The sequence below is a fragment of the Peromyscus californicus genome, unplaced genomic scaffold, assembly GCF_007827085.1.
Source record: "Peromyscus californicus insignis strain IS unplaced genomic scaffold, ASM782708v3 Scaffold_6__1_contigs__length_162567912, whole genome shotgun sequence".
In the NCBI taxonomy this organism is placed as follows: domain Eukaryota; kingdom Metazoa; phylum Chordata; class Mammalia; order Rodentia; family Cricetidae; genus Peromyscus; species Peromyscus californicus.
The window spans coordinates 74,374,893-74,519,071 of record NW_026294584.1 but is presented as its reverse complement, the minus strand read 5'-3'; the positions used below and the strand labels follow the sequence as shown (position 1 = coordinate 74,519,071).

Sequence of the window (144,179 nt, the reverse complement as noted above, 5' to 3'; positions counted from 1 at the left end):
GGCGTGCCCGGAGGCCCACCTCTCAGATAATTAGCAGTTTTTGTACAATAGCATTATTACTGTGGAATACCTCACTGTGTAATAGACTGTAAGACTTATTTTCCTGTCCAGAATTTTGTAATGTAACAACTGCGAGGGCTGGAGACATGGCTCAGTGGTTAAGAGTGCTGGCTGCTCTTCCAGAGGTCCTGGGTTCAATTCCCAGCAACCACATGGTGACTCACAACCATTTGTAGTGAGATCTGACGCCCTCTTCTGGCATAAAGTTGTACATGCAACTACAAGCCTTGTTCACACTCTTTCTCCATCATTTATCTTTTGAAGACAGGGTCTCCCTCTTAGCTCAAGCTGGCATGGAAGTCTCTGTGAAGCCCAAGTGGCCTCAGATGTGTAATCCTCCTCTTGCAGCAGCCGTCCAAGTTCAGGGATTTCAGGGAGTCACCAAGCCTGTACTTCCCTGCCTTTTTACACTTCATTTTTCATCCACAACTCAGTTCATTGTTGATAGGTCTCATTTTCACGTTGAATTAGCTGTTATTGTTACCACTTTGAGTGTTTCAGTAATACTTTGTTTATGTAGATTAGCAGATAACTTTTCTCCGGCGTGGTTTGAAGCTTGCAGCCTGAAGACTTACATTGCATACTTGGAGGATGGAGGCTTCTGCGAGTTAGATAGGCACTCCACCACTGCACTGTCTCCAGACACTTGGACAGTTCAGACAGCAAACCTAAGTCCTCTGGTACTAACCAGAGACTATGGATGGCATGTAGAGTGACTTGACAGTCGCTTACCATGGCTTCATCTAATGAGTGCTTGCATTTGATAAATCTCTCTCTCTCTCACACACACACACACACACACACACACACACACACACACACACACACACACACATATCCTCCTGCCTCAGCCTTGAGTGCTGGGGTTACGGGAATGTGCTGGCTCTTTGTATAAATAGACCTTTGTGAAACTTGTCTTTTGCACATCTGTATTTTTCAAGTGTATGTAATTATTTCTGTAGTTAATAAAACAGGAAGCAATTTTAAGTAGTTTTGGACCAGGTCATTATAAGTAATAGTTGTGTTCTTTTCCTTTGTTTTGTTTTTAGACAGGGCCTCACTATGTAGACCGGGCTGGCCTCAAACTCACAGATTGCCTCTGGGTGCTGAAATTAAAAATGAGCACTGCTGCACCTGGCCTTTGTGTTTCTGATTTTGAGACAGAATCTCTTCCTGTGTAGCCCAGGCTAGCCTTAAACTTAGAATCTTCCTGCCTTGGCCTCCCAAGAGCTGATTTTCAGGTGATCACCACCATATTCAGACAGTAGGGTTTTTTTTTTTTTTTTTTTTTTTTGGTTGATTGGGTTTTTGTTGTGTTTTTGGACATGGGGTCTTGAGCTCTTAGGCTCAGGCATTCTTCCTGCCTTGGCTGTTGGCTGGGATAACAGGTGCTTATGTGTGCCTAGCTAAGTATTTTTGAATCTGTAACAGCCTTTCTCAACATGTATAAATCTAGATGTCTTCCTTTCACTTTTGGGCTTAATTTTGGACCCTTAATGAAGGGTACTCGTCTAAGAGAAAAACTATTGCCAAAGTCCACTGAACCAGAAATAGCAGTGTTGGAATAGGTAAGAGGTGTTAGATGAAATCCAGGTATGGTGGCTCATGTCTGATATCCCAGCATTCGCTGAGGCTGGAGGGTTTACTGTGAGTTTGAGGCTATTCTGGACTCAGTTCCAGACAGTTTGAACTACAGAAACCCTGTCTTAAAAAACAACCACCAATACCAAAAAAAAAAAATTTCAGTTTTGAAGAGAAGTATAATACAGGTAAGGTAAGATGCAGTTAACTAAAGATTATATTTTAGTTCAATTTTCAATAATTTAAGGCTGTGCTTACTTGTCTTTATGATCTAAAGAGAAGATACTGTAATAAAAACTGCAGGTATATATTTTTCAGTCGGTAGCTCTTCATCCTGCAACACTGCAAAGATGCAGTAGCACTTGTATTCACAGCACTCAGGCAGCTGAGGCAAGGGTACCCTTGGGCCAGCCTGAGCCACATAGTGAGATCCAGCTCCCCACCCCACCCCACAGCTGGAGTGTTAGAGTGCTTGCCTAGGATACAGGACGCCCTGGATTTACATAAACCAGTTGTGGCACACTCATGTAATCCCAGCACTGTAGAGGTAGAGACAGGAAAGAGGTCCAGCCTGAGAATATGTCATGAGACCCTTTCTCAAAAACAAAGCACACACAAACAACAAAAACACACACTAACAAAAACCACTGCTAACAACAAAAGGAGATTAAAACAATGGTATGGTCAGTTTTTTTGTGAGTAAGAGTTGTATTAAAAAACCAAGTCCATTCAATTGCATGCTGCCTTTGAGATGAAGGAAGAATAATAATGTTTTGAAAGTCTATTTTTTAAAATTAGGTAATGTATTTCATTTGTTAACAAAACCCAGAATATTTAAGTAGATAATAAATTTTCCTTTCTCACTGTGAGCTGCTTTTAGTGGTGGACAAGTACTTGCTGGGTCTGCACATTTTACTTGTTCTGCAGTATTTCTTAAGGCAAAGAGTAAATAAAGTACCCTATGTCTCTATCAATAATTTGTAGTTTGATCAGGGGATAGTGGCACAGACCTGTAGTCCCACTAGTGGAGGTTGAGGCAAGAAAATTTCAACTTAGTGGCCAGCCTTGGCAATACATAGAGATCTCTCCAAAACAGAAACAAACAAACGCAATCAAAGAAAAACCCCAGCAAACCAATGCCCAAATTTGGAGCTTAAGCTGACCCTGTCTCTCCATAAAACAACCTTGGGCTGGAGTGCCAGCAGCTGAACTTAGTTTAGCAGTGGCGAGGCCTTAGGTTTGTCCCCATCTCCCTTTAGAAAAGCTTGACAGTTATAGGAAAGCTGTAGTTGAGGGAGAATGTTCCCAGTACCAGCGTGTTCCTATAGTTATCTGTTTCATTCTTTTGCCTGCCCCTGATGGATTTCCCTGGTTTCTAAGAGACTTAAAAAGTCAGCTGTAGTTTTGGCTGTGATTTGTAGTTAGCAGTAAATGTACTTGGTGTTTGAGAACTGCTGTGGGATGTTCTGTATGGCAAATGTGTTGCTAATTAGTCAATAAATAAAGCACTGATTGGCCATTGGCTAGGCAGGAAGTGTAGGTGGGACAAGGAGGAGAATAAAGCTGGGAAGTGGAAGGCTGAGTCAGAGAGACACTGCCAGCCGCCAAGATGAGAAACAGCATGTAAAGATGCCGGTAAGCCACGAGCCATGTGGCAAGGTATAGATTAATGGAAATGGATTAATTTAAGCTGTAAGAACAGTTAGCAAGAAGCCTGCCACGGCCATACAGTTTGTAACCAATATAAGTCTCTGTGTTTACTTGGTCGGGTCTGAGGGGCTGTGGGACTGGCAGGTGAGAGAGTTTGTCCTGACTGTGGGCAGTAAATGTACTTGGTGTTTGAGAACTCTAGTGGTTGGCAACTCTCAGTACCTCAAGTATAATTATTGGCACATGGTAAATACTCAAAAAAAAATAGTTGAATTCGTTTTATCTAATATTAATTTATCTTCAAAGAAGCTAAACAGTTTCTTCAACATTATTCAGTAAAGGATGTCAGCTTCTATTAATAAGAAGGGATATGTGATATATTGTTATTGCTGTGCCGAGAATTGAGACCAGGGGCTGGAGTATGCCAGGTATGCACTCTATGATGGTGCTGTATCACCAATCCTTTAATTTTAGATATAAGAGAGTGATATGCAAAACAGGTGTTGAAAAGAAAAAAACGTAAGGTGTATTGTTACATGGTAGATAATGTAGGATAGTGTTTGAGACTTGCTGCTGTGATCAAATACTTGAGAAAACAGCTTAAAGGAAAAGACTTTGGTCCATCAGGGCTGGAGGATGTGGTGGCAGAGTAGTTCACATCACAGCAGTAACAGGAAGGGGCCAGGGCAAAATAAAGACCCCCAGGAATACCTCACTTCCCACAGTTCAACTGACTTTTGAATTTTGGATTTATTCATCAGTGGATTAAACCAGCCTCTAGTTCAGAGATGACCTTTTCTCTAGGAACTACCCTCACAGGCATCTCTCTTCAGTTACTTAATATAAGTGGTTCTCACTCCAATCAAGGTGAAAGTCAAAATGGGCCATTATGTACAGGCTCAGAGTGTTCAGAGTGTCTTTCAGGTTTTTCTTATAAGAGCAAGGAATTGTGTTACAGAAAGTATTGGTGTTGGTGGGCATCTCAGTTTGTTAATCATCCTGACCTTGTATATACAGAGCTATACAGCTCAGGTGTGGAAGTCACAGGACAACTATTCATGTTGCCATTAGTAAAGATAATCTGTTCAATTATGAGATGCTGCCCTAGATTTCTTGAGAGTTTTAATATAGTATATAGTAATATGTATCACATTACCTCTATAAAATATATAACTTCAAATTCTAGAACATATCTCATCCTAGGAATTTTGAATAAGGGGTTGTGGATGTGTGTTAAGATTGCAATTTTTTTCCAGACCATCTCTAACATGGAGCCTTGCATTATATTTGGTAGCAGCCAGTCATCTTAGGTATTAATAACCTCAGAGACTGTAGGGTAGAACTTAGATTTATGATGTAACTTTCACATCTAGAAGGAAGACAGAACCTTAAGTGACCCAGTCACTTTGCCTTTACACCTGTTTTAGTTACTTCCGTAGTTAACTTGCTGGACACCTGACTGTGTCCTTGGCAGTTCCAGGAGTTGTGTAGTTTGGCCAGAAGATACATTGTGAGCTCTTTGGCACTCTGAATGATTGACACTTTGAGGAAAAAGCAGTGGTTCCAATGATGATTATGCATATAGATTTTATGTTAAAATTACTTCTCTTTCTGATTTTGGAGTTTGTGGTTATCTAATTTAAAATCGAGGTAGTTTGGGGGTTAGTTTATGGGTAGCCACCTAATTGGATTTCCTTCTCCATTTTCTGGTTTATAATTCCTTTGACACCTCATGTTAGAAATACTGAGTTCCGAATATTTTGAAACTTTAACTCATTTGAATTTTTGCATGTTTTTAAATTTTATTATTGCCTGTTTTACATGTATGAGTGTTTTGGTTACATGTATGTTACGCCATGTATATGCAGTGCTGAAGGAGGCCAGAAGAGGGCCCCAGTCCCCTGGAACTAGAGTTACAGAAGGTTGTGACCTGCCATGTGGGCTCTAAGAACTGAACCCTGGTCCTGAAAGAGCAGCCAGTGCTCTTAACCACTAAGCCATCACTCTAGCTCCAGTTTTTGGTCTTTTATTAAGTGAATGTTATGTAGTAGAATATAGATAGGGTTTTCCCCCATTGAGTGGCGTTACTGTTTCTTGATGTAACAGAATGCATGGATAAAAGCAGTTTAAGGAAGGGTTTATTTTGGCTACAGTTTGTCAGGAGTTGACAGTTGTTGTGGTTTTCCTTCTTCCTTGGGGACCATTGGCCATCGGTCCAGGAGGGAGCAGAAGTGGGAAACAGGGATTGGAAGGCTGTGGATACGATGGAGATAGCCTTCCTGGAGATGACTTCAGTGAGACAACTCAACTTTATTTCAGACTCTAGGTAAAATATAGGATTGGGAAGATTGGGGACAAACCCTAATTTGCAGTTAGTGGCACGCTCCTATCATAGCTAATCATAGAATTAGTGGGAGCACGGCCCTATCAAAATGGCTAGAGCATTAACCTAATTTTCATGTGGGCATCAGGGGAAGAGCGTTTGCAGGGAACTATGTCCAGGGTCATTCTTGAGATGTCAGGTATCCAGGCCTAGAGACATCCTACAAAGGTGCCCTAGAGAGCAGGAAGTCTTGCTGGGGAGAGAGTCCTTCATGTTGCCAAGCTTGGAGAAAGCTGCCAGGCCATGGTAGACTGTAACCTCTGACCAGCAGGGCCTCCCAACAGTTGTCATATCACCCCACAGTCAGGGAGCAGCAAGTAGTGAGTGCTGCTGCCCAGCGACTTTTCTCCTTTCTATTCAGTGTGGAACCCCAGAGCATTGGGTGTGCTATCTAGCCTCCTTTCAACAACTGTCTTTTCACATTAACTAACCTAGAAACTCCTTCAGAAACACGCCCAGAGATTTGTTTTCATGGTGATTCTAAGTCTTGTAAGATGACAGTCAAGATTGGCCATCATTAGTGATTGCCTAGCTATTCCAATATTATTTGTTGAAATAATGGAGTCCTCTTCTTTTCTTATTTGGTTGATTGGTTTTGTTTTTCAAGACAGGGTTTCTCTGTGTAGCCCTGACTGTTCTGGAATTTTCTTTGTAGACCAGGCTGGCCTCGAACTCAGAGAACTGCCTGCCTCTGCCTCCCAAGTGCTTGAGAGATTAAAGGCATAGGCCACCACCACTTGGCTAGCCAGTCGTCTTAATTTCAAATCCCATGTTGATCGTGTTTAATTTCTTATGTGTATTTGGGTTTATTGGTGGTTTATAATGCATCTTAATGTGATAAAGTCTTTAGGAGAAACTTGTTTTTCTTCATTCAAATATTCTGACAACTTAAGTCCACACATTAATTTGGAAAACATTGTAATTTGTATAGTATTGGTGTTTTTCTGTGCAGCAATATGTTATTCTCACACAAACATTTCTGAGAAAGAACACACTGCAAAGAGATAAATTACACATACTTCTCGCGTATAGTTCAGAAAAGGAGATGTGGCCGAGTGGAGGAGTGCTTACCTGGTATGTTGTAAGGCCCTGGGCTCTGGCCCTAGCTCCTCAAAACAACCAACGAGTATTTGATACCTACATGTACAGACACATATATGTTAGAATTTCTTAGAATTTAGAAATTAGTCATTTTGAATCTAGTTGCTGTGTAGTCTTTGTGAATGTATAAATATGTCCGAAGAGTGACAGTCACCAGAAAAGAGGGCGTCTGTTTGAGTTTTGTTTCTCCCTTAAATTACGGTTACGTGTTGCTGGTAAATAACTAGATCTGGCTTTGCAATTTAAATTCTTTAAAGAACCTGAAAATCAGCTGTTTATTTATGTGCTTATTGTCTCAGATGTTTATTTCTTGTATGGAAGGCAAAAAATTTAAAGTACAACTGTTAGTTTTCTGCAGCCTAGTAATTTTAAGTGTTATAGACTTGAACAATTCATTTTCCTTCTAAAGTTGATTGAAACTTCATATAAATGTAGTATGTATTGAAGGCTGTTGATTTAAACACTGTATTCTAAAAGCTTGATCTACATATTCTAACTGAACTTTTTTCTTTTTAGTTCTGCAGAAAACCTACTGAACATAAGATGTTGCAACAAAATCTACCTCCTGAATTTTTCCCTTTTATTCATGAGCTGCATAGTTGCAGATTTGAGCAGGATGTCTGGAGAATCTGTTGAAAAACTCTAGCACAGGATGACCTAGCAAAGACTGTACGCCTGTAACAAGATACTCCACGATTGTGTCAGTTCTGGTTCTGAATGCTACAGATAACAGCAAGTGGACTCCTTTATTTCTGAAGTATTCATTTGACCTTCCATCAAGACGGACTTTTCTAATCTGTTCTGGGAGATATTAATGGAATACAGTCATGTCCACTCAAGAGGAAAGGCAGATCAATACCGAATATGCTGTGTCCTTATTGGAACAGTTGAAATTGTTTTACGAACAGCAGTTGTTTACTGACATAGTGTTAATTGTTGAGGGCACTGAATTCCCTTGTCATAAGATGGTTCTTGCAACATGTAGCTCCTATTTCAGGTAAGTACTTGATCTTGTTTAGTTTGTAATAACAGTGTTATTTACATTTCTTTATTGCACTGTGTCGGTGCGGGTGTGGGTGGGTATGCCAGAGCTTGTGGTGGAGATCAGAGGGAAGCTTCCTTGCCAGATTTGGTTCTCTTCTTCTACCTTTATGTGGGTTTCTGAGAACGGAACTCAGGTCACCAGGCTTGCCCAGCAAGCACGCTAGCCCACTGAGTCACCTCACTGGCATGATGGTCTATCAATGGTAAAGTTTTTGGGTTTTTGTGTGTGTGTGTGTGTTTTTTTTTTTTTTTTTTTTTTTTTTTTCCTTAAGACAAAGTCTTAGTGTGTAGTTTTGGCTATCCTTGAACTCACTATGTGGACCAGGTTGGCCTCACAGAGCTCTGCCTGACTCTGCCTCCTGAGTGTTTTTATTCAGTACTTGTCAGAGCATTTCCTTATGTGTAAGGGACAGATGAAGTTTTCACAAAAGTATCAAATACATTGAAACTGACTAAAGTTTTACTTTGGGGGTGACATAAACTTTAAAATACTGTTGTTGCTTTTTTCCTTCCCCACTGCAAAGAAAAGTGAATGAGATATTTACTCTTATTTTTTTTTTTTTTGGTTTTTCGAGACAGGGTTTCTCTGTGTAGCTTTGCGCCTGTCCTGGAATTCACTTGGTAGCCCAGGCTGGCCTCGAACTCACAGAGATCCGCCTGGCTCTGCCTCCCGAGTGCTGGGATTAAAGGCGTGCGCCACCACCGCCCGGCTATTTTTTTTAATAGTGCATTTAGAAAATCATGGTTTATAAACTGAAGAGTTATGCAACAGACTTAAATAATTTTTAGGGCATAATTGATGCTGTTTAGACACTAGCTTAAACAATACCAACAGCAGAAATAGGTTCCACCTTAAGGGAAAGAACTTGGTTACTATTATGCTCTTCCTCAGTCTTCCAGACTCCATGCAGTGTTGGTGACAGTGTTGGTGCTCTGTGTCTCAGAACTTGGAAGTTTATTTAGTTATGCTCATTAGAAATAATAAAACTTTTATTTTCCTTTTTAGAGGAGAAAGGCTTATTATAGCTCACAATTCTGAGTTACAGTCCATCATAGACAAATAATAAGATGTTAAACTTTCAGGATGTTTCTTATCTTTAAGGTTCTTAAGAATAGGAGCTAAAAGGTAAAGAAATTGCTTTTTGCTCTCATCTTTAAGGTGAGTTTTACTCAGTATATGAAAAGAGACGGGATGAGAAAGATAAATTAAATGTGGACAAAGTGTATTCCTGCTACAAAAAATTGGTTCTGCTGCCTGTTTGTGGCAGCTGTAGGCAAGGCAGACTAAATGGACTTTGAAGATTGGTTTACATAAAAGTGAAGAGATGGCACATTCCTCACCGCAGCATCATCAAGCCAGGGCCCAAATGCCAGGTGGCTGTGCAGTGCCAGCCACTTGGTTTCAGTTTACGTTGTGGGTTTTCATGCTGTTTCATACACTGATTTTCCTCTCTGTTACAAAGCCTGTTTGCAATAATCAGGTGCTTTTTACAAATGGAGGTTACTGAATTTTTGGTGGATTTCAAGTGCAGACTTAGAAGCTATATACTAAAGAGCTTTGCACATAGCTGTGAGTGAGTGTGGTTCTGAGAATGGAACTCAGGTCATCAGGCTTGCCCAGCAAGCACCATAACCCACTGAGCCATCTTGCTGGAATGATGTTCTATCAGTAGGAATTGTTTTCAATGGTAAAGGTTTGGTTCTGTTTTCTTAAGACAGTCTTACTATGTAGCTTTGGCTGTTCTTGAACTCACTATGTGGACCAGCAAGATGACTCGGCAGGTAAGACCCTTGCTTACCAAGCCTGATGACCTGAGTTCAATCCCTGGGACCCACAAAGTGAAAGGACAGAACCAGCCCCTCCAGGTTGTATGCTGAATCCCACACATGAACTGTTGTGTACACACACACTCACACACAGTACATGTGATTAAAATTTACGGGTTATTTTTACAACCACAAAATTAATGAAGAAAAATGAAACCATAACACAGAAAATATTAATAGAATTTCTCTTGCATAGTTTTCATTTATTTTTTTTAATAATGCATTTAGAAAATCCTGGTTGTTTATAAACTGAAGAGTTATGCAGCAGACTCATAATAATAATTAAGAATAAGAACAATAGTCTTCATTTTTGTTTTTCAGACCCACTGTCTTAGCTGGCAGTAGAAATTCAGGGTTTTAGGTTCGGTGAATGGATACCTGAGTTCATAAGCTCTCTCTTCTTATGACTTAATTGCAAATTGATTGGCCATTATTGGAAAGAGTTTATTTTACAGGTTGACATCTGCAGAGTCATAGAGCTGCTGTTTCTGTTGCCCAAGCTGGTCTCTATTTTGTGAACTTGTATGATTCTCCTGCTTCAGCATTATTAATAATAGGGTAGGTTATGTAGTGTTAGTTACTGTAGCAGTCATCTGGTATAGTATTAAAACTATGGAATGCCTTTAATCCCAGCATTTGGGAGGCAGAGGCAGGCAGATCTATGTGAGTTTGAGGCCAGCCTGGTCTAAAGAGTGAGCTCCAAGACTTCCAAGAATAAACAGAGAAACACATTCCCCCCCATAAGAAAAAAAACTGTGCAAGAGAAATTCTATTAATATTTTCTGTGTTAACGGCTTCATTTTTTTCTTCGTTAAGTTTGTGGTTGTAGCAATAACGTTATGTTATGTAATTTTTTTTTTTTTAATATGTGTGTTAGTGTTTTTGCCTGCATGTATGTCTATGAGGGTGTCAGATCCCCTGGAATTAGAGTTACAGACAGTTGTGAGCTGTCATGTGGGTGCTGGGAATTGAACCCGGGTCCTCTGGGAAAGCTGTCAGTGCTCTTAACCACTGAGCCATCTCTTCAGCCCCCAATGTTATGTAAATTTTAATAACATGTGTTTATTGTGTGTGCATGTGCAACAGTTCAGAATACAGCCTGGAGAGGTTGGTTCGGTCCTTTCTCTTGGGGGTTCCAATTATTGAACTTCAGACTTGGCAAGCAAGATTCTTTACCTGCCGAGTTATCTTGCTGGTATTTTTAATGCTGTATTTATCAAGTTATTTACCTGAGTTGAGATTTTTGAAGACAGGGCAACTTTAATCTTTCATTAATACTGTAATATTACAGTTTTAAAGGCAACAGTATTTTCAAGGCTTCCATTGTTTATTAGTAGCTAGTTCCTTTCGTTTATTGGTTTATTTTGTATGTGTGTGGATGTTTTGCCTGCATGTAAGTCCAAACCACATGTGTGCTTGGTTCTCATTGAGGCTAGAAAAGGGTTTTAAATTCCCTGGAACTGGAGTTGTAGGTGGTTGTGAACCACCATGTCAGGTCCTGGAAGAGCAATCAGTCCTGAACAGCCATCAGTCAAGCCACCTTTCATTCATTCATTCATTCATTCATTCATTCATTCATTCAGTGTGTTGGTGTTTTCCCTGCTTATGTCTGTGTACTACATTCATGAGTTACAGGCAGTTAGGAGTTACCATATGGGTGCTGGGAATGCTGGGAATTGAATCTGGGTCCTCTGGAAGAACATTCAGTGCTCTCAACCATCAAGCCATCTCCAGCCCTCAGGCCACCTTTTAAAAGTATAAATTTTGTGTGTATGTTTGGCTGCATTCCTTGCCTGTGGAGGCCAGAAAGAGGGTGACGGATTCCCCGGAACTTGAGTTACACATGGTTGTGAGCCACCATATGGATGCTGGGAATAGAATCCAGGTCCTCTGGAAGAGCAGCCAACCCAAGTGTTTTTAACTAATGAGCCATCTCTTCACCATGCAGTTCCCTTCTTTAGCTTCCATGATTTTATGGGAAAATGTGATTTTCCTAAAGCAGCTACTTATATTTGTTTATTGAGTACACAGAATAGTCCAGTATGTGTGTATAATTAAAGCTTTATGTCAGTAAGATCTTGTGTTTGGACTAGATTTATAGCCACAAGAAGAAAACATGGGCTGGAGAGATGGCTCAGAGGTTAAGAGCACTGACTGGTCTTCCAGAGGTCCTGAGTTCAATTCCCAGCACCCACATGGTGGCTCACAACCATCTGTAATGAGATCTGGCGCCCTCTTCTGTATCCATAATAAATAAATAAATCTTTAAAAAAAAAAAAAGAAAACATACTAATTTTTTCCCTTATGTGTCTTTTCTTTGTACTGAGTAGATTATGGTCTAGCCCTTAATAATATATCTTTCTCAAGTATTCTTAGTTGGATCCTGCCTTCAGAATTCATGGTTGTTACATACACAACTAATTCTGCTTTTTTGTTTTTATGTTTTTATGTGTGGTATGTGTTTATTGTGTGTAGAGGAGTACACATGGTTATAGGTCAGGGCACAAACCTCCAGTGTCAGACTTAGCCTCCCATTTTGTTTGAGACAGTGTCTCCTTGTTTGGCACCACATAAGCCAGCCTTGCTGGGGAGTCTCCCTCTCATTGTAGAGAACTGAGCTTACAGATGCAACCGGGCCTGACTTTAAGTGGATTCTGGGAATCTGAACTAAGATCCTCAGTATTTGGGCAGCAAGCATTTTACCTGTTAGCCATCTCTCCAGTCCCCAAATTCTGCCTTTAAAGTAGTTGTCTTTTTCCTCTGTAGTTTGTTACCCAAATATTAATTGTATCTTGGTAGCACTGACTGGTTATTTTATACTCAAAATGATGGAGTTTCTACTTGAGAATTACTCGGCATTTCTGTGGTACTTCAGCTTGCTACATCATTATGTAATTCATTGTTTTTTCTTAAAAAAAAAAAAAGCCAGTTTAAAACTTAGACAAGGGGCTAGTAATATGACTCAGTAGGTGAGGGTATGTACCACCAGGCTAACACCTGAGTTAGATTCTCCAGAACCAACATGGTGGAAGGAGAAAACTGGCTCCCACACGTTGTCTTTTGACCTACACATACTGGCCATGGCACATACCTCCACACACAGTCAGTCAATGAATGTAAATGTTTAGAATTGTCCATGGTCACGTTGACTAGGCTTCTGCTATTTTTGATGTTGAGGAAGCAGTTACTTTACAGAAGTTGAGTGTCTGGTGACAGTATCACATAATTGTCCTCACTATCATCTCTATAGTTCCTCGTTCCTTGCTTCATGCCTCTTTCCAAATTACTGTCTTCTACTGGCGTGAATGTAAAAACCACTTAGGTTCCACTTCTATTCAAGAGTTCTTGCAGTTCTTTTTCAGGTTTGAGGGTTTTGAGTGAGTGTGATTTCTCTCCCCTGCCTACAGACAGATGGACAGACAGACAGGTGAAGCTGGTAGCAATAGATGTTCTGGGTGTCTTTTCTAAGAACACTCTGCTGACTCAGTCATGTTTATTTGTGTTCATCCTTTAGCCTTAGATGGGACTTAGGAGCTACCCTGGTTGACATTTTGGGTGCCTGTGTTCCCTCCCTGCCTGGCTGGACTTTTACATCTGCCCTTATTGCTCATTTTGTGCTGTATTAGGAAGCACTAGTAACTTCAGTTCCTTTTGCAGTATCTCTTTTTGGGGATGGAGCAGGGAAGTGCTATTTCAGCTTAGAGGCCACAGTCATCATGAAAGTAGGGCCAAGATAAGGGACCTGAGACAGAAACTGAAGCAGAGGCCAAAGGCAGGCTTTCTCTTGACTTCATAGCTGTTGCTTGGTTCTTAGAACTTAGCTAGCCCAGCTATGAACCCACAAGTCCTGGGAGTGCAGGTGCCAGCTACTGTGCCTGGCCACAGGTGTAGTTATTATTGTTTATTATTATTATTATTATTATTTTGTTTTATAGTTACTGGAGATTAAGCCCAGGGTATCACATAGGCAAGACAAGGGTTTTCCCACTGAGGTATACTGACCCTTTTAAAAATTTTGAGTTTAGGCTGGCTTTGAACTTGTAGTTCTCTGGCTTTAGTCTTAGCCTCCTGGGTAGCTACCTCCATAGTTTGATAGCCACACTTCTGTGCTGAGTGGTGTTGCGTGCATCTTGTGGTTCTTGTTTTTCTCAGGAATCTTTCAAGCACTCCCATCCCCTCCACACTGAGTTCTACTTCGATGTTGTGTGTGTTTTCTAAACTGGGATTCTTAGGTACGGTTTTCTTATGGGGGGTTGGGGAGGGGTGGTCTTCCTTCCTTATGTAACGGGCCATTTTATAGCTGAGTCATGGTTCCTGCATCAATGCCTAATCTCCAGCTTTCCTGGAGATTATATTATTTCCTTTTGACTCAGCTGGTCTTCACATATGCACAGTTTAACTCACCTTTTTGCAATGGTAAACTTCCCTTCTTGGCTTTACAATTTGTTAATGATTAATCTTTTTTCCAGGTATTTTATTGAAAGTAAACAGGTAGCGTTGACTCTTACCTGCTTTCTGCAGTATCCTGTTCTGTGTTCAGAAAATAACTAGGCTTTATCAGCCTTTTGTGATGGTTTTGGTATTCATTCCTGGCATACTCTAGCTCTAGCTAGATGCTTGTTCTGGTTCATAGCCTCTTACCTAGTTTTCAACCATTAGCTCTTGAGCCCTGTCCATTTTAGGGAAGAATTCACCATGGTTAATCTAAGCCCAAACATTCAGTCTCCTTCACTGTCTACAAGATTACTCAGATGACTGAGACAGCAGGGGAGACTGGAATAGAGCCTAAGGCCTCATGTATGGTACATGTAGTGCTCTACTACTGAGCTCCCTCCAGCCCTGCCCATTTAAAGGACTATGACCTGCTACTCATCTTTTCAGTTTGTGTTCTCTTAGACTGCGTGACCTTTATTCAGTTATTGCCCCTGAGCAGCTGTGTCCTGTCCAAGTTATCCAAATTGAATGCCTTCCTCATCTCTGTGGGACTCAAGCTAGTGACTGTTTGGGGACTCACTCTTTTATGTCACTGCATACAGAGGCTTTTTTTTTTCTTGTGTATGCAGTAATATTCTTCCAGTTACGGATTCTAATAGGTGAGCCAACAAGATGGCTCAGCATTTGCCAGAAAGCCTGACAACTTGAGTTAGTCTCTCGGTTCTACGGGGTGGAGAGGCAGAACTGACTCCCAGAAGCTGTTCTCTCACCTCCACACGTGGACTGTGGCCTGAGCCCTATCCTACACACTGTGGACATGCACAGTAAAGAGAAGTAACAAAATTCTTCTTAAGTAGGCTTTTCAAAGTTGCAGTCTGAGGGCTGGAGAGATGGCTCAGAGGTTAAGAGCAGTGGCTGCTCTTCCAGAGATCCTGAGTTCAATTCCTAGCAACCACATGGTGGCTCACAACCATCTGTAGTTAGATCTGGTGCCCTCTTCTGACCTACCTGCATACATGGAGGTATAACACTTGTATACATAATAAATAAATCTTTAAAAAAAAAATTGCGGTCTGAGCCTGATGTTTATCCCAGCACTCAAGAGGCAGAGGCAGGCAGATCTCTCCGAGTTCAGCAGTCTAGTCTACATAGTAAGTTCCAGGACAGCCAGAGGTACAGTGAGACTCTGTCTCAGAAGAGTTGGGGGTCTGTATTCCCACAATGTCAGTAGTCTTTCCAGCATAGTTTCCTGCATAATTTTTGTAAGAGCTGCATGTTTTTTAGGAAATTCTTTAGTGGTTTGTAAGCTGTTTAAATGTGGAATTTATATAGCATAAAATCCACCCATTTTTAAGTCAGCAGTCAGCTCTCTGCAAGTTTTACCACATATTCAGCTGCAAATAGAAAATATTATAAGAAAGAAAGCCTTACAGTCTAGCAGCTACTTTTATGTATTTACATTGTTTGAGGTATGACAAGTAGCCTATGAAGGGCTAGATGAGGGTGTAGTTCAGTGCGGATAGTGTGTGCCTTCCATGCATGAAGTGTCCTGAATTTAATCCCCAGTGCTACATGAACCAGGTGTGGTAGTGCATGTCTATACTCTAAGCACTGGAGGGAGAGGCAGGAGAATCAGAAGTTCAAGACCAGCCTAGATAGGCAGATTTTTTATTATTTATATGTTTATGTGTTTTAGACAAATATGCCTTGTTTTAAAAAGGGACTTGTGTCTTTGTTTTTTGTGCTGAGGGTATTCAGGAGCCATTTTACTTGGATTCATTTTCATAGTCTAAAACATTTCCGTTACCTTGGGTTCATTTTGACAGTCACTTCACAGTCCCTCATACAGCTCTAGTGAACCACCAGTCAGCTTTCTATCTTTGTATGTTTGGCAGTTTGGGGACATTTCATGTAAATGAACTCATGTCTTTTGTATCTGGCTTCTTCACCGAGCATGTTTTTGAGGTTCGTTTATTTATCAGTACTTCTGTTTTATTGCTGAATAGTACCCCATTGTGTGACTGTGAGGGATAAATTAATTTTGATGTCCCCCCTCAGAATGGCATAGTGGTTATTGTCTGCCTCGTCTTCAGCCCTGGGTTATACATGATTTCCTTATTGTCTTTGAAAGTCTTCTCTATAAGTAACTTCATGGAATAAACATCCTATGTTACCTAGCTTGTTTTGTTTTATTAAGCTTGTTTTCTGTGTCTCCTGTAGGGCCATGTTCATGAGTGGACTAAGTGAAAGCAAGCAGACACATGTACACCTGAGGAACGTGGATGCTGCCGCCTTGCAGATGATAATAACTTATGCATACACGGGGAATTTGGCTGTCAATGACAGCACTGTAGAGCAGCTCTATGAAACAGCTTGCTTCCTACAGGTAAAGCAGGCCTTTAACCTGCTATTGAAGTGGAGCTTATTTTGTCAGCAAACAGTATTTCCTTAGTGATTTTTTTAAGTTTATTTTTATGTGCATTGGTGTTTTGCTTGCATGTATATATGTATGTGTGAGGTGACAGATCCCCTGGAACTGGAGTTACAGACTATGAACTGCCACATGGATGCTGGGAATTGAACCTGGGTCCTCTGAAAGAGCAGCCAGTACTCATAACCAGTCATCTTTCCAGCCCCTCATTCATGATATCTTTTTTTTTTTTTTTTTTTTTTTTTTTTTTTTTTGGTTTTTCGAGACAGGGTTTCTCTGTGTAGCTTTGCGCCTTTTCCTGGAACTCGCTTTGGAGACCAGGCTGGCCTCGAACTCACAGAGATCCGCCTGGCTCTGCCTCCCAAGTGCTGGGATTAAAGGCGTGCGCCACCACCGCCCGGCCATGATATCTTTATCTGTACAATTTTAATGCTGATTTTATATGGGCCAAATTTTCTGGTTATAAAATGTAAAATGAAAAAAATAGAATTTTCTCAGTTGGTAAGCAGTTTTATGACAGGAATGTAATTAAAAAAGGAAGAATGAGTGACAGTAACAGCCATATTGAAACACTAAATTTTTTCCCCCATTTGTTCAGGGGTAACACTGTATTAAACACAAGATCTTCTATGTGTGGTTTCAAAAAGAGAACCTAATAAATTAAAAATAAGTAAGCTGGGTGTGGTGGTACACACCTGTAATCAGTACTGAGAAGGCTGAGGCAGGAAAATTGAAAATTCCAGGGTACCCAAGCTCTGCATATACAGTGAGACCTGTCTTGAAAGAGAGACAGAGACTAATTTTCATACTGGTTTCATAGCTTGCCTAATGCACTGCAAAATTTAGATTTCAAGTTAAGTATTGGTTGAAGTTAAAAGAGTGTTTACAGTGTTTAAAACTTAATTTCACTAATGTTTGATGGAACTCTCACAGACAAATTTAGATTGTTATGGAAGATTTGATGTTACTAATGGTTGTGGACTATATTGAACTATTAAGTAGTTAAGTAAAATTGATGATTGATGCATTTTAGTATGATTAACTGTTCTATATTTCTCAGACTCCCTCTTCAGATTTTAATAAGAATATGGGTATTCCCATCACCTCTTTCCCTGCCATGGAATAACACCTTGTACTTGGGAAACTGGTGTTTTCGGCCAGGCGTGGTGGTCCCATGCTGCAATCTCAGCAGCTGGGAGGTGGAGAGAAGGGCTGCTTGTTTGAGGGCAAGGCCAGCTCCGTGTAGCAAGCCCTTATCTCCAAAAACAAACAAAAGAAACAAAGTTTCTACCAAGGGAGAACTTTGAGATCTCGGGGACCAGCATTAAACAGGCATTTAGATCATTCAAATAGCTTTTTTTTTTTTTTTTGATTTATTTATTATGTATACAGCGTATATGACTGTAGGTCAGAAGAGGGCACCAGATCTTATTACAGATGGTTGTGAGCCACCATGTGGTTGCTGGGAATTGAACTCAGGACCTCTGGAAGAGCAGTCAGTACTCTTAACCTCTGAGCCATCTCTCCAGCCCCTCAAATAGCTTCTTAAATCTGAGATTACGGCATGTGTCACTCACAGCAGCCTGAATAAGAGAGGTAAATAGGCCATTGGGCAAGAGGAAATGGAAACTGTAGTCTAGAAGTCTAATATTATTGTTGCAGGAAACTGTCTCTTACCCAAACACATAGATCTGGAGGTAAAACTTGACAGTATGGGGGAGTCTGCTATGGGAAACTTATATCTTCCATAAAAGTAAACTGGAAGGATGTGAGTGTAACTCTCAGGTAGGGGGTACTGGATTCAAAGTCTCAGCATTTTTTAAAACTATTTCCTATTTATCATCCCTTCCCCACCTCCCTTATTTTAGGTAGAAGATGTGTTACAGCGTTGTCGAGAATATTTAATTAAAAAAATTAATGCAGAGAACTGTGTTCGGTTGCTGAGTTTTGCTGATCTCTTCAGTTGTGAAGAATTAAAGCAAAGTGCTAAAAGAATGGTGGAGCACAAGTTCACCGCTGTGTACCACCAGGAAGCATTCATGCAACTGTCCCACGATCTACTGGTTGACATTCTCAGTAGTGACAATTTAAATGTAGAAAAGGAGGAAACAGTTCGAGAAGCTGCAATGCTGTGGCTCGAGTATAACACCGAGTCGCGATCCCAGTATTTGTCTTCGGTTCTTAGCCAGATCAGAATTGACGCTCTTTCCGAAGTCACACAGAGAGCTTGGTTCCAAGGCCTCCCACCCAACGATAAGTCTGTTGTGGTTCAAGGTCTTTATAAGTCCATGCCCAAGTTTTTCAAACCAAGGCTTGGCATGACAAAGGAGGAGATGATGATTTTCATTGAAGCATCATCAGAAAACCCTTGTAGTCTTTACTCTTCTGTCTGTTATAGCCCCCAGGCAGAAAAAGTTTACAAGTTATGTAGCCCGCCAGCCGATTTGCATAAGGTTGGGACAGTTGTAACCCCTGATAATGATATTTACATAGCAGGGGGCCAAGTGCCCCTGAAAAACACAAAATCAAATCACAGTAAGACAAGCAAACTGCAGACCGCCTTCAGAACTGTGAATTGCTTTTACTGGTTTGATGCACAACAAAATACCTGGTTTCCAAAGACGCCAATGCTCTTCGTCCGTGTGAAGCCATCTTTGGTTTGCTGTGAAGGCTACATCTATGCAATTGGAGGAGACAGTGTTGGTGGAGAACTCAATCGGAGGACTGTAGAGAGATACGACACTGAGAAGGATGAATGGACAATGGTGAGCCCTCTACCTTGTGCTTGGCAGTGGAGTGCAGCCGTTGTGGTTCATGACTGCATTTATGTGATGACATTAAACCTCATGTACTGTTACTTTCCGAGATCTGACTCGTGGGTAGAAATGGCCATGAGGCAGACTAGCAGATCTTTTGCTTCAGCTGCAGCTTTTGGCGATAAAATTTTCTATATTGGAGGGTTGCATATTGCTACCAATTCTGGCATAAGACTTCCCTCTGGCACTGTAGATGGGTCTTCAGTAACTGTGGAAATTTATGATGTGAATAAAAATGAATGGAAAATGGCAGCCAACATCCCCGCTAAAAGGTACTCTGATCCCTGTGTTAGAGCTGTTGTGATCTCAAATTCTCTTTGTGTGTTTATGCGAGAAACCCACTTAAATGAACGAGCTAAATACGTCACCTACCAGTATGATTTGGAACTTGACCGGTGGTCTCTGCGGCAGCACATATCTGAACGTGTGCTGTGGGACCTGGGGAGAGACTTTCGATGCACTGTGGGGAAACTTTATCCATCTTGTCTTGAAGAATCTCCATGGAAGCCGCCAACTTACCTTTTTTCACCAGATGGAACAGAGGAGTTTGAACTGGATGGAGAAATGGTTGCACTTCCCCCTGTATAGGGGAGGTGAGGGAGTGCACGTGCAGGACTTGTGATATCCTTTGTTAAACCAGAGGATATAAAAGGACTAAGTATGAGTACATAAAAAATCTATCTTTGATACATTTTATTTTTATGGCCTACTTAATATTTGCATCAGTATAATATATATCAGTGTGTCAGACAGAAAGATATGCTTCTGTAATATGAAATAGGTTATTTGATAATTGAGAAACACTTTTATGTGTATCATGTGAGCATAAGAGTCTGGATTATCTAACATTGTTAGCCCTGTGTATGTACAGTCCAGAACTTCACTTTTAAAAGTTATTTCCTGTTCCTAGTGTGGTATACCAAAATTGTGCTGAGATTATTTTAGTATATGTATTGAATTCCCGTACTTCTAAAGTCCTGGAATATAGTTTTTCTAGCATAATTCAGCTGCACTTAACACTAATGTTCATGTCAGTATAGAAATGTCTTTGAAATCCTAAACTATTGTTGAGGAAGATCTCCTATGTGTCTCTGGTGTTACACAGGGAAAGCTGTGACTGCAGGATCAGTCTCACTATCTACTAGGTGCATGTATTCCCTTCCCACTGACTTACACTTGTCTATCTAGAATACAGGTTGTCCAGTCAGCTGGTCACTTACCAGGTGTGGACTTAAGTTGCTGGGCTTGCAAATGAATTGCTAGTCCCTCATTGTGCGGGTCTATGTGGAGCTTTAATCCGTAAATGTCTCCACTTTCTATATTACATTAACGTTGGCTCATGCATATAACCACCTGCTGCTGATGTAGTTCTCCATCTTAAAAAGATTTAGAGTGGATTAACCAGGTCATTACATCTTAATTTAATAACGAGCATTACTGTAGAGTGATTGTGTGTAGGTATCTATTAGGTGTGTTTTTTAACCTGATGTGTGTATGTTTGGGGGTATAGGGGTAGGAAGGTGGGCCGTGCAGGAATCGTCTGCACTGACTGTGCAGGAGAGCAGACACTAGCCCTGCTCTGGCATTAATCCCAGGAACCACTAGCAGCTGTGGGCACCACCAATGCAACATGAGCACAGGTGCCTCGTGACAAACATTGCTGGCATGTTCAACTGCATAATGCTCTGGCACTGTATTTTGAATGACATTAATTTATTAAATAAATTGTATATAATCAGTATCTGGCTTGGGTTTTTTCCTTCTTGATGGGAATGCTCTAGCTGTGCTTTCAGTTGAGGTTTGCCGGGCCCCTGGTAGACGGTGTCTTGAAAGTCTGTGTGAGATACACACAGAGAGACTGATCCCCTTCACTGCTCTTTCACTTTCTCAGTCCCCTTCTCCAGCCTCAGTTTTGGTTTGAAAATACTAAATAGAGAATTGTAGAAATGGACAGTCCGTAAGTTTAAAATTGATGCAGATTAAGCTGCATGTTTGTATTGAATAAGATACATATCTGGTAGCCAGTTAATAACCAACTTAGTTCAGCGTCACTGTGGCATGAAGGTGCCACATTTAAGTAATTTACACCATCATAATTGCTGATCTTCTGGGTTCTAGTTTATGAAATAAGTTTTTACAATTAAGTGTATAATAAAGCCATGTAAAGATGGTATATGTAGGATTTTGTTCTGTGCCCAGCTTAGGTATAGGGCATCTTAGGATATGTCTGGAGATAAGAGATCTATTAGAATCGTCTGGGGGTGTTCTTCTAGAAGTTTGAGATGAGCAGGGCAGTGTTGCGTCACACCTCTCGGGAAAGTGAAGTGCTCTACTTGAGTGCTGCTGGTTCAGGCCTTAAATAAGGATTTAATAGATGACCAGTCTGTGGTCATGTTTGCAGACCTTAACTCAGTTGCTCATGGAAGGAAGCAGACTCCATAGTATACTTAAAGTGCTAGAGATTGAACCCAGGGGTCTGCATATGCTAGGCAAGCATCCGACCACTGAGATGCCACACCCCATTTTAGTTAGGGTTTCTATTGCTGTGTAAAACACCATGACTGCTAGCGACTAGCGCTTACAGTTTATAAGTCTATCATGTAGGTAATTGAGGGCAGGAACTGAAGCAGAAGCCATGAAAGGGTGATGGTTTACTGGCTGGCTCATGGCTTATTCGGCCTACTTCCTTATACAACCCAAGATAACCTGCCCAGGGGTGGCACCACCCACAGTGAGCTGGTCCTCCCACATCAACGATCCAGTCAAGAAAATGCCCTGCAGACCTATCTAGTGGAGTTACTTTTCTCAGTTGTACTTCCTTTCTCCCAGATGACCCAGTTTGTGTCAATTTGACAAAAAACTAACCAGCACACCATCATCTCTTGGAGAATTTAACAGTTTTCTAACTGGGCATAGTGGTACATGCCTTTAATCCCAGCAGTGGCGCCTGAACCTCAGAGGTAGAGGCTAAGCTGGTCTATGTAGTGTGTTCCAGGACAACCAGAGCAGCATAGAGAGAGCCTGTCTTAAAACAATTTTCTAAATTTTTGTTCAGTGAGAAAAATTTTTTTGGCTGCAATCTATATGCCATATAATTCATCTATTTAAAAACACAGTTGAGTAACTTGAATAATATATACAGAGTTGTACAAGTATTACCATGGTCAATTGTAAAATGTTTTCATGCTCCTCATCCCATTTTCCCTTCCGAAGGGCCCCTCACTGGCCCTTCACCACACTGAGCCAGATTGTCTTAAACAAACAAACAAGCATTCGTTTACTCTGGATCTTTTACCCGTAGAATAAAGTCAAGATTTTTTTCCAGTTTCCAAGGCTTGAAGCATTGCCTCCTCTTGATTTTCCTGGCTTAGCTGCTTCTCTAAAGTAGGTTGGCTCACCACATCAAATGTTTTGCTTATTGAGCCTTATCTTTCATATAATTATTCATGTTTTGTTTCTGTCTTAAAATCTAGTTAAATCTTAGATAATCAGATAACCAAATTAGTTTATGATTACAATTACTTTCACTCCTCAGAATGCCCTGGTTTGGTTGGTAGATTGTGTGATGGCACTGACTGAATTTAGTTTACATTTGGGGTAACTTCCTCAAGGCTTAAAAAAAAAATCTGGTTTACCTACCATTATAGCTCAGTGGTGAAGTGCTCATCCCCTAAGCATGTATGAATCTTCAGCACTGGGGGGTGGGGATGGGGGGAGTCTTACCTTTATTTAAATGTCAGATGCACCACAAATTAACATTTATCAAGCTGTTATAATTGTTTGAGTTGTCTTCACTACAATCAAAATGAATGTGTCTAACCTAGCTATTTTGTGTTTTGAAATTGCAAATTAGTACTGAGATGTGTCTCAATACTGACAGTATGAAAAGAGGGTTCAGATTACCGTTAGAAGAGCTGGCATTGAGCAGAAAAAATACAGGGCTGGAGAGAGAAGGCAGCAGTTAGCAGCACTGGCTGCTCTTCCACAGGATGTGAGTTTGAGTCCCAGCACCCACATGTTGATTCACAACCTCTATAACTCCAGTTCCAGGGGATCCAGGGACACATGGTATACAAACATACACACACAGAAAAAAACATCCCACACATTAAAAAAAAAAGTTAAAAACCCCTAAGTTTCTCAACCTATAGAAGGGATATACCACATAAGGTTTATTCCAAGGTTGGTATATCTGAAAATCACTTAGAAACCATATTAACAGTAAAAGAAAAACCATACTAATAATCGGAAAAATAAATTTAAGAATCCAAGTCCATTTATGATAAAACTCAGCTTAATATGGACATGGTGGCATATGGCTGTAATCCCCAACAGGCAGAAGGCTCATGAGTATCAGGCAAGCCCTGGGTACAAGGTGAAACTTTGAAAAACCCAAAACAAAATTTCAGCAAAGTTACAAATAGGACATCTCTATACAGCAGGAATGGTGGAAGATTGAAAGCTTTGTTGCACTACCCCGCCTTAAGGAGAAAAAAAAAAGTTAAAAACTATGCAACTTGTCTACTCTGGCCTAGCTGGGGTAATAGGGCAAGAAAGAGAGAAGACCTAGAGTTTATATCAGTTACTCAACATGTGGGTCACAACCCCTTTGGGTGTCCAATGGTCCTTCCACAGGGGTCGCCTAAGACCATCAGGAAACAAAGATATTTACAATTTGTAACAATAGCAAAGTTACAGTTACCAAATAGCAACGAAAATCATTTTATGTTTGGGGGTGATTACAGCATGAGGAACGGTATGAAAGGGTTGCAGCCTAAGGAAGGCTGAGTTTAGAAGGTACTGTTGAAGAGAAGAAAAAATGTTTATAAAGTATGTGTGTTTGTATCTATGTGAGCATTTGTGCACATATGCAGATGCTTGAGACCAGATGTCAGATCCTCTAGAGGTGGATTTACAGGAGTTGAGTGCTCCGTGCTGGACTTGGGTCCTCTGCAAGACCAGCAAGTGCTCTCAACTGCTGAGCCATCTCTCTGACCCTACAGATTCATTTCGAGGTGATCATGGAAGAACAGGAAATAGCAGAAAAAAAAAATGTAAGCCTTCTAGATTAGAACTGAGCTAACATGATTTTGTTTTTTTTATCTTCATTAAAAATAAGTCTCCTGACTTGTCAGCAAGAAGATGGAGGGGACTCCCTCTTTAGGGTGAGGGTGAGAGTTCCTTTGAGCTCTGACAGTCATGATATTGGTAGTTCTAGAAAGTGTTCACAAGGCATCCAACCCACCAAAGTAGATCAGCAGGTTTGAGGTCAGCCCTGTTTCAGGAAAGGATTTTTATCATCAGGGAGTATACTGTAGTCCGGAGCCATCTTGAGAAGGACCCCGTTGTCCAAATTGGGACTGCTTTGATGATTAGAGCCTCCACAGACATTCCCTTATGCTGACTTTGTAGGCAGCTGCCTCTTGAGCCAAACGTGACCCAGTAAAGTAACTGATTCAAACTTGCTGTATGTCCTATACTGTTGGAGACAAGTGTTATCATATCAAGGAGAATAGAGAGTATGTCCTAAACTATAAGGCTGTTAGGCTTGCCCTGAATCCAAGGGCATGACCAGTTGTGTGCAAAAGCCTTCACCCACACTTTGCTGCTCTCTCCCAAATGTTACCTGCAAGTAATTACTGGGTATATGAGGCAATCAAACAAAGCTGAAATGTGGCTGTCACCCCAGCCTGCAAGTCCACCACCTCAAAATGCCTGGAAAGAAGCTGCCTGGAGAGCTATTGTGCTGTCACAGGACACTTCAGCTGAAGAAGTTCAACGTTAGAAACACCCTGGGGAGTTGCGGGGGGGGGGGGGGGGGTGAGGGGGACGCGGGGGGGGGGGGGGGGCGGCGGGGGCTTAAAGCCTGGATGTGGTGGCATGAGCCTTTAATCCCAGCATTTGGGAGGCAGACAGGTGGATCTCTTGAGTTTGAGGCCAGCCTGGTCTACAAAATGGGTTCCAGGGCCATAGAGAGAAACCCTGTCTTGAAAAATGAAAGGGATTGGGGGGTGGGCTAGGGTGGGGGGTAGGAAGCAGCCCTGGGCATGCACAGCTGAAGAAGTCCCTGAGAGAAGTTCTAACTGACTCTAGACATCACTCACTTCAGCTCCTTTAGTAAGCATGACAGGTAAAAGAGGGTGGAGGGAATCACCAGGCTTTTTCCTGTGCCTGTATGCATGTGGCTGGGGAGACTGAGTTCTGGCTCCTTAAGAGCATACCCAGAGTAACAGCAAAGAGAGAAACAACACAGTTTCTGCCACCTCCTGCATCTTGTGTGACTGTGCATGACTCACAGGCCTGCCTGTGGGCACAGTGGGAAATGAAGTGGCTTCTGTCACCACCTCTTCTCGGGAAGCAGCCTGACCTCCACCATGGTCTGGTGCTTCAGGCCCTTCACCACTGCTGATGCCACCAGTGCCACAGACATACAAGTAGTGGCCAACAGCACCAGTGCCTGAGGAAGCCCCCATGCCGGCAGGGCCCACCACTACCACTGCAGGGAACAGCACACCATGTCTACACATACTCTACTGTGTGCACTACAGCTGCATGGACTGCTGGTGTCCCTGCTCCAGTGTAACCTGGGAAGAATCTTTCCCTCTTTGACTTAAAATCCACTATGTCCAAACCCACTAGTCACAGACACCTCTGCCTCTCCCCGCAAACTACAAGATCTTTATTTCCAGGCATTGCGTAATAAACTGATACATACCTCAAGACGCATCTAAGAAAACCACTTACCTAAAAGGCCTTCCCAGGGCCAGCCTGATGGCCCAGCAGGTCAAAGTGTTTGCGTACCCGATGACCTTCGATCAGCCTTAGGAAGCCATGGTGGAAGGAGAGAACTGACTCTTGAAAAGGTGTCCTCTGACATCCACATGTATGGTGCGGCAGAGAGAATAAATGGAAGGAGAAGAAGAGCAGAAGAAGGGGCAAGAACAGAGCAGAGGAGGAGGCTAGGGGCCAGCCACCCAGCCACACAGCCACCCATGGAGAGGGAAAGTATGATATACCAGAGTAAGAAAAGGAAAAAGCCCAGAGGCAAAAGGTAGACGGGATAATTTAAGGAAAGCTGACTAGAACTAAGCCAAGCTAAGGCCAGGCATTTATAAGTAATAATAAGACCCCATGTGTATTTATTTGGGAGCTGTGTGGTGGGCCCCCAAAAAAGCAAAGAATAAAAAAACAACCAACACCCCCCAAATAGAAAACAACACTGAAATTCTGTTTCTTACATCGATGGACCATGCATGAGGATCATGTTTCCAACAGGACTATAATGGGTTAAAATAGTGACTTCTGTGTAAGGAACACTGGCGCCATAGTGATGCTATAGTATAACATGGCATGTTTATGATGATGCTGTGTGGGGTGTTTACCCACCAACCCCACAGTTCTCCAGAGTTTTCTTGAGTGCGAGCAGCAGGAAATATTAGAAGGATTTAGATTGTGGAGATAAACAGATAGAAAATAAAGGATAACCCTGAGAGGGCCTGGAGCCTATTCCAATGAGCCCCAACTGTCTCTGCCCCAGGGTTATTATAGAGACACCAAGGGGTGGGGTGGAGCAAAAGAACTCCCCCCAGCACAGCCAAGTGCAGACCATCTGACACCTGCCCACAGGCCTGTGTTCCTAATCATCCTCTGTAGGCGGACCTGCTGGGTAAAGCCACGAGGAACCTGAAAATGGGCTCCCACAATGCTGATGCAAACCTACCTCGATGTCAATCATGAAAACAGCACAGAACCAGCTAAGTCCAGCACTCTGGAGGCTGAAGAAGATGGAGTGTAAGTTTAAGGTCACTCTGGGCTACAAAGTACCTCAAACAAACAACCAAACCACCAAAACAAATAGCATGACAATGTAGTTACACACTGAGAGTGTAGTAGGCTGTACCATGCAGACTTATGTAAATATTCCCTGGTGTTGACACAGTAACAGAGTCATTTTTCAGAGTATATCGCCATCCCTAAGTAATCACAGATGCTTTTAACTGGCAAAACCTGAAAGTCTGCCATAGCGTTGTGTGTACAGCCGTATAAGACAAACCTTTAAAGAGTAGCTAAAAAGCTAGAAAGGGAACTATCAGGAAATGTGTGTATGTGTTGGTTTTTTTATCCACTCACTGTGGCCACAGGACCCGACTGACAAGAGGAAAAGCTTGTTTTGGCTCAGGTTCACAAGAGTCTCTGTCCCTCACAGCAGGGAAGGACAGCCACTGGAGCCAGTTGTGGACACTCCCTGTGCCCAGAGTGTGTCACAGGAACTGGGGCCAGGCCATGACCTTCAGAGGTCCACCCCCTAGGAACCTTCGTCATCTAGGACCCACACCACCTGAAGTAGTATTTCTGTTGTCTCCCAAAACAGCAATATCAGCTTGGAACAATTGTTAGGGGGCATCTCGGTCGGATTCAAACCACAACAGAATAACTCCACTGAAAGGAAATGTCCAGACTGGGAAGTCCACAGACCAGACATCACTGGTAGCTTGAAGGGGCTGCTGGGAGGGGTTGGGGGTGAATGCTAGTGGGCACAGTTTCCTTTTGCAGTGGCAGAATAGTGATCGTTGTACATTTTTGTGGGTATCCTAGAAACTATCTTAATTTTTTTTTATTGTGTTTACTTACTTCTGGGGTGGGTGTGAAGGGTCTCTCCTTTGTGGTGTAGGTTCTCTCCTTTCATGTGGGTCCCAGAGACCAAACCTAGATGGCTAAGCTTGAGCACCTTCTTGCCTAGTCATCTTACTGGCTCCTGCAAACTATTTTAAAAGAGTAAAAATTATATGACATAAATTTAATAGCATGTAAATTATATTGCAATTAAAATATGACATTATAAGACTAGCAGAATTTTGCTGTTTTGTTGCTTGATAATCAGAAATTTTCATTTTGAAATGTAAAAACATTTTTAAAACACTTTCATTGTGAGGCTGGAGAGATAGCTCAGTGGTTAAGAGCACTGGCTGCTTTTCCAGAGGTCTTGAGTTCAATTCTCAGAAACCACAAGATGGCTCACAACCATTTATAATGGGATCTGATGCCCTCTTCTGGCAGGCAGGTGTACATGCAGATAGAGCACTTGTACTTAAAAAAATAAAATAAAATAAAAAAATCTTTTAAAACTGTAACAGGAGATCCTGCAGAGCATTGCAGCTGTACCTGGGCCTTTGATATGCCTTTTGTGAAGTGCTACCTTTTGTTTGAAGTATGTAAATCTTATCTGAGTTCTTCCTGAAGGGTTCAAAGCCTCTTGCAAAACTTAGTTGAGAGGGGACTTAGAACACCAAGATGCAGCCGGGTGGTGATGGTGCACACTTTTAATCCCAGCACTCAGGAGGCAGATCCAGGCGGGTCTCTGTGAGTTCAGGCTAGCCTGGTCTACAGAGTGAGATCCAGGACAGGTGTACAGAGAAACCCTGTCTCGAAAAACAAAAAACAAAACAAACAAACAAAGAACACCAAGATGCCATGTGACTGAGAATTGCAATTTATCTCTTTGGGGAGCTTCAGATAAGAGGTTTTGGTATGCATAAATTGACTTGCTAAGGTGTAAATTGTATAAAAATTTTAAAAAAGCCTTTTGTGAAGCTTCAGTCACTCAGTTCACCAGAAGCTGACTCTCCTGTGGCTGCAAAAGCTAAAATTCATCCTAGAGTGACCCTGTTCCTTCCATGGACCCCTCCACACCTAACACAACACAACAAAACCTTCATTATATTAGTTAGGGTTTCTATTTCTGTGAAGAGACGCCCTGACCACAGCAAGTCTTATAAAGGAAAACATTTAATTGGGGGCTGGCTTACAGTTTCAGACGTTTAATCCATTATCTTCATGGAAGTATACAGGCTGACATGGTGCTGGAGAAGGAGCTGAGAGATCTACATGTTAATCCAGACAACAGGAAGTGAACTATGTACCACATTGGGTGTAGCTTGAGCATATAAGACCTCAAAGCCCACCACACAGTGACATACTTCCTCCAACAAGACCACACCTACTCCAACAAGGCCACACCTCCTAATAGTACCACTCCCTATGGGTCAAGCATTCAAACACCTGAGTCTATGCCGGCCATACCTATTCAAACCATCACATTCATCTTTGGTGCTGGAGAGATAGCTGTACCAGAGGACCCTAGTTCAAGTCTCATCTTGGAGCATCACTGTACCTTGGTATAGTGGCATACACCTGTAATCCTAGCACTTGAGATGTGGAAAGCAGGAGTAAATTGGAGGCCACCATGGACTACATGGAACCCTGTCTCAAAAAACAAACCAGGCTGCCAGTGGCCATGTCAGAGGAACAACAGGTAACAATTGACTTCAGGGGATCAGCCCAGTGGCACACAAGGCACTGATGGGTGAATCTTGGATAGGCAAGGACCCAAAGGGTTTGGTTCCAGAATGTTTCTTGCTACTGCTGTGTCTTTACATGTTTTTCTCTGGTATCTGGCATGGTGTGAATGGGTGTGGGCATATCCTCACTGCCTTTTATGTGATGTAATTATCTCATGGAAATATCCCATTCTACTGGACATTTTTACCTTGGATTATTATGAAGATGATTTCCTCCTAAGCTATACTGTTTAACTGAAGCAGTGATTTTTAAACAATAATAGTGTTAGTTTAAATAGAATTTTGATGGTTGAGGGTTTTTAATAAATGTAGTAAGGGATTTTGATAGAGGTTAGTTTAGTGGGAAAACTTATTTAGGCAAAAGCAAGATATAGTATTATCCCCCACCCCTGATGAAACAGGGGCAGCAGAGGATTAAAAAAAACAGAACAAGGAAATGTCACACAGCTAGTTTCTCTTGAGGAGTCATATAGATGCTGACTTAGTTAATGATTAAGAAAAACAACTGAGTCCCAGAAGCTGAGTTAGCTCAATTTCTTTTAATCTTAATATTGAGAGATGCATTCACAGGTTTTGGTGTGCATCATAACTGAAACAAAGCTTTAAACTATGACTTAAGGTTAGATTAAGATGTCTTTGTTAATAGCTTTGAGGTGAAAAAACCTTGGGAAACAATCTAAAGTTCAGAAAGGCACATAGTTGAGTGTGGGACTCATTAAGGTCGGGGAACAAGAACATAACAGTCCAATTATTACTAGCTGATGTGTCTTTCTTGTTAGGATTGGTTGGTGATCAAAGATGATGATTAATTCCTTGTACCTGTTTCTTGCCCTCAGCTTCCTGATATAAAAAAGTGTTGATGAGCCAGGTGGTGGTGGTGGCGGCGGTGGCGGCGGCGGCGGCACACGCCTTTAATCTCAGCACTTGGGAGGCAGAGGCAGGTGGAGCTCTGTGAGTTTGAGGTCTACGGAGTGAATTCTAGTACAGGCTCCAAAGTTACACAGAGAAACCCTGAATCAAAAAACCCAAAACCAAAACAAAACAAAAAACTGTTGATGAGTAGGTATGCACCCTGAGGATTTAAAATAGAGATGACTTTTTCATGTATAAAAGTTTAGGTGATATAAGATTTCTTATAAGATTACCTTTTGAGGGCTGGGGAGATGGCTCAGAGGTTAAGAACACTGGCTGCTCTTCCAAAGGTCCTGAGTTCAATTCCCAGCAACCACATGGTGGCTCACAACCATCTATCATGAGATCTGGTGCCCCCTTCTGGCCTGCAGGGATACACGCAGACAGAGCACTGTATACATAATTAATAAATAAAACTTTAAAAAAAAAAAAAAAATTACCTTTTGAGATAAATAATAAAATAATTGATCCTTTCTTTTCTTTTTTTTTTGATTTTACCTTTTTTTTAGTGTTTTTTTTTTTTTGCAATACAGTTCAGTTCTACATATCAGCCACGGATTCCCTTGTTCTCCCCCCTCCCGCCCCCCTCACCTTCCCCCCAGCCCACCCCCTATTCCCACCTCCTCCGGGGCAAAGCCTCCCCCTCGGACTGAGATCAACCTGGTAGACTCAGTCCAGTCCCCTCCTCCCAGACCGAGCCGATCCTTTCTTTTTAACTGCAAAATGCAGCCTACCAGTAAAAGAACTGGCTAAGGAAAATAACTTGCTTGCATACACTTGTTAATCTCTAACAAGTTGCTTGGGTATGAATGGATGTGGGTTCTTGGGATAATTTGTTTTTCACCTGTAATATGTAAAATGTTTAATCGTGTGAAGGGATATGGAAAACACACTGTTTTTTTACTTGCATTCATTGTAATCATTCACTTGAAAAATATAGACTGTAACCACATAATTTTTATACTGCTTGAGAGAAGTTGCTAGGGTATATAAGCTGTAAGGGAAAAAATAAAGGCAGTTAGAAAACATCAGGGTAGAAAAACAGAACAAAAAAGGAATAAAGTTGAAGAAGCAACAGTAAGAATAATAAAATGAAGAGCTAGGCTTTGGCCCTCAGAAAAGTCCTTGTGTGTGTGTCTGTCTGTCCAGGAGTTCACCTACTCTGTGTCACCTCTTCAGTTTCTCTGACCTGATGAAGGCTTGCCATTCATCAGCACCCAAGGTGAGATCCTGACATGTTGGAGATTGTGTGTGTGTATGTGTGTGTGTGTGTGTGTGTGTGTGTGTGTGTGTGTGTCCCTTTTTCACTGGCCCCAGAGAGTTATGTTTAGCCCCCCTCACTGGCCCCAGAGTAAGTTTTACTTCCTCAGATAGAAGAGTCAAGTTGAGTGATATTCTACTGACTCCAATGTCTCTCACTCATACCCTGAGCTGCTAGAGGTTGGTCCTCATGGCAGCAATACTAGGCCTACCCAAATGTCATGGCTGTGAAACTGAACTCAGAGTCCCAGCAACCAGCTATTTGGAGATTGCAGAAGCAAAGCAGCTGCCTCCCCCTCATCCCAGACACCCAATGACTACAGAAAGGGATAAGAGACCCTGAAGTCCACCACTTCTACCCCTAATGAACCCTCTTTCTCCATCCTTAGCCACAAAAATCCCAGCTGAGGCATGTAATCTGTGCTCTCCCAAACTCTGGTCATTGAGTGGGTCCTGTGCCCTGATCATGGTGTGGCCAGAACTAGCCACTCCACTTCTCTGGCATTAAATAAAGCCTGCTACAGCTGTTTGAAGTCATCTAAATCTCATCTTTCATTATTCCTAAAAACTTAATTCTTTCTTATCCTTACATTGCCTAAAACACCTTGGTTCATTTTGGGACTACTGTGTGTTATAAATTGCAGTGATTGACTGTACATACAAAGATTTTTCTGCTCATATAAAAACATGGTAGTTTCATTATAAAAGACAAACACTCTATTTTCTACCTTCATGCCTGTCTTAGGGTTTTTATTGTTGTGAAGAGACACCATGACCATGGCAACTCTTATAAAGGAAAATATTTAATTGGAGTGGCTCTCTTACAGTTTAGGAGGTTTGGTCCATTATCATCATGGTGGGGAGCATGGTGTCATGCAGGCAGATGTGGTGCTAGAGAAGTAGCTGAGAGTCCTAAATCTTGCAGGCAATAGGAAAATGGTCTCTGACATTGGGAGTAGCCTGAGTATAGGAGACCAATGTAACATGAATCTTAAAAGGTCTTATTGATAAAAAAACTCAGTGTCAACTATTGGGGTGAACACTGAAAGATCAGAGAAGCAGAACATGCCACAGCTAACCTCACCTTGCCAATTCCTCAGCTGATCCTGTTTCCTCAGACTGGAAGCCTCTGAGTCCTCATCTGAATGGATCTCAGCTGAACTGCTGCTAAAAGCCTATAAGCTTAAAAAGACTAAAGTTCCTGGTCTTTATGCCTTATATACCTTTCTGCTTCATGTCATCACTTCCTGGGATTAAAGGTATGTGTCACCATGCCTGGCTGTTTCCAGTGTGGCTTTGAACTCACAGAGATCCAGATGGATCTCTGCCTCTGGAATGCTAGGATTAAAGGCATGTGCTACCACTGCCTAACCTCTATGTTTAATACATTGGCTGTTCTGTTCTATGTATCCCAGATAAGTTTATTGGGGTGCACAGTATATCAACCACAGACCTCAAAGTCCACTTTCGCAGTGACTCACCTCCTCCAAGCGCACACCTACTCCATACTTCCCAACAGTGCCAATCCCTTTGGAGGCCATTTTTTTTCAAACCACCACAAATGCCTCAGCATGTAAGTATTGGACTGTGTTGTTAGAATGTGGGTTATTTTATTTTCAATTTTTTTAAATTCCATTTGTGTGTGTGTGTGTGTGTGTGTGTGTGTGTGTGTGTGTGTGTATACACTCACATTCTTATGCTATGACATGTGGGAGTTCTCTCCTTCCACCATGTGGGTTCTGAAGACTGAACTCAGGGCATCAGGATTGGCTTTTAATTTTTTTTTGAAATGGGGTCTCATGAGACTTACACCTGCTCCCATGTCCCAACTTCTGGGATTAGAGGTGTATGCCACTACACTTCTAAGTTTTATTTGGTGCTGGGGATCAACCCCAGGATTTCACTAGGCAAGAACTCTAGCAACTGAGGTATATCCTTAGCCCAGAATGTTGGATTCTTAAAAATTGTTGTAGGGCCATCACAGTGGCTCATCAGGTAAAAGCACTTGCGGCCAAGCCTGATGACCCCTGGGTGTGATCCTGAGAACTCACATGGTAAAAGGAGAAAACTGATCCCTGCAGTTTGTCCTCTGACCTCCACACACATGCTCTGGGACACACACACACACTTTTGTTTTTTTTTCTTTTAAAACCAAAGCAGAGAGAGCTGATGTAGCACAAATTCTAATTGGTCTTATTAATAAAAACCTGGAGTCAGATATCAGGGTAAAAGCTGAAAGATCAGAGAAGCAGAGCAGCCAGCCACTAGTTCTCAGAAAAAAAGGGGACTGAGCTCCTGTCTCCTCCCGCCTTGTATTCTTCTTTCTGCCCAGCCTTATCACTTCCTATCTTTACCTCCCTAGTGCTGAGATTAAAGGAGTGAGATCCCAAGTGCTGGGATCAAAGGTGTGTGCCACCACTGCCTGGCTCTGTTTCTCTTTTAGACTGGATCAGTCTTGTGTAGCCTAAGGTGGCCTTGAACTCACAGAGATCTGTCTGCCTCTGCTTCCCGAGTGCTGGGATTAAAGGTGTGCTCCACCACTGCCTTGTGGGGCATTTACCCACCAACCCCACAGTTCCCCAGAGTTTTCTTGAGTGTGAGCAGCAAGAAATATTAGATAGAAGGATTTATATTGCGGAGATAAACAGATAGAAAATAAAGGATAGCCCGGAGAGAGCCTGGAACCTTTTCCAATGGGCCCTGACTGTCTCTGCCCCAGGGTATTTATAGAGACGCCAAGGGGTGGAGCAAAAGACCCCCCCCCCCAGCACAGCCAAGTGCAGACCATCTCAGACACCTGCACTCAGGCCTGTGGTCCTAATCATCCTCTCTATGAGGACCTGCTGGGTAAAGTCACGAGGAACCTGAAAATGGGCTCCCATACTGCCTGACTTCTATGGCTAACTAGTAGCTTAGCTCTGCACTCTGATCTTCAGGCAAGCTTTATTGTTAGGTCACAAACAAAATATCACCACAAGCTGACTCCCTAAAAGTTGAGTTCCACCTCCACATGTACCACACACAGAAACGCAAATAGTTTCAAGAGTGAGAGTGCATCTTTTTTTTTTTTTTTTAATTCTATTGGAGTCTCTGACTTCCAATTGCAAACAAACAAAAACAAAACAAAACGAATCATTAAATAAGGGGCTGAAGAGATGGGTCAGCAGTTAGGAGCATTTGCTATTCTTCCAGAGAACCTGAGTCTGGGTCCAACACCTACATCAGGTTGTGGTAAAGCACCTGTAACTCTAGCTAAAGATCAGACACCCTCTCCTAGACTCTGAGGGCATCTGCACTCACATGTGTGTAGTGGGTAGCCATTCCAGCCCCATTGAGGCTTTGGTAATGGTCACGCCTACAAGGCGGGGCTGAGAGAGGATGCTGAAGACCCGGGTTCCAGTTGCACAGGCTCTCTTAGTTCCTGGACCCTGGACGCTGGAGCTAGACCGAGCAGAGTTCTCCAGAGAACACTGCCGGACTGTGTTACATCTTTCCCAGACCCTGTAACCTATCCCTTCATTTGTGAGTTACCCCACAAAATAAACCTCCCTTTTAACTATATGGAGTGGCCTTAATAATTTCACCACTATCTGGCACTCACGTGGGGCAAATTCCAAAGGCCTGGGTGACTCCCACCCTCAGCTTCCTCCCCAGCTGGCGGGTACCTGAAGCTGCAGGGTACCACAGCTTCTTAAAACCAGGAAAAACCGACACGGTTCCATTCCTGAAAAGGATCTAATCCGGTCTCAGTTCCGCAGCAAGTTTAGCCCCCAGACCAGCAAAAACCCAGAGTGAGGTGTTCCCCCTCCTCCCTGAGTGCTGGTTCCCCGCCCTAGCCTTCCACAGTTTCACCTAGTTAAAATAGACAAGGCACTGTCCCAGGCAGCAACACCCTACTTAGGCACAGAGAGGGCTTGGAGTCGAGCCTGTTGGCAGACCTCTTGTCTGCAGAGGCAGAGAGGGCCTTAGAGCGGCCTGGAACTCTCCACACCCCAAAGCTCCAGGGAGTCACCAAAACAACTGCCTCCTGCCGCCTCCTGCCTGTGCTCACTCCTGCCTGTGCTCACTCTTGCCTGTGCTCACTCCTGCCTGTGCTTACTCCTGCCTGTGCAGCCAGCCGAGGCATTCAACAGGACCTGCTTTGGAGCTATACCAACGCCTCCTGCTGGCTGAAAAGCGCTACTACACCCCCCAAACCACGGAAAGGTAAGATAGGCAAACCAGCGTCTTATCAAGTAAAAGTACTTGATAATTTTACACCTTAAAATTGACTAACAAATTTTGAGTAATTCTTGTAATATGGCTGACAACATTACTTCACAAGAATTAAAAAACCTTTTTGCCTGTATGATGAATGACATTTTCCTGGAAATATACGACCTTCCTAAGGCATATCTGGCCTGTACCATTTTGGCATTCATTGTACCAATTCACACAGTGTTCAAACACTGGTTTAATAATAAGAACAAAGATGAGTCATTATTGGGACTGATACAGGCTTTCAAAGATAGCAATGAAAGCTTACAGAAAAAGATTCTCTCTCTGGAATCTGCTAACCAGGATTTACAGGCTTTAAAAGATAGCAATGAAAACTGACAGAAAAAGATTCTTTCTCTGGAATCTGCTAACCAGGATTTACATAAAAATATTCTTTCTCTGGAATCTGCTAACCAGAATTTACAAAACAGGCTTGTACCCAAAATTGATTTTATTGATAATAAATATGAATATTTAATGGACAGAACACTAACTCTCCAGAGTGAAGTTGTGGCTACTCAGACACTATATAAGGAAGAAAGATTATCATTAACTGATAAGATAAGGTCTATGGAATCATGTGTTTCAAAAGAACATAAAAAGTTCCATGAGGAATCTGGACTCCTTGCAAGAGAGGAGGTTCACTCCCTAGAACAGACCCTAGGTGCTCATTTGCAAGCCCTGGAAGAAACTCTCAGTAAACATGACAAGGGACCTAATAAACAGAAGGGCAAGACCATACAGATTGTAACATCTCCAGATGGCTCTCATACAATGCCTTATCCTGTCATCATCCATGAGAAGCCAACAGATGATGCACACCCTAAGCCATATACATTACAACCAATTTCAACCAGAGTCTTCAAAAATATAAAGGAAGCAGTAGTTACATATGGGATACACTCCACATACGTAAGACACATGTTAAATGCGTGATCTACCTCACATAAAATCATTCCAGATGACTGGCATCAGTTAATTTCATCTGTTCTAGAATATAGCCAACAGTTACAGTAGAAAAGCTGGTTGAGAAAAGAGGCAAGAAATTTAGAACAACAGGGTAAACTCAGAGGTTTTGTGATCTCCCAAGATCAAATATTTGGTGAGGGATGTTTCGCTGACAGGAATGTACAAGCCAATTATGATGAGCATACAATATCCCTATGCTGTATAGCAGCTCTAAATGCTTGGGAAAAAATTCCAGAACCAGGAAAGCCAACTGAGGTATACACAAAGATATTTCAGGGACCACTTGAGCCCTTCACTGATTTTTTATAGCTATAACAAAAGCTGTGTCAGATAAAGAATTAAAAAAAGTATTAACTGAGTCCTTGGCGTTCGACAATGCTAATGTAGAATGCAAAAGAATACTTACACTGTTAAAGGTCAGATCAGTTCCTTTGGAAGAATGGATTCAGTATACTAATGGTGTTGAGTCTCTTAACTACAGTAATGAGGCTTGGCTAGGAGAGACAAATCCCAGAGGTAAAAGAAGCTCATTCACCAATGTGACATCTCTACAAGTTGTAAGAAAAATTTAACAATCAAAGGTTGGGGTAGGGTTCTGTTTTTGTCTTTCCAGGATAATGGAAATACCCATCTTCCAGAAATCATAAGGCCTTGGATATTCGGATGTCTACAGCAGAAAGAATCTATTGGTACCAGTCTACACAGGGTAAAATCTCACTGCCTAACATCTATATCTCTTTCAATCTAGAAAAGTTGTGGTTCCAATTCAATTATAAACCAAGCTGGCTTTGGAGATGGAATTGGCTCAGTCCTTCTCTAAACCCAAACATATTACTAAAAGAAAAGGTTGAGAGATTCTTCAGTCCCATATTAGAAGAGACCTCTGGTGTGGGACAGAAGGAAACCAATAAAAGGGACCATTGTCTTCAAGATTCTAATTCTCTCCATGCTTACTCTTGATTTCTCGTAATCCTTTCTTACATGTTATGTCATCTTTAAATCCAAACTTTCCATTTTGATAAAAAATAAGTTTTTCCAATAGCAATCTCTGAAGTCTCCAGAAGGAAGATGGGGCCCCAAGAACAACAACTCTACCCAATCCAGAATGATGCCATGGTAATCATCATACTACACCTCTTGTCAGAATTTCAGACAATCTTACCCATTACTCTGAGACTTGCTGTGGAATCTACAGTTAGTCTAACTGAGATTTAACTATCTGAGCATTCTTACAGTACCCAACAAAGATACCATCACCCCTAAACAGCAGGAAGTAATTCTAAGAAAATGATGCCCTTTCTCCCTAAGGTTTCATATTTCTCAGGGTTATGGATGATGGTTATAGGGTTGGGGGTGGAAGAAAATATTAGATTCAGTATTCTCCTTAAGAAAAGAAAACGTGTCTCAAAAAACAAAACAAAACAAAAAAGGGGGGGAAAGAAGTGGTGGAATGGATAGGTATAAGATATTATGGTAGATTATTGTATATACTAGTAAACAAATGTAGTAAAATAGCAGCCTTAGATAATTTGCACTGTTATGGATTCTTATATGTTGATACAAATATAAACTATTTTTATATTCCTGTTTAAGATAATTTGTATATTGATACAAATACAGAATTATATTTGTTATAATGTACATATATTTCTACTCTTATTTGAAATATTTGTATATTGATACAAATGTAAATTTATATCTGTCCTATTGTATGTATGTTCTACTTCTGTTTAGGATATTCTGTATATTGATATATATTTAAGATTATTGTTGGGCTGGAGAGATGGCTCAGAGGTTAGGAGCACCGACTGCTCCTCCAGAGGTCCTGAGTCAATTTCCAGCAACCACATGGTGGCTCAAAACCCTCTGTAATGAGATCTGGCGCCCTCTTCTGTGTACATAATAAATAAATAAATCTTTAAAAAAAATTTAAAAAAAAGATTATTGTCATATTGCATTATACATTCCTACCTCTGTTATAAATATCTTGTGTATTATCACAATTTTGAAGTCATCATCCTTTACCATACATTCACTTATAGACTGTTTACCTTGTTTACATGAAGCCTTAGTCCTTAGGTTATTTAGGTAGATAAGACTTATAGATTTATAGTCACCTATGCTTGTCATCTCTATAGTTATGCTAGTTAGGTTATTCAGATTTATAGATACATAGGTCAGATGGACAGGTAATCTTCAAACACTTCATAGACCTAGAGAATATGGCATTTAAATAACTTAGAATTCTGTTGACGTGAGACACAATTGCTCCTGGCAGCACCAATTTGATCCCGAGAGAATGTTGGGCTTCTAAAACATTTTCATTTGGAAGTTTGTCTTCTTGGCACAAAATGGCCTATTGGGCAAAGAACTGCCCTTGCCTCAACTGCTGACAATACAAGGGCTGTCCTTCTGGACAAGCCGGACTTGAAGAAAAGTGACTTCTGAAATCTGCCAAGACAGGGTAAGATGATCTTTCAGAATTCCTGCTTCTGAAAATGGTCTGTCAGATACTCTAGGCCTGTAGCCAATTTGAATGCACCAACAATGCTGAGAAACATTAGGTGACTGTCCAGGCTGCCAGCTGTCTCTGTCTACTCTTGCAAGATTCCCAAAAATTGCTTGCATCCATCTTCCATTTCTCAGGTACCATTATATTCCTTCTCAGGTCTTTGATGAGACTGAAGACTAGCAGTTATAGTTACAACTTAGTATATATATAAAATATCTTAGATAGAACATATTAAGTATTAGATTCAGGTTCTTTAGGATAGGACACCTTTAGGAATGATCTTTGTAACATGCCATTTACCCATGCTCTAGACTTCCCTGGATTTTAGTATGTGTTTCTTGCTTGATATTGTTTGCATTGATTGTAGTTCCATCTTATCTAGGTCATTATCCCTCATTACTACTCCTGGACAATGTTTGATAACCATTCCTTTGTATATAGTCTTCTATTAGGTTAGAACCTTCTTATTTAGACAAAAGGGGGAGATGTAGTAGGTAGCCATTCCAGCTTTGACCTGGAAGCTCTAACCCCCAGAGGCTTCGGTAATAGTCACACCTACAAGGCGGGCTGAGAGAGGACGCTGAAGACCTGGGTTCTAGATGCGCGGGCTCTCTTGGTTCCTGGACCCTGGAGGCTGGAGGTAGACTGAGCAGAGTTCTCCAGAGAACACTGCTGGACTGCACTACACCTTTCCTGGACCCTGTAATCTATCCCTTCACTTGTAAGTTACCCCACAAAATAAACCTCCCTTTTAGCTACATGGAGTTGCCTTAATTTCACCAATACATGTGCACATACATGGTATACATAATTAAAAGTAAAATATATATGTATTTTTAAAAAATAATAGTTTGAGGTTAGGACAGAATTCCCAACATTTCCCAAAATGGCCCTAAACAGACTTTTGACATTTTGTACTCTGCATCTGTGCTAGGTAGTGTTCTCATCAATCAACTCTGAAAAACATTGAAGATGCTCTATGTCTATAGTGTCAAATACTCAGCCAAGATTTAATTCATTTAAAAGTAAGCATACCCTTCTCATGAGATGCAAGTCTGTTTCATGTTTAGTAAATGGTACAATTAAATCATTAATTATATACTGAGGTACAATTATCTGCTTCATTGATTAGTTTTTTTGTTTTTGTTTTCAATTTGAAACAAACTAGGGTCATCGGGGAAGAGAACACTTAAATAGAGAAAATGCCCCCACAGACTGGCCTACAGGCATTTTCTTGATTAATAGTTGATGAAGACTCAGTTCAATGTGGGTGGTACCACTTCTGGGCAGATGGTCTTGGGTAGTATAAACTGACCAAGTCATAGAGAGCAAGCCAGTAAGCAGCATTTCTCCACGGATTCCAGGTTCCTGCTTGAATTCCTGTCCTGATTGCCCTCTATACTGGGCCATATACTTAGCTGAAATGAACTCTTTTCTCCCCAAGTTTTATTATGATACTAGAAAGCAAACTAAGACATATACCAGATAATTGTAAAATATGTTTATAATTTATTATCAGTGTTTATTTATATACCTATTTTATGTGCCTTTGTGTACTGATAAACAGGCCTTTTAATGGGATATAACAAAGTCCTTTATATGATCAAAATTAATATGTACTTACATAATACACACAGTAAAAGTAGAAGACACAGAATTAGGAACATTTTTTTGCCATTGAACAAAAGTTCTGTGGAATTAAACCTTGACTACTTCTTCTTTAATTTGTTAACTACTTTCTGATGCTGGGTTAGCAGCATTGGCAAATTTGTACTGTTTTGTAGCCGTCACTATCCATCTCTAGAACTCTGGTCTTCCTCAACTGAAGCTCTGTGCTGTTGTGCACTAACTCTTCCCATCCTCAAGGCCCTGGTAACCGTCATCCTACTGCACCATGAATTTGCCAGCTCCAGGAGCCTTGTAGATAGTAGTTACTATGACGTGCTTATTTTTGTCTTTTTCTTTTTGAGACAGGGTATATGTTACCCCTGCATGTCCTGGATTAAGCCTAGATGCACAAGAGGATGGAATCAATTGAAGTAAAAAAGTGTTTTCAATGTTAAATAAAAAAGTGAGGGATTTATTACCAGTTTTAGAAAGACAAACATGGCACTGACATCAGCTTCACTTTGCTGAGGTCTCTACTATGGATGTTATCACAGTGGCAGGACACAGGTGGGGTCACACGGCAGAGGGGGAAGAGTGGGAGAGACAGTGTTCTCAGTGATCTAGCATCCCCACCAGGCCCACCTCTGAAATGTTTCACTTCTCACACTTGCTATGCTGGGGACAAGGTTCATGTTCCCTAGGCCACACTCCAGTGATGCCTGCACCACAGCACCCTCACTGCTAAACACTAAGGAATGCTTATGCTCTTGTACATTGACATATTGTTCACAATGTCCCCATTTGAAAAAAAATGCACTTTAAAGGTTAGGTTGAAAACACACACACACACACACACACACACACACACACACACACACACACACACACACACACCTTAAAAATCCAGGCTGTTAATCCTGTAGTTTTTGTGAGACATTATGTAACCCAAGCTGGCCTTGAACTATTCTCTTGACTCTGCTGTGCTGGGGTTATAGGTGTGTACCACTAACGACATCTGGCTTTAGCCTTGTGCTTTTAATAACAGAAAGTACCGATTGGCCTGTCAGAAGTCTACCTGGGAATTTCCATCTCATGGGTCCATGGTGAAAGAGGATGATTTATCTAGGACAGAGGCTTCAGTTTCTAAATGAAAGGAGGCTATTGCATAAAGAACCAATTCAGGCCATAGCAGCTGAGAGCAGTGTAACAGAACAGTGTAACTTGCCTCAGGGCTCTACAAAGCACTCAGTGTCGGCTTTCTGGGGCAGGGCTGGCCCAGGCAGGTGACAAGGCTACTGTCCCTCTTTGTCCACTCCTCACTTTATTCCCCAGAGCAAGTACAAGTTCCTGCTTAAAACAGACTCATGGATTAGGTTGGATAGTATTATGAATTATGCACAAGTGGGGAACCCCCAGCTGACCAGGTCAGGGTATCCCACTCATGAGGGAAAACTTGCTGGCATGCTGGGCAGATGCAGTGGTGGGCTGGGCAAATGCACACTATATGGGCATGGAGGCAGTGGCAGCCAGTAATTCACAACCTAGATGCTGCATCCACATGGAGAGTTTATTATAATAGAGAGATGAAGAGAAAGATAGATAAGAGGGAAAGGAGAGAGAGAGAGAGAGAGAGGGAGAGAGAGAGAGAGAGAGGTCAAGGGGTGCACACCTCATGGAGGAAAAGGTGGAAGAGAGAGAGGAAGGGGAGGAGTTTTTTCTTTACATCAGGACGCAGGGCAGCACAAAGGGTGGGATTTCAAGGGGCAGATCAGAATATTAACAGATAGAAGAATCCCGATGTTAGCTACAGATGAGCTTTTCATTCACGCAAACTACTCTGAGTATAAAGCACACAGAATAGGTTTCTCCATTTGAGCATATCAGTATGTGGTAGAGCCATGTCTCTAGTAGCTGGGCCAGATATGCAGGTCCTCAATATGGCGTCCTCCATATACCTACAATGGCTTACAGTGCCTTTTCATCAGTTATCTTACTATTTAGGCCAGTGGTCCTCAAACTATGGGTCGTGACCCCCTTTGGGGGTTGATTGACCCTTTCACAGGGGTCACACACCAGATAGATATCCTGCATATCAGATATATTACAATTCATAACAGTAGCAAAGTTAAAGTTATGAAGTGGCAACAAAAATAATTTTATGGCTAGGGGTCACCACAACAGTGTCAGAGGAAATGTATTAAAGGGTCAAGGCATTAGGAAGGTTGAGAACCACTGACCTAACCTTTGGTGAACTCTGAAGAGCAATGTTCTCACAGAGACTGGATTTTGACTGTCATGGAAGTTTTATTGGGCTTTTATGTGTTTGGGACACATGCAATTTGACATGGTGGGTGGAGAGCTGAGGTTGTGCCAGTGAGAAAGGCCAGGGGTAGTGGATGAGTTTAGAGAAGGCAGCCGAGAAACACTGAAGAAACACCGTAGCTCAGTGGAAGCAGAGGCTGTGGTGACCAGCTCCTGAAGCAGCTCCTGGAACAACCTGCCCTAGGAAGCCATACCTGTTCTCTTTCTAGTCGCTTACATTCAATAGGCTCATGGGGCTCTCTTTGTCCTGACCTAGCCTTATTTTCTGGTTTCATCTCCTTGCTGACACCCTGAACATTTGATTTCTCCAAGCCATGCTTCTTCTTAGTCTTCATTTATGCTGTTCTCATAGCTCTGGGGTCCTTAGTGTCTTACAAGTTCGTCTTCAACTCCCTCCATGCTAAAATGCTCAGCCTTTAGGTCTTAGGCTCACAAGGGAAGACACCTAATTGTTCCTGACAAATAGTTGCCACCCTCAGAAAGTGTTGGCTCAGTACCCTGGCTCACAACTCAGTATGCTCGACCCTCTGGTGACTGCACACCTCTGGCAGCAAGCTATATTCAGGTAGGGACTGTGGAACCCAAGCAGTAGCTTGGCTACACTGCTGTCATGACAGTCTTAATAGAAACCAGCTGAAAAGTAGGCCTGAGTTTTGGTTTACTGGCAGGCAGCACCCAGATCCAGGAAAAGCCATAAACTGACACCACCCAGGGAGGGCCAGCATCTAAGGGAAAGTACCTGACATTCCAACCATTAGATAAGATAGACAGGTGGCTGAGCCCAGCACACACCTATTCCCTTTTCGCCAAGACACCCCTAGACAAATGTCAGCCAATCAGGTTCAGGATCCTGAACCCTGGAAATTACCTCACCTCCAACCTCTACGATGATTAAAAACCCTACCTGCCCAGGCTCGGTGCTTTCAGCTCTCACTGCTGTGTTGGACAGATGGAGAGTCCAAGCTTGAGCTTGAAATAAAGGATCTTTGCTTTTACATACAGATTCAGACTCCTTAGTGGTCTTTGGGGGATTCTGTGACTTGGGCATAACAGGAATAGTGTATGTTATCATGCAATGTGCATGACACACAGCAAATACTCAAATACTTCAGAACAAGTAGAACTTAATATGCAGCATGAGGAACTCAGGTTATGTTAACAGTGATTTTCAAGTGACCACAGACTGTAAACATCAGATTCCTGGGAGAAAATTGAGTCTCTGGTACAGTTAAAAGGTCCTCAAAGTTTGTGGCTGCTCAGGACAGTTTGGTAACACTGGACATTTGTGTGACTATTTGACTTTGAGGACATCAGCCAATCAGAGTACCAAAACAAGGTCCCTTCATCCATCTTTATGAAGTGGTGCTGAGTAATACTTTTCCAAGACCTGAAACAAAATGATAAGAATATGGATAAGTTAAAAGAGAACTCTCAGCTAATACTTAATTACTACTGTAAATTCATTATTTTACTAAGGGTTCACTTTTACTCTGATCCTATGTTCCTCTCATGGTTTTGCATGAATGTACAGTGATGAGAAGTTAGCTTCACAAGAGATCTTACTTGGAGAAAGAAGAAACAGAAAGATACACTATCCTTGTAGGACATCTTGAATTCACACATCTCTAAAGAAATGCCAGGTAATCCTGAATGTGAAAGGCAAGACTAAATAATTCTACAACATTGTATTTTCATGATTTGGGGGGTAAAGGATTTCTTAAATAGAATACAAAAACCTCTAAATTAAGAATGTGAATTTGACTAGATTAAGAACTCTATTCATGAGCTGGAGAGAAGGCTCAGTGGTTTTGAGTACATACTACTTGCTTGATCAGAGTTCAATTCTCAGCATCCACTTCAGGTGGTTCACAACCACCTGTAACTCCAGTTCTGGTGGATTAGATTCCCTCTTCTGGCTTCCACTGGCATGGCACTCTGAACACTCACCCCTCAATATACATATACTTAAAAAGAAAAGAAGCTGGGTGGTGGTGGCACACACATGCCTTTAATCCCAGCACTTAGGAGGCAGAGCCAGGTGGACGTCTGCGAGTTCAAGGCCAGCCTGGTTTATAGAGTGAGATCCAGGACAGGGCCAAAACTACACAGAGAAATCCTGTCTCAGAAAAAAACCCCAAAAAACAAAACCAACAACAACTCCAGTCACTAAGGCATCATGAAGAATGAATCACAGGAAAACAGAAAATGACAAAGAAATCATATGCAGAACACATATACTGACGTGTGTCACAGTTTGAAATACTTTGTCCCTTTCAATATTCATGTTGAAAGCTAATCCCTAATGAAATAGGATTAACTGGTCATTAGGCACAGTTCTCATGAATAGGGCTAGGTGCTCTGACAAAAAGCATGGCAGAGAGAGCTTAAGTCTTTAAATTTTTAAAGAAATAATATTTTAAAATCCCTTCTGTGTTCTTCATTATTGTGAGGATACCACTCCTTTAGAGCAAGGATTCATAACCCTTTGGAAGTCAAATGACCCTTTCACAGGGGTCACATATCAGATATCCTGCATATCAGATTCATAACATTATGAATCATAACAGTAGCAAAATTACAGTTATGAAGTAGCAACAAAAATAATTTTATGGTTGGGGGTCACCACAACATAAGGAACTGTATTAAAGGGTGGCAGCATTAGTAAGGTTGAGAATCACTGCTCTAGAGGATGGTGCAGTAAGATGCTGTGATAGTTTGAAAATGGCCCTCATAGACTCATAGGGAGTGGCATTATTAGAGGTGTGGCTTTGTTGGAGGAAATGTGTCACTGAGGGTGGGCTTTGAGGTTTCAGATGCCCAAGCCAGGCTCAGTGTCTTTCTTTCTTCCTGTTGCCTGCCAATCCAGATATAGAACTCTGTTACCTCTTCAGCACCTTGTCTGCCTGCATGCCATAATGCTTCCTACCATGATGACAATGGACTAGATCTCTGAACTGTAAGCCAGCTCCAGTTAAATGTTTTCCTTTATAAGAGCTGTTGTGTTGTAGTGTCTCTCACAGCAATAGAAACCCTAAGAAAGAAGTTGGTACTAGGGACTGAGGTATTGCTGCGATACGTTAGACCATGATTTTGTTTGGGAGAATATGGAACACATTAGGATTTTGGATTAGAAAAGCAGTTGAATGCTTTAAGTCTTGGTCTTAATGGGCCATAGTAGTAGGGGATGGGAGACAGTGGTATGGGGGGTGATTTGAACTGTGGGGGCCCAGCTCAAGAGGTTTGAGAGAAGAATATTAATGTGACCTGGAGATAATTCTTGCGATATTTTGGTGAACAATGTGGCTGCTTTCTACCCTTGTCTTAAAATATCTAACAGGATAAACTGAAGAGTCACAGATTAACAGCTTTGGCAGAAGACAGTTCCAAATAACCTAGGATTGACTGTGCTGTGTGGCTATTAGTGGCCAGTCTTATACAGATCTATAATGAAAAAGAGCAAGCTGAGCAAGGAAAAATACAAAATGTACAATTGGAAGAGAGAAAGAGCACCAGGGAGTGTAAACAGACTGAAGAAAAGCCTGATGCTAAGTGGAATAAAGGGAGTGGTGACCTCAGAGCAAGACCCCACCCAGCTAAACCTCTAACTTTTGAAAAGGACTTAAAGGAAAGTGAAAAGGAATTAAAAAGCATAGGGCCAGGTGTGGTGGTGCACATCTTCAATCCCAGCACTCAGAAGGCATGGCTGCCAGAGTTCAAGTCCAGCAACAGAAACCCTAACTAAAACAGACGGCATCTTGGAAGAAGAGGCTATCAAGACAATGAACCTAGTGGCAACTTAATCTTGGAATATTGTCATCTAGGGTGATGAGAAATAACTTCCTATCCTTTATATTTACCATTTCGGGTATTTTGTTATAGCAACACAGCCTAAGATAGAGTGTATGCTCTCATGCATGCATGTACCTGTGTGTGTGTGTGTGTGTGTGTGTGTGTGTGTGTGTGTGTGTGTGTGTGAGAGAGAGAGAGAGAGAGAGAGAGAGAGAGAGAGAGAGAGAGAGAGAGAGAGAGAGAGCATAAGACAATGGGCATTTTTCTTTTATGGTTTTTTGAGACAGGGTTTCTCTGTGTAGCCCTGGCTTTCCTGGAACTCACTCTGTAGGCCAGGCTTGAACTCAAGATCTGCCTAGCTCTGCCTCCTGAGTGCTGGGATTAGAGGTGTGTATCAACAGGCATTTTTCAGAAGGAGAAATGAATGATATGACTCCAAACTTTATCCACATTCAGAAAAATGCATAAGACTAGAGATACCCATCAGACTGTCCAAAGTTTAAGTCTGGTAGTACTGATAATGGTAACAACAGGAAATAATGGGAATACAAACACTCTGGGGATGGGAGAATGAGATAGCACCAACTCAAGATGAAGACATGAGTCTTTTCAGGACCCCGGAATTCTTGCATTCATGCCCTAGAGAAGTGTACAGGCAGAGAGAACACGCAGAACAGCCCTGCTGTGCACTGTAGGCCCCACATGGAAACAACTCCAAGTCTACAGCTGGATGGATAAACAGTGGCAAAGCCATACCAGCAGGACGGTATCTGTAAGAGATGACACTTTGATCCTTTGAAAACCAAGATAAAAAGGGCTGGAGAGATGGCTAGTGGTTAACAGTACTTGCTGCTCTTCCAGAAGACCTGAGTTTGGTGATTTACAACCATCTATAACTCCAGTTCCAGGGGATCCAATGCTTTCTTCTGGCTTCTGCATGCACCAGGTACTCATGTGGTACCCAGACATACATACAGACATAACACCCATACATATACAACAAAACAAAAACCCCTTGAGCCCTATAGCCCAGTGTGGTGATGCATACCTATTATCCCAGTACCCAAGAGGGTGAGGCAGAATTGCTCAATGTGTGGCATTGAGAGCAACATGCCAGTGAGAGCTTCCATAGCAAGACCCTGTTCTAAAATCAATCATTTGACTCCTACTTTATGGTATGTTGGGATGTCAGTGGTTCCAACGGCAGCAGTTCACAGGATCACGAGCCAAGAGTAGTCTTCTGATTTCTTGCCCAGGCTATTCTGTGTCTCCTGACTCCATGATCATAAAAGCACGAATATGTGCTGGATGACGGTTTGGTGATGGAGAAACTAGGCAGGTCAGTTTTGTCAGTGTGCTTCCACAACCTTATGTGGACTGCCTTAGATTATCCTTCATAAAGACCTGACTCCTAGGTCATGTCTGTTCCAGATGCTACCAGATTCAATAACTGTAACTCCTACTGTACTGTCAGAGTGAAGACTAGGCAGCACTTACCTGGGTGGGGACAAGGACTAAGACTGAGCAGGTCACCAGGAAAAAGGAGATGGCAGTGGTCATCTCAACATCTCAAAAACCCTCACAAGTCATATGAAAGAACACTTAGCCTTGCACCATCACTCATATGTACCCAGGAAAGGGTCATTATCTGCTTATTCCATGCAATGTACCACAAAGGTCTTGCTTTGTACAACAGTTGTAATGGGACCAGGGTGCACAGAAGATGTGCTTAGAACCCTCAGTGTAATAGTTTGAACTTTAGGAGTCCAAGTGGAGAAATGAGCTGCCTTAGTGCAGTGTCCTACTTCCCTGGCCTTGTCCATGAAGAGATTACATGACCAACCTCCTTAGTACTTGTGCAACATCATGCCTTCAGAGTTCCATAGATGCTATAGGGCTCTTCCTGCAGAGGTCACAGCTAGAAAGCTGAGGTTCCACCACAAACAATGTCAGGAGGAGGCTAAATGGGCGGCGAGTCCTTCAGTTCACCTATGTGCTGCTTTCTTGACAAATGAAGAATGCACTGTTGCCCAGCTGTGAAGGCCAGAAATCACACAGACAACAGGCAGATAAGTCTAGGAGATCAATAGCAACCGTGCAAGAGAAACAGGAAAATTTTATTATCAGGTTTTGCTTAAAATAAAGGTACAATTCACTACAGTTCAGCATGATTAGACATGATTTATACCTTGAATATTCTTTAAGAAACAAATGACAACAGAAATGAACCAGCACAAACTATAAAACTACTAGAGGAAAGGGAAGGCATTTCTCATAAAATATGTGCTATAGCTAAACTTCCTTAGAAACTACTTTCCAACCACTAAGTGCCTTCACCAAGTCACTGATCAATGCTTCCTAAATTTAGAAACTGATGATCAAGTGGACCGAAACACATAATGCTAAATCTTGTTTTCCCAGCTATAAAAGAACAGTATTTCAAGAAAATAAAATATTTTCTAAGCACAGTTTTCTGAAAACTTCAATGACTTCTCTGGCTCAGTACCTGACTTGAAATGTTCGAATGTTTATATTGCACACAAAACAAACTTGAGCAGCAAACTATGTGCGTGAGAAGTTGATGAGAAATAAGATTGGAAATCCCCTTAAACTGCGTTCCATTTACATGATTTAAATATATAGTTTTCTATATCTTTAGTATAAGTAAAAAGGTTAATTTCTGAACAGCACAGAAATACAAATGTATTTAGAGTTTTACAAAATATACCCAACCCCTTAGACATGCACAACCTCTTAATTTTGGAGTGTTATACCATACAAGGAAGCCAGTTTCTTCTTCATAATGTAAGCAGGAAGTCATTTTTATGAAGTTATTTTATATGAAAAAATAAAGATGCACATTCCTTTTCTTTGTCTCTCTCTGAAAAAAGTTTGCGAAATATTGGAAATTATGGAAAAGCAATTCCAAAGCAATGAAGTCAGAAGACTTGGAATGAGAAAGTCCTAGCAACACATTATGTTGTAAGGAATGACGGTCATCTTCAAGTGATTTGGGGAGTATTCTGTCATAGTTAAAGGCTACCAAGACATGGCGTGGAAAGCCATGAATGCTGGGCCATTTTTCATGACAGAACCAAAGTGTGCAAATGTTGCCACTTCAGGAATCCCAAGTGATTCCCCAATACACTAACAGGCTGGTGTAGAGCCAGCAGCTTCTGCCCTAGCAGGCTGCCCTCTGTGGAAGCTGCAGCAGACATTTGCTTGTGGGTATAGATCTGGATGCTGGCCTGCAGACTTCCAAACTTATCAACATGGGAGGGAAAGGGGCCACTGGCTGTTTACACCTACAAAATTTTCTCCATGGAATATAGCACTTCAATAAAACCTGCCTACCAGGAAAAGAATGTTACAGCTTCACTTAGAAATGTAAATAGCTGATTACAATTCTAACTTCTCTCTAAAGAATTCATACCTGAAGTAGTTTAAATACTGATGTCAAAATACTCTCATTCAGACTTTAAGTGCCCTGTTCTCCAGCCATCTAACACCTCATTTTTGTTTTCTTAATTTGTTTTCTCCTTGTATTTCTAAGGAAAGCTATTCTAAAAAACAGTAACTGCTTAGTACAGAACCCGGAAAGCAACAGGGTTGAGGAAGTCTGTCCTGTGCTCAAGAAAGTCCCTGCTATTTCTTAATTCAAAAGAAGAGAATTGCTTTCAGGCTTGGGAGCTAGTGAATCACGAATGGATTTGGGGATGGACAATTCATATTGGTTATGAATCAAATATACATATAAAATTGCTCTGCACCTCTGTTACATGCAGCTTCAGAATTTCTACTCATCTAGTCCACAGACTCACAGCTTTACTTCTCTCCCTTATCAACGTCACCGTCATCAAGCTAGGAATGTAATAGGCTTCCTCAAAACCACCTAGACAGCAGTGCAGCTACCGCCAATGTATGTATCCTATAAACCTGAAAAATGTTGGTTGACTTTCGCTCCCTCAGGACTAGTTATAAACACTCAGTTCTTAGACACTAAAACATTGTTGATCACTGGAGAAAGTGTGGGCTCCAACAGCCACACCTCTACTGACAGGAGTCAAAAGGCCTGGTGTGGGTTCCAGGGCTACCGTGCCAGTGTTCGGAGACTACTCATCAGTTAGACTCTCTCACTAGTGCCTAAAACACAGTGTGCAGGCTCCCTGGGTTAGGCTGTATCTCTGTTCTCCACGACACTGGCTGCAGCAGTGCCCCTGCCAACAACAAAATGGCCCCTGGCCCTTGAAAAGTCAATGTTTCCCTGAACCTGAAGAAGTAGGCATATGGTCTTTTGACAATTCTAAGATGTTTTATATTTCAAGAAAAGTTATTTTATGCTGAAAGCCAGTTAAGTGGCCATTTTAAGATTTAAGTTTTAATTTACATTAAGAGAAGATTCAATTAAAATATACACTTAAGCCTGGCAGAGTGGTAAGTTCCTCTAACTGCAGTTATTTGGGAGACAGAGGCAGGAAGATGGAATTTAGAGACCTGTATAGGAAGACTGAGATCCTATGCAGGGGGACCCACACACGTACTCAAATGGGGAATATGATACAAAATCAGCATTAAATTTCATTTAACTTTTTTCCTCAAGTATATTCCAAGGTGAGTGTTGTGTTGCTTTTGTTTACATGACAGCAGGTATTTACCCAGTCATACAAACCTGGTGCAAACTAAAGAATGAATCATTATCTTAGTGGCTAAACAGGTTAAGGGCTCCTGGCAATGTCAACTACCACAGGTACACTGTCATGCTGCAGCCACATGAATGGCATCGAAGAATTCCAACCGTCTCAGCACAACACTGATTAAAGTGCCTTTCAGTTTTGTGTGGCTTTACTTCTCTTTTCAAATATTCCCTTGCCGAAGCAAATTCATAGTGTTCTCCCATTAATCAATTTATTTACCTCCCATTAATCAATTTGTTGTTACTGGATTCTCTCAAGTTATTGCGCTCAATTGGGAGCAGTTTGTACTTTGTGGTTTTGTATTTGGGTGAAATCCAAATTGCAGGTTTTAGAGACACCAGACTATGCCCTATGTTGTTTTCATAGTCTTTAGGGCATCTCATAAGGGATAAACAAAGTAAAATCAGCGTCCTAAATTAGGCCCTTATTTTCCCAATGCTTGTTAAATCGTATGTAGATGTAATGGTTATTCCACAAGTCTTTTGTTACTAAACAGGCAGACTCTTCTCCATAAGTAGTCCCTGAGAACACCCATTAAGGATCCCCTGAAAAGCAAATGACAGTTATAAATGACAAATACATGAACTCCAGCTGTGTACAAATCATGAGGTTGGCCAATTCATGCCAGTGGTAACAAGAAACCAGCTGGAATTCACCAAACAAGTGACTCATGGCATGGGTGTGGGCTCCTTCTCTTCCTTCTTACATTCTACATTTACATTTACATTTGAGGTGTGTGTGTGTATAAGCATGGACATGACACACTGCCCACGCGGAGGTCAGAGGACAATTTTCAAGAGTTGGTTCTTGCCTTCCACCTTGTTTTGAGGCAGGGTCTCTCTTGTTTCTGCCAATTCACTACACACTTCAGGCTAGCTGGCTTGTGAGCTTCCAGAAGATTCTCCTGACTCTGCCTCCCATCTTACTGTAGGAACATTGGGATTATAGATGAGGCTTTTTATGTGGGTTCCAGGGATTTGAACTCAGGTCGTCAGGCTTGCACATTACTCACTAAATTCTTTCCTTGGCCCACTTACTTGGTTTTCTAAATATGAGCTAAGCTGTGGTTTATAAACCTTTATCGGTCACTTTGTTTTTCTTTTGAAGGTGGTAGAACTGACTAAAGGAGGACTTTCAGTCAGAGAAGTAGGAAGGCCCAGTTTTGAAAGGCTCAATGCAGAGTAAGACTAAGAGAAGGCCTGCAGATCTGTCCAGAGCCAATGGACAACCATTCACAAGAAGAAACAAGGCACACATTTTCAGGTAACAAAGTGCTGATCATGACTGAAACATAGCCGGGCGGTGGTGGCACATGCCTTTAATCCTAGCACTTGGGAGGCAGAGGCAAGTGGATCTTGGTGAGTTCAAGGTCAGCTTGGTCTACAGAGTGAGATCCAGGACAGCCAGGACTGTTATACAGAGAAGCCCTGTCTCAAAAAAAAAAACAAAAAAAAAACAACCCAACCAACCAAACAAAACCAAGAACAAAACCCCTGCAACATAACTGGAGCTGATCATGCCAGCAAGTGGGTCACTAAAACACTGTCCTACAGACATGTGCCAACCCTTCAGTGCTGCTGAACCACCTCTGGTTTCCCTGCACGGTCACTGCCAGCAGGAGGGAAGCAGAGTGACATCTTTGCTGCCTCACATCAAATTTGTCAGAAAGAAATTCATCTGAAATGATGTCTTATTCTCAGAGTTTTCCCCTCGTGACTTTCACGGCTCTGGGAAGAAATGAGCTGGTAAATGTGTTGAGTGGGTAGAGGCCCCTCCATGTCTCGCCCCCACAAAGTTCACCCTAGAACTCAGCAAAGTAATAATAGGCTGGAATGCATAGTCCTTACACTTTACAAGTACATTTCAGGGCTAACTTCAGAGAAAGTAAAATAGTGATATAACTTAATTTGAGTCAATATAAATTACAATGACCGTCTAAATATTTAAACAGCAAATAGAACAAAATATACATATGTAAAAATTCTAAGTAAACACATGTACAATCTCAGAACAAATTCACTAGAAGGTTCATTGTGTACATTAATTAGGCTCAGAATGAAGTCAAAGTAGTCAATTTAACCCCCAACCTGGAAAGCTATTCCTTCTATGGTTGTGATTTCATCTGTTCAGCATCCTGCAACATTCATTTAGACAGAGTGCAACCGTCCATGTAAACAGTTCGTCATCTTGGTCCCTGGGTCTGAACCTGTAGATAGAGGAGACCCTGGGAGATGGGGAGGGAGCATTACACCTTGGAGAACAAAGCGGCTTCTCTGCTGGACTCAGGGCTTCCCGCTGGGTGGCTCAGGCAGACTCTGAGGGCTGGAGGTGGTGAAGGTAGAGAGCCATGAGGACATAGCTGTCTTTGCACTGGAGAAAGCTCCTCCCACTGACTGGCCTGTGTGGAAAGAAGACCAAAGGAAAAATAGATGAACTTCATAAAAAGATTGAATTTTTTTGCATGATGGGAATAGAACTTAGGGGATCCTCTAATACTGAACCACACCTCCAGCCTATACTTAATATTTTGTTAAGAGACAATGAAAGTCCAATAAACATGAATAAGGTTAACTCAGTGAAACACAGTAAAATGATGTAGTTACTGAAATACCACGTAAATTTTTAGTTCAAAATAATCTCTTTCCATGGGAATGTCTTAAAGAAAACCAAGTAATTTCTTAATAGGAGCTACACTAGGCACTTTGTAGGGGTTAATAACACAATTTTATAGCCACAGCACTAGTAACTCTGTGAATCAGAATTATCTGGAGAGCTGAAAAAGTCAAACACGGGGCTGGAGAGATGCCTCAGGAGTTAAGATCATTTACTGTTCTTCCAGAGGACCCACGTTCAGTTCATAGCACCCATATCAGGAAACTTACAACTGCCTTTAATTCCAGCTCCCAGGGCTCCAATGCTTCTGTCCTCTATGGGCACAGACACAAGATGTGTACACACCATATACATGCAGAAAGACAGACAGACAGATACACACACACAGAGTCATATATTCTCTGTACCTTAAATGCGGAGTAACCACTTACTTATACTGGAAGAATAGTAATATACTGGAAGAGAATCTAAAACTGCTACATTAAACAAAGAAATACAGAGCCTTGTAGGCTTCACATCTTTGTTGTCATAAGGAATATTCTCTTCAAAGCTGTTGTGAATGTGAAATTATTGGAGGTACTGCTATTAGAGAAGGGGGTGTAGAAGAAACTTTCGTTGTAATTTAATTAGCAGCAGCAGCAACACTGAAAACTAAATGCAGCTGCCCTCCCTATCTGTGGCTTCAGTTTCTGCATTTGAGTTCCCTGGCATCTGAATCTTCGGACAGTAATATTTATGTGGATAAATGTCTAATGGAGATTTTAGAGATAAATCATTTGGAAATTTGAAATTTCAGGCTGCTCTAAGTGGTGATGGTCCATCATACACTCCAGCTCTGTCCCTGTTCATATCTCCTTTTGTCTTATGTACACATGTGCAGCCTCCTGCCTACTAGTCACCTGGTAATCACCTTGGTGCACTGGTTGGTTTTTATCTACTTGACACAAACCTAGACATGTCTGGAAAGGGGAATTAATTATTTTTGATTTTTCAAGACAAGGTTTTCTGTGTAGCCCTGGCTGTCTTGGAACCATCTCTGTAGACCAGGCTGGCCTCAAACTCACAGCAATCCACCTTTCTCTGTCTCTCAAGTGCTGGGATTAAAGACGTGTGTCACCACTATCTGAAAGAGGGATTCTTAAATGAGAAAATGTTCCTAACAGATTGGCCTATAGGCAAATTTGTAGGGTATTTTCTTGATTAATGATTGATGTAGGAGGGCCCAGCCATGTGGGTAGTACCACTCCTGGGAAGTGGTCCTGATGGTATAAGAAAGCAGGCTGAGCAAGGCATGGGGCAAGCCAGTAAGCAATGTTCTTTTATGGCCCTTGCTTCAGTTTCTATCTTGGCTTCTCTCAATGAACTGTGTCCCAGGACATGTAAGTTAAACAAACCCCTTCCTCCCCAAGTTGCTTTTGGTCATGATTATTATATCAATAGAACCCTAACTAAGATACCTGGTATCACAGTGTATATGTTCCAGTAACCCTAAGAGCAAGAGCAGTGGAGCTGGCAACTTGAACGTCAAAGAGCTTTAAGGTGATTTCTTTATATGAAAAGAGAATGTACTTGAGTGACAGAATATATTCATATAACTTTTACTAAAATACACAGTTATAACTATCTCATCCTATTATTGCTGCTAATTTTTGACTTGGATAATTTACATGCTAATGTTTTATCACAGGTTGTATGTGTAAGGAAAAAAATGGCATGTCCATAGTTTTGAGTATTCTCTGGAATTCTTGGAATAGATCTCCTTTGGATAAGCAGAACACTACTATAATGATTCATATGTTTAAAATGAAGCTACATTTTTCTATTAAAAATAAGTGTTGTGGAATATTATTTTAACTAGGCAAAGATGTGTCATTTGTTTATGCTGTAGAATATTACTTTAGTTATGTGGCAGTGTGTTACATTTGTTTCTGCTGTCAACAAGATAAAGATGTGTGACATTTGTTTAATTATGTTAAGATATGTTGCTGTTTTACCTTGCCTGCCCTAAGGCACCTGACTGGTCTAATAAAAAGCTGACTGGCCAATAGCTAGGCAGGAGAGGGACAGGCAGGGTTGGTGGGCAGAGAGAATAAGTAGGAGGAGAAAGCTAGGCTCAAGGAAGAAAGAGAGGGGCACACCCGGGGCCAGAAGCTAGGCAGCCAGCCACAATAAGCAGTCAAAGTAGGACAGACAGACAGAAAGAAAGAAAGAAAGAAAGAAAGGGGCAGAGAGAGAGAGAGAGAAAGAGAGAGAGAGAGAGGGAGGGAGGGAGGGAGGGAGGAAGGAAGGAAGGAAAAGAGGAAAGAAGGTAAAAAGCCCCGAGGCAAAACATAGACGAAGAGAAACAGGTTAAGTTATAAGAGCTAGCAAGAAACAAACCTAAGATAAGGCCAAGCATTTAGACTAATAACAAGTCTCCATGTCGGTTTGGGAGCTGGTTGGTGGCCTAAAAAAAGCCACTAAGAGGCATTCTCATACTGGGGCTTTTAAGCTGTATTCAATAAGGGTTAGCTAACAGTTATTTCTATTGTGCTAAACAAAAAGTATCCCTACAGGCTCATATGTTTGAATGCTCTGTCCCTGCACAGTGGAGCTGTTTTGGGAAGTTATAGGACTTTGGACCTGTGGTTTAGCAGAAGTGAGTTGTTGAGTGGGCCTGTGAAATTGTATCTGTTTCCAGTTCCAGCTCCAGCTCTGTTTCCTGATCCACTAGGATGTAAGGAACAGCCATATGCTCACACTGTTATGAATTCCATCATGACTTTGCCGACTTGATGAATGTATGTACCCTTTAAAACCATAAGCCAAAGCAAACTTCTCCCTTGAGTTGCTTCTGTTGGGTATGGTCAAAGTGGTAAAAAAAAGTAACTACTTATGGTTTCTAGGTTTGAAACTGGATCAAAATAAAAAGTTACAAATAAAAAAAAAATAGGGGCTGGGTGTGGTGGTGCACACCTTTAATCCCAATATTTGGGAGGCAGAGGCAGGCAGATCTCTTTGAGTACAAGGGCAGCCTGGTCTACCTACATAATAAGCTCCAAGTTAGCCAGGGCTACAAAGTGAGAACCTGTCTCAAAACAAACAAGAAAGAAACAGAATTTACATTATTTCTTCCGTAAATGTCTAATAGAATTTCAAAGAGAAGCTTGTTCTCTTAGCACCTGGGGTGCTGAGTCAGGAGAATCCAGAGTTTTAGGCTACAAAGTAAGACCCTGTCTTGACAAGCAAAAGGAAGGAAGGGGTCGAGTAAGAGAAGAGAGAAGGGCTGGAGAGATGGCTCAGTGGTTAAGAGCACTGGCTGCTCTTCCAGAGGTCCTGAGTTCAATCCCCAGCAACCATATGGTGGCTCACAACCATCTGTAATGAGATCTGGTGCCCTCTTCTGGCCTGCAAGTATATATGCAGGCAGAACACTATATACACAATAGATAAATAAGTAAATCTTTAAAAAAAAAAGAGAGAAAGAGAGAGAGGGGGGAGGAGGGAGAGAGAAAGGAGGAGGAAGAGAGAATTAGATGTGGATTAAATTAGAAACCTTGCACCACGTTTTAATTTTTCAACAGATCCAGAGCTATTTTGATTTTTAAATTTATTAGTTTATGTCTTTTGAAGACTCTGTCCATCTATGTTGTCAGGTCTGTTGACATAAAATTATTCCCAAGCTTCCTCTGTCCTCTCAGTTCCTGGGAGTCTACAGTCATGTCCCCGCTCTAGTGTCCCTTTTACCTGTCCACCTGGAAAACATACATTCCTTCCTTATTTCTAAAACTAGAAATCTAAAAAGCCCTTTGTATTAGATGATCCACAAATTTCTATAGCTCTATTTTAATGAACAACACACTGAAGACAGAAAGGAGATACATACGACAGCAGCACCTGCTGAGGGTGTGCCTTACCAACAGCTTTTCCTGTTTGGACCACATTCCGGCTGGTTGTGACCATGACATTGCCAATTTTTTTGCCACGTTCACTGTTCTGAACAGAACTGAGAAAAGTAATACAATTTTTAAAAATCTCAAACATTTGAGAACAACCAAACCACTCTATTATCATCCCAAATCAGTATTGGAAAAATAAAAAGCAAAATTAATGTTAGTAAATTTCAGAATGTTCTAAAAGAGCACAGAAAAGAGCTAAGAGGTGAGGACATGAAGATGTATGATTAAATCTAGACAGACATGGTTTGCTGAGAGTATATCATCAAAATAAGAATGGTAAGTTTGTTATTTTTTCATACTATTGTGTATGGACAGTGTTTTCATTTTGAAATCCATGCTGTTGAACAACAGAATGGGTTACTATTTTAAACAGTTCATCAAGCAGATAAACAAAATCCCCAACTGGCAATGAAGCACATGGCATATACTCAAAATAATTTCCTCTTACTTTCTGTAAGTACTCACTGTGAGAATCTGAGTTTCATGTCTGACACGGAGTACTGGCCTTGAAAAGGATGGCTATAAAACAAAGCTTAAGTTTAGATATTGAGTACATCATCAATGAAGCTGCAAAGAGCAGTCACAAGAACTGCAGTCAACATTTTGGAGACACAAGTGGACACAGTGCTCTGAGACTGACAGTGGGCCCCTCACCATTCCTAATACGAGTTCTACAAGAAGGCACTCAATAGTTCTGAGCTCTATCTTTTTTTCTTGTGCAACAGATGAACGTAGTTAGAGGTGGACACGTGTGCTAGGGAATGGAGGTGCAAACACTACCCCAACATAGTGCTAACAACACCCCTCACTTCATCCGGGGTGGGGCTCAAGTATCAACCCAACTTAAAAACACACCAGGAATCAGGTAACTGACTTATGTCGGGGAATATTATTTTAAGGTGTGTTACTTTTGCTAATGTTGCATTTGTTTAACTCTGTGTTACTGTGCCTGTCTAAAACATCTGATGGTCTAATAAAGAACTGAATGGCCAATAGCTAGGCAGGAGAAAGGATAGGCAGGGCTGGCAGGCAGAGAGAATATACAGAAGGGGAGATCTAGGAATGAGAGATAAGAGATATAGGAGCCAGAGAAGGAGGAGAACTCCAGGGGCCAGTCACTCAGCTACACAGCAAGCCACAGAGTAAAAGTAAGATTTATAGAAGTAAGAGAACAGGAAAAGCCCAGAAGCAAAAGGTAGATGGGGTAATTTAAGTTAAGGAAAGCTGGCTAGAAACTAAGCTAAGCTAAGGCTGAGCATTCATAATTAAGAATAACCCTCTGTGTGTGATTTATTTGGGAGCTGGATGGCAGCCCCACCCCCTAAAAAAAAAAGACTAAGACCAACCAACAACAGACTTAGGCCACAGTCATGACTGTACCTTGATCCTGGTCACCCTGTAAATATATGTCATTGGCCATGAAAAGATTTGCTGCTCAATCAGCAAAATCTGTAGTTTATTATAAAAGCAACTCAAAAGGCAGAACTTAAAATGGCACTGTAGTTTTGTATGAAAATACATTATTCTTACTTATTTCTGCCACATCTAAGGAAAAACAGTTTATTAAAACTAAAACCAAACGAAATACTTAAGCAGTTAAGACTGGAAGAGAGAGGTCAATAAACAACTCTTGTCTTATACCCAGGTCCCTCTGTCCAGTGCAATGAAGTAAAATTCACAGCTACTTACAAAATGCTATATAGTTTTTTCAAATGACAGCAAAGTGTTGTGGGTCAAAGTAAGCTTCAGAACAGGTCTTCCTTTTTTTTTATAGATCACAGGACTAATCTAACAAATCACATAAACATGCTGTGGTTGTTGCTGGTATATCACTTGCCTAACATGTTCAAAGCCCTGAGTTCAATACCAAACACAGCAAAATGACAAAAGCATCCCCAATCAGTCTTTTTTCCTGTTCTCAGAAAGGATTGATTTCAGGAGTGGGATATGTCTGATGCTCGGTAATTTAGAGGATTTCTCTTTAGGAGCTGAAAAAAGTGTCACAGATCTTAAAAAATGGTAATTAGTCTGGAATGTTTCAAGTTATACTTCCTGATAATTAATGAAGACCATCATTTCTTAATTTTAATCTGGTGAAAATGTTTAACATCTACTGACTATCATGATTACCTAACTACTACCCTAACAGGCCTCTTTGTACTCCATCTTCTCCCCTTTTTCTTTTAAAAATGTAAAAACAAAATACCTTTTTTTGTTGTTTTCTATATGTAGTTTTATAAAAATATTTTTTATTTTTTGAAATTAAAATACAATTACATTGCTTACCTTCTTTCTTTTCCTCCCTTCAATCCTTCCAATGTAACCCGCCTTACTTACTCTCTCAAATTCATGGCCTCTATTTCTTTGTTACAGATACATACATTCATACATATATGTATGCACACGTGCAGACACACACAAACTTGGTCTGCATAACGTTAACTGTATATGATTTCAGGGCTGACAACAATCTGGAGGCTCTTCCCTGGGGAGACTTGTGCTTTCTCTGGTCTCAGCATTCCTTAGCCATCTGTAGTTCTTGGTCTGGGTTTGAAGACTCACGAGATTTCTCCCTTTTGTGTTAGCATGTCTACCGGTGTCATCCTCGTTTTCTTTTCTGTTTATGAACACAAGTCTTGCTGTAGGCCAACTCACAACTCTCCTACGTTAGCCTCCTCAGTGTGGGATTACAAGCACGTGCTATCAGGCACAGCTGTACTCCAGTCTGCTTTTCATCTCCCATAAGCTTAGTTTCTTTATACAGTTTGTCTAGGTACCATTTTATAATCCTTTAAAGCCCATTCTAGTTAAGCCTATGTACTAGCGTTAAGATCTGCAGAGTTGGTTCAGGTTAAGTGCATCAGATGCAATGATGGGGATGGTTCACACACTGGGCAGCTACAATTAGGGTGGCTCACCTTGCAAGTTTAGCCACCTCAACTGTCCCTGCCAAACCAGCTCATGTTTCCGTCTACACACCTCAGAACACAGACCTTGTAGCTAGCAAGGCAGATTACTTTGAACTCTCAGTTCTTTCATTTAATGGCACTAAAATATTGTCTGCTTTTAAACTTTTTAATATATTCAGATGACAATATAGGTTTTGCTACAGCCAAAAACCTCACCAAAGTTAGAGTTAAACCCATTCATTTTGAGAGATAATGTAAAGATGATAGACGTGTCCATCAAAATGTTCTGAAACTACCTCCCTACAAAGATGCATCTAGAAGTTGATACTGTTTAATCTGTACATTGGAAAGTGTGTGTGTGTGTGTGTGTGTGTGTGTGTGTGTGTGTGTGTGTGTGTGTATGCTTATCCTTACTAGCATCCATTAAGTCACATTTCCACTTTAGCTAACAACAATAAACTGTAGCCCCCAAAGAATACAAAGTTGATTGTGTCCATTTCTCACCAGGAAATAAAGTTCAAAATACAATGAAAATAGGCAATGAAATGCTTGTGTCATTAAAAATAGTATTTCAGGTAGGAGTGGTGAATCCAAGCACTGGGAAGGCAGAGGCAAGTAGCTCTAAGTTTGAGGCCAGCCTGGTCTACACAGTGAGTTCCAGGTTAGGCAGGGGCTACATACTGAGACTGTCTCAATAACAGAAAGACTTTCTTTATAAAGCAACCATTTTTCATCCCATCAGTCTAGAGGATGTGCTTACTTTGGGTTTATCTCTGAAAGTGCTGGGTGCTTATTGCTGTTCCATACCCTGTAGTTGTGAGTATTCTTCCAGGCAGCAACAAAAGTTGTTCCATAGTCTGATAACATCTTTTCATTATCTGCCAAGAAAATGGTTGAAAGAAGTTGAGCTGGACCACAGCCATCTGGGCATGAAGATTAATAACCATAACGGTTGAAAGTATAGTTTCAGGTTTCATAGTTCAATGTTCACACTGTGGGGATACAGCCTACAGGTGTCAGCAAACTTGGGTCTAGTTCCAGAAATCCTGTTAAGAAGCTATGTAGCCTTTGGTAAGTCACTTAAATCACTCAGAACTTCATTTTCTGAACAGGAAAATAAGAGGACTGTGTGGTGGTATTGTGTTCCCCAAAATATTGTACACGCTAATAAACTTATCTGGGATCAGAGAACAGGACAGCCACAATATTAAATATAGAGGATAGGCAGTGGTAGCACACGCCTTTAATCCTAGCATTTCAGAGGCAGAAATCCCTCTGGATCTCTGAGTTCAAGGCCACACTGGAAACAGCCAGGCATGGTGACTCACACCTTTAATCTCAAGAAGTGAGCCTTTAATCCCAGGGAGTGATAGCAAAGAGAAAGATATATAAGGCGTGAAGACCAGAAACTAGAAGCATTTGGCTGGTTAAGCTTTTAGGCTTCTAGCAGCAGTTCAGCTGAGATCCATTCGGATATGAGGACTCAGAGGTTTCCAGTCTGAGGAAACAGGATCAGCTGAGGAACTGGCAAGGTGAGGAAGCTGTGGCCTGTTCCGTCTCTCTGATTGTCCAGCATTCACCCCAATAACTGGCCTCAGGTTTGATTTTTATTAGTAAGACCTTTTAAGATTCTTGCTACAGAACTGAGTCAAACATTTCCCACGGCTCTCTACAACACCAAAATGTTTTCATGTTTTTCTTACCATTACAAGGATCATACTACTTATTAAGCAAAAACTATAGACTTGACATTGAGCAGACATACTGGCATAACCACATGGTGGGTCAGTTAGAATCTCTCCACAAATGTCTAAAGAGTTAAGAACAAGCAAGCAAACTTTCTTTACCCATGTTTTCTTTGTTTGGACTTTGTCTGACTATTTGGTGCTTCATTCTGGAGTATCCAAGCATTGTACTGTTAAAAATACTTAACATAGGATTTTCACATTAATGCTAAATAGCTCTTGTCTTTTTTGATACCATGGGGTAGTGTCAATGCAGAGTATTTCTGCTGTTTGGAGGGACAGAAAGGTCTGGAGAACTGATCCAAGTAGCTAGCTATTGCCTCACATTTATCACACAGGCAAGCTGGTTTGCTATACTGTTTTTGAGACAAGGTCTTGCTATGTACTCAGGCTGGCTTCAAACTCTTGTGACCCTTCTGGTCTCGGCTTCCTTCTGTCCAGGCAGGTGGTATCTGAGGCATGTGCCACCATGTTTGGCTATGCTGTTTGTTTTGAAGGTGAAATCCAAATAGCTTTTGTTGCTAGGAAAGGACTAGGAGACACAAGGTTCTATCTATAGCATAAAGTTTTGTTTCTACAAGATATTCCTACAGTTCATTCTCCTTTCCTGACCATGCTTGAGAATGGACTTGAAACAGACAGCTGAAGCCTCTCAACAGGTTGTATGGGCCAGTTATGCCTCCCCCACCCCCCCATTCTATTTTCTGTAAAATTAGAATGTCTGGGATTATTGTTAAGGTAAAAATTACTAGATATAAAATGAGCTGGGTGGTAGTGGTGCATGCCTTTAATCACAGCACTTGGGAGGCAGAAGCAGATGGATCTCTGAGTTTCGAGGTTAGCCTGGTCTACAGAGCAAGTTCCAGGACAGTCAGGGCTCCATAGATAAACCTTAAAAAAAAAAAAAAAAAATTCTAGCTATAAAGTGTTCAGAACAGACCGTGCATTTTTTTTTTTTTTAAGTTGATTACTTATGAGGCCAAAAACCTGGTGGCTATCTGGGCTTCTTTTTTTGATTAGTAAGTAAATTTGGGTTATAAGATTTAATTTTGATGCCTCTGCTGCTATAGTTGTACAGGTGACAGACATTTAAAAATATCCATCTGATAGATGAGGACTTGATCATTAGTTTTTCTTTATAATGAAGAACAATTTCTGAAACCTGGATTTGAAATTACCCTGGCAGGTGGGAGTGACAGTAATGATTTAAAAACCCTGATGACACAACAATGCAAATAATCTTCACGACACCGCGGACATGCACGTTCACAGAATATTACAAGAAAGTAAACTGTATGTTGCATATATCTCATTGCTATTTAAAAAAAGTAATGTAATTTTTCAGTAATGACAACTGCAAAATATTCTGAAATCTACTTTTGCTACAAGTCTACAAGTATTTGCCAGAGTTGCAAAATAGAAAAGCTCATTGCAAAGCTCCACTTCTGGTTCATATTATTTTCTAAGTAGAATGAAGTAGTTTTTACCAGAAATGTATGTTTACCTAACCAATTTTAAGTGTTTCACAGGAAAAATAATATTTTTTTTTTAGAATGAGATAAAACTTTGAAGGCTTAATCACTCAGAATATGATTTGCAGTAATTCCTTTAAAAATATTTCTTCAGATAATTTGAAAATCTGTAAGCACATTATAAACAGTTGCCAAATACTGACATTTTCTGATACAAAATAATCAGCAGCCAAGTTGAAGTGAAAACAATCAGTATGTCTTAACACATGTTGATGTTTCTATCATAAAGGAGAGTCATGGTCAGAAAATATGCTTTAATAGACTCACTTTGGTAAAGACTACCATAAACCATAAAACCAAAGTCCAAAACATATGTAAAGAAACAGGTTTGGTAGGATAAAGTACTCAAAATGTCAGAGTTGTTATGTCTGTATGAGTAACAGGTGATTTTCTACAACTCCTTTCTCGTGTAACTCAAAGCATCCATAAATATCAGAACATGGAAATTTATAGGAAGAAACGTGGCTGTGTGCTTCTTACCTAACTGCAGTGTAGCAGCCAGCAGAGCATGGATGTAGACTGCAAATTGGGCCCGGATCCATTCGTCACCTCCCTCCCAGCCTGTGCCATCCAGGAAGACATCATCCCTGTTCTCAGTCACATGCCTTACTAGGTAATCTGCGAACCTTAGGTCTGCAGTGGTTGGGTTAAGCAGCTTCCTAAGTTCTGGATCATGGATCTGGATCAGTGCTTCTTCCACCTACAAGAGTACCCAGGTACAAGTCAGAGCTGGGACACTCACACAGATAATCACCCCACATCTTAAAAAGTAAACACTGGGGAACTGGAGTTCGAAATAAAACATATGAGTAACAGTATTCTCAAAGATGTGTTTAAGAAAGAGGCAGGTTTTTACACTAAAGTTTCAATATACTTTCTCTATTTTTATAAAAAAAAAGCCATTTTTATTTTTAGGAAATATAGGTAGAAGAGGAAAGCTGACTCAGTGGTTAAGAGCACTTGCTGCTCTTGGAGAGGATCTGGGTTTGTTTCACAGCCCCTACATGGTTGCTTATATCCATGAGTAATTCCAGTTCTGGGGGATCTGGCACCCTTTCCTGACCTCCACAGGCATCAGGTATGTACATGGCACACACGTATACATATACGCAGGCAAAAATAAGCACACATAATAAATAAGTCTTTAAAAAAAGAGTGACTTACAGAAAAGAAAATACATGTGCAAATATGACTTTGAACCATAAAAGTAATTCATGCTTTTTAAAATCTTTGGTAGTGTAAATACTTGGGGAAATATAGATACATATACAATGAAATTTGCCCTTATATTAACACAGAAAACAAGCTTAGTTATAAGTCCTTTAAATTTTTCCATTTTGAGGGCATGAATACTTCAGAATATTTTAAAAACATTTTTTTTGTATCTAAAATGTATTTGTACATTTTATGTACAAAAAAAACCCTAACTTGCAAGGCTTTGTTTTATTTGTTAGCTGCTGGTGATTAAAGATCTTAGGCATACTTAGCAACCTCCAAAGATTAGTTTTAGAGTGAAATAATAAAACATCTATCAAACAACTTCTGAACATTAAAGCACTCTGTGGTGTTCTCACCTGTACTCTCCTATATAATGTACACTCCTCCCCGCTTCAAATTTGGGATAATAATGTAATTTTGAATCTTGGACATTTCATTTGTTATATTTTAACCATTTTCCCATAAAGTATGAACTTTCTCTCAGTAATTATAAAAACCTTAGTGAGTTAAAAATCCCAACATTTTAAAATTGTGAAATTAAATGAATAATTAAAAAAATTTAAATATAGCTGGGCAGTGGTGGTGGCACACACTTTTACTCCCAGCATTTGAGGCAGAGCCTGGCAGATCTCTGTAAGTTTGAGGCCAGCCTTGTATACAGAGCAAGTTTTAGGACAGGCTCAAAAACTATACAGAGAAACCCTGTCTTGAAAAACAAAAATAAACAAAAACAAAACTTTAAATATATTGATAAGGTATCAAATATCTACTCTGAAATTCCTTAACATCAGGAATCTATTAAGCAGGATATGTGTTTAAATTATTTTGAAAAAAAATCCACATTTTAATAAGGCTTTGAGACCATGATAGGTCTGGTTTACTCAAGCTGGAATCCTTGCTCAAGCATTTACCAGTTGTTTGATAATGGAAGGAAAAAAAACCCCAAAACAAACAAAAAGTATATAATTACAATCACCGGAACACAGCCACACTATTTCTTTATTAGTGTGTTACCATAGCTTCACAGTCATATTTGGAAAGGAGTAAGTGAGGCAGCAGGCCAAGTCCACAGACTCAGACATAAACGTACTTCCACAATGGCATCACTGAGGTGCTTCTGTTGTCGAAAAAGGATGTTAGTAGCTCCAGCCACAAATCCCCGAACAGTGACGTCAGAGAGAAGGTGATGCTGCTGCAGTGCCATGTAAGGCACACACAGATATCCCTGTGGGTTACAAGAGCCGCAGAAACAGGACAGTAAACAAAACAGCCCCTTCTCTTTCCAAGCCAAAAGCAGAAGAGCAAAGAGTAAAAGAAATGACCAATCTTCCTGCCTGTCTAGCTCACCTAAAATAATATTCACAGAGGAATGTCTTGCCTTGACTGCAGTAAGTCCAGTTACTGATTTATTTGCTTCACAAATGGTCAAACCTCTCTGTAAGGCTGTCTTATCTGATCACTTTGTTTTTAATTTAAATAAAGTCTGACTTTTTTTTTTAATTTAGGAAATTAAAAGCACGACATCCATTGAAAAGTACGTTGTCTAACAGGAAGCAGTTAAGAATTTTATTTAAAACCTGCATCTGTACACAACCACCAAGGCGCAATGAGAGTAGCAAAGCACCCCATTTCTTGTCCAATATGTCAAAATATCTGCTACAAACTAGTTAAAGCACAGTTATACTGGCAGTGTTTGTGTTTAATTTCCATTTGAGATAGCACTGCCTTAACATGAGAGTGAAATCACTAATCCTCAGCAGTCATTTAAGTCTGCAAACCAACCAAGCAAAGGCAAGCCTGACTCCACACAATCCCCAGAGTTAAAGATGTGGTCAGTGATAATGATCCGTGCATAAGGGCAGGGTAGAGCTGTTGAATTTTATGTGTAGCCCCGTGTTGTACATAAATCATCACACTTACTGAAAACTTATTCTGATTCAGAATCTTTTTTCCTTTCTGTGAATATTTTGACTGTGTTATTTACAAAGAACCTTGTCTTGAAAACACACACACACACACACACACACACACACACACACACACACACACACACACACACACATCCTTCCTCCCAGTAGTTTACCTACATTTATCCTGAAGACATCCCTGCTCATCTGTTGCTGTATTTTTCAGTTACTTAATACAGTACTATTTATCGTAAATAGGATTCATAACTTCATGAAGTGATGTAAATTTCTAGCCATATAATGGAACGTTCTAAAACCATAAAAAGTGATGGAGTTTAACTTTCAGGAATGTAATGTAGAAGTGATCAAGAGTAGAAAAAATGGGCACAGGCAGCTATTATTTGTTTAAAAGGAGTGGGGAAAATCCGTGGGAAGGCCTTGCTGGTCAGAGGTTACAGCTTCTCATGGCCTGGCAGCTTTTTTCCAAAAGCTCAGTGACATGGGGACTCCCCTCCCCGCAAAGAGACTTTCTGTTCTCTACCTGCCCTTATCTGAAAGCTGTCTCTAAGCCTGCATGCCTGATGTCTCTCTAGGGTGACCCTTGGCACAGAACTGCACATATGGTAGCTAAGGCTTATACTAGGAGCTTGCTATAGAACCCTGTTGCCACACACGAGACCTTATGATAGGTCCATACCACTTAATCCAAATTAGGGTTTGTCCCCAGGCTCTCCAATCCTATATATTTCTTATATTCAGGAATAAAGCTGAACAGATTCACTGAAGTCATCTCCCGGAGGGCTGTCTCCATCATACCCACAGCTGTCCAAACCCTGTTCTCTGCTTCTGCTCCCTCCACCCTCGTGAACCAATGCACCAACAATCTGGAGGAAGAAGCAGAACCACAAAAATCTATGCATTTCCTTATGCCATAAAATTCCACTAGAAGGAAACAAGACATTGGTAATGTTTGAAGCCATTACAGAAGGCAGATGGGTAGAAGGGATGGATTAGGAAACATTTCTTTTTGGTTCTAGAGGTTGAATTCTGGACTGTGTGTATGTGTGTATGTCAGGCATGCATTCCACATCCTCTGTCCATAGCAAGTTTTATTACTGGTGCTTTGGACCTTTTTACTATTGAACTATGTGGAAATGTTACAAGTTGGTACAACATTCCAAAGAATTATTATAGTGTCATTATTTTTCTTTTCATGATGTTCAATTTAGCTAAAATCTTTGGGAGGTACTGAAATATGTTTGCAGAAGAATATAAATCTTTTTCCAAAAAGCAAATTAAACTCACTCCTGGCTTCCCACTTATCTAGGACAACTTAACTTCTGTATTTGAAACAACAACATATAGCGCTAAAACAAGACAAAAAAAAAAAACCACACACACACACACACAGAACAATTATCACATATGATTAATATACACGACTATACATATTACAACAAATAAAAATCCCAAGCAAACATCATGAGATATATGCATATCCATATTCTCAGAAATAATCATAATAGTCAAGAGGTAGAGGCAATGAATGTATCTGCCAATGCATGAGTGGAAAAAAAAAGCAGGGTAGAATAATATAATGAAATAGTATTCATCTCCCTGTCAACTATCCAAACACTAAAAAATACACTCTATATATTCAGTTACAAGTTGGGAAGTTAAGTGACTTTGTTTTTATACAGAGTCCTACTATATATCTTGGGCTGGTCTCAAATGCAGGATTCTCCTGCCTCAGCTACCAAAGTGCTGGGTCGCAGTCACATGCCACCATACATAGCTGAGATAATTAAATTTCATTATTTATTTATTTATTTATTTATTTATTTATTTATTTATTTATTTATTTATTTATTTTTTGGTTTTTCGAGACAGGGTTTCTCTGTGTAGCTTTGCGCCTTTCCTGGTACTCGCTTTGGAGACCAGGCTGGCCTCGAACTCACAGAGATCCGCCTGGCTCTGCCTCCCGAGTGCTGGGATTAAAGGCGTGCGCCACCACCGCCCGGCCAGGAAGTAACTTCTAATCATAGTTTTTATGGTACCTCAACTGATTTTACTAAATGACTTGTAACTGGAGAGAAAAGCTGACACATGAAATTAAACAGAAAAGGATCCCAGTCCTTTGTAGAAAGCCAGCCTGACACTAACTATGCCAGAATATGCCCAATTCCAGTGCAAAATCAGGGGGAAATAGAAGGCCCTCAATATGGAATTTTCACACCCTAAAATACTTCTGTCTCTTTTTCAGCTCCTCTCACCCCCCCTCAGAGTTCTTTGCTCATTGAGCTGCACAGCAGCAGAGCACAAGTTCAAGGCATGATTTAAAATTTTTTCTACCACTTTTAGTATCCACAATTCACTTCCTATGACTCCATGGGTATCTTGCTTGATAGCTGCTTCTAGACTCATCATTTCCTCAGCCCTTCCGTTACTTCTGTATATTTCTTATATCAGCTCTCAGGAAAAGGTCAAACATTTGGCAATCTATTACCTCTAGGGTTTACATAATAAACTTGGACTGTAAGGCTGACATGGCATCCTTCTTATCCAAGTTCAAATACTAAGAGCTGGGGAACTGGCCTAGCAGTGAAGAGCACAGGCTGCAGCCCAGTGGTTCCCAGCACTTGGGAGGCAGAGGAGGCGAATCTCTGAGTTCAAGGACAGCCTGGTCTACAGATGGAGTTACAGGACTACACAGGAAAACCCTGTCTCAAAAAACCACCACCACCACCACCACTACCACCAGCACAGGCTATTAGCAGGACCTACATGGTGGCTCACAACCCTGTCACCCAAGCTCTAGGGTATCTGACACCCTCTTCTGACCTGAGCAGGCACTGCATGTACCAATATACAAGCAGGCAAAAATCTTAAACATATAAGAGAAAAATAAATTTAAAAGTAAAAGAATTCCAGAAGGAAAACAGCTTAAAGACAATCTGGTTTTAAGAACATTTCATCTGGGGCTGGAGAGATTGCTCAGTGGTTAAGAGCACTGCCTGCTCTTCCAGAGGACCTGGGTTCAATTCCCAGCACCCACATGGCCGCTCACAACTAACTGTCTATAACTCCTGTTCCAGGGGAGTCAACACCCTTATACAAACATACATGCAGGCAAGACACCATTGTATATAAAATACAAGTAAGTAAATTAAAAAAAAAAAAAGAACATTTCATCCTCCAAAGTTAATGACAAAGGATCAGTATTTGTAGTTAGAAGTGTGGGTTTTACTCAACACACAATAAAAGATAAAACCAAGAAGAAAAAAATGATTTACTTAGTAAAGTGGTGAGCCTATCACATATTCAGTACTGGCATAAAGCACATAAATCTATCAGCTAAACATGGTTTACTGACAAGATTCATATTACTTTAATCCAGAAACTTGACCCTCACAACCAAAATTTTCCTTTGCTTCATTTACCTCCCGATAAAAAGTGCTCTGATAGATGCAGGAAATAAGGACAGTTAAAAAAAAAAAAAATTCACAACCTGGGATTGAGAGCTGACTCACCGATGAACACCTGATGCTTTGCAGAGCACATGGGTTTGGTTCCCAGAACACTGACGGTAGGCCACAACTATCTATCACTCCACTTTCCAGGGATCTGCCACTCCTGGGACATCAGGACCACATGGCACACATACATTTATTTTCTTAGCTAGGGTTTCTATTGCTGTGATAATATACCCTGACTAAAAGCAAGTTGGGAAAGAAAAGGTTTATTTCATCTTCCAGCTCTCAGGTCACACTCCATCACTGAGTGAAGTCAGGGCGGGAACCTGGAGGAACAAACTGAAGCAGAAACCTGGAGGAATATTACTATTGACTTGTTCCCCAGGGCTAGCCCAGCCTGCTCTCTTATACAACCTAGAACCATATGCCCCAGGGTGGAGACACCCATAATGGGCAGAACTCTCTCCCATTAATATTTAATCAAGAAAATGCCCTACAGACTCGTCCACAAGCCAACCTTATGGAGTTATTTTCTCAATTAAGATTTCCTCTTCCCACATATGTCTAGGTTTGTGTCAAGTTGACAAAAACTAACCAGAACATTTGACCTCTTGTCAGTTTGACACAAATACATCACCTACTAATCATAACCTTTTCTTTCTTGTTCATCCCCAAGATCTATTAATATCCCAATATAAACAGAATATTTTAAAAAGTTCTTCAGTCTTTAAAATATTTCAGTACTTTAAAAGTCCAGGTTTTCTTGAAAAGTTCAACATGTTTTAAAAGTTCAGTCTCTAAAATATCTAAAGGCTCATAACTATGGGTTCCTGTGGGGAGGAGGCAAGATAAGTGCTTTCTTATTCCAAGAGAAGAACGAAGGGACAGTCACAATCTAAACAAAGGAAAAACCAAAGTCCCACGATGTAAAGCTCAGTGTCAGACACTGGAACTCAATCTTCTGGGCTCCAAAGGGCTTGTGCTGTACCACTTCTCTGGCTCTGGCATCCAAAGCACATACAGTATGTTTCATAGGCTCCTGATTGCTCCACTCCACAGCTGTCTTTGATGCTCATCACATTACTGGAATCTCCAAAATGCTGGTATTTCTTCCGCAAATGGCTTGCACCTTCATCAACTGCCTCTCTCCCACTCTCTTCGGGGACTCTGACTCTGTCATAAGATGCCATGTCTCAACTTCTCCCCACAACCTTGGGGCTTCAGTCTTGGGGCTTCTTCACCTGAGGCTGCACATTCACTAGTGGTCTCTCCTAGTTTCTTACTGTGCTCATCCCCAGCTACACTCCATGTCTCCTTCATGGTTTGAAAACCAGTACCATCTGGGAGACTCTTACACATTACCAAGTTTAGGAGCCAGCACAACAGCCTTGTTCCCCTCTGGACCAAGCTTGTGTGCTGACCCAGAGGAAACATTTCCCAGATTTTTGCCTTGATGATGTCAGTCTCTTTTGGGTTTTTTGTTTGTTTGTTTGCTTGAAAGAGATTTTCTCTGTGTAACAGCCCTGGCTGTCCTGGAACTTGCTCTGTAGACCAGGCTGGCCTTGAATTCAGAAATCCTACCTGCCTCTGCCTACTGAGAGCTGGGATTAAAGGCATGTGTCACTATGCCCAGCTCGATGTTGGTCTTTTTCTAATCACAGCTGATTCTTTAGCTCCAGCTGACCACTATAAACTGTCCCAGCAAAGCAAAGATTTCACTTTAGTGGTTCTGACCTCTTGTTAATTGTAGTGGATTCTCCACCCCAGATGACCAGATCTACATTTCTTAACTCAAAATAACAAATGGCCCTGATAGTCTTTAAGGGACTCTTCAAACTTTCCTCTGAAACTTCACAAGCCAGGCAGGCCTCCATTGTTCATATTGCTCTTAATATTAATTTCTAAGGTTCCCACAATAGCTTATTAACATCTGAACACCCAATAGCTTTTCTAGCACAAAGCTCCAAAGTCCTTCTATTATCCTCCCCAAAATATGCTCAAGTTTGTCACAGCAAAATCCCATGAACCTTTATCAATTTCTGTATTAATTAGGGTTTCTACAGCAACTTGGAAAGGAAAGGGCTCATTTCACCTTACAACTCTTAGATCACAAACCTTCACTGAGGGAAATCAGGGCAAGAACCTGGAAGCAGGAACTGAAGCAGAAACCATGGTAGAATGCTGCTTACTGGACTGTTACTCATGGCTTGTCCAGCCTACTTTCTTATACAACCCCAACCACTTGCCCAGGGATGGCATGCAAAGTGGATTGGTCACATTAATCAATTATCAAGAAAATGCTCTTCAGACTTTCCCTACAGGAAAACCTTACTTTTCAGTTAAGATTCCCTCATCCCAGATACATCTAGGTTTTTCTCAAGTTGACATAAACAAACAAACAAAAAACAACTACAACAAAAAACCCCAACCAGTACATGCAGGCAAAACATACAAAATTAAAGTTATAATTTGTGGGCCATTTGTTATTTTGAGTTAAGAAACATAGATCTGGTCATCTGGGGTGAAGAATCCACTACAATTAACAAGAGGCCATTTAACAGAAATGGCTCATCTGTTAAAAGTATCTGCTGCTTAGCTTGATGAGCTCAGTCTGATTCCTGGGAACCACATAGTAAGAGATAAACATTTCTACTGTCTTCCTCTGATCTCTCTCTCTCTCTCTCTCTCTCTCTCTCTCTCTCTCTCTCTCTCTCATAAGATTTTTAAAAAAAACAAAACACAATTTGTGACTACTTATTGAACTTAGTAATTTGTGAGGTATGAGTTTTCTCCCAAGATTCTGAGATTTCAGCTTTAAGATAACTGTCTTAGTTTAATCAAGAAACCAATTAGGATAATTTCAGAATCCCAGAGAGGCCACAGAATAAGTAAAGATGGCATTCTCTGTTAACTCTTCAATACTGAGTCAAAGCAACCACTTTAAGGGACCTGAGTAACTCAGAATTTTCCAGGAAGTATATAGCATAGAAAGACACACAACGTCAAGTCAACAGTGCCCACTGTAGTAGTTGCTTTTCTGTGGCTGTGATAAAACACCATGACTAAGGCATTATGTAAGGAAGAGGGTTTGTGGTTTAGGGTTCCAGATGGATGAATGTTCATTATGGTGGGAAGGAGTGACATTACATGACAGGCCTGTGGTAGGAGCAGGAAGCTGAGAGCTTACATCTTTACTGGCAAGCAGGAAGCAGAGAGAATACACTGGAAATGGTGAGGCTTCTACTCTAAAAACCTACCCCAAGTAGCACCACCAACTGGGGACTAAGTGTTCAAATACCTGAGACTATGGGGAGCATTTCTTGCTCAAACCACCACACTACAACTCCCTGTCCCCTATGGGCTCACAGTCATATCATAATGCAAAAATGCATTTAGTCCAATTTTAAGTCAGCACAGATTTCCAGTGTCTCAACATTATTTAAAAGTCTAAGGTCTCAAGCCGGGCGGTGGTGGCGCACGCCTTTAATCCCAGCACTCGGGAGGCAGAGCCAGGCGGATCTCTGTGAGTTCGAGGCCAGCCTGGGCTACCAAGTGAGTTCCAGGAAAGGCGCAAAGCTACACAGAGAAACCCTGTCTCGAAAAACCAAAAAAAAAAAAAAAAAAGTCTAAGGTCTCTTATAAAATCTCAAGGGAATCTCTTAATTGTAACCCCTTGGAAAATCAAAACACAAATTATATACTTTTGACATACATTGGCACAGAATATGCATTACCATTCTAAAAAGGAGAAAAGGGGGCATAGTTAAGAAATACTGGACCAAAGCAAGACTGAAACCTAGCAGGGAAAACTTCAAATCCTGTAGCTCTATGTCTGATGTGTGGACTTTCATTTCAAAAGACTTAGGTGTCTCTGCCCCTCCAGCTTTGCAGCCTGTAACATACATCTCTGTTTAGGCTGGTTTCACTCCCTATATGCAGCTCTCCCTGGCAAATATCCTATGGCTCTAGCTCTCTAACAGCTTGGGGTCTCCACCCCAAATCAGACTTTCACAGCTTCATGCAGGCCACATGATACATGCTGTCTAGCCTCAGAAGCTCTCTAAAGCCAGGGAGGAAGAATCCACGACCCTTCAGTTTTATATTCTTCATGCCTCTAAAGTCAGCACCCATGGACATCATTGCCAAGTTTGGCTACCAGCTTGGAATGGACCCTGGCCCCTTAATTACATTAAGCAGCAGAGCTTTTTAAAAGCAGAAAAGGCCGGGCGGTGGTGGCGCACGCCTTTAATCCCAGCACTCGGGAGACAGAGCCAGGCGGATCTCTGTGAGTTCGAGGCCAGCCTGGGCTACCAAGTGAGTCCCAGGAAAGGCGCAAAGCTACACAGAGAAACCCTGTCTCGAAAAACCAAAAAATAAATAAATAAATAAATAAATAAAAAATAAAAAATAAAAGCAGAAAAGACCTTAGGTGCAGAAGGACCCAACTGCTAATATTACAAGTATACACCATGATACCTGAATTGAATCATGTCATAAATGATGAAATAGCTTTGGATATAATTACATACTAAATCATAGCAAAATGAAATATATAAAATATATTCTTAGTAAGTATAAATATGTATACTTAATAATATAAGTAAGACATTTAAACAAATTTTTTTGTCCTAAAATGGAAGCTTTTAGAATTATATTATTTCTTTTTCTAAGATAGTCTCTCTATATTGTCAAAGTTGGCCTTAAACGTTTAGGTTCAAGTGGTTTCCTGCCTAGTCTCCATCATAGCTGGGGCTACATGCTATAAGCACAATATTTTAATACAAACTTTAAGTTCAGCCAGGATTGTGTAGACTTCTTATTTATGGACTTCAGTTCATTCTTTGTTTTCAAAGAGAAGTCTGAGTAATCAAAAACAGACCTAATGCAGTGAATGCTGGCCTCATTACCCACTGGCTTCAGAACTCTTTCCCTCTGAGTTATTTCCCCATAGTTTTAAATATGATCACAGATCTAGCAGCACTACACATTCAGTATGTATTTTTCAGTTTTCAAGGATAATTTTTAGACCTAAAAATGTGTTCAAACAGTTAAAGTTACAATTAACATCCTCAATAAAGGATACTGCATTTTACCTTTGTAAAGATGGCCAGAGGCATGCCATATTGGTCCTCTTCCAAACCAGAAATGAGTCCTGGTATCAGGACCACCTGCCTGGTGTTAGCTTGAGGTTGTACAGTAATTGGAGGACTGTCTGAGGGCACAGAGTCTTTCTGAAATAAGTTTGTTTGGTCTGACCCTATCTGTTCCCTTTCTTTCAAGGAGGAGTCCTCTAAAACACTAGGATCCAAAGTTTCCCAGTCACTTTCGGAAGACTCTGGAGACGGACGAGGTGGAGGTTTCAAATAGCGGACAGTGTCACTGGGTTCTTGTTCTCTGTTGTTGTTATCTTCTACTTGGAAGCAAGGCTGCTCCGTCTGGAGGACAGTGTCTCCTCCATGGTTTCCTGAAATGATTTTCGTGACAGTTCCCAAGCTGGTATTTGAAATGTCAGAAGTGGACTCAGAAATAAAATCATTTGCAGGGGGATTACTTTCCTGAAGCCCAACGTCTTCAGACATACTCTTTCGGGGTCTATACTGAGAACAGTCACTGAGGCCATGTTCAATCATGCCTAAAATATAAAATATTGAAGAACAGCTTAGATTATAATAATATAGAAGAAAATAAGAGGTATATATTCTGTTTTATAGAGTAGAAATCTATAGATTTTTTTTCATAAGCTATATTTGTACCTGTTTTAATAAAAATTTCTATTAAAAAAGGAAAGCTGGGTGTAGTAGCACATGAATTAATCCCAGCACTTGTTAGGCATAGGAAGGCAGATCTCTGAGTCTGAGGCCAGCCTAGTCTACAAAGTGGGTTCCAACACAATAAGGACTACATAGAGAAATTCTATTTTGTAGGGGGGAAAAGTTAAGATGGGAGCTGGCAAGATTAAGGATGTTTGCCGCCAAGTCTGAACACCTGGGTTCAATACCACAACACACACACCCACAGTGGAAGAAGGGAACACTCTCATAAGCTGTCCTCAGATCACCAGCAAGCCATGGCTTATCAACAACCTCCTCCATGCAATAAAGGCTAAAAAATAAAATAAAGAAACACAGGCTTATTGCAGGATATTTGATCACATTGGGTGAAGATGTGTTACTGTTTTACCTCACCTGCCTAAGGCACCTTCTGATTGGTTTAATAAAGAGCTGAATGGCCAACAGCTAGGCAAAGATAGGAACTCTGGGAAGAATCTGAGAATCAGGGGATTTGTCAGTGAGATGCAAAGAAAATTGGACATACAGTACTGAGGAGAAGTAGTTGAACGATGTGGCAGATGTAGATGAATATAAACAAGTTAATTTAAGTTTTAAGAGCTAGTTGGGAACAAGTCTAAGCTAAGGTCAAGCTTTCATAATTAATAATAAGTCTCTGTGTCATTACTCAGTAGCTGGCAGTCCAAAGAAAGACCTGCTACATTGGCTAAAGGAAAAAAACCTATTACCAAAAGAAAAATTAAACAGAAATGTTAACCCTACTAGTTTATTTTTGCATACTTTTATTACTAAAAGTCTAAACTCCAATAACATTAAACAAAAGTAGTTATGGCTATCCTCTTACCTGGAAACAGGGATAACACGGTCATTAGTGCACCCACCAATCTATTCACTGGAGAAATGTAAAAAAGAACCTGAAATGGATTCAAATAAAATTAAATTAGAAAATTCATGAGACTGTAATAATATATAAAGGAAGGATTCTTTGCATATGAGTAATACTTAAAAAAACACCCCCCCCCCCAATGAGTCATGATTTAAAACAACAATAACAAATCAGCTTTCCCACCTACCAAAATTCAGGTAAAATTGAGGTCTGGTGATGATTCAAAGGATAAAGGTGCCTACCAAGCTTGATGAGTTTAGTTCAATCTGTGTGTCCTACACTGTAGAAATTGTCCACTGACCTTTACACATAAGTTGTGATGACTGTGCACACACACACACACACACAATGAGTTAACTAGACTTTGGGTTTGGTTAATTTCATAATTAAAAAAAATTTAAGTTCTTTATAATAAGGTTTTTTTTTTTTTTTTTTAAAGATTTATTTATTTATTATGGATACAGTGTTCTGCCTGCACATATCCCTGCAGGCCAGAAGAGGGCACCAGATCTCATTACAGATGGTTGTAAGCCACCATGTGGTTGCTGGGAATTGAACTCAGGACCTTTGGAAGAGCAAGCAGTGCTCTTAACCTCTGAGCCATCTCTCCAACCCCCTATAATAAGGTTTTAATAAATAAAAAAATATAATTATAAAAATACTGCCAACACACACTGAAATGATCACGGTAGATTGTTGGGCAACAGAATATTTACAATATGTTAGATTTACTGTCCCACAAATTATTGGCTAAGGTAGTTTGTCACCTTAACCAAATGATCAAATTTCACATTATCAAGAACAGTACAGTTGTGTCATATTCTGAGGTAATGTCATCACTGATTTATCATCTTGCTAAAAATGCTTAAAATGTTTAATCTGAAACTGCTTAAAATGTTTAATCTGAAACTAACCACAAGAAAACAATCACACATTTAATTCTATAATACTTGACTAGATTCTTTTAAAAAGTGCCAAACTCACTTCAGCAGCACAGATACTAAATTTGCAAGTATACAAAGAAGATAAGCATGTCCCCTGTGCAAAGATGACATGCAAATTCATGAAGTACTCCATATTTTAAAAAGGGGTCAATCATGAGGACTAGAATTCAGGTTCCAATGTCCATGGGCAGCACCCTTTGCATGCTATAATACCAGCTCTGAGGCAGGCTGAGCCTAGGGGATTACTGAGGCTTGCTGACTTCCTGTATAGCTGAAGAAATACAAGTCCCAGGTTAACAGAAACCATAACCCAAAATGAATAGGTTGATTGATTGATGAAGATACCCCCAATACCCTCTGTTAGCCTCAGCATGCAGGAAAAGGTGCTCCTAATTGTACATACACCCACACAGACATATATAATATATACACAATCAGTTAAAAAGAGCTAGTCATGAAATTCAAGAGGAAATGGGGGAAAGAGGCAGGACTGAGGAGATGGCCCAGTGTTTAAGAAAATACATTATTTTAGCAGAGGACCTGAGTTAGGTTCCCAGCACCCACATCACCCAGTTCACAAATGCCTGTAATTCCAGTTCCAAGGGATCCAAAGTTCTTTTCTGGATTCTTGAGTGTACCTGTACTCATACATATAGACACATGCCCACATATATACAGTTAAAAATGAAATAGATTTAAAAAAAATAATAAACGAATAAACAAAAGAGTATGAGGTGATGGAACAATTTGATTTGGAGTTAGATATGCTACCATTGAGCCATGAGGTCTCCTAATAGAATAATTTGAGACTAGAGGGAGCTAGAAAGGTAATAAAGGATTCCTGACTGGTTCCTAGATTTAAAAAAAAAAAAACCAATTGATTATACATTTTATCTGTAACAGTTAATATGGATCCCCTCAGTCATTTATTATCTTTCTATAAACATATTGAAAACTCTGTTCCTTACTATTCTTTACAATTGGAATTTTTATAGAAGATAAATTACTAAGAGACTGATGTGATAGGCCAGAGATACCAGAGAAATAAGTACAAAGGCTAAAGTGCAACAGAAACAACATTTAGAGTGAATTGTCAGGTAGTTACTATGTAGTCCAGGCTGGTCTGGAACCTGCCACCATTCTGAGATTACAAGCGTGTGATACTGTCTTCTGACTTTTTTTTTTTCAATAGATCACTAGAATTTTTAAAAATTAAATTTTATTTTATGTGTGTTTTGCCTGCCTGTATTTCTGTGAACAATGCATGTGCCTGTGCTTGGTGAAAGGCCAGAAGAGGATCAGACTCCCTGGTACTGGAGTTATAGATGGTTATGAGCCACCATGTAGAGGTACTGGGAATCAAACCCAGTGACTGTGGAAGAACAGCCAGTGCTCTTAACTGCTGAGTCATCTAACTCCAGCCTAGACCTGGGTTTATAAACTTTATTTTGTGTTCATGTTTGTAGGTATTCTTGCACATGTCTAAATGTATGTGGAGGATGGAATGCAACAATGAGTATCTTTTGCAATTCTTCTCTACGTTATTATGTTTTGAGACAAAGTCTCTCACTAAATCTGGAATTCATGGCTGGCCAGATGAGCTAGCCAGTAAACCAGCAAGCCTTCAATCTCCACTTCTCCAGTGCAGGGATTACGGGAGCATGCTACTGTGCCAGCTTTCACATGGTGCTGAACTCAGGTGCTTACGCTTACATGGCAAGCACTTTACTGACTGAGCCATTTCCCCAACCACTAATGTCCTATTTAGAATAAAAATCCACTCTCTAAAGTCCCCACAATGACATTTAATAGTTCCAGTAACAAAAAAATTCTCTATTTCACATAGTATATTATAATTACATTACTTATGGACAAATCTAATTAAAAATTTAAGGAATTAAAAGAAGAAATCAGCTATCAAGGACATTATTATAGCTAGAAGTGGTGCTGTATTCTTATAATCCCAGGATTCAGAGTTTAGAGGTAGGAGGATTAGAAATTTTCAAGCAGCCTGGGCCACATTCAAATCTTGTTCAAAAAAAAAAAAAAAAAGGAAAAAGAAAAGGACATAACATGTAGGGAAACTTAAAACAGTCTGTGTATTATATTCTCCAGCCATGTTTCAGTGAATCTGTATTTGCTTATAAAACTAGGATCACAGGGGCCTAGAGAAATAGCTCAGTGATTAAGAACACTCCCTGCTTTTGCTGAAAAACCAGGTTCAGTCTGCAGCACCCACATGGCAGCTCACAACCATCTGTAACTCCAGAGGATCTATGCCTTCTTCTGGCCTCTGTAGGCACCAGGCACATGTCTATTGCACATACACACATACAGGCAAAACACTCATAAAATAAAAAATAAATAAAATGTAAAAACTGGATTATAGTCTTATGGTTGGATAACTTTTAACCTAATATGCCATGAAACATCTTGACAATAAAAAGTATTGGGGGATTTTTATTGTTTGGAGTTACATGCAACACACAATAGTTAGCTACTCATTTTAAGTGATTCTGTGATGGACTCTTTCAGGTAGTTTTGCATCCAACTCAGATTTATTCTGAAAAAGAAATCCCTAACAGGAGAATTATTGGGGCAAACGAATAATTGGCTTAAGGTCATGAGCCTTAGGAAGCATAGTGCCTAACTAATCCCTTAATATCCTTTCTTCCTTATTTGCATTGAATGCAGTCAATATGGGATATAAAATTGATTTATTACGGGGTTAGCTTCTGATTAGTCTAAACCAGAATTTCAGAAAACTTTTCCTATAAAGGGTCAGGCACATTTGCTTTGTGGGCCATATGGTCTCTCACAACTACTCAACTCTGCTCCTACAGGATAGAAACAGCTACAAACAATAAGCAAATATTAGGGATGCCTGTTTTCCTACTTAAGAACAACTGCTGCTCTTGCAAAAGACCTGAGTTCAATTCCTAGCACTCCCATTAATACCCTGTAACTACAGCTACAGAGTATCTGATACCCTGTATGTGGCTTCCACAGGTACCTGTATACACATGCACATACCCACATACAGACACACACATAAACATAAATACACACATATAAATACAAATAAAATAAGTCTTAAAAACAACAAACTTCTATAAAAGTGGTAAGCTAGAATTGGCTATGAGGCCTAATTCATAGACCTGAGGTTTACAACGGTTATAGCAATTCCAAATTCAATCTCTTTATAGTACAGAGCGGTTTGGAACCCAAGTTTAAGCCAATTAGCATAGGCAGGCTTTTGGTAACAATTCTGAATCTAGTGGTGGGCATGCTGCCCGATGGGCCCAAACAAACTGAAGGAAAAAATTCATATTTGGTGGTTTGAGAAGTGGGTATTATGTCTGAGGAAGCAAATAGTCAGATTACTATTGGCAGTTTCTTGTATACAAGAGAGATCAGCTCTGGGTAAAATTAAATGGACTGTAGGACAAAGAGAACACCCAAGGTCATGATACCCTGGAAGCACCAAGTCTGACTGAGCCAACACATTTCCCTTTCTATTTAAGTTTAAAATCAAACTGCCTCCAAAAAGAGAACACAAACTTGTATGCTTATGACAGTAAAGAAAAGAATCTTGTGTTTCATTTGATAGACAAAATGTCTTAATACTTAATCATTAATTCCCATGTCACATAACATGTAAGCAATGTCAATAAAAGATAAAGCATCTGTTCTTCCTTTTATCCTTCTATATCTCACCTTTTTTTCAAGAAGAATTAGCTTAAACAGGATCAAGACCTGAAGAAGGAAAAAGAAATGCTGTGTTAAAATAAGAACTCAATTGCTATTTTCTTTTCCCAAATACAATCATGTTATATAATATTAAATAATTATAGTACTTAAGATACATGAGAAATTAAGAACTTGAATTGAGAAATTAAGTATTACCTATGTCCTCTAGAAATTATGAGAATCATTTAACCTTTAATTGAAATAGTTTTTTTTTGGAAGGAGTAGTGTTATCTTTGCTTGAAAATTTTTCAAGCTTCTGAAAAGGCAGAGATTTGAGGCTGGGGAGTGACTCAGGTCATAACGTGCATGCCTACCGTGTATGACAGCCCTGCATTCAGACTCCCAGAACCATTTAAGCTATGCATGGTGGTGCACACTTGTGATCTCAGCACTCAGAGGCGGAAGCGGAAGTATCAGAAATTCATGGTCATTCTTAGCTACACAGTGAGTTCAGGCTAGTCTGGGATAGATAGCATTTACATGGATAGTCAATAAAGGTTTGGTAAATAAATGACTAATCCTAGACAACATATACTTTAACAATAAAGATTATAATGTCTGGCACCAAAAACCACAACAAAAGAAAAAATAATTTATATAGAACAACATTTTTTTTCTACCCACACTAAGTGAAATTGCAAAGACTGCAGAACAAAGGAATCAAAAGCAAACCCTATCCAGCAAGAGGTACTCCCAGACTTTTACCACACAAATACTCTTGATGCCTCCAGCTCTGTGTGGTTATGAAGCTGTCTTAGAAGAGCAAAACCACAATTATGCCATCAGCTGATTGTGATGCTGCCTTGCGTTCACAGGAAAAGGAACCCAAGAATAGCCTTTCCCATTTCAGTACATCGCAAGTTGAAGGATATCTATCACACCTTGTGTCGAAAATGAAGGACAAGATCTCGAGGAGACAGACCTACAATGTAAACAGGAGAGCTAAATGTGAAAGGAAGAGAATATCTAAAAAAGCAAATGAGAATATGTAAATATTCAAACATTTATGTAATAGTTGGTGAAATACATATATACTCAGAAAGAGTACTGTTTAACAGAATCTTCCCCAAGGATGAAAATGTTTAAAATATGCCCTGTCAGACACATTAGCCACTGAGCACTTCAAATGTGGCTTTTAAATTTTATTAACTGCAATATAAATACACTTATATCTATACACTATTAGTGAATACTGTTTTAAACACTGGGTTTAACACTTCTTCTGTTCTACAAACAAGCCACAGAAGTTTAAAAATCATTCAGCTTACACCATAGTGGCAGCCAGTCATTTAAACATGACTTCTGGTCACTGTATTACATATACTATTATTTCTGAATCATACTGTTTTCCAATCATCCATCTCAAACAACACAGTAAAAGAGAAAACAATTTATAAATACATTCTCAGAACAGGACTATCTAGCTGACTTTCTGTTTAAGACTGCACTAATATTGGCTACTTCACATTGAAATGGAAACCGAGGAAACACACATCACCATAGCATTACAACTCTTTTTACCACAAAAGAATATTTATTGAGTACCTCAGGTAACAATGGATGTTTTGAGCTGTAAAATAGTGTACATTTAACAAATCCCCAAGTTGAAGTATCTCAGTCAAGAACTAAGCAGCACCCCACCCCCCATCCTACTGGTAATTACACTGATCAGCATTAACAGAAAGAAGTTCAGCACTATTCAAAAACTGAAACTCACCTGTGCAATACCTGTAACTGTCACTACCAGCATAAGCTAATGATCAATCTTGTATGAATGCTAGCTAAGAGGGTATTTAAGGAAGAAGTAAATTTAAGAACTTAGATACCATACAAAGATTGTGTAAATAATTATTTGTATAATATTCAATGAAATGCACATATGCTTGACAGTTCTGATCATGACCAGTTACATGCAACCCAGTTTGGCCACAGCCAACTTTGAGGACATAGCTTCTGACTTGCAAGTTACTTACCAAGATACACCTGTGATCCTTCCAATGAGGCCCCTCCTAAGGAACTGTTCATATGCTCATAGAGCTCCTGCGGAATGCAGACCGAGTTTAGAACCTTTCACTGTCACTTTAGACACTAAGCTCCTAGAAATACGACGATCAGAAAAGGATTGTGTAGGTTATTCTGCCACCTACTAAATTAAGCAACCATTGTCTCTGAAACCTGCTAGTTTGGGGCACTCAACTCATTCCTTCTCTTGTAGACATGAACAGTATCAGGAGAATTACCGGAGCAAAAAGAACAAAAAGCTACTCAGGATACTCCTTTTTTGATCCATTGCAGAGCTTTAACAGTGGTATAAATTACCTTCCCCCTGCCTCCTCACTAAAATCCTAACTGTCCCAACTCTACCCAGGCCCAGGACAGATCCAGAACTCTATACTAATGCCAGTCTTGAGAAAAAAATGCTATCCTTCTTCAATAAAATACCAGGAACTAGAAATTAGATACTCAAATTTATAGACACAATGCCATAGCAAAACACTACTCCTTGTAAGAGGCATTGATACTAATTGTTGATAGTCACTCCCTCCTCAAGGACAGTTTGAGTTTAGTACTTGGATAGATCTCACTAGAATATAAATGGTTAATGCAAATATATTTTAAATAAAGATTTATTTTAAATTTATTTTATTTATTTTAAAGATGAATTTAAAATTTTTTATTAATATACATGTGTGTCCCTGAAGAAGCCAAAGAAGATATCTATCAGATTCCTAGGTGGTTGTGAGCCACCATGTGGGTGCTGGGAACCAAACCTGGTTCCTCTACAAGAGCAGCAAGTGCTCTTAAGCACTGAACCATCTCCTCAGGCCCAAGCAAATGGACTTTCACACCACGTTTTTCTTAAACTATCAAGAACTGTCCTTCACAGTACTACTACAAGAGCTACTTGATTCATTAAGCTACCTTCCACCAAACATATTTGTAAGGAAATTAGTTACCTTTAGAATAGAAATTTGGGAAAAATCTTTCTCTTCAAAATATGCATGTGTAATGAGTTGCAACTTTGCTTGAAGTAAGCCATAAAGAGGCTAAAGAAAAAGAGAAACCATCATTAGGTTGATCATAGTAAACAAAAGGAACCAACAAATCCCTACACCTTGTAATCTGAAGATATCAGGGAGGAAAGTTAGTAATACCAACTGCAGGACCCACATACATAGCTGGAAGCTGTTACATCACACAGTCTCACTCTTTGGCAGCAAGTGAAAGCTATCTTGGCAAGGTGCTGAGTCAGGCTACGACTCTGGGCCTGGCTCCATCTTTCGGCTGCTTAATTAGGGCCCCTTAATCTTTCCATACCTCCTCACCAAGCTGACCCTGTACACAAAAAGGTGCAACTTCTATGGCTGTGTTAAGGATTAAATAATAGGTAAAGCACTTAACAGAGTCTCTGGCACATAACAAGAATGTCAATAGCTACTGCCTTTCATTCTGTTGTGGTAATATCTAATCATCCTCAAACAGCCTGGTTCTTACACCAAGTAGATCACTTGGTTTGATTTAAGTTTACATCCTTTCTTTCCTGTTATCTGTGAAAGGTGAGAGCACCTAGTCTATGTCTTCTACAATACTATTTTGTATACTTAAAGTTATTCCTCAATTCTTATTTTTCCTACCCAAAATGGATCATATCCACCTTTTAGCATTCTTTTTTTTTTGGTTTTTTGAGACAGGGTTTCTCTGTGTAGCTTTGCGCCTTTCCTGGAACTCACTCTGTAGACCAGGCTGGCCTCGAACTCACAGAGATCTGCCTGGCTCTGCCTCCCGAGTGCTGGGATTAAAGGCGTGCGCCACCAATGCCCAGCAACCCTTTAACACTCTTGAGACATATTCTCTTTATGTGTCCCTTTTAGAATACAAGTAATACTGAACTAGTCCCCTGCTGCAGAGTATTTGTTTACACTGTGAATATGTGTCTTTGCCAAGACGCCTTCTGATTGGTATAAAGACCTGAATGGCCAACAGCTAGGCAGAAGTTCGTAGGGACTTATTGGGACAGAGGACTCTGGGAAGAAGAAAAGTAGAGTCGCTAGCCAGACTCAGAGGAAACAGGAGGTGCAAGATGGAAGAGAGGTTATGCCACATGGCAGAACATAGATTAATATAAATTGATTAATTTGTTATAAGAGCTAGTTGAGGGGCTGGAGAGATGGCTCAGCGGTTAAGAGCACTGGCTGCTCTTCCAGAGGTCCTGAGTTCAATTCCCAGCAAGCACATGGTGGCTCACAACCATCAGTGATGAGATCTGGTGCCCTCTTCTGGCCTGCAGGCAACCATGCAGGCAGAACACTATATACACAATAAATAAATAAATCTTTTTTTTTTTTAAAGTGTGTTTTGCCAGGTAGTGGTGGTTCATGCCTTTAATCCCAGCATTCGGGAGGCAGAGGCAGGTGGATCTCTGTGAGTTCCAGGCCAGCCTGGTCTACAGAGTGAGCAAGTTCCAGGACAGCCAGGGCTGATACACAGAGAAACCCTGTCTCAAAAAAACAAACAAACAAACAAAAAAGAACTAGTTGAGACAAGCCTAAGTTAAAGGCCAAGTATTCATAATGAATAAGTCTCATTATTTGGGAGCTGGCTGGCAGGAGAGAGAAAGACTTGTTACAGTCCCCATCCCTATACATGTACGAATATCATAAGTACAATATCATTACATTTTCATATCCATTACAATGCACTATGAACATGTGGACCTTTCTGATTAAGTAAGCTGTTCTCATTCCTATGTCTCTTTTAGAGGCAGACAAAACTGGATTTTTGCCCTATTTTTAAACTTAGTAGTCTCACATATATGAGAATTAGATATTGTTACTCTAAAATATATTTATCTGTAAAATGAGATGAACAAAGATATCTCAACACTGTTAGAAAAATAAGAAAGACAATGTTATATAAAATGTCTGGTAAGAATTAACAATGACACAGACGGACAGGAGGTGGTCTCTGTTATTCAAACTGCCCTCTCAAGGTGACTACTCAGGAGCCTTTCAGCATATATCTACTTACACATACAATATCGTATGTTTTGGTTAACTGGTCCTGTACACAAATTAACTGAGATATATTTTTCAAGCTATCCATCCAGAAACTGCATTATTATTATTATATCATAGTTAGAGTTATTATGATATGGCATGGCATGCTGGTGCACACCTTTTATCCCAGTATTCATGAGGCAGAGGCAAGTGGGTGGAACCCTGTGAGTTCAAGGCCAGCCAGGGCTACAATAGTGAAAACCTATTTGCTCCTGCAAGAAAAAAAAGTATATCTTATATATAAGTTATTATTAATTCATGGTTTCTTCTCCCATCTTTTCTTCTTCCTTGCCCTCTTACTTTTCAGATAGTAATAAAATCCCAAATAAATCTTATCTTGCAAATGTCAATTTACATTATACAAAAACTTTATTTTTTGGTTTTTCAAGAAAGAGTTTCTTTGCGTAGCTTGGCTGTCTTGGAACTCTCTGTAGACCAAGCTGGCCTCAAACTCACAGAGATCGACCTGCATCTGCCTCCAAGTGCTGGGATTAAAGGCGTGCGCCATCACCACCGGGCTAAAACCTGTTATTTGTTTTGAGACATGGTCTCATTATGTAACTCTGGTTGCCTGAACTCACTATACAGACTAGGCAGGCCTTAAACTCTCAAATCTGCTTGCCTCTGTTTCAAGTACTGAGATTAAAAGTGTGTGCCACCATTCCCGGCTATACCAAGAGTATTTAAACTGCCTGTGGATAAGAAAATTAGATAAGTTCCCAAGAAATAATCTGTGGGGCGTTTTCCCAACCACCCCCACAGTTCCCCAGAGTTTTCTTGAGTGCGAGCAGCAGGAAATATTAGATAGAAGGATTTATTGCGGAGAATATCGCGGAGATAAACAGATAGAAAATAAAGGATAGCCTCGAGAGGGCCTGGAACCTATTCCAACGGCCCCCGACTGTCTCTGCCCCAGGGTTTTTATAGAGACGCCAAGGGGTGGAGCAAAAGACCTCCTCCCCCAGCACAGCCAAGTGCAGACCATCCCAGACACCTGCACTCAGGCCCGTGGTCCTAATCATCCTCTATTTGGACATGCTGGGTAAAGCCACGAGGAACCCGAGAACGGGCTCCCACAATAATCAGACAAGCCTACATTGGTAAATGGGCTTTAATGTTTTATAGGCCAATAAAACATCTTCAATTTTGGTTTGGAGTGACTGCAGAATGGCTTTGATAGTAATCATAAAATATAGATAATTAACATGATATAAATCTAGACTATTCCCCACAATGGAGTTTTTTTTGGGGGAGAACTAAATTTTACTGGAGAATTAGGCATTTGATACAAAGGTGTCATTATCTTATTATCAATAGGCATCGAACACTGTAAATTATCAACTGAGGACTATGAAAACCAAAAATGTCACTGAATTTGTATTTCCTTCCTTCCTCTCTCTGACCCTTCTCCCAACTCTTCCTTTGTGGTGATGGGGATCGAAACTAGGACTTGCATAATAGATAAATGCCCCAGTCATTTATTTTCTTTTAAAAATTAAGAATAAGCTGAGTGCGATCATACACACATGTAATTCTAGAAGTGGAGGCAGAAGGATCAGGAGTTCAAAGTCTTAGCTATATAAAGAGTTTCAGGCCAACCTGGGCCATATGAGATCCTGTCTTAAAAACAAAATGATGTTAAAATAGGGGCAATGGCACTGGCCCAGCTGATACAACCCTGATGACCCCAGTTTGATCCCTGGAACCTACATAAAGGCAGAGGGAGAGAAGTGACTCCACAAAGTTGTCCTCCGACCTTCCTATGTGCACTGTGGCATGCACTCCTCCCCTTGCACTAGTAGTACAATTTAGAAAATAAAATACATGTTTAAGTGTGTAATTGTTAATGTCAACTTGAAAACTATGCACCTACAATAAACACAACTCTGAAATATTATTATAGTATGTACAGTTTGACCATGTCATTGGCTTTTCTCAAACATTCTGAAATTTAAAGTATATATTAAGGTTAAATGTCTTCACTGCAATAGTCATGAACTTCTATATGACAAATAAAGTGAGAGCAATTATGATATTTTTAAAGTTATTAAAATAGCATTTATCCAAAGTCTTGGGGACAAACAAAAATAGATAAATGAACTATAACAGCTGCTTTTTGGGTCAAATGTCCACGTGTTCATCTTGGGATCTTCAGTAGACTACACAGAAGAGCAAACTGCTGGAAGCAGAGGACACAGGAGCACATCAGTAGGCACTTGACTAATTTTAGCAAGTCCTTATTGGTCTAAAGAAAAAGTGTTGCCTTGAATGTTTATATGTAAGTAAGTTATGAGATCTCTTACCAGCTTGCTTAAAACACAGACACTTTTCTGAACAGTCTCTCTGGTGATGTCGGCTTGCCTTACTTTTAATGCCTGTTATAAGCAAACAGTTATTTATTAGAAATACTTCACAGCTGCATTTATAAACAGTTACAATATGAACGTAGTAATTGAATAGAAAAAAATCTTGCATTCAGTTAAATTAAAGAACTTCACAGTGAATCTCAGCTACGGCAGTTGAACATACCTGCTAGCCTTGCTCTGAATGTCAGTAGCTAGGCACTGGGTAGAACAGTGAAGGGACAATCCCCACTGCCCTGGAATTTACAGACTGAGGGAAACTGCTTTATGTACAAGTCACATACCAGACCAACCCTTCAATGAGAACCAACCCATAAAAACTAACTGGATTAAAAAACAAGATTTGCTATCTCCTAAAAACACACCTGCCAGGCATCCAAAAATTGAGAGTCACAAGGGTTGAAATTAACCTACCAAGCAAATGGGAGCCTTCAAAAAACTAATGTTGCTAGATTCATAGCTGCAAAAGTGGACTTCTAAGCTAGTCAGGAGAGATAAAAAAGGCCACCATACCACAAATGTGTTGTTAGGTACTGATGCTCAAATACTTCTGGATGTATTTCTTCTTTCCATTAGTAATGCTATTGAAAATGCGGTGATATTCTCTTTTTGTACATGTCTATACATTTAACCACTTCCACTGAGTTTAATTTTTAATGTGATTTTGATGCCTTCATTTTCATTAGTTCTCATTATGTAAATTTAAATATGCTTATAAAAACAATGCAGGATGCTGAGCGGTGGTGTCGCATGCCTTTGGTCCCAGCACTTGGGAGGCAGAGGCAGGCGGATCTCTGTGTTTGAGGCCAGCCTGGTCTAAAAAGTGAGTTCCAGGACAGCTAGTACTGTTACACAGAGAAATCCTGTCTCGAAAAAACCAAAGGGGGGAAAAAAGTATGACAAAAAAAACATAAAAATCTCAAACAAACAAATCATAACAAATGCTGGTACCTATGTGGAGAAGGAGAAACCCTCACTCACTGCTAGTAAGGGAGCAAATTGTTATGGCCATGGAAACCAGAATGGAGGTTACTCAAAAAACCTAAAAATTAGGAGCTCAGCAGTTAGAAGTGCACATTGCTCTGGCAGAGGACCCCAGTTCTGTTCCAGAACCCACTTGGGCTGGCTCACATCACTTCAGCTCTATGGGACTGAACACCCTCTTCTGGCCTCTTCAGGTACTTGCACAGCTGTACTACATTAAAAGTAACGACTGTGATTCCCCAAACGACCAACATCTAAGCAGGGGTTGGAGGAGCTTTTCCCTGATGCTGCTCCACCATCAATTATCATACCTTGGCTTCAATTTGTCGATAGCAAGAGATACCATATACTGTGGCTCCATTTCCATTTCTGGGTGGCAAGTGAAAAAACACAGTATCTAAGAGATACACAGAAAAATGTAAACAGTGATATTAATTACTCATTACTGAACAATCAAATATGAAGTTATAATGCAGTCATTAACACACAAATGATGACACATCCAGGAACCATGTGATACTTATTTCTAGCATCATAACCCCCCCCCCATCTTTATAGTACATGTCTGTCACAAAATCTAAGAGATAACAGGTCAAATTGACTGTACAATTACAGAAAATACATGCAGAGACTGCTCCAGACTAAAGGAAAGTCAAGTCATAAAAACTGATGGCAACATATGAATCTTGAGTGGATTCAAGAAGTTTTGGGAAAACTGGGGAAATCTGAACATAGACTGGATATGAGATGATATTATGGAATTGCTGTTAGATGTTTTAGCTATGATAATACAACTGGACGCTGGGGAATGATTATATTCTTAGGGGGTACATGTACTAAAGTATTTAGAAGTCAAGTGTCTGTCATTATTTCAAATGACTTTAGAATAAAAAGTAGACAAAATTGAACATACATATAAACATGAAAACTTATAAAATATTCCCTATAATCTTAATTTAACTCTTCCACCAGATTAAAAGCATCCATAACAAAAAAGTTAGGAAGAAATGTATTTCTGAGGTTACATATCCAGCCAATAAAACTTATTTTAAACTGTATAGTAACAATTGATTTATTTTATAAGAGAAATATTAAATATTGCAATAGGAAAACACGTAGTAAAAATTATGTTGAATCTGGTTTAATCAAAGTAAAATAGTACTTTATTAGGTCTGGCAAAGCACTCTCATATGGTGGTAGAAGACTCTGAAAATGTCACCACTCTTCTCTGAGGACACAAACATTTTCAGGCAAGCAAGCAACTTTTAAAGTACAGGGTTGCAGCATGGCTACAGAGTCAAAGAAACAATCTCCACTGCATTCAGGTGGACAGGAGAAGTCTGAAACTAGAGATTTCCAGGCCATGTGTTGCTAGTGCACTTAACTCTTCCTTTCTGCCACTGAGTGGAGTCTGAAGTCTGACAGAATTGTAGGCATGAACCATCGGCAGCTGTCCCGATCTGGCTATACCTGAGTGCTCTGGACAGGAGAGGAGCCAAGAGTCACTGACCATGAAAATAGGTCCAGTACTCTCTGAAGCTTCTCTAGTGCATGCCTCACTTCCAAACAACACATACACATTTTATAAGTAATCACAATAAGTCCAAAGGCTTTCATTTTCCAAAGTATTCAAGACTGTTATAGCAAAAATTTCAAAAATTGCACCTAAGTAATTGGTTACTATTTAATGACATACCTTCCTGATAGTTATGTGCACCATCTGGTAAGGCAAGGAAAGGCAAATATTTCCATTCTTCGGGTAAAGTGTGGCTGTCATGTCCATCTCCTGGAATCAGTGGTGGGTAAGAGAATTCAACCTAAATTGGAAAAGAATGTTAGCCAAATGGTGATTAAAGGAAGAATCTTATACTGACAAACAGTAATGCTCTTAAACCCTGAACAATGCCATTGGAGATTATTGGCAAACCCAAGCACAGAAGAGAAGGTTTATAGACTGTTCCCTGCTGATTTAAAGTATCTAGTTGTAACTCTCATAAGCATGTTTAAATAGTTTAGCTACTATACATACTCAAGAATTCTGAAAGTGAAATCAAGGCTATGCTAGGGTGACTTAGGTTCACAGTGTTTATAACACAGTTTCTTTGGGAAAATGTGGTCCAGACTCAAACAGCCAACTTTGGGATCACAACTCATCCATACATTGTAGACTGCATGCCTTATGTTGGCAGTTTTAGAATTCTTATTTCCTGCTAGTAAAGTTGCTACTAATAGATACTTGTACTTGAAAATAGATGAATTTGCTAATTAATTTCCAAACAGGTAGCCTCCTTCTACATGGACACATACAATTTTAATAGCTACATGGTATTATTTATTTGTTTAGCAACTCTCTTGTTATTTTAGAAGCTTTTTAAACAGCTTTATAAACTAGTTATCATTTTTCAAATGTGGCATAATAAAAATACTACTAGTTTGTCCAACAAAGATCCTAAAATGCTTGGAACTTCCTGAGCCATAAATTATTTATAATGAGTCCCAATACACATGAGCTTATGCTTAAGCTATCTTTAGGATAAGGGCTGTCACCAGAAAGACAGTACCTTGATTAGAAAGATAGAACTTTCAAGCCTATATTTTGTCCCTGGGAGACAGCCTGGAGACTGAATTTAGTCATTAAATGGCCAATGTGTTAACCAATCATGCTTATGTAGTGAAACCTTTAAATCCTTTAACAGTGGGGTTCAGAGAGCTCCTGAGTTGCTAAGTACGTGATGATGCAGGGAGGGAACGGATGCTCCCTGTCTCTCCTTCATACCCTGCTTTATGTACTATTCTCTTCACTTGGCTATCCTTGAGTTGACGGTTGTGGGAACCTTTGAATTTAGGGCTAAGTTGGACAGAAATTCAAGTGGCCTGGGTCCTTGGGACCTGTAACTGGCATTTTAATAATGTAATAATCTTATGGAACCAAGCCTTTAAACTGTGGGGTTTGGTGCTAACTCTGGGTAACTAATAATAGGTCTGAAGAATAGGTAAGAATCTGAGATCAAACATGGACATTAAGCTTCCAGAGATTAAGAAACATTTACACTGATTATTACCTACTAGTAAGTTGTAGAAATACATGGACCAAAATTTAAGTGAAATTTAGGGATCAAAGAACATGGTGAGGCATTAACACACACCAGTGTGAGGGAGACATTAATGTTTCCCAAAAGTATAAAGCTAACCAAGAAAACTTCAAGTATCTCTCTTTAAATAACCAATTCACAAGGCCAGACCCACCCTGATTTCTGTTATTTTATACATTTATTCTGAAGTGATAACAGGAGGAAAGAAGACAACAATGGCTGACTCCTAAAAAGCAGAAACAATAACGATGCTCTAAATCACAAAGAATAATTTTTCTTTCTTATTTTATGTGTACAGGTGTTTTACTTGCATGCATGTAAGTACACCATGTGGGTGCCCTTTTCTAGTGGTTACCAAAGAAACAGGAGATGGGGTCCAAAGCTGGGTATGAGGGGAGGATTTATCCTCAATTGCCTCTAAGCCTGTTAATTCCTATCTAGCTACCTAATAGGAAACATCACAACTGCCACTCCTTAGGGTTTAAAATAACATATGAAAACAGTGAAGGCTATGTTGAGGCCCATTAAGGGAAAGCTACTTCTCTGGGTCAAAATAATAGAATCTGAATTATGCCTCCGTTCCTAGGTGGAGACATGACATTCTGATGTGTTCCAAAGATTAGAACATTATATACTATTCTCTCTTAAGAATCAATCCAGGCCAGTAAAATGGCTCAGCAGGTAACAGCACTGGCAGTCAATCCTGAAAACTTAAATTCAATCCCTGAAGTCCATGCAGTGGAAGGAGAGACCTGGCTCCCCAAGTTGTCTTCTAACCTCCACTTGTGTGCCTGGTCTGTCAATCACCTGGCCAGAAAACTGCTCCTTAGGAAAGCTGGTTCGCCTGAAGGTATGCTGTGGAGTTGGGAAAAGTTATCCCCTTAATGAGATCATGTTCTTATCTCCCAGCCCCACTCCCAAAAAGTTGCTTACAGCCCTTCCATGCAGTACTACTAAGTCTACTAGCTTTTCTAACCCAATCAGTCTAACTTTTTCTTTCTACCTGTTTCTTCTTTGGATACAGTCCAAAACCTGCTCAAACCCTCTGGGCCTTTTCACTTTCTATGAAGACCCCTCTACCTCCCTATAAAAATTATAAAAAAAAATTTATAGCTGTTTGCTGACTTCCATGGCTGAACCCTCCTGGTTTCTTGGAGTCTAATTAGAAAGGAATGACTTTCAGAGCCTATGAGAAAGCTCAGAAGGTTAAAGGCATCAAGTCTAATGACTGGAATTTAATCTCCAGGATGCCCAAGGAAGGAGAGAACTGTTTCCAAGTTGTTTCCTTTATAAGCTACCTAAAATTAGACTATTTGACATGAAATAATCTGTATATGTTTCTACAGTAAATCCCAGACTTTTATTTGTTCAGTATATAAACTATAATTATCAGATTGCCATTGGTTTTTTAAAAATTATTTATTTTTGAATCAGGGTCTTACTATGTAGTTTTGGAGGGCCTGGAACTCACTATGTAGAGCAGACTGGCCTTGAACTCAGAGATCCATCTGTCTCTGCCTCCCAAGTGCTGGAATTAAAGTCACGTGCCATTATGCCCAACTTTTTTTTTAAAAAGTCATGTATGAGTACTGTATCTACATAATTCCCACCCCCTCTCTCTCTCCACTCTAACTCCTTCCATGTTCTTCCCTCTCCTCATGAGTTTGTCTTTATTATTGTTACACACACACACACACACACACACACACACACACACACACACGAGTGCAAATGTACATATAAATATAACCTGCTGAGTCTATTTAGTGTTGCTGTTATGTATACGTGTTTAGGGCTGAGCACTTGGAATGGATAACCTATCAGGGACTTGTCCCTGAAGAAGACTGAGTCTACCTCTCTAAGCATCCATTAACTGCAGGTAGCTCTTCATAGTAAAAGGAAAGTAAAACCTCCATGCACATACAAAATAGAATTAAAATGTAGTTTAAAAAAAAAAAGGCATGACTTTCTCTCTTCCTGTTCTCCATCTCCTTTCCCTGGCAGAAGCCAAAATTTATAGTTTGTTGATCTTGTTTGTTCATTTCTTTCTTCCTTTTCTTTTGGTTTTTCAAGATAGGGTTTCTCTGTAGACCAGGCTGGCCTAGAACTCAGAGATTTGCCTGACCTTCTGAGTGCTGGGATTGAAGGTGTGTGCCACCACCATTCTGCTCATTTTTTTTCAAACTCTAAAAAATGGTCCTTAAACTTCCTTCTGAGTCAGTTTCTAAATTGTTTTATTAAAAGACTAAAAACCCACAAGAGGAAACCCCAATTTCTTTGGTAAAGTTCCAACTGTTTTGTAATTCTGCTTTTTCTTCTCCCCAGAAATACAGAGTGGGGCTGGAGAGACAGCTCAGAGGTTAGAGTACTTGCTGCTCTTCCAAAGAGCTCAGGTTCAATTTCCAGCACCCACATCAAGCAGCTCCCAAGTGCCTGTTAATCCAGCACCAGGAAATCTAACACCCTCTTCTGGCTTCCACAGGCACCTGCGTGCATATGAACATATATACACTCAGGCACACACATATACACACAAAATAAATTAATAAATCTTGAAATAAAAAGAAAACGAAATACAGAGTCACGGGGAGAGGGTCATATGCCCCCCCCCCCATGTTTGAGGAGCTATTGGTAGTTATAGTTGCTGGGGGATTTTCTTTAGTGGTATAGCCATTAAGCTGCCCAAGTTTCAGTGAATAACTTCTCCATCCATGCTTGTGCAGTGAGTCACACACACAAAAACAACAAACAAAACATGAAGGAAGACTTGTTGAGAAGAAAGGGTTCAGCAGGAATGGAGGGCATGAAAAAGAATAATGGAGGATGAAAATGACCTAAAGACTTTATATACTTTATATACTTATGTGATGCTGTCAAAGAATAAAAAAAGAAAAGAAATACAGTTTGGTAAAACCATTCAAGAGTTAAAGTTGAGCTGGGTGGTGGTGGTACATGCCTTTAAGCCCAGCACTTGGGAGGCAGAGGCAGAAAGATCTCTGTGAGTTTGAGGCCAGCCTGATCTACAGAGTGAGTTCCAGAACAGCCAAAGTTACACAGAGAAACCCTGTCTTGAAAAACCAAAAGAGAATTACAGTTGCTAGCTATGTATACAGATCAGGAGCTCTATCAGACAAGAGATCAAAAGCAAAAATGTAGGGTGGTCAGATGGCCTAGTGGGTAAAGGTGCTTGCAGCCTGACAATGCAAACATGAAGACCTGGATTCAATCTCTGGAACCTAGGTAAATGCTGAAGGAGAGAACTGACGCCAAAGTTGTCTTCTGACTTCCACACACGGGTCATGCCCCCATTCCATGAACATTGTACACACAATAACAAAGTGTTGAAGATATTTGTGTACACTGTAAAGATGTGTCTCTGCCTAAGGCTCCTTCTGATTGGTTTAATAAAGAGCTTAATGGCCAATAGCTATGCAGGAGGTATAGGCCGGACTTCCAGGCAGAGAGAGAACTCTGGGAAGAAGAAAGGCGGAGTTGCCAGCCAGACTTGGAGGAAGCAGGGCATGGGCAGTTCAGAGATGAGGTAACGCCATGTGGTAGAATGTGGATTAATATAAATGGGCTAATTTAAGTTATAAGAGCTAGTGGGACAAGCCCAAGCTAAGACCAAGCTTTCATAATTAATAAGTCTCTATATCATTATGTTTAAGCTGTCAGCCCAAAGAAAAATCCAACTACAATAAAGTAATTTTAAGGTTTTGGAAATAACTGCTCTCTACTGAATGTTTAAAAATTTAAAACTATGAACAAAATTAAAGAGCTTGCCTGATACATATTTGATTATTTAACAAAAGATTATGGCAATCTGATTTGTGGACTGGCCCAGCCTAGTATGTATAGCTCCACAACTTGTCAGAATGCAGAGAACTGACCATGAGGTACTCAACCCCAGCTGATATATACAACACAAGGAACATGGTGGAAGAGGGGTAGAAAGAGTCTAAGAGTCAGAGGACAAGGACATCTCCATATAACAGGGAAGCTACACACATGAAATCTCAGTAACACGGTTGCCTAAACAGGACCTGCACAATGACAACAGTAGATCAGTGGATGAGGAAATCTCACAAGGCTCCACCCCTAGATGAAAAGCTATGGGCTATTAATGGAGCTGAGAGACAGAGACTCAGTCTTCTCCAGGGACAAGTCCCTGATAGGTTATCTATTCAAAGTGGTCAACCCTAAACACACACACACACACACACACACACACACACACCAGCAACATCAAATGGACTCAGCAAGTTAAATTTACGTGTGTGAGTTAGAAAAATTATTTTATGGTGTGTTACTTTTGTTTATGTTGCATTTGTTTAACTCTGTGAAGCTGTTTTATTTTGCCTGTCTAAAACACCTGATGGTCTAAAAAAGAACTGAATGGCCAATAGCAAGGCAGGAGAAAGGATAGGCAGGGCTGGCAAGCAGAGAGAATATATAGGAGAAATCTGGGAGATCAAGGCAAGAAGTAGACATAGAAGGAGGAGGACTCCAGAGGCCAGCCACCCAGCTACACAGCAAGCCATGGAGTAAGAGTAAGATTTACAGAAGTAAGAGAACAGGAAAAGCCCAAAGGCAAAGGTAGATGGGATAATTTAAAGTTAAGGAAAGAATAAGCCTCTGTGTGTGACTTATTTGGGAGCTGGGTGGTGGGCCCCCCCAAAGAGCCTAAGTGTGTGTGTGTGTGTGTGTGTGTGTGTGTGTGTGTGTGTGTGCAAGCAGGAGCTCTCATGGATACAGGCTTGCACGAGGTATAACAATAACCAAGTTGAAACATGAATTTAAGAAGAAAGGACACAAGAAGAATTGGGAGAGAAACAGGAGGTGTACAATTATGTAAATAAGTATTCATGTATGACGTTTAGAAAAAGAGCAGGGCATCTGAGAAATAAGTATTTTTGTTTGTTTGTTTTGTTTTAAGATAGGGTCTGATTATAATGTAGCACTGGTTGTCCTGGACCTCACTCTGGAGACCAGGTTGACCTTTAACTCACAGAGATCCACCCTGAACCCAGAATCTTGTGTTCACTAGGCAAGCACTCTACTACTGAGCTACATTCCCCCAGCCCAGGATTAGGTTCTTAGTGCTTTGTTTCCATTATACTCCAGGTAGGTGTCATTTTACAAAGGTGATAATCAGGTTACTCTGAGTATCAATTGGGGAAAAACTCAAATAGGATTTTTCTGTTTCATTGCAATTATTATAAATTATCTGGCAAAAGAAACAGAGAAGAGCAAATTAGGAAGCTATTTGTATTTGCTGGTCTTGGAGTAGTGTTACAAGGCCTCCTGACTTCTACACAGAACTCAGTTTACAAAAGCAGTCACTTTTACCCTGTGTGCTGAAACCAAAATCCAAAGGCAAAGAAATGGCATAGCATTCAGGGTGCTATTGTATCTTTCCTTTTCTGTTCTCTAATCTTTATGCAGCACTACATACAGTTTCCTTTACAGAAATATATATTACCAACAAAACCAGTAAGACAGGTAGAAAACATAAAATCTAGACTTTCAAATGACAGCAAGAATTAGGACACTCTAAACTAACGCCTATCAATACTGATGTTTTCTTCTTTCTTTTCAGAGCTCCATTCAGTGTAGCTCTGAAGCGAGTTTCCACATTGCTCTTTACCCAGAGAGACTATACTGCCACACACATGAAGCACACGGCACAGGAAGCAAAGGTACTACTTCTAACTCCAGGGCTGTGTTTTAGTATGATCTCAGTAATTTTTTTTTCAGTAAGATTTTTGTCAAGTTTTGTCACTTTACTCGTATCTTACAAAGCAACTAATTAGTTCAAAAGCTATAGCTCTGAAGTACTAAATCATCTTAATATCATATGCAATAACACTATTTTCTTTTTAGTGCCATTCTATCTTTCTAATCTGTAGATAAAGGAATACAACACCTTAAAGTTAATATTCTCTTTTTTGAGACAGGGTCTAAGTATCCTGCCCAACTTAAAATAAGCCTCTTACCTCAGCCTCCCATTTGCTGGGATGGTGCCATGTGCCACCACACCTGACTTGAAGTTAACAGTACACACACACACACACACACACACACACACACACACACACACACCACCAACACCTCTTCACTCCCTTCACTACTGTTATCATCTAACAAACTGAACTTTTGTCAGTCTTTTAATGTTACATTCTCTGTGATAGGAAAGAAACCAAATGCTTCGTTATCTATTAGTAGTAATCGTTTTTTCAATACCTTAAGTATTCAATCTACATCCACTAGCACATTATGACATCATTGCCTTCCAGTGTTTGTTCAGACTGAACAACCCGTTCTATTTTGCTCCGCTGCCTTCAACACAAAGCAAATGCTCCTTTTACAGTGGGTTGCAGAGCCAGCTAAGAAGCGAATGCATGCATTTGCACTCACTGCCTGGTAAATTACATTTTTTATTTACTGCAACTGATTTGGAGTGTCAACCTAACCAGAAGAAAAGCTCTGGACAGGATCAAATCTTAAATGGCACAAGAGAAGGGGGCGGGACCGACCGCCAGCCCTAAACTACAGATTCTAAGGCTTGCAAGAGATAAACAAAGGAAGCTGATTCTCCTGAAAAGGCGCCTACAAGCGCGTCAGCCTACTTGAGCATTCGGGTGGAAACCCACGGCTCACCACCTCCCGGCGTTCAAATGCTGAGTTTTTCTACAAGACTTCCTTTACGGGTAGACACGCAGCAGGTCGGTGAAGACTGACAGATAACAGAAGGAGCGGCAGTCATTCTTCCCCTAAGCCCGAACCCCCCGCTGCCCGTCATGCAATTCTCGGGGGGGGGGGGGGGGGGGGGACATTGCGCAGAAGGCCGCGGGCGCCGAGGCGCGGGCCGGTCCTCACCTGGCAGCCCTTCTTGTGGTGAAAGCCGACCACCACGATGTGCAGGACGGGCCCGCAGGGGGCGCCGTCACCCTCACGCCCAGCCTTCTCCATGGGCGTCCGCCGCAGGCCCGCTCCGTGACTCCAACCGCCGAGACCCGGCCGCACGACCCAGAGCGGCGGCCTTCAGTTGTCAGCCCGAGCGCCGCATGTGCGCTGCACCACGGGCTCGGGGGCTGCCGACCAGCTCCCTCACCACCGCGCTGCCCCACAGGGCCTCCACGGCTCTGCTTCATCCGCTTCCGCAGCTTCCGGGCTGTCACCTGACGCGCTACAGCCGCCTCCGGCGGCGTGGGGCGGGACCCGGACGCCCCAGTCCGGGCGGGGTCTGAGGCGGCATGGGCGGAGCCCGGAGAGGGGGCGGGACTAGAGGGGAAGGAGGTGGAGAAGGGGCGTGGCTGTATGGCAGGAGGGGCGGGGCCTCCAGGACGAAGGCGCGGCCTACAGAACCGGTGGAGCTGGGCAGGGCAGATGCTGACCCTCATGGACCCTTTGTAGCAGTGGAGGAAAGCCTAGGGGGTTGAGTGTGGCTGCGGGTTACACCTGCTCCTTTCTTCCTACGTTCTTTGTCAAATCACTTCTAAAATCTATTTTTCCTTCTTGAAATCTCCTTCCTCTTTCCCTCAGTTTTACTTCTTTATGAACGTGTTTTCTCTTCACTCTTTAACTCTTTTTGTGGAATCTCTCAGCCTTGAGTTTTAAATGTTAACAAGGAGGCATATTTATGACGTTCGGTATCTGGTGTATTCGACGTCTAAATTAAGTTGCTTTGCTTACACAAATTTTTCTTTGATTTCGTTCTAAATTTTTTTTCATCGAATTTCTATGTGCAGTCCCAGGCAGTGGCTGCATGCATGTAACCAGAACTTGAAGGGCTGAGGTGGGAGGATTGCAAGTTTCAAGCCAACTTGGGCTACATAGTGTTAGAAATGTGCTCACAAGGTAAAAGTTCACGACTCCAATTATAGAGCCCCAGCAGTACTTTATAACTTCAGATCCGGTCGGGCTTGGTGGCATACTCCTTTAATCCCAGCACTCCAGAGGCAGAGACAGGCAGATTGCCGAGTTTGAGGCCAGCAGGGTCTCCAGAGAGAGTTCCGGGACAGTCAGGGTTACACAGAGAAACCCTGTCTCATAAAACAACAACAATAAGAACTAATAACAATAATTTCAGACCAGAAGAGTCACAGTCCAAAAATCAGAGGAGCAAGGACTTCGGATCAGGATAGCCTCAGTCCTCCTAAGGCCAGGTTGTGGTGGTTTGGGGGGTGGGGGCTTAGTTTTTCCTCCTTAGCGGAGATTCGATCTCACAGTCTCCTCCTGATCAGCCAATTTAGAAAGTGGCTGGAAAAGAAGAACAAAGGCAGAGTACAGAGTAGTCAGTGTTGAAACTGAGCACACCTGGCTAAAGGGCCTGGGGCAGGGAGAGGAGAAGATGACATGGTTATTAAACCTGGAAGAAAAGACAAGTTTCTCCCAATCGAGAGTTTAAGGTCAGTCTAGGCAAACAGGGGGATCCTTCTCAGACCTGCAAAAACAAATACATAAATTATATGTAAGAGTTTGAAAGCAATGTAAGCCTTGAATCATATTATCTTTGGCAATAAAGATTTACATTTTACCTGTGAAATGATTATTCCAGTACCATGATTAAATGTGTGTGTGTGTGTGTGTGTGTGTGTGTGTGTGTGTGTGTGTGTACAATTTTCATTGCATCTTCTGGGGTTTATTATAAGTAGCACAAAATAGATCTGTTGCTCCAAGGATTTCCAAATCCTTTGCTGAATGAACTACAATTTCAAAAAGTAAATTGTTTAAGTGCTACTAAAACTATACAACATTTTCAGTATGTTACTATCCATATCCTTTTTATATTACAAAATTCTTGACAGTGCTCATGGTTTCGTGAAAAATACATTATTCCCAGGATACAGAGTACATTAACATTTCTTAACATGTTACCCTTTTATGTTAACTACTTGATTTTTACTATTTTCTTTCTTTTTTAAAAATTATTTATTTTTATATTATATGTATTGGTGTTTTGCCTGCATGTATGTCTGTGTGAGGGTGTTAGTTCTAGGAGTTACAGACAGTTATGAGCTGCCATGTGGGTGCTGGAAATTGAATCCTGGTCCTTTGGAAGAGTTGTCTATGCTCTTAAATGCTGAACCATCTCTCTAGTCCCCGAATTTTACTATTTTCTTGATGTAAACTGTGTTAATATTTTCCACAGCTGGCATAGCTAAAATTAAGTCTCATTTCACACTTTTGTTTGAAATGTGTGGATAGATTTCTGCTTCCAGTAAACATCAATATTTAATTCACTGTTCAGGAGACATAGTTATGACTTTAGAAATGACTTTATTTATTTATTGACAGGGTCTTTCACCGAACCTGGAGTTCACCGATTTGGCTAAATGTGTGGACCAGCAATCCTTAGGGCCCCCCCTGTCTCTGCCTCCCCAGCACTGGAACTATAGATGTCAGTCACTATTCCCAGATTTTCTTACATAGGTGCTAGGTACTGAAGTCAGGTCCTGCTGCTTGGGTGGTAGACACTTTACCAACTAAGCCATTTTTCCAGACTCTGCATCAGTTTTTAAGTGAATTGCATTACTGTAGAATAAATTCATTAACAGGATATTCTTCACAAGGACAAATGCCTTAGTAAGAAAAACAATTTCTTTTATTTTCAAAAGTATTAGGGAGGGGATTCTAAGTCTGGAAAGAAATACTAGTTAGAGAAAGCCCAGTATGTTTATGTACTTCACTTTGAAAGGACATTTTGATTGTGTTTATATAATGATATTTAACTTCAGAGGAAATTTAAATGCTTTTCTGAATATATAACATCTTGAAAAGCCTTTTCTATATACATATACTTTGTGATGATTCCTGAATTTCATTTATACCTGCTCCATAAGGAACCAGTGTGGGTGCATTCTGAGACAAGGAGTTCGGGCCCAATTTCCAACTCACTGTAATTGTACCTGGAATCAGCTGGCTGTTCCTTGCCTCAGGAAAGAACATGTCCAATGATCTTGTTCATTCTACTTTGTGAATGCTTTGAGTTCACTTTTCAGAGTCTAAAAAGATTTTTTTCTCTTTTGTGGCATTAAAAATTGCTAATGTTGCTAAGCCCAATGGTGCAGGCCTTTAATTCCATCTTGGAATTTAATTCCTACTTGGGAGATTGCGGCAGGAGAGAAGAAAGTTCAAGGACTGCAGGGGTACAGAGTGAGTTCAAGGCCAGCCTGAGTATCTTAGTGACAGCCTGTCTCAAAACAAAACAAAACAACCTCCCCCTACCAAACCAAAAACCAAAAAGAAAACCAGCCAAGCAAACAAAACAGGACAGGTTAGGAGCCTAAGGCTCGGTGGGCTCATTGGTAGAGGGCTTTCCCGGTATCCACGAGGTCCTGTTTTCATCCCCAGCACTGCAAACAGAAAATTGCTAGTGTTCATTTTGTTCACGCCATGGGAGACTTAAAGCATGGACTGTAGTATTCTTTTTCTGATGAAAATAAAACAGGAGTAAAGGTAGAAAAGAAGGAGGCTTCATAAATGAGTTGAGCCTTACTCTGTGCTTAGAACCTTACAAAGATTAAGGAGCGTGCCAATGGGCATAAACGAGATGGAATAAATTCAAAGAACATCGATTAGACCAAATCTAGGAATGTGGTAGCTATAGTGCACCAAGCAAGATAAATGGGTGCCTTTTTTTTTTTTTTTTTTGGTTTTTCGAGACAGGGTTTCTCTGTGTAGCTTTGCGCCTTTCCTGGAACTCACTTGGTAGTCCAGGCTGGCCTCGAACTCACAGAGATCCGCCTGGCTCTGCCTCCCGAGTGCTGGGATTAAAGGCGTGCGCCACCACCGCCCGGCAAATGGGTGCCTTTCTATGGTTTATAGTTATAAAATAATCTTCCCTGTACATCTACTTTTCATTGGTTGGAGTGGGAGGACAGTTTTTGGGAGTTGGTTTACTTCTTCTACCTAGTGAGCTCTAGGAGTTAAACTCAGGTCATCCTGCTTGGCAAAATGCACCTTTACCCACTGAACCATCTCACCAGCCCCCCAAATGAGAAAGTTGCAAGCAATTAATAATGCTACCTGTATGTAGTCCCCACCCTAAGCCAACTATCATGTTAGTATTTAGGAAACAAAGATAAATAAGTAACAATACATCAAATATAATACAGTTTGCTAGGCTAGATCTTGTCCTAACCAATTTTCATAGGTTATTTCATTTAATCATTAAAATAGTCTTTTCAGTGGGTGAGAAAGATAGTTCCATGGTTAAGAGCATTGACACCTCCTCCAGAAGGCCCGAGTTTGATTTCCAGAATCCGCATGATGATTCACAACTGTCTGTAACTTAAGTCCCAGGAGTTCTGATGCCTTCTCTGACCTCCATGGACACCAGGCACACATGTGGTGCACAGACATTGGGGTGGTTTGAATAAGAATGGACTGCATAGGTCGTATAGTTGAATGCTTAGTCACCGGGGAGTGGAATTGTTTGAAAGAATTATAAGGATTAGGAGGTGTGACCTTGTCGAAGTAGGTGTGGTTTTGGAGGAAGTACTGGGGATGGGCTTTGAGGTTTTTCAAAAGCCAAGCCAGGCTCAGGGTCAGGATGTAGCAGTCAGCTGCTGCTCCTGCTAGTGCCATGCATGTTGCCATCCCCGCCCCCCACCCCGTGCCGGGATAATAATGGACAAACCTCTTAAACTATAAGCAAGTTCCCAGTGAAATGCTTTCTTTTGTAAGTGTTGTCTTAGTCATGGTGTCTCTTCATAGCAATAGAACAGTGACTAAGAGAGACATACATGCAAACAAAACACCCATAAATATATATGTGTGTGTGTATGTAAATAAATAATTAAAAATAATACTGTATTTACCACCGCTGCTTCTAATAGGTACATTGATATTTAAAAAGCTTAAATAGTATACCCGTAAGTCAAATAATTAGCAGAAATTGTGGTGGGGCTAATGCGATGGCCCCGTAGGTAAAGGTGCTTGCTGACAAGCTTGTTGTCCTGAATTTGAGCCCCAGAACTCACATGCTAGAAGGAGAGAACATACTCTTTCAAATTGTCCTCTGTTACACACACACACACACACACACACACACACACACACACAGAGGCATATGTTCACTCACATGGTACACACAAATGTAATCTTAAAACATTTTTTAAAGCTTTTAAAAATTGTGAAGTTTGAATTTGAAAAAAAAGTCACTAAATTCAGAACCAGTGGATTTAATCATAGTACTGTCTCAACATTCTTAGTCTTGAGGAACTCAGTCTTTTAAGGGGAGGTGGCTTTGTTGAATAATTATATAAAAAAAATACACCCAAATAACTCGGACAACTATTAACACTGCTGCCCGCCAGGGATATACTCCACCAAGACCATGAAAGTCAGAATAGGTGATCATCTCTGAGAAGGGTCTTAAAACATGAGTAACATCTTTACCAGGACATGGAGGAATATCATAAAGTTAAATAAGAAAAATTGGTTAAGATTGAGGTTGTTAAGGAAATATACTTGAGAAGGCAAGTGTTTTATGCTAAATGTAAGAGAAATGTGTATGGCTTGAAGGCAAGATCAGTAAGAGAAGCTTGGAAGTGACACATCCTGATTGCACATAATGTCCCCTTTGCTTGGAATGCTACTCCTGCCCTTTCTCTGTTTATCCGCCCTTTAATCACCATGTAAGACTAGACTCCTGTCAGCTCCTCTGTGAAGCTTTTCAAGCTGTTCTGTGTGGCCATGGGACAGTTATTAAACTTCTTTAAGCACAAGAAACTGAATCAGATTCTTGTCTCAAAGGATGGCTGTGAAGAGTATATTTGTAATTGCCCTGGCACCTAGTAGGTACACAAGATTTATGGAATGGGGTTGGAGGGAAAAGCCACTACTGGCTTGAAATTGGGAATGAAGTTGAGTTTTCCAGGATCCCTAGAGGTATTGCTTTACATATTAAATTTCATAGTGCTATATACATGAAATTTATTACTTGTCCTTCTTTCCACTCACTTGGGTAGAAGATTTTTCTGTACGTTGCTTTATATACCCAGCAAGCTGCTAGTATTGATTGGTTTTTGTTTGCTCTATGAAGGAATGAAGAGTGCTTACCAAACATTGTAAAAATAAATGTTGTTTATTATGATCGCACATATTTAGACTGTTTAGCTTTAAGTCCCTCATATACAAATGAGACAGACGAAGGTAAAGAATTTATCTGCTTTCTGTTTTTCTTTTTCTTTTTTTAAGTAGGGCTCAAACCCAGGGCCTCATGAATGCTCGGAAAGCACCCTACTGCTAAGCTAGGTGTCAGCTCTCATTAGTTTTTATTTCTTATTTTGTGTCAGGGTCTTACTAAGTTGTCCATGCTGGCAACTGTGGCTTCCTTCTGTTTCGTAAGCGCTAGGATTGCTGGCCATTCCACACAGCAGCTTTTTATCTTTTTCCAAAACAGAAGTGTGATAGCACGTTTTCCAAATGTGATTACAACAACACAAGGAGTGACTTATAGCGGTTGCCTGTAAATCAGTAATTGATAGTAATTTTAAAAGTCTGTAATAAACTAGACTTCTAGAAAGGACAAGAAGAAATGTATAAAGTAGTTAAAAAAACAAACAAACAAACAAAAAACTTGTGAATATCTGGTATAGATTTAAAAATATGCTGTGTATAGGTTTTCAGTCCTCTAGGCTTAAAAATACCAGATTCCTTAAGAAAATGAGTAGTTGTTGAGGACAACGCAGAATGAATTGATGAGAAATCTGAATTGATTTTATTGTTCTGAAGAAAGATCCTGGCTTCAGATGCAACCTACTAGAGGAAAACTAGCCGACTCAGAGATCTCGTATGTTGTGGTCTTCCGGAGTAGAGGAAGCAAACTATCTCCCAAGTTTAGCAAAACTGGGGGGTCACCACAGGTGCCTGTCGGGATAGTGGCACCGATAGAGGTCCGAACGATTCTATCGAATCTCTCGGTGATCCATTTGAACCTACCCGATCGCAAGATCGGCCTGCGATTAGTTTTGTCTGAGGCGGTTATGGGAAGGGCGGAAGCGCGCTCTTTTAAAGTCTGCGCCGGTGGCCTTATGCCACTTCCGGCGTGGCCATGGCGGCTAACGCGACCACGAACCCGTCTCAGCTCCTGCCACTAGGTAAAAATCTTCCCCGAGGAGCGGGCGGGTTACTGCAGCTCTGCGCCGGCGGCCGAGGCTGGGTCGCTGACCCTCCGGGCTCGGCCGTCCCGCCCTTGCCGTCGCTGGGAAGACAGACCATTTTGCCTGTCGGTGGCCGGCGGAGGTCCCTCTTGGTGTAGGTCGTCCTCGGCCTTCTTTGTGAGCCCGCCAGTTAAGATGTCATGGGTAGCCGTCCCAAATGGCAGTTTGGCCTTTTCGGTCTCCAGGTTAGGTAGACCCTGTATTGTATCTGGTTGTGCGAGGAGGGCGCCACGGTCTACAGTGAATCTTAAAAGAGAAATCTGGAAACTAGCCCCGTTATTCATTAATTCAACCAGCGGTTCCCTCACTGTGCCAGGGTATTGTGGAATGATGAACTTAAATTACAGCCACTGCTTTCAGATCGTGCGGAGAGTGCTAAGTTGGCTACAGAGATGCTCAGGTTGGTCTCTAGGCACAGAGGTAAAGGCATGGTGAGAGAAGTGACAGGAAGCTGAGGTCGATAATAATGCCTCTCCCCGGTCATGTTTTGGCGCTGGTGAAGTTAATGAATGTGGCTGTGGTCGAAAGTCTTTGCGGTGTCCACTCCAGTATATGCTAGATACTGTTCATCGGTAGAAACACTGACAAGGAAAAAATATGGTTTCCATCTTTTGGTGTGAGCATATTTATATATTAACCAAATAATCTAAATAAAGTCACAGTCATATTAATTGCAGCAAAGAAAAAAAAGAGGTAAGTGAAAGCTAAGGCAAACATTCGTGCTAATGGTTGAACAGATTTGTATACGATGTAAAGTTATTGAATAACTGCTTTTTGTTTAATGATATGACAATAATAAAGTAAGCACTCAAATGTTTGTTGAACTAATAAGTGGGCAAAACAACCCTTTTCCTTCCGCAGAGCTCGTGGACAAGTGTATAGGATCCAGAATTCACATTGTGATGAAGAGTGATAAAGAAATTGTTGGTACACTTCTAGGATTTGATGACTTTGTCAGTATCCTTTTAAAAAGTGGTAATGGTACAGGTTTTTGAAGATATATTAATATAAGAATTATAGACAGATGATATGTTTCTGGTTATTACATTAAAAATAAATTTATTTTCCAGGAACTTGGTAGCATTTTAAGAGGTATGCTTGCAGAGCGAAGATAGGGTTCTTGCCAACAACAAACCTTTTGAATTTGCACCATTGTGTTGAACATATTAGGAACCAAACAAAAACATAAACCAGAATGAATTCAGCCTTGTTTATTTTCTTAACAACAAATTTCAGATATGGTGTTGGAAGATGTCACTGAGTTGTAAGTAGTATTAAAAGTTAAAGAATTGGGGGAGGAGGGGAGGAAATCTCTTTTTGAACTAAAGGCAGGTGCCTTAGTTACTTTTCTATTACTGTGAAGAGACACCATGACCAAGGCAGTTTATAAAAGGAAGCATTTAACTGTGGGCTTGCTTATAGTTTCAGAGGGTTTACAGTCCATGATTTTCATGGTGGGGAGTGTGGCAGCAGCGGGCAGGTGTGGAGCTGGAACGGTAGCTAAATGCTTACATGTTGAGACAACAATCACGAGACAGAGAGAGCTAACTGGGTATAACTTAGCCTTTTGAAACCTCAAAGCCCACCCCCAGTGACACACCTCCAACAAGGCCACACCTATCCATTCCCAAACAGTTCTACTACCCCAGGACCAAGCTTTTCAAACAGATAAGCCTGTGGAGGCCATTCTCATTTAAACTACCATAGCAGGTTTAGAATGATTGATTAAAAAAAGTATTACCTGCTGGAATTATTTTAATACTGAAACTTTATTTACTTGTATTGTGAGGTTGGGCCAGAGGATTATTATGTTAATGTTATTATTCCTGAATTTCTAAGAAATTAGTGTGAACAAGCTTCACAGTACACTATATTTATGTGACCATTAACCAGTGGGCAGAGTGTATTTCTGAAAATTATTGTAATTGTACGAATTCCCATTCATTCATATGTTAGAATAACAGTTTTGGTGCTAGGGATTGAACCCAGGTCCTTGGTGTGCTCTGCCACCAGGCTAGTCTCCTTACCCCAGGAATAATTTTTAGGGAGGGAGAGTGTTTCCAAAGTATTGCCTTTGAATGCTTGTTTATCCTGACTCTATTTTATCTATTTATTTAGTGAAATTACACCAGAAGGAAGAAGGATTACAAAATTAGATCAGATTTTACTAAATGGAAATAATATAACAATGGTAAGACGTTAAAACTGTTTTATTTGAATTCAGTGTACTTTGATGGGACAGGGATTCCAGAACTCACAAAACAGCTGCTTAGCTCAGTGTTCACGGCCAAGACATGCTGAGGATGGGAAGGGAGCCCTTGGTGATCCGTGCCCTGACCCAGCTATTGAAAAAGCATTGGTCCTTAAGATTAATTGACTTCTTAATCTTTATTATCTTTTAGTTTATCAGGAATCATAGTTGAAACTCTTAAACATCAATTAATGATGCTGGGATTACTAACAGATATTGATGACCTGAAGAAAATGGGAATTGAAGGATGGGGAGAGACGAAGGTGGCTTTGGTCCATGAAGATCACATGGGGTTTTTTAGGTGGTATGATAGTGGGGGGGTTTTAGGTGGTATGATAGTGTTATTAATAAACTCTTTTTTTTTCTAATACAGCTGGTTCCTGGAGGAGAAGGGCCTGAAGTATGAATGGATTTCCTTATGCAAGATTCTGGCTTTTTCTTAAACCTTTAATGTCTATATTCTATAAAATGAAGTTTCCGTTAAAAGGAAATACTTTGAATATATACACCATTTTTCTAAGCTAATCATGGTTATTTTGAGAAAGGAAGAGGTTTGTTTTGTTTTTTAAAAGACTGAAAAAATAAAGATGTTTTTGGTTAATTGTGATTTTATTTATTATGTTGAAATATCTAGTGGAACAAATATAGTTATTTTGATACTTGGTTTCATATTGATTTCTGTTTATTTTCTTATTTATTTGATTCGGGGGAGGGCATGCCATTTTATTCAGAGGCTTGAGGGTGGGGAGGGGAGGAAGAGGGCTAGCTGAGCCAATGTCCGCCAATGGCTGGTCTTCTGGCCTCTTTGCTAAGAGTGAACTTAATCCTTGTTTTTTAATAAATATTTTATTTATTTTTATTCTATGTGTATGAATATCTTCCTTCATGTAGGTCTGCTTCATGTGCAGTGTCTTCAGAGGCCAGAAGAGGGTGTTGGACCCCCTGGTTCTAGAGTTAATGGTGGGTTTTTAACTGCTGTGTGGGTCTGGGATTGAACCTGGATTCTCTGCAAGAGGAACAAGTGCTCTTAACTGCTGAACCATCTCTCCAGCTTCTGAACTTAATTCTTAAACAGCATTTAGTCCAAAGCAAAATGAGCTTTGATTTTGAATATATCATTTAAAAAAACCTTAATGATCCCTTAAGAAAACCGAGTTCAAACTCTGATACTTTGTAATGAAGTTTTCCACATTGAATTCAGTTTTTACTAATTCCTATTAAAAACAAAGTATATGTGTTGTATGTGTATTGTAGAAGTGCAGGTAATCAAAAAGTAGCAATCACATTTTACATTTTCCTAGACCGGAAAAACATTTTTATTTTTTTAATGTGTGTGAGTGTTTTGGCTGCATGTATGTCTGTGTACCACTTACCTGCTTTGCATCCATGGAAGCCAGAAGATGGTGTTGGATCCCCTGGAACTGGTTACAAGGGATCATGAACCTTATGCTGGGAATGAACTGGGGTCATTTTTGAGAGCAACAAGTATTCTTAACTGCTGAGCTATCTTTCCAGCTCCATCTTTTCCTGTAGTTAACTGCCCCCCCCCCTAAAAAAAAAAACCCAAAACAGTTACTGTGGGTGTAAATATGTGGGTGTCTGAGTGCCATGGAGCATGTATGGAGGTCAGAGGACAACCGCAGGAATCAGTTTTCTCCCTTCTGTCGTATGGGTCTCAGTATTGAACTCAGGTCATCAGCCTGGGTAGCAGGTGGCTCTGCCGCCCAGTGATCGCACCCACCCTCTCAAAGGGGGTTTGAGTGTGTACATTTTAACAAAAACTTGCTTATCCTAAATGTTTAGGTTCCACTGTAAGTTCATTAAAAAAAAGACTAAATGATGAATATATTCTGTGTGAAATATTTCAACAGTAATGTCTATAAAATTTTGTTAAATTTTTTTACAGTAAGTTATTTAGCCTATGCTTATTGGCTATAGTAATTTTTAACTACCTCTTTATATTTTTTGTTTTCCTAGAGTAAATTCATAGAGTACACGTTTGTCATATTGTCAACAGAAAGTTTGTATCCCACTACTTTTCCAGCTTCTCAATACCTTTTACACCCTTATCAACATTTAACTCCTATTTTTTCTTCCACTTTGATAAGCAAAACCTAATTTAAAACCTTTTTGAACTGACTTGTATTTTATGAATTATTTGAGGCCTTCTCATCCCAACACTTTGGAGACAGGGTCTTGCCATACCTTCTAGGCTGGTTTTGAACTCGCATTCCTGCCTCAGTCCCCTCAGCACTAGGATTACAGGCATGTTCCACCACAGATTTGTATAAAGCTTTTACCTATTTGTCTTTAAAATCAATGACAACAAAAACAACTTGCAAAACCTTTTGTAAGGTTATTTCTATTACTCTTCCCATTGCTGCAACAAAACATCTGATGAAAGCAACTTAAGAAAGGAAGGAAGGGTTTGCCTTGCCTTATAGTTTCAGGGGTAAGAAAGTCATCACAAGGAAGGTGTGGCAGCAGGAGCCTGAGGCAGCCGGTCACACTGCACTCACAGTCAGGAAGCAGAGAGCAATGGATGCTGCTACTCAGCTCCCATTCTCCTTTTCAAGCTAGGAACTCAGCCCATGGAATGATCTTCCCATCTCAGCTTAATCATAAAAATCCCGTATGTACATGCCCAGAGGTTTGTTTTTATGGTGATTCTAATTCCTGTCGGATTGAAAATTAAGATGAACCATTAAATCACTCTGTCACATAGTTTGCAAATAACATCCCCAGCCTATAGTTTGTCTTCTAGTGGTATTTTTTGATATGATGTATTTTTATGTAATTATATTGACCTAGGCCTTATTTTCACCTGGCCCAAATCAGAACATGCTTTGCTGTGGGGAACATACACACATGCGCATGCATGTGGGCATAGACACACACACACACACACACACACATTCTACTAGGGTCTTATGTTTTCAGTGCTTTAAATCTTGAGCTTAACAGGAATTTTAGTGCTTCAGCTTTTAAAAACAATTTTTAAATTTCTAAAACAAGTTACTTATTTGACTTACATGGTATAAATATTACTACATTGCTAAATGATATAACACTGGCTTTTTTCACCTTTTTATTTTCAATACTAGAGTAACATGGTCATTGCCAACTTCCTTTTTTCTCCTAAGACTGAGTGTCCTGCAGGGAGCACATGTTCTTAACTTCAGTATGTTGTAAGTCTTTTAGGAGGGGGCATAGTTGCTCGTGTGGCTGTATGAATGAGTCTCCTTGCCTACTAGGTCCCTAGTCTGTTTTTTCCTCAGAGCTGACAATCAAATCCATTGTCTTGTACATGCTTGGAAAGCACTCTTCATTGAGCTGTGTACTCAGCTCTCCTAATCTATAACAGTAATAAAATCAATACAATTCCCCTCTGTTTACACCTTAATCCTCAGTTTGCTTAGAGAAGGTACTATTTTTATTTTCTCAACCTTGGCAGTCAGGATTTCTAACCATGAATAGGAGTAGAATACCCACTTCATTCACTGTCTGTCCAATTATAACAAGAAGGTCTCCAGACACTGCCACATATCCTGAGTAAATAATCACTCAGGATTATTGACTGAGAACCTTCTAAATAAGTAGGTACTTTTTATTGGGCTCCCCAGAATCTCTAATGCTTATTTAGTCATGGACTAGGAGCACTGAATTTAGATAACTAAAATTTGGGGAGAAAAGGCTGTGACAGAAGGTTCTAGCAGGGCAAGATTGGTGGTTTTAAGCTTGAAGGATGCTGACTTGGGTGCTAGCCATATATGATCTCTCCCTTGGACAGGTTGGTAGCCTCTGGCAAGCTGATGACACACTAAAGCTATACTTGAGCTCCTTGCCCAGCTTGCAGGCAGCTTCCATCGGAGTCTGTCATCCCCAGGGACTGTTCACTGCTTTCCAGCCCTGAAGAGGGGCTCTATGAATCCTGTAAGTTTCAGGAAGTTCCTGAGCTTCTGGAGTGTTAGGTGTCTCCCCGCATGAAGGAATGTTTTAATTCAGAGGAAATGACTATGTAACAGAAGCAGGAGTGTGACCAATGAAATGAGGAAAGATTAGTGAGTGAGGCAGCGTGCACAAATGCATTAGAGTGAACTGGGACATGGGCCACTGCTGCAGGAATAGACAAGCAGAAAGAAGGCTGCTTCAGACCAGCACATCTGAAGATAGGTCCTGATAGATTCCAGTTCTCAGTAGGCCTATAGGAGTTCAGGCTTCAGAATTTACACTGGGAAAACTTACATTTGCAGAGTCTGCTGTGACTTTGACAAGGTTACGTTTGGGGTTCTAAGATATCTTTACTTGATAGAATCAAGAGCTGGGTTCTGGGAGGAGGGTTTTTTGTTTTTTTTTCCCGAGGCAGGGTTTGTCTTTGTAGCTTTGCGCCTTTCCTGGAACTCACTTTGTAGCCCAGGCTGCCCTTGAACTCAGAGATCTGCTTGTCTCTGTCTCCCAAGTGCTAGGATTAAAGGCGTGCACCACCACCACCACCACCACCACCACCACCACCACCACCACCACCACCACCACCACCACCACCACCGCTGGGCTCTGGGAGGAGTTTTCTAAGTTGAGTGCTGGGGCTGGTAATAACCTTTTGTATCCAGTTAATGGTTTGGTCCCATTAAAAAGGGATGCATGGGCCTGAAGAGATGACTCAGCAATTAAGAGTACTTGTTGCTCTTTCGGAAGACCCTACTTTGGTTCCCAGCATCCACATCAGGTGACTCACAACTTCCTGTAACTCTATCTTCAAGGCATATGATTCCCTCTTCTGGTCTCCACCGACAACTGCACACATGACAGACACACACTCATACATTTAACAAAAGTAATTTATAAAAATGAAATGAAGCAAAACATGAGTAATAAATGAATTGGATGTCTAAAATTAAAAACTTAAGGAGTGGGACTGGAGAGATGGCTCAGAGGTTAAGAGCACACTAGCTGCTCTTCCAGAGGTCCTGAGTTCAATTCCCAGCAGCCATGTGGTGGCTCACAACCACCTATAATGAGATCTGGTGCCCTCTTCTGGCTTGCAGTCACACATGCAGACAGAATACTGTATACATAATAAACCTTTAAAAAAATTCAGGAGTCATGGTGTATGTCTGTAATCTCAGCACTTGGGCTGAAGCAGGAAGTTTGCTGCAAGTTTGGGGCCAACCTGGTTTAAGTAGTGAGGAAGGATAAGGCAGGGCTATGGAACAGACCTTTTTTTTTTGTTTCTAAGAACACCTCAAGAAGTGAAAAGATAACCACAGAGTAGGAGAAAATATTTGTGAGTCAAATTGATTATAAGAGACATATCTAGACTATATAAGTACTATATAAGACTACATAAGTCAATAATAAGACAGCTAGAAAATGGGCAAATTATCAAAAGGCATTTCCCCAAAGAAGACAACACAAGTGTCTTAGGGTTTCTATTGCTGTGATAAGATACCATGACCAATGCCGGGCGGTGGTGGCGCACGCCGTTAATCCCAGCACTCGGGAGGCAGAGCCAGGCGGATCTCTGTGAGTTCGAGGCCAGCCTGGACTACCAAGTGAGTTCCAGGAAAGGCGCAAAGCTACACAGAGAAACCTTGTCTCGAAAAACCAAAAAAAAAAAAAAAAAAAAAGATACCATGACCAAAAGCAATTTGATGAAGAAAGGGTTTATTTACTCTTACAGCTTGTAGTCTGTCACCCGTGGAAGTCATGGCAGGAATTGATGCAGAGGCTGTGGAGGAGTGCTGTTTGCTGGCTTGCTCCCCAGGGCTTGCTCAGCTTTCTTATATACCCCAGGAGCACCTGCCCACAGGGAGCATAAACTGCGGTCAGATCGGTTGGTCTTTCCCACATCAATCACTAATTAAGAGAATGTACCACAAGTTCTCTGGCCACTGACCAATTTGGTGGAGGCATATTTCCAACTTGAGGTTCTCTTTCAGATGATTAGCTTCTGCCAGATTGACATAAAGCTAGCCAGCACAATTGACTCCTTGTTAATTTGACATACAAACACATTATTGTTAAGTCATGACCTTCCATTTCTTGTTCATCCTCAAGATATATTAATTTTACAATTTCATTATACAAAACAAGTAACTTAAAAAGTTCCCTCCCTTCCTCTCTCCCTTCCTCCCTCCCTTTCTTCATTCGTTCGTTCCTTCCTTCCTTCCTTTCTTTTTCTTTTTTTTTCTTCTTGAGACAGGGTTTTTCTGTGTAGCCCTGGCTGTCCTGGAACTCACTCTGTAGACCAGGCTGGCCTCAAACTCACAGAGATCCACCAGCCTCTCCCACCCAAGTGCTGCGATTAAAGGTGTGCACCACCACCACATGGCTTAAAAGTTCCACATTAAAAAAAAGATTTATTTTTATTATTTTAATTATGTGTATGTGTGTGAGAGGTATGTGTACATGAATGCAAGTGCCTACCGAGGTCAGAGCTGTGAGGAGTTGTAAGGCGTTGTAACAACAGGCAGTTGTAAGCCACCAGACATGGGTGCTAGGATTCGAACTCAGGTCCTCAGGAAGAGCAGTGTGTACTCTTAACCACTGAGCCATCTCTGCAGCCCCAATATCCACATTTCTTAAAAATTCAAACACTTGCCGGGCGGTGGTGGCGCACGCCTTTAATCCCAGCACTCGGGAGGCAGAGCCAGGAGGATCTCTATGAGTTCGATGCCAGCCTGGACTACCAAGTGAGTTCCAGGAAAGGCGCAAAGCTACACAGAGAAACCCTGTCTCGAAAAATCCAAAAAAAAAAAAAAAAAATTCAAACACTCCAAAAGTTCAGTATCTCTAATACATACAAGTCTTTCAAAGTTTCTCTAAAATTTCCAAAACTTCCTCAAAATTTTGGTTGCTTAACTGTGGGCTCTTCTAAAATGAAAAATAAGTTAAATACTTTCTTGCTCCATGTCTTATTTAGGGTTACTATTGCTGTGATTAAACACCATGACAAAAAGCAGCTTGGGGGAAAATAGGGTTCATTTGTCTTAAATATCTCGACTCACAGTCCAGGAAGGGAAGTCAAGGCAGGAACTCAAAACCCAGGTGAGAACCTGGAGGCAGGAGCTGATGCAGACGTCATGGGGGTTGGAGTGGTTCTGATGGCTTGCTGAGTCTGCTTTCTTGTAGAATTCAGGATCACTAGCTCAGGGGTAGCACCACCCATAATGGACTGGGCCCTTCCTCATCAATTACTAGGAAAATGCCCCACAGACCTGCCTACAGCCTGATTTTCTGAAGGCATTTTCTCAAAAAGTTCCCTCTCAAATGTCTCTAGCCTGTGTGAAGTTGATTTAAAAAAAAGTCAGCACAATTGACCTCTCATCAACTTGACACAGCCATAACCTTTCCTTTCTTGTTCATTCCCTGGTCCAGGAATTGCATTGAACCTTCCTAGAGCTCTAGAATGCTAATGCTTGCACTGCGGCAGGCATTTTTACTTAGTATTTTTGTTCATTCTTAACATACTGGTTGCTCAAGGGCTGGCCAGCAGGCAGAAACTCTTAAAGGAGCTGTATCCTTTTTTTTTTAAGCTTTCTCAGGCACTGTGGAAATTTGAGCCCCACATTGGGTGCCAATTGTTGGTCTCTTTTTTAATTGTTGCTGTCTTTTAAGCCATAGCTGTCCGAATCAGCAACTGCAACACCACTGCTACCAGCAGCAAGTAGGCTTAAGGGCCCACAGCCTGAGGGAATTCTGTTCCCTCAGGCACTGCCTCTTTCAAAGCAATGAAGGGAACTTAACTAAACCACTCTCCCTCTAAAGAACTCAAGATTCAAAGGTTAAGGTGGAATTCTGCTCTTCAGAGGCTGAAGAACAAGTAGCTCACCTCCTCTCCTGGCTCTCATCCTTCAAAAAAGTCCTTCTGCTTCTCCTCACCACTCCTTATAAACCCTTCTCTACCTGGCTCCTCCCTACCACTTCCTGTCAGGTAGTTGCTGATTCAGCCTCCTGACCACAGGTGAATTTTATTTAATCAAACACATCTTTGCATCATTAAACAAATGTTCCAAAGCATAAACAAAAATAACACACCTACAACACTTCCGAAATTTAAAAGTTCCATAGTCTTTGAATGTTCAAACAGTTAAAAAAGTTCATTATCTTAAAGTATAAAAAATTCGTTATCTTAAAGTATCCAGTCTTTAAAAATCCAAAGTCTGTGTAAAATCACTAAATTGTGGGCTCCTGTAAAATAAAAAGTAAACACTTTTTTTTTAAAGATTTATTTATTATGCATACAATGTTCTGTCTGCATGTATGCCCACATGCCAGAAGAGGGCATCAGATCTCATTATAGATGGGTGTGAGCCACCATGTGGTTGCTGGGAATTGAACTCAGGACCTCTGGAAGAACAGCCTGTGCTCCTAACCTCTGAGCCATCTCTCCAGCCCTGTAAACATTTTCTTATGTCAAGAGAGAAGAACCAGGGCACAGTCACAATCTGAACAAAGCAAAAACTCCAGCAGTGTAAACAACTCAGTATCCAATGTCTGGGATTCACTCATGATCTTCTGGCCTCCTCTAAAGGGCCCAAGTCACTTTTCCAGCTCCATCCTCTGCAGATTGTCTCCTAAGCTCATGCTGGCTCCTTTCCAAGGCTGCTCTTCTTGGTGGTTGTTACATGGTACTGGCATCTCCAAAATGCTGGGGTCTCTTGCTGCAACAGGGCCACACTTTCACCAAGAGCCTCTCCCGACTCTCTTTTGGGGCTCCAGCCTTGTTATAGTACCAAGTCTCAGCTCTTTTCCATGACCCCTTTATGGCTTCAAAACCAGAATCACCCAGATGACTTAGACTGTCAAGTTTAGCTGCCAGTACAAAGTACAATCTTGGCCACCTCTGGAACACAATTTGTGTGTGCTAACACTAAGGAAACACTTTCCTGAAGATTTCACTTCAGCGATGCTGATCTCTTCTTAATCACCACTAATTTCTCAGTTCCCGCTAACCAGCATCAATTATCCCAGCAAAGCAAAGGTTTCACTTCAGTGGTTCTGGTATCTTGTTGCTCATGGTGGTTCTTAAGCCTTAGCTAAGGAGAACCACATATTCTTATTTCAAAATATGCAACAGCCCCAATAGAGTCTCTGAGTGACTCTCATACTTCCCTCTGGAACTTCACGAGCCAGGCCTCCATCACGTGCATTTCTCTCAAAACTCTTATCTTCCAAGCTCCCACAGAATAGCTCACCAAGCTTTGGACACCATTGACTTTTCTAGCGCAAAGTCCCAAAGTGCTTCTACAATCCTCCCCGAAACAACATGGTCAGATCTGACACAACAATCCCCCATGTCTTTGTTATTCTGTGAAAAGACACCGTGACCAAGGCAACTCTCATAAAAGAAAAGCATTTAATTGGGGGCTTGCTTACAGCTTCAGAGTGTTAGTTAAGTATCCATCTTGGCAGGAAGCATGACAGCAGGCAGGAGGCAGTCATGGGGCTGAGAGCTTCCATCTTGATCCACAGGCAGGCAGGCAGGCAGGCAGGCAGGCAGGCAGAGAGAGTGACACTTGGCCTGCATGGGTTTTGTTTGTCTTGTTTGTTCTCTGAGACAAGGTTTCTCAAAATAACAGTCCTGGCAGTCCTAAAACTTGCACTGTAGACGAGGCTGTCCTCTAACTCACAGAGATCTGCCTGCCTCTGTCTGTCTCCCAAGTACTGGGATTAAAGGCATGTACCACCACCACCTGGCCTGCATGGGCTTTTGAGACCTCAAAGCCCACCTCCAGTGATACACTTTGTCCAAAAAGGCCACACCTAATCCAGCAAGACCACACCTCCTAATCGTTCCCAACAGTCCACTAACTGGGAACCAAGCATTCAGATAATATGAACAGATGGGGGCTATTCTCATTCAAACCACCACGCCCCACTTCTGGTATCAATATAAAAATCTGTAATTTACATCAGCCGCAGTTCTCTATCGGAATGAAACAACTGCTTATTGGTTTGCTCTCCAAGGCTTGTTCCTGCTTTCTTATAGAATTGTGGTGGTATTTTACTTGTACTGAAATGTGATTTTAATTGTATGTTAATAAATAAAGTTGCCTGGGGGTCAGGGCTATTAGAGTCATAGCAAGTGCGTGTCGGCGGTGGCGCACGCCTTTAAGGACCTGGAGGGCGGTACATACAGGCAGTGATGAGGCAGTCACGTGTTTGGGTTTACAACCAATGAGAAGGCAGAACAGCTAGACTATATAAAGACATATACACAGGAAGTAGGTCCTTTTCGGAGAGCTCTTTTGGCTGAAGAGGATCACTGAATCAGGAAGGGTGAGGCTCTTAGCTCTGACCTCTTGGCTTTCTTCTCTGAATCGGCTCTGTGTTTCTTATTTAATAAGATGGTTGGTTACATCTACATAGAACCTAGAACCAACCACCCATGGGTAGCACCGCCCACAATAGGCTGGGCCCTTCTACATCAATTACTAATAAAGAAAATGCACCATAGGCTTGTCCACAGGCAAATCTGTTGGGGAATTTTCTCAGTTGAGGTTTCCTCTTCCCAAATGACTCTAGCTTGTGACAAACTGGCATAAAACTAGCCAGTACACCACATGACCAATAAACAAAATGATGTCTGGTAGTGTTGCCCTTACAGAAATGCAGATTGAAGCCACATGAGTGACTACTTTGTACATGGTATTATAAAACAGAAAATCAAAAAAATATTATTGAGGAATGGAAGAAATTGGACTTTAGTACATTGCGAAGGTAAAATGATGCAGCCACTATAGAAACCAATTTGACAAGTCCACAGAGTTAAATGGTGGTACATGGCATAGGAGTCTCACTGCTGGGCTACACATTCAACAGAACTGACATCACAGCTACATCAATGTCCAAAGCAGCATTACTTATAAAAAAAACCCAAATGTGAACAATGTCCATACCACCATCAATTGTAAACATGATGAAATACTGCCATGCAATAACTCATCTTGAGAAACTGATTTCATCTGTATAACGCTTCTCCAGCAGGCAAATCCACAGAAGAAAAACAGTACCTGGTTGTCAAGGCTGAGTAGAGAAAAGGAAAGTGACTGTTGAAGGGTACAGTGTTTCTTTCTGGGTGGTGCAAACATGGAATTACTGATGATAATCTACAAGACTTGGAAAATATATGAAAACCCATTGTATTCAGGTGATTTTGATATGCAAATTATATCTCAATTTTAAAACCCAGGAAGGTGTGAGATCTATAAGATAATGAGACCTTAAAAGAATTATTTCCGTGAATGTCACTCAGGCTGTGACTGTAAGGAGCCTGACTTTTTCTGAACATCAAAGTCCCTTGGTGAGATGGCCCAATGGGTAAAGGCACTGGCTGCTAAGCCTGACCTGAGGTGATCTCCAGGACCCACGTGGCGGGAAGGAAAGAACCAACTTTCATAAGTCCGTCCTCTGTCCTCCACACTCAAATCCGTACACAATAACTGATTAAGCAAATGAACAAACAAACAAGTAAGTAGTTTTAAAAGGCCCCTTCTGGTTAAGCTGGAACAGAATAAGAATTCAAGGAATGTTGTTTTTGGCCATTAGAATGTTGAACTTTTTTGTGGGGTGGGGATGGACAGGGCCACACTATTTGGCCCTGGAACTTTCTATGTAAACATGGTTGGCCTTGAACTCACAGAGATCTGTCTTCCTTTACCTCTAGAGTGCTGGGATTACAGGCATAAGCCACCACACCAAGCAGAATGTTGGACTTTTAACTCACTGAGAAAAGGGAATGCCATTTAGATTTTTAATTCTGTTAAATTTAACATTTTTGGATTTTGCTTTTCAAGATTCAATTTTGAAATTTCTCCCTATAAACTTGATAATGAGAGGGTATTATTTAGGTTGGGCATATCATTGCTGTTATTAAAGGGTCTAAGTCCTCAGATGTGCCGATTTAGATCATGTTGTTAGCTGAGTATAACCCAGGATGGGAAATAGAGTGAAATTTTTAGACTTGGAATTATGGAAGCCTGAAAGTTATTTTAATTCATGTATTATTTTGGCCCTTTCTAAAGCACCTGGAGACAAAATACGTACTGCTTCCAGGGATCCCCTGAAAACCAAATGTACAGCAGTCGGTATTCGGGAGTGATTCATGTGAGATTACACTGTCCTATGGATCATTAATGGTTAAGCCCAGCAGGTTGGAGAACAAAAAGCCAGAGAACATGAGGGAGGAATGCTGCTTTGCCACTTGTGGTGTTTTCTTTTGTGTGGAGGAAGAGTAGTCGGCACACCTGGGTGCTCTCTGTTTTCATAGATTGATTTGATTAAATGTGGGAAGACGAAGACATGGACTTCATTTTCTTCATGGACTTCATGAGCACTTCATTTTCCTCTTGGGATTGAGTTGCTGGAGGGAGTATGAGTTCTGCTCTGTTCTTTGCTGTTTTATGGCTATCTGCTTCAACACATGAAATTTGAGAGTGGACAAATTTGAGTAATTGTAAAGTTCATACTAAGTTAACCACAGTCCACTGATAGAAGCCAGCAAGCCTGCGTGTTCCCTTAAGACTCAGATAGCCCTCATCTGCTGTGTTTGTGTGACAGCCTTCTCCTGGCTGTGCCCTTACCTTATCATGTACATGTCTTCCGTAGCCTTCAACTACGTAGGTGATCTGTCTAAAATGCAGAGTATAGTCACGTAACTTTGACTTTCAAATCCTTCAGTAACCTACCATCTATGATGAGCCCAAGCTTTAGAACAGGATTCCAGGACCTGTTGACTTAACAGAACTACCTGGCTCCCCCCACCCCCCATTTGGATTTTGGCTTAATGTATGTTGAGCCTCTGGGGGAATGGTCTTGTTCTATTTATGACTGGCTGTAGTGTGGGAGCCCATTTTCAGGTTCCTCGTGGCTTTACCCAGCAGGTCTGCATAGAGAGGATGATTGGACCACGGGCCTGAGTGCAGGTGTCCGAGATGGTCTGCACTTGGCTGTGCTAGGGGGAGTTCTTTTGCTCCACCCCTTGGCATCTCTATAAATACCCTGGGGCAGAAACAGTCAGGACTCTTTGGAATAGGTTCCAGGCCCTCTCGAGGTTATCCTTTATTTTCTATCTATTTTTGTCCACAATCTAAATCCTTCTATCTAATATTTCCTGCTGCTTGCACTCAAGAAAACTCTGGGGAACTGTGGGGTTGGTGGGTAAACGCCCCTCACTGTAGTATCCCCTCCTCCAGGAAGTCCTCCAAGATCCCCTACTAGTACTACTCACTGCCTACATGGATGGGTCATAGAGACTTTAAAGGCATTCTCAATCTTGCACAGCTGTTCACTTCTTGGGAAGTTGCACCCAGCATGCATGCCCTGCAAAGTTCTGGTTTCAAGGGAGATGATCAACTAGAAATCAGAGTATGAGCTGCTCTCAACAGCACCAGCATGTGCATAGCTTGCTGGCATGGTTGCCTGACTGTCAGTACAGTGAGGCACATTTATCAGGATTATGCTTCTGGATTGAACTGAAGCTTCAGGAATTCAGAAAACGAAGCTTGGGAGGACCCTGTGCTCTGTGGATCCCGCTTTAGGAAGACAACACCTGGCATCTTTAACTAGTGATCTCAGGGCAGCCTGATGCCCTAGTTCATATCCTGTGGACTCAGTCTCAAGGACCATGGGAGCAGCTGATATTTCACAGAACAAGATGGGTGGAAAGCAGATGAAATCTACTTAAACAAGGGTGAAACTGACTGAATCTGATTATCAAGCCTTCATTTTCAAATTTAAGAAAAATTCATGAAGCCAAGCACAGTGATGATGGCTCCTGCTTCTAATCCCGGCACTAAGGAGGCTAAGACAAGTGTGAATTTTACACAGTGAGTCCCAGGCCGGCCTGGGGTGAGAGCCTATCTCAAAAGCCAAAACAATACAAAACAAAATCATTCGTGATATCAAGTGACCACCAGAGGGCACTGTGGGACTAGACTGTTAGTTTTTGGAGCCCGTGACTTTCAGCTCCCTAGAGGCTCATGGGAACTTGATTTCTGGTTACCCACTCTGCAGTACTTAATACTGGACCATAAAATAAGGCCAGGGAAAGTTTTAACACATGCTACTGTCTCACGCTTTTTTCTGGATAGGGTCTCACTATGTATCCCTAACTGGCCTGGAACTTACTATGCAGACTAGGCTGACTTTGAACTGAAAGGGTTCTGTCTCCTGAATTATAGTATTACAGATACTCACCACCATGCCCTGCATACACTTTTTATAAAAAGGAAATCAACTTGTCATTCATGTATTCATATTTTCTGCAGAATTGTGTGTTTTACCAGGACTACACCTCATGCCTGCTAGGCAAGTACTCTATTGCTGAACTGTATTCCATATTTTTAAATTTAGGGACAAGATATCGCTAAGTTATTTAGGTTGGCCTTGAACTCACTTTGTATCCCAAGTTGTTCTTGAACTTTCAGTCCCCGTGCTCCAGCCTGAATGTGGTGTTTTGAATACAAACATGAGCTGTAGGTTCAGACTCACCCAGTCTCTCATGGTAACCTTTGCCAGTAGTATGACTTTGGGTAGGTTACACACTTAACCCTGTGGGCTTCGGTTTCTACTGTGTAAACTGGGGAAAAATAACTACTATTCAGAGTTGTGAAGATTAATAAAGGCTATATATAAAAAACATTCATAATAGTTTAGGTATATAGTAAATTCTCAGGGAATGGTGGCTTTTTACTGTTGAAGAGCCTCTTTTTACTAAAACGTAGCCTGATTTTTCAGTTAGAGTAACATACACGCAGCATTGTAATGGGCTTCCTTACGGCATTTTCAAACACCCTTAGTTTTGGTTGACGTCCCCACACCTGCTCCTCTTCTCCTTTCCTGGCGTTCCCCACCCCATCTTTTATTCTCCCTCCGGGGTTCCCCTTTCCACATCACATTGAAATGGCTTAGGAGGTCAGGTTACCCTGACCACACAAATCTCCTCCCTCAGGAGCCGCATCTTGCCTGTAAACAAAGGATTTCCCACTTCTGAAAAACGATGCTTCTGAGATATTTTACAGATCAAAGGGTTCCTCCTTCCCCGCTGGGAAAGAAAGTGAAGGTAAAGACCTACCTCCTCCCTAGCCGACCGAGTTGTGGCAGCTGACTAAGGTCTGTGAGCAGGCACTGCTCGCCAGGGTGTTCTGCACCCACCGCCCCGCTCCTGTTGGTCCGCTGCTGGCCTGGGAGCCTCACTTACTAGGTGCTGCAGGGACAGAGTGGCCAGAAGCCCGCGTCTCCGCAGCAACCAGTTACTAAGTGCCTACTTCCTAAGAGGCCCCCAAGCATCCGGGCCTCCCACAGCCATTTTCCCCAACTAGTGGACATTTATTATGGTTGTCCCATTTTCGGGAGTGGATGTTCATAAGATTGGTGAGCAATAGGCTGGAGCTATACTACAAAAATATAAAAAAGTCCATGGAAACCCACATCAAAGAGGACTTTTTTTAAAAAAAAAATTATTTATTTATTATATATAGTGTTCTGCCTGTATCTCTGCCTGTATCAGGCCAGAAGAGGGCACCAGATTTCACTACAGATGGTTGTGAGCCACCATATGGTTGCTGGGCATTGAGCTCAGGACCTCTGGAAGAGCAGCCAGTGTTCTTAACCACTGAGCCGTCTTTCGAGCCCTGAAGAGGGCTGCTGTGGAGAAATTTTCAATGTGGCCATTGGTGGTTACCTCAGGCCAGAAAAAAAACTTCGATTCTTTCTAGAGTCACTTATTACAGCTATTCAAGGTGATACTAAAGAAAAAACAATCCAAAACAACAAAGACTGGGTTTGAAACACCATGATGAAAATTTCTTCCAAGTTTCTAAAGGCAAAGTTTTGAATGGCCACTGATGAAAGGTATCTTATTTATCCATCCACTTTAGTGTTTCACTGCTTACGATATAGTCTCACCTTGGTTGTGTTTAACTTGTACATTTTCCTGAAACTGAATTAGTTTGACAGTACAATGTGGTTATCCTGTTAAGCTTCAGCTACTAAATCCACCATGTTACGGTACTGAAAAGACCCATTCAGAAATCACGATTCTTTAATGGAATGATGATTAGAGTGAGCCACCAGAAAGCCAGGGTCTTAAAATGGAAATGAAATCTCGGTGAGTGTGGGTGGGAAGCAAGTCTCTGGAGGGAGGACTGAAATTCCCAGGGTTAGCACCTGGTGTGCTGGGGAGCATGCTCCGCGGAACAGAGAGGGCTTTCACGGGAAACCATCACACGAAATTCACCAAGGAGGAAAATCCGTGCTGTGTTTGTATTGTTTTGTGCATGATATAATTTTATAGACATGAGAACTTTTGAGTTACAGTTTCCAGTCTGTTTGGAGCTCTCTCAGTTTGCATGGCCGAGATTGTTTTCCCGTCAGGGTTTTTGTTCATTTGCTTTCTGCACATTACTAAAGATCGAATCCAGGGCCTCACATACCAGGCAAGAGCTGAAACAGAGCTAGATTCCCAGGCCCACTTCCTCTTTAAAGCCCTACAACGTTTTGCTTTGTTGTTGTTTATGTTGTTAAAACTCCCTTTACTCTAACATTTTTCTGATTTTGCTTCATTTTTTCACTCTAAGTGGTTGATGCTATTCCCATCGGGAATATCCTACAACATGTGTGTCTGCCATTCTGCTCATCATTGCATGAACAGTGGTCAAACACAGATCTGCATTGCATTTTTAGGAAAAACAGAACAAGAAACTTCATCTGCAGGTTTCTTTGGGATTGAAGTGAACACAGTTATTCATTTGTACACACCAATTTTCCCCTTTCTTATTACATTTCTCCTTTTTTTTAAAGACAAGAGTTTCATTATGTAGCCCTGAATGCTCCCAAACTCAGAGATCTACTTGTCTCTGCTGGAATTAAAGGAATACACCACTATGCCTGGTTATACCAATTTCTCTCTTTCTTTCTTTCTTTCTCTCTTTCTTTCTTTCTTTTTTCTTTTTCTTTTTTTCTTTTTTTTTGGTTTTTCAAGACAAAGTTTCTCTGTGTAGTTTTAGAGCCTGTCCTGGAACTTGCTCTGTAGATCAGGCTGGCCTTGAACTCACAGAGATCCACCTGCTTCTGCCTCCCGAGTGCTGGAATTAAAGGTGTGCACCACCACTGCCTGGCTATACCAGTTTCTTAATCAAAACCCACAAATACTTATTTTTCCCTTAGGAAAATTATTTAATAACCAAACAATAAAGTGAAAGGATTTGTTTTTTTAATGTGGTCCTTTGTTCTCAAAACAAATGTAAGCCTGTGTAACCCTGTATGGACAGCTTCTTAAATATAATTTAATGCCCCTCTAGAGAGACCCCGTAGCTTCCTAATGTAGAAAGTTTCAGTTAAATATATTTATACCTTCTGTTTTTCCTCTTATCCTAACTTTTGGCCGCTTGAGTTCTTTTGTTTATATTGGCAGAAAGTTAAAATTAGATCTCTCTGAAATTGGATTACGATTTCTTTGTGCCATCAGCATATTGGATCGTTGTTCACTGTACAGCAACAATTTGCTGGTAAGGAGACACTACCTATGGGAGGGTAGACATTAAAGGATGAAGAAGGGAACTTTTACAACATAAACACGTATGTGGAGCACACGTGTGTGTGCATGTGGGGTGTGGTGGGGGATGGAACTCCACCTTATAAATGGTAAGTAAGTGCTCTACTAGTGAGCTGCCTCCCTAGCCTTGGAAATATACTTTTTGATGTTGAAAATCCCATACTTGGAAGAAGCCTTAAATATCAGTGGATATATAAAGCAACTTAAAAAAAATGCAGAGTACAAAAATAGATTTGTGTTTGCTCAGTGGGATAGCTTGCTGCTAATTATGTTTTCATTAAATGTATGAAAGTTCATACATTTTGTTAAATAGTCGTTGCTTTTGGAAATACATGGTGTGTGGGATTAGGGATTAGTTAATTGTCTAGACTTCAAAAACTGGATGGTCCATGTATTATAAAAGGTACTGCACTATTTTGATTAATCTGAATGTTTTCACAGGGCTTGAAATAAATTTGACTATGTGATTAAAAAAACACACAAAAAAAAACAAAAAACAAAAAAACCAAACAAACAAAAAACCAAAACAACCCACCTTAGCCTGCACCTGCTGTGATGTGAGTACAGGCTTCCCCTGCCTGGCTTTGGGACTGAGAGTTCTTTGTGGCAGGGGCCTGCTGTCAGTCACCAGCTTCTCTGAATAAAGGACTCTCTGTCTTCCTAACTGGTTTAATAAGCATGGTGGTCTGGAATCTTCTCGAGTCATCTATAACAGCGTGTGTTCCATTGCCCTCCCCACTGACTTCTCTAAAGGCTCCTTTCCCCATCTCTCATGGGTCCTTTTCTAGTTTTCTGACCTCTACCCACACTTATTTTCACATAAATACATGCATTCCATTACTTATTTGTGTGTGTGGGGCAGGTAGGAGTCAGTTTCCTCCATCCCATGCAGTCCCCGGGACGGAACTCGGGTGGTCAGGCCTAGTGGCCAGCACCCTCAGCAGCTGAGCCATCACGTGTATAAAAATTAGAAGCTCAGATCTGCATGTGAGAGGAAACATGCCGTGCTTGTTTTTCTGCACCTTTGTTAACTATTAATAATTTCCAACTGCATCCACTTTCCTACAAATCTCATATTTTCTTACAAGTGAATTCTGTTATGTACACATGCCTCATTTTCTTTTTTTTTTTTTTTTTTTTTTGTTTTTCGAGACAGGGTTTCTCTGTGTAGCTTTGCGCCTTTCCTGGAACTCGCTTTGGAGACCAGGCTGGCCTCGAACTCACAGAGATCCACCTGGCTCTGCCTCCCGAGTGCTGGGATTAAAGGCGTGCGCCACCACCGCCCGGCGCATGCCTCATTTTCAATCCATTCCTCTACTGAGGACAGGGCGGCCAATGCCTGCAACTTGTTATTGCGTAGGACAGCAATAAACGTGGATGAGCAGGTGTCTCTGGGAGAATGCAGAGTCCTTTAGGGATACATCCAGAAATGGTGTAGATGGGTAACATGGTTGTTCTACTTTTAGTTTTCTGAAAGATCTCCTCACTGCTTTGCGTAGTGGCTGCACCAGTTCATTCTCTCACCAGCAGGGAATAGGTAAGGCTTCCTCACTCCCCACAACCTCAGCAGCAGTTATTGTCTTTTGTTTTCTTGATGATGGCCATTCTGACAGTCGAAGCTGAGTTTCAAAGTAGACTGACCTGTCTGTCGGTCTGTCTGTCTCTATCTATCTGTCTATCGTGTGTGTGTGTGTGTGTGTGTGTGTGTGTGTGTGTGTGTGTGTGTGTGTACAGGCCCACGAGTGTGTAGGAAGCCAGAGGAGGATGCAGGTGTCCTGCCATTTCACTTTCCGCTTTCCTTCACGGCAGGGTCTCTCACTGAGCCTGGAGCTGGGCTGGTGGCCAGCAAGTCCCAGCAGTCCTTTAGTCTGTTTCCTCCTTAGTGGTGGAGTTACAGGCACTCATGCCTAAGTTTGGCTTTTTGTATGGATGCTGGGGTTTGAGCTTAGGTCCTCATGTTTGCTCAACAAGTGCTTTTACCCACTAAGCCATCTCCCAACCCCTCAAAGTAGTTTTTTTTTAATTTTTTTTTTTTATTGATTACTTAGGAATCTCACACTATGTACCCTGATTGCGCTAACCTCCCAGTCTTCCCATGTCCATCCCCCTTCCCCATGACCTCCCCACCGAGGGGAAAGAAAAAGTTCATTTTGTGTTGTCCATATATTCACTGGAGCATTGTCAGATTCCTAGTGGCCAGCTGCCTAAGGGAGGATGAGTCTTTGTCTGCTTCTGTGCCAGAAGTCATCAACTGAGGAGAGCAGTGTGGTGGCCAGAGCCAGCTCTCCCACGCCCAAGTCACGGCTGTCACATTCACCATGCTGTAGGCAGGTGATGTGTGGGGCCAGCTCTCCCGTGATAGCCCGATCTCTGCAACCTTGGCACTGTTGGGCACTGCCATGCAGCTGCCACTAAGGGGCAGGGCCATCTCTCCTTCGAGGGGCAAGGCCAGCTGTTTTGCACACACTGACATTAACAAAGCTTCAGGCTGTAGCAGGAATCTTAAAGAGTCTTATTAATAAAATCAAACCTGAGCCAGGTGTTGGGGTAAATGCTGGAAGATCAGAGAGACAGAACAAGCCACAGCCACCCCACCTCGCCAGTTCCTCAGCTGGTCCTGTTTCCTCAGACTGGAAGCCTCTGAGTCCTCCCTCATCCAGAATGAATCTCAGCTGAACTGTCTGCTCGAACGTCTGAAAGCTTAACCAGCTAAATGCTTAACCAGGCCAAATGCTTAACCAGGCCAAATGCTTCTAGTTTCTGGTCCTCACGCCTTACATACCTTTCTGCTTTCTACTACCACTCCCTGGGATTAAAGGCTCACTTTCTGGGATTAAAGGTGTGTGTCACCATGCCTGGCCGTTTCTAATGTGGCCTTGAACTCACAGAGATCCAGAGGAATTTCTACCTCTGAAATGCTAGGATTAAAGATGTGAGTGCCACCATTTTCTAGCCTTTGTATCTAGTGGCTGTTCTGTCTCTGACCCCAGATAAGTTTATTAGGGTGCACAATATTTTGGGGAACACAATGCCACTACATTTCCCCTTTTTTGTCTAAAATTAAAAAAAGCTTATAACTAATACAAGAAAAATTATATCCAGTAAGTATATACAATATACACAGTCAAGATTACATTAATGATGTCTAGTCCATTAACATTTGACAGATTCAGATAAAAAACTCGGTTATATATATTAACAATGTCCAGTCCAGTAATATTTGATAAGCTCAGACAAAAAATTTTCATTACTTATCTTATTTAAAACAAGCAGCTCCTTTTTAAAAGTAGATTCCATAATCTCCCTTTTTATCTTATCATAACCATATTGTCTTTTTTCTTTTCATAATTGATTCAGTAGTCTACCTTTTGTCATTTTTATATCTTCCCCTTTTTCTTTTCAGTGGAGACTCAGTGATCTACCTACTTATCCTATTATTTCTTTATCTTTTTTCTCAGAGTAGATTTGATGATCTATCTCATATCTATTTTCTCTTTTTCTTTTTGCTTTCTAGGGGTGAAGATATCTTTAGGGAATCTTGAAAAGAAAAATTTTGGGTTAATTGTCAAGTCCTGTATCATTTGTTCAGTCTCTGCATATTAAAAATGTAGAAGTAACCATCTTATTTAATAAGAAACACAGAACCAATGCAAAGAAGAAAGCCAAGAGGTCAGATAGCTAAGAGTTAAAAACCTTACCCTTCTTCTCACGGTGGTCCTACCTCCCCGAAAAAGAGCTACTTCCTGTGTGTTTGTCTTTACAAAGACTTTCTGTTCTGCCTTCTCATTGGTTGTAAACCCAACCACATGACCGCCTCGTCACTGCCTGTCTGTACAGATCTCCAGGTCTTCTATGGTTGGTATTGAGATTAAAGGCCTGTGTCTCCAATGCTGGCTGTATCCTTGAACATATAGAGATCTACCTAGCTCTGCCTACCAAGTGCTGGGATTAAAGGCATGCACCACCACTGCCCAGTTTCTGTGATGGCTTGCTATTAGCTCTGACCCCAGGCAACTTTATTTATTAACATACAAATAAAATCACATTTCAGTACAAATAAAATATCACCATATTTCCCCTTTTCTATTTTAATAAAAAGAAAAAAGGAAAAAAGTTGTAACTAATGTAAGAAAACTGTATACAAAAGTACAATAACTATATACCATATATACAAGCAATAAATACCTAAACAATGTCTAGTCCATTTGTAATTGACAAATTCAAAGAAAATAATTCCATTATCTATCCTATTTTGGTAAGTCCAAAATGTACCTAATTCACTTTCTATCCTAACTAATCCTCAACTATAACTAACTAATCTTCAACTCTAACTAACTAATCTTCAACTATATCTAACTAATCTTCAACTCCCTCAGAGACCCAAGAAGGAAATAATATTACCTAATAAAAAATAAAAACAGGAAGTGCATGCAAGCAGCTTCCAAAAAAACACTGGTGAGTTGACAGAAACAGCCAGCTGCCTGGACAGTCACCGAGGTTTCTCTGCAGTATTGGGGCATCATCTTCAGGCTTAGCATCTATAGGCTTAGTGTATCTGACAGACTCATTTGTGAAGTAGAATGTACACAAGGTCAATAGTTCGACCTCACATTGGGTGAGAGCAGTTCATGTACCAGAAACACCTGAATTCCACTAGTGTCATGTCATGATTCAGGATTTTTTTTTTTTTTTTTTTTTTTTTTTTTTTGGTTTTTCGAGACAGGGTTTCTCTGTGTAGCTTTGCGCCTTTCCTGGAACTCACTTGGTAGTCCAGGCTGGCCTCGAACTCACAGAGATCCGCCTGGCTCTGCCTCCCGAGTGCTAGGATTAAAGGCGTGCGCCACCACCGCCCGGCCATGATTCAGGATTTTAAATTCTGGAAATTGTTGATGTTTTTTGAATTCAGCTGTCCATTCTTCTTGGCTATGTGTGTGTGTGTGTGTGTGTGTGTGTGTGTGTGTGTGTGTGGCTTCATCTCAGCATCCTGTTCTTCTCCATATCCTTCTATTAAATGCCAGTCTACTATTGAGAGGCATGAGCTTAGTTACTCTTCAAGAATAACTGCTTCAGCTGTCGTTCCACTGCACATCAGAAGCCATCAGCCCACTGCCTGTTCAGCTGCCTTTGAAGAAAAGGGCACTGTACCTTTTCCGGATTGCGAAGGTCACTTCAGGGATGGTGCCATATTGTCCTGGCCTCAGAAGATGCCTTTTGATAAAGCCATAACCACACTTGTTTTGGCAAGAATCAGTAGTCCTTTGTTTCATGTCCTGTCTGTCCTGTTTGTCAGCAGTTGATTCGAGGATACTTTGTTGTCCAGTGGCTAACTTTTGCCACAATGAAAGTTAACTCCATATGCAGTTTCTTCAATGCCCATATTTTCTCTTAAATAGATTGGTACTGCTAGGAGCTGACATGTCTCATAGTCACAACAAAAAAGAAAAATTTTCTAAGTTATTAAAACATTTTAAATGCCATATTCTGTAGATCTCTGAAGTGTTTGAAGATGACCTGTCTATCTAAAACGTACCTGCTAAATTTTGAAAACATACTAATATTACTACAAGTTCTATTATAATGTCTAACTACTAACTTTCATTTCTTTATATCCTAATAGTTGGTAATAATAACATTCAAGGATCAGAAAATTGCATTACATTGTTAAATGAATGGTATAAGTACAATTACAAATATACATATAGCATTTTCTAACAATATCAATTTCAATGTATATAATTTGTATATAATATAAAACAATCTAATCCAATGTAAAGTATTTAAAACTAGTAATTATCTTTTTCTTTTTCGTTTTTTTAAAACAAGAATCTTAAATCTAATCTCCTTTGCTTAGCCTTTTTCCTAACCCTTGACAACAACTTGTAACCAATCCCCCTAAACAATGAAAATTATCCCAGACCCATTAAAAGACCAAAAAACCACCCTCCCCTCTTTGGGAATGTGGGTGTTGTATTCTTAAAATTGCTTCCTGCTGGGTATGGGCGAAGGTATCTTTATCCTGAAAAGAGAAATTTTAGGTTAATTGTCAAATTCTAAGAAAGGTAATCAGTCTGTGTATAATGCCAAAGTTCAGGGTTTATCTCAAGTCCTTATTCAAGTAGTCTTTGAGACTGGATCATTTCAGCTAGCCCTCTCAAAATTGCTCTGAGCACCTTGTAGTTCAAAGCTGATCTGTAGATGATGTTTGTCAGCTTAGTGATATTATTATTATTGTCCATGTGGAATTGTTGTTGTGGGGCCCCATCTTCTTCCTGGAGATTTCATTTGATGATAGGCCTGGCCGTGATTTCCTGCAGAAAACTGGTAAGAGACTCGAACACAAAGACATATATATGCAGCTAATTGAAGCCTTTTTTCTAGAATTAATTAGTACTCTACATGACCATTCATATCTTAACAAAGTTTAAAATGTATATATATATATATATATTAATCTTGTAAATTTTGATATAAAATTCATACTTTAAGAAAAGTTTAAAGAGTCAGAATAGAATAAAAGAGTTGAGATTAGTAATAGAATAGTCCCTTAATTAATTTGGTTTTTCTCCTGTCCCATAGCAGAAGATGGCTCTTTTATTCTGGCATGATACAGGGAGTTTGCATTTTCCTTTTAACAACATGCTTGAGTTTAAAGAAGGGGAGAGCCATTGTCCAACTCCAAAGTCAGCTTTAAATTTTAATTGAATTGGGACTATTAGAAGACCAATAGTGTTAAATTTCTTTAGAGAAGAGCAGAAACAAACATTTAGGAAGACTTATAAATTTTTTTAGATGATATACCCATATGCCATTTCACTCTGTTTCCTGGGATAGATGATTTGTCCCTTTTCTTCAGTTGTCTCATTTGTCCAGTGTTCTTCAGATTCCTTAACCTTCATTCTCCTAAAAGACAAAAACAAAAACCTTTCCCCAAGACTAATTTTGGGGATGTTCCTTTTTGGCAAATTATTATCTGATTAAATGAAAAGGCATGTGTTACTGGTATAAGTTAGCTTAAATTGGATGTTCATGCTGGTTGATGAACTATCACCTCCTCTAATTAAGAGGTCTCTCCTGTTCAAACCGAACTTTTATCAATTTTGATGGTACCCACAGCTTATCTTCTCCTGTAGAAACAAAAGCAAAACCACGTCCCCAATGTAACACATATCCTGGTTTCCATTCTGAGGTCAGCACATCCTTAAAGTATATAGGCTGATTTAATTCTGTAGTTTTTTCTATTATCCAATGTCTCTCTGCAGCTATTGTTCCTTTCTCATTGGCATTGAGAAAATTCAAAGTCAACAGAGCATTATGCAGTCTATTTCTGGGGGTTTTTGCTACCCCTTTCTGTTTATTTAGCATATCCTTTAGAGTTCTGTTTGATCTTCCTATAACTGCTTGACCTGTAGGATTATGTGGTATACCTGTAATATGCTTAAAACTGTTTCATTTTAACAGAGACATATGATGGAGCATTATTAGTTTTGATTTGTGCAGGTATACCCATAATGGCCATAACTTCTAGCAAATGAGTGATTACAGAATCAGCTTTTTCAGAACTCAAAGCAGCTGCCCATTGAAATCCTGAATAAGTATCAATAGTGTGATGTACATATTTCAGTTTTCCAAATTCTGCAAAGTGAAACACGTCCATCTGCCAGATTTCATTCCTCTGAGTACCCTTTGGGTTACATCCTGCTGGTAATGGTGTTTGTTTGTAGAGGGGACAAGTAGGACATTTCTTTACTATTTCTTTGGCTTGTTGCCAGGTTATGGAAAAATCCTTTTTTAAACCTCTACTATTGACATGATGCTTTTTATGAAATTCTGAGGCCTCCAGCACATTTCCTATCAATAATTTATCAATCTTATCATTACCTTGTGCTAGAGGGCCTGGCAGACCAGTATGGGATCAAATGTGAGTTATATATAAAGGATGACTCCTTTTCCTGATTGTATCTTGTAATTGATAAATAGTGAAGTTAATTCTGAAGCATCAGGGATAAATTCTACAGTCTCAATATGTAATACTACTCTTTTAGCATACTGAGAGTCGGTTACTATATTGAGAGGTTCTGAAAAATCCATTAATACCAACAGAATAGCATACAATTCTGATGTTTGAACTGAATTATAAGGAGTTTGAACTACTTTACTTAAATTTTCTGATTTGTAACCTGCCTTTCCTTGTTTGTTGGCATCTGTATAAAATGTACGAACTCCAGATATGGTTTTTCCTGTACAATTTGAGGCAAGATCCAATCAGCTCTCTTTATAAGATCAATTCTATTGCTTTTGGGATATTTGCTGTTAATTTCTCCAAAAAATTACTGCAAGCTCTTTGCCAAGGTTCACTTTCTGTCCATAATTTTTCAATGTCCTCCTTAGTTAAAGGTACGACAATTTCTCTGGGTTTATTCCTGCTAATTGACGAAGTCTCAATTTTCCTTTCCAAATCAAGTCAGAGATTTTTTTCCACATAAGTTTTTAATTTTTTATTTGGTTTATTTGGTAAAAATATCCATTCCAATGTAATATCTTCCCTCTGCATTAATATTCCTGTAGGAGAATGCCTAGAAGGTAAAATAACCAAAATGCAATCCAGTTTTGGATCAATATGATCCACGTGTCCTTCATGTACTTTCTTTTCTACCAAGGCCAATTCTTTCTCAGCTTCAGGTGATAATTCTCTTGGACTATTGAAGTCCTTGTCACCTTCTAAGTTTCTGAATAAATTATGCAGTTCATCGTTTTTTACCCCAACAATAGTTCGTAGATGAGAAATGTCTCCAAATAATCTTTGAAAGTCATTAAGAGTCTGTAGATTATCTCTCCTAATTTGCACCTTTTGGGGTCTAATTTTTGTATCTCTATTTTATATCCTAAATAATTAATAGAATCTCCTCTTTGTATCTTTTCAGGAGCAATTTGTAATCCCCAGCAAGGCAAAATTTTCTTTACTTCTTCAAACATTCTTTCTAAAGTATCTGCATTTGAGTCAGCTAGTAAAATATCATCCATATAATGATAAATTATAGATTTAGGAAATTTTTTACGTATCACTTCCAATGGCTGTTGTACAAAATATTGGCACAGATTTGGGCTATTCAACATTCCCTGTGGGAGTACCCTCCATTGAAATCTTTTAACCGGTTGAGAATTATTATAAGTAGGCACTGTGAAAGCAAATCTTTCTCTGTCTTTTTCTTGTAAGGGTATTGAAAAGAAACAGTCTTTTAAATCAATAACTATGAGAGGCCATCCTTTTGGTAACAGAGTAGGCAAAGGAATTCCAGATTGTAGAGAGCCCATTGGTTGAATTACTTTGTTAATTGCTCTAAGGTCTGTTACCATTCTCCATTTACCAGATTTCTTTTTAATAACAAATACAGGAGAATTCAAAGGGCTGGTTGATTCTTCAATATGCTGAGCATTTAACTGTTCTTCTACCAGCTCTTGTAAAGCCTGGAGTTTCTCTGTTGTTAAAGGCCATTGCTGGACCCATACAGGCTTGTCTGTTAACCATTTTAAAGGTAGAGCTGTTGGTGTCTTTGGAAGATCATCAGTTGTTGTGCCCTGTTCTTGTATAATATGGATGGCTGGTAACCACTCATTAGAATAATATCTTCTAATACTTCTCTCAGAAACATGTGTTAGTTTATGATTTGTTTCTGAGATTGGAGGGATGTTAATCTGAGTATTCCATTGTTGCAACAGGTCTCGACCCCACAGGTTCATAGCTATGTTAACCACATATGGTTTTAATTTTCCTCTCTGTCCTTCTGGAGCTATACATTCGAGCCATCTTGCACTCTGTTTCACTTGAGATAATGTCCCAATTCCTAACAGTTGAACGTTTACCTCCTGAAGAGGCCAAGTTGGATGCCAAAATTCTGGTGCAATTATGGTAACGTCCACACCTGTGTCTACCAGACCAGACAACAAAACACCATTTATTTTTATTGTTAATTTTGGTCTTTGTTCATTAATAGAAGTTTGCCAAAAATTTTTCTTTATTTTTTTTCTGAATTTTCTATTCTCTCTGTTTCATCATCCCGACCAGCATGATTTATTCCAATAGGCATTTGGTTATTTAATTGCTTTGAGTAGGGGTTTCCTCTACAACTGCAGGAAAGGTTTGAACTGGATTTGCTGTGGGGGGCTGCATGAGGCCCCTCTGGGAGTTTCCCGAAGACCGAGGCAAAGGATTAACTTGCCTGTCCCTTGTTGATCTACATTCGTTGGTCCAGTGTTTTCCCTTACCACACCTTCTGCATACTCCAGAAGGAAGGGGCATCCTGTAGCCATTGTTCCTTGAAGAAACATTGTTTTTAGGAATGGCCTGTTTACAGTCCCTTTTCAAATGTCCTTGCTTTCCACATCCAAAACATCTAACATTCCTCAAACCTTTTGAAATTGCTTCTCCTACCCACATATCATCTTGGTCATGAGCCTCAACATTAACCGTGTCTCTAGTCCAATCTTGCAAGGGTAGAGATCTTGCCTTTAATGGCCTAATTATTCTCTTGCATGCTGTATTTGCGTTCTCAAAAGCCAAAGATTCAATTATTATCTGACTGGCTTCTGAATTCAGGACCATTCTCTTTACTGCTGAAGCCAATCTTTGTAAGAAATCTGTGAAAGATTCTTTTGGGCTCTGTATAACCTTTGCAAATGACTCAATTTTCTTTCCTGGTCCCTCAACTCTGTCCCATGCATTCAAGGCTGCCATTTGACATAGAATTAAGGTTTGGATATCATATAAACATTGTGTTTGTATTGAAGCATATTGGCCTTCTCCAATAAGCTGATCCTGGAAGACTTATATACCTTTATCCCTCCATTGTTTTTCTATGTTTTTAGCCTCCTCTTTAAACCACATTTGCCACTGAAGCTTTTGTCCAGGTTCTAAAACAGCATGTGCCAGCTCCTGCCAGTCCTGTGGTATAATCCTATTACAAGTTGACCAGGTGTTTAACATTTGCTTTACATATGGGGAATGCATGCCATAAGATACTATTGCCTCCTTAAACCTTCATAAATCTAACATTTCAGTTGGAATCCAAATATTTTGTGTATTCACTTGATCAGATAGCTGCTGTATAGTTACTGGATAAGTTAAGGGTGACTGTGTGAAAACAGGCTTTCTTTCTGTAACCTTATGATCCAATCTTGACAACTTCACTGTTAATTTCTTCTGTCTGAATATGAATTTCTCTATAATTCATTTTAACAGTTTTTCTAGAACTTTTATCCTGGCACTTAAATTGACTGTCTTTTTAAATAGTAAAATGAGGATAAGAAAAGTAATAAAGTGCATAATTTGATCAACATTAATTTTCTCATATAGCTGTTCCATTGTCAGACTGCCTAAAATTTCAAACAAAGCCCAATTTTCTTCCAATGTACACATAAAACACATTTTTTTTAATGTGGAAAAAATTTCTCTTTTAAATCGTTTCCTTTAAAATATCTGATATCTTAATTGACTTACCAAGTCCGTATAGAACAGTAGAAATCTGAGGGAATTTCAAAACAGCCACCTAGTGTCCGAGGTGTGAATCGAGAGAGAGAGAGAGAGAGAGAGAGAGAGAGAGAGAGAGAGAGAGAGAGAGCACAAGAAAGCATAGCCACAAGTTCTGGCTAAAAGCTTAAATCCAGCCACATGTTCCTGCTTGAGTCGAGTCAAGCCTGGGCGCTGGCTTCCTTAAGCTCCAACCACGTGCATTGGCTTTACAGGCAGGGGCCCTGTTCGGCAGGGCAGGCCTGAGTTGTTTGTAGCACTGGCTTTAAGCAAGTAGCTCCAGCTGCAGCTAACCGCTTGGGGCTATGGTCAGCCTGAGACCAAGCCGACCTGGGCTCCGAGGCCACCCAGGCGGGAAACTGGACCTGCTGCCAAGCCAAGCCAAGTGGTTTTTAATGGATTCTTGTCACATTGGGCGCCAAATGTAGATGTAACCAAATGTCTTATTAAATAAGAAACACAGAGCCAATAAAGAGATGAAAGCCAAAAGGTCACAGCAATAGCTAAGAGCTAAAAACCTTACCCTTCACTGTCGCTGTACCTCTCCGAAAGAGACCTACTTCCTGTGTCTGTCTTTTTTTTTTAATAGAGTTTCTGTTCTGCCTTCTCATTGGTTGTAAACCCAACCACATGACCTCCTAGTCACTGCCTGTCTGTACAGATCTCCAGGTCTTCTATGGTTGGTATTGAGATTAAAGGCCTGTGTCTCCAATGCTGGCTGTATCCTTGAACACACAGAGATCTACCTAGCTCTGCCTACCAAGTGCTGGGATTAAAGGCGTGCACCACCACCGCCCAGCTTTCGCTATGGCTTGCTAATAGCTCTGACCCCTGGGCAACTTTATTTATTAACATACAAATAAAAATCACATTTCCGTACAAATAAAATATCACCATACACTGGCGCTTACATTTACCTTCGTTGGTATTTATAACTTTGAGACTGCAAGGGGGAAAGATGTGCAAATGGAATCATCCACCCCTAAAGTTCCCTTTTCTGCCCTATAATAAAACCCCCAAGTCCTTTGTGCTTCAGCATGAAGCCTCCACTCCCACAGAGAGACTGCTGCCCTTCATTGTTGGAATAAGTGACAATCTGCTTCTGTAGAGGTCTGTCTCCCTCTTAGTCTCCATCAATCCCAATCACACAATGGCCATCACTACTGCTGCCATCACTACCTGGAGCCAGCTAGCAAGAAGGCCATCCACCTGCCTAAATGTTCTAGCTACTTGTCACCATGGGTGGGGGATAGCACTGTGGCTTGGACCCTGGGTGTCTGACCACCAATAAACACCAGAGAAACCTGCCCTTCATCATGTATAAGTTTGCTGTCCTGCGCCCAAGTCCAAGGTCCCATAGGTCAGTGAGGAGTGAAAGGAAGAGAAGAAGGAAAGAGGGAGCCGGTGACTGCTGATAAAGACACCGAATTAGAGAAGAGAGGGGAAGAAAGCATTCCAGGCTCCTCTGAGGTTATTCATCCTCTCTGGGGAGCTGATGTGAAGGAGGCCAGTGCACAACTTTAGTGTGTCTTGATGCATGAGCATTTTCTTGTGTCTGGTGCTAACTGCTTTCTAACCTCAGCTCATGACCAGATTGTTCTGTCACAGAATCTCAAGTAGAAGGTACCACCATGATTCTTAAATGTCTGACCTGTGACTGCAGTTTGATGTGGCTCCTTTCAGGCAACCCCAGAGTGGGTTGAAAGTTTGAGATTAGAAACGTAGATCTAACTGAAATTGGTAGACATTGAGTTTGGTGGGTATCCACCAGGATTTCTAGGTTTTCATGTCCTGGAAGTGGGCCAGAGCTGGGAGGAAACGTAAAAGCTCAGTTGACATTTGCATAAAGAGTGGGACTTTTGTAGTTTATTTCAATAGTGAGGTTTTTTTCCTTGCATATTTGCATAGCAGTTTTCTCCTAAAAGCTATATCTATCATTTGCTAGCCTTAATGGAGGCAGGGGGTGACTGGGTGGGGAGAAGGGAGGAGGGAAAAAGGAGGAGAGAGGAGGGAGGATGGAGGAGGAAGGAGGAAAGCCCAGTCTTTCACATGCTTATTTTACAATTTTTTTTACGTTGAAAGTGTTTTTCACACAATATATTTCAATCATACTTTTCCACTCCCCCATCTCCTTCCAGATTCTTCCCACTCACCTAACTCTATGCCCCTTCTTGCTCTATCTCTTTAAACAAATAAAAGCAAACCAAACCAAAACAGAAACACACACACAATATCTTCACAAAAACACACAAAAGAATGTAAACCAAAATATACAAGCAAAAGATCAATAAAACAAAACATGCTCAAACAAAGCAAAAGGAGGCAAAAAGTCTACCAAATACCAGAGTTCATTTTGTGTTGGCCATCTACTCCTGGGTATGCGGTCTTCCCTGAAGTGTGATTAACATACTCAAGGAAATTCCATTGGAGAAATCGGATTTTCCCTCTGCCAGGGGTGTCAACTGCAGCTTCTTGGTTAGGGGTGAGAATCTGTGTCTGCTTCCCCCTCTCAGGGCTGGGACCCTATCTGGCTTGAACCTATGCAGACCACAGTCTCTGGGATTTCATATGTGCATCAGTCCTGCTATGTCTGGAATACACTGTTTCCTTTGTGTCATCCATCCCCTCTGGCTCTTACAATCTTTCTACCTCTTTTTCTGAATAGATTCCTGATCCCTGAGGGAAGGGGTTTGATAAAGGGGTTTGGTTCCACGTAGGACTGAGTGTTCCAAAGTCTCTTAGTCTTTGTACATTGTTCAGTTGTGGATCTCTGTGTTAGTTCCTATCTACTGCACGAAGCTTCTCTGATATTGGCTAAGCAAAGCACTGATCTATGGGTATAACAGAATGTCTTTAGGGGTCATTTTATTGCTATATTTCTTTAGCAGAGCAATAGTATTTGGTTTCCCCTTAGGACTATGGCCTATCCTGTGGTGATATATTGTGTACCCTAATAAAATTTGCCTGAAGATCAGAGGATAGTACAAGCCACCAGATTAAACATAGAGGCCAGGCAGTGGTGGCACACACTTTTAATCCTAGCACTCTGGAGACAGAGATCCATCTGAGTTTCTGTGAGTTCAAAGCCACCCTGGACTACATGAGATTGACTCAGTCTAGGAGAGAAAAAGAGCCAAGCAGTGGTGGCATACACCTTTAATTCCAATACTTGGGAGTCACATGCCTTTAGTCCCAGCACTTGAGATATCATGCTTTTGCTTGGGAAGCATATATGCCTCTAATCTCAGCACTAAGAAAGAAGTGATATGGCTGGGCAGAATAAATATATAAGATGTGAGGAGACTAAACTAAAGACCCTTTCTGCTGAGGACTCAGGCTTTTTCAGCTGGACCCCTTTCATTGGAGGACTCAGAGATATTAAGTCAGAGGATTCGTGGAGTTGGTGAGGTGAGATGTGGCAGTTGTTTGTTCCTTTGTCTCTCTGATCTTTCAGCATGTACCCCAATATCTGGCTCTGGGTTTTTTATTGAAAGTCCCTTTAAGATTCGAGTTACACTATCCATTGTCAGATTATTGGTCACCCTAATAGTTCCAGGCATGACTTCTATCTCATGGAGTGGGCCTTAAATCTAGTCAAAGAGTGGTTGGTTACTCCTACAACATTTGTGACACTACTACATCAGCATATCTCACAGGAAGGACACTGTTGTAGTGTGCAGGGTTTGTAGTTGGGTTGATGATTACCTTTTGCCTCTGGCAGCATGCAGAGTACTTTTTAGTACTATAATTGTTAGTCAGTAGGAGTAAAGCCTCTAGTTAGGCACCAGCTCCACTTCTCTATGTCTGATGAGATAAGTAAGTGTTGTCTTCAGCAATGAAGCTTTACCATGAGTTAGTGGAAAGCCACAATAATCTTTGTTACATTTGCACTCTTAGCTTTGCTCTCCAGTCTCATCCAACTCTGTTTATGGTTGTCTGCACTTCTGTGAAAGATAAGATCTGCTAAGGTCCCAAAGGTGCAACGGAGGAAGAAGGGGTGTTGATGATGAGGGACACCTCTTATCCTCAAGGTCAAGCATGATATAATTTCTAACCATTAGCTTTCCATTGCTAGCTACTCTGTGTTTGGAATCCACTGTTTACTAGGTGTCATTAGGGTCTTGAGGATGTATTCATTTATCTGTAGATTGCTACATACTTAATGTTCTATGGGAATATAGCTTCTCTGGGGCTAATATTTTAAAACGGTATTTTGATAGCTGCATCTCACCTTTTCTGCTCTGTTTCAATAGAAGCAAATCTGAAAACCACTGGAGTGGAGACAACTTCAACAGGAATCACGATCTGGTATGTTGTTTGCAGACCAAATGTGATCAGGAAAGCCATTAATCCTCTTTGGATAGTAGTTTCCTCATTTTTAAAGTTAAGACAATAATTCATGCCTTTCTTACTCCACAGTAATCTCTGGGACTCAGATTGTAACACTCTAACTTGAATTGGTGTTATA

General features: G+C 40.8%; 3 protein-coding genes and 1 non-coding gene across 8 annotated transcripts in view; 3 read left to right on the top strand and 1 right to left on the bottom strand.

Annotated features, from left to right (window-relative positions):
* Positions 1-21,068, top strand: part of Kbtbd2 (kelch repeat and BTB domain containing 2) — a 25,429-nt gene extending 4,361 nt beyond the window's left edge. Inside the window, exons 1-4 of one of the 2 annotated variants that reach the window (XM_052720466.1) lie at positions 5,495-5,617; positions 7,292-7,772; positions 16,301-16,466; positions 18,380-21,068. In XM_052720466.1, coding sequence (XP_052576426.1) covers positions 7,603-7,772; positions 16,301-16,466; positions 18,380-19,915 — 1,872 coding nt within the window. In that variant the 5' untranslated portion in view covers positions 5,495-5,617; positions 7,292-7,602 and the 3' untranslated portion in view covers positions 19,916-21,068. Of the gene's footprint in view, positions 1-5,494; positions 5,618-7,291; positions 7,773-16,300; positions 16,467-18,379 lie in introns of those variants that run through there. The other variant, XM_052720465.1, reaches the window with a different exon arrangement.
* Positions 21,069-49,410: 28,342 nt separating this feature from the next.
* On the bottom strand, positions 49,411-101,406 carry Avl9 (AVL9 cell migration associated). 2 transcript variants are annotated; one of them, XM_052719301.1, is made up of 16 exons: positions 101,088-101,406; positions 92,813-92,933; positions 91,428-91,513; positions 90,073-90,144; positions 85,670-85,759; positions 84,686-84,752; positions 83,594-83,634; positions 82,680-82,718; positions 77,977-78,046; positions 76,437-76,975; positions 67,054-67,188; positions 65,226-65,445; positions 62,229-62,346; positions 59,025-59,078; positions 58,518-58,606; positions 49,411-54,406 (listed from the first exon to the last, which is right to left on the bottom strand). In XM_052719301.1, the coding sequence occupies exons 1-16, from the start codon at positions 101,178-101,180 to the stop codon at positions 54,291-54,293; spliced, it is 1,950 nt and encodes a 649-aa protein (XP_052575261.1). In that variant the 5' UTR covers positions 101,181-101,406; the 3' UTR covers positions 49,411-54,290. The 2 variants fall into 2 exon arrangements, with proteins under 2 accessions (XP_052575261.1, XP_052575262.1); XM_052719302.1 differs by lacking the exons at positions 58,518-58,606; positions 59,025-59,078.
* LOC128100172 (U6 spliceosomal RNA) lies at positions 78,990-79,101 on the top strand. Its single transcript, XR_008214691.1, has one exon. It is a non-coding gene; the product is annotated as a U6 spliceosomal RNA (small nuclear RNA).
* Positions 101,407-108,182: 6,776 nt separating the features above from the next.
* Lsm5 (LSM5 homolog, U6 small nuclear RNA and mRNA degradation associated) lies at positions 108,183-111,299 on the top strand. Of its 3 annotated transcripts, none has more exons than XM_052719756.1 (5): positions 108,183-108,316; positions 109,241-109,336; positions 109,616-109,643; positions 110,498-110,570; positions 111,004-111,299. In XM_052719756.1, exons 1-5 carry the CDS (start codon positions 108,271-108,273, stop codon positions 111,034-111,036), a joined length of 276 nt encoding a protein of 91 aa, XP_052575716.1. In that variant the 5' UTR covers positions 108,183-108,270; the 3' UTR covers positions 111,037-111,299. The 3 variants fall into 3 exon arrangements, with proteins under 3 accessions (XP_052575716.1, XP_052575717.1, XP_052575715.1); XM_052719757.1 differs by having other exon boundaries at positions 108,256-108,564; XM_052719755.1 differs by having other exon boundaries at positions 108,256-108,779.
* The last annotated feature ends 32,880 nt before the right edge of the window (positions 111,300-144,179 follow it).

Excerpts from the sequence above, each read along its gene's own strand:
- Avl9 (XM_052719301.1), bottom strand. The coding sequence starts at position 101,180 with ATGGAGAAGGCTGGGCGTGAGGGTGACGGCGCCCCCTGCGGGCCCGTC. Across the intron at positions 76,976-77,976 it reads CGTGTTATCCCTGTTTCCAG|GCATGATTGAACATGGCCTC; the intron begins GTAAGAGGATAG and ends TTTATATTTTAG. Across the intron at positions 58,607-59,024 it reads ATGAAACTCAGATTCTCACA|TTCTGTTCAGAACAGTGAAC; the intron begins GTGAGTACTTAC and ends TACTTTTCTCAG.
- Lsm5 (XM_052719755.1), top strand. The coding sequence starts at position 108,515 with ATGTCATGGGTAGCCGTCCCAAATGGCAGTTTGGCCTTTTCGGTCTCC. Across the intron at positions 108,780-109,240 it reads TTGGCTACAGAGATGCTCAG|AGCTCGTGGACAAGTGTATA; the intron begins GTTGGTCTCTAG and ends TTCCTTCCGCAG. Across the intron at positions 109,644-110,497 it reads TTGGAAGATGTCACTGAGTT|TGAAATTACACCAGAAGGAA; the intron begins GTAAGTAGTATT and ends CTATTTATTTAG.